We start from the raw sequence: 144,179 nt of genomic DNA, 5'->3' as shown, positions 1-144,179 counted from the left end.
CCCAGGAGTAACCACATGGAAAATCTATACAACGACAAATAAATCTGTGCTGGATTTTCCTTCTCAGAGTTGTCACAAGGATTAAATAATGGAAAACATAAAATCTTAGGCATAATGTTCATGATGCATATATATATTTTTGGCAATGATGCATATTTTTAAATCAGTGTTCAGTTAAAAGTAACAGTCACTATTATTATAAAGTACTTTTTCTAGATGATGATCAGTGATGTGTTTCAACACTGATGGGCAGCAATGTAGATGCACAATGTCAAAGTGGGGAAGAAAATCATTTTCACTTAATAGCCTTGAAGTACTGTACTTAGGATTTTTAACTTAGATTTCACTTAATTTTCACATCAATATAGTATGCTTTTTTCTCTCATTTACAGATAAACACTGTAATTTAGAGAAATTAAGTAGCATACCCACTATTACATATATAAAATCCAGATCCATGACATGAGTTAAGCACCAAACTAGATCTCAATATTTATGATTTTTCCATATCAGATTCTCATTTTTGTTACTCTATTTTGCATTAAGAGTTCATATTAAAGGCACAGGCATCTAACAGTTAATAGAAAGTTAAGGCTTTCTTATTTCTTACAGTTATGGAGTCTGGGAAGTCCAGATCAAAGAGCCAGCAGATTTGATGTCTGGTAAGACCCCTCCTTCCTGATTTGCATAAGGCTGCCTTCTTGCTGAATCCTTACACAGCTGAGAGATCATCTCTCTTTGTCTCTTCTTTTGGGTGCACTAATCCCATTCATGAGAGCTCTACCCTTATGACCTTATTACCTCCCAGAGGCCCGACCTCTAAATACCATCACTTTGGGGGATTAGGGCTTCAAAATATGAATTGGCAGGGGATCCACTAACATTCAGTTCAGAGCGTAAACTTCTGCGTTAACCAGATTGGCCTCATGGTCTCTTTGCCTCTGTTCAGGCTGTTCTCACGACCTGCAACTTGATCCATCTCATCTAAATAAGCATCAGCAAAACGGTGATGTAACTGAGGCTTTCTGTGGATGGAAGCCTTTTCAATAAGCCTGGAGAGATAAGCATAGACCACAGCTGTATTTGTCAACAGCTGCTGATGTTTTCTAAGAAGGTAAGATGCCAGCACATGAAAAGCACACAGGGCTGAGGCAGCGGCAGCTCGTTCCACATGTTCAATCACGTGCTGAAAATCAGTGCCTTCTTCATAAGTGAATTGTTCTCCAGAAATGATCAGATTGCTAATGTTTGAAAGAGCATTTGTTATTAATAGCTTAAAGTCAAGAGGTCTACCTTTGTAGGTTTCAAGAGAGTCAATGAAAAATTTGGTTTCTTCTAACATTTTGGGTTCAAAAAAACTTTTGGCCGTATCCCAAACTGTGAAAGCTAATTTTCTGTGATCAATCCAACCCCAGCCACATCTGGAATTGAATAGGCCTCCCTATCATCTTCATTGATAAAGGAAGGCATGGCCTGTCTGCAAAAATTTCACTTCACTACATCATAGCCATTTAAAACCGCAGTTGACATACCTCCCAGATTGAAACTAAATATTAACAGCCCTTGGAAACAGTGAGAAAGACAGTGAATTTAAAAGGGTTTGAGGGGCACCATACCTGTGTTTCTCGTTGTCCCCAAATGCTATTAACAGGTTCACTTCAGATCCCAGGCTGCCATCAAATCACAATTTATAGTCAATAATTAGGTTTTCTCTCTCATTGGGCTGCAATTCTCTAAGAATCAGGTTGTGTCTGCCTTCTTCACCTCTTCATCCCCAGTCCCTGCAAGACCCTGGCTTATTGCATATCAAAAATATCTTGTGAGGACATTGTAATAAAAGAAACAAAAGGATACTTCTGGAACCCAAAAACAAGTCACAGAGTTGGGCCTTAGGAAGGACTTGAACCAAGACTGCAAGAGTTCAGGAACTATGGATGAGTCTCTCCTCTCCTTCTTTCTTTAAGCTCATCTTTGCAGAAGCAGGCTGGGGAGATCTGGTTTGAGCTGTACTGAACTTACCAGGGATGAGTGACAGTTCACCACTACATAAGAAGAATTGAACCAGATCTTTTTAATTCATCTAGGTAACCATCTCTTGCAAGCACCAGACTCACCTATGTGCACATATACTGTCCATTTTCATCGTTTCATATCAATTCAATTCTGTGCGACAAAACTGCCAGTGTAAGGTTGATATTTCAAGTATTAAAATCCAATTTGAAGTTAATACTCTTAAAAGCAATGTCCTTTCTGGCTGTTTAAAATATATTTTAGAAAAATCAAAGTAGCTTCCAAAAAGGTCTCTTTATATACAGAGAGAGACTATTGCTAAAGGAAAAAACAAGAGAGGGAAGGGGGAAGGATAAATATGGCATGTTTTATTCCCATTCCATTTCACAAGTTTTTACTGAATTTCCCATATCTGTGGGGAAGTACTGTGCAGAACAGTTTGTGGGATACAAAGAGATAAATGACATAGAGTTCCCACTCTAGGATCTCACAATATAATGGATAAAAGATACAAGAACCTAGGTAGTCCTAATTCATGGCAGGCTGTAAAACATGCTTGGATGCAGGGAGGAGGGTCCGAATAACCCTACAAAGAGAGTCTTGCTCCTGAGGAAAGGACAGAGATTTCACACCAGACATGGAAGAACACAGAATTGAAGATTATGTTGAAATCGAAATAGATTTTTGTTTTCCTCATAGCAAGTCTAGTAGTCTAGTAAAAGCCCCAAGTGATAAGTTCAGTCATCACATATCAAGTAAACATTTTTATTAAATGCTTACCTGAAATTTTATTATATGTTCATTTGTAAGAGCAAACATAATGTTTCATCAATTCTCTTAAGGCATTTCACTAATCAAAAATGTGACTACAACATAATGAAACTGAGTTTTTAAACATATATGCCTGAATTTATGCATTTATATTATAACTTGTTATTTTCATCTGTAAAATGGGAATTAATACTTGCTATAGAGGTCTCATACTATGTAAAGCCCTTGAATTTAAGTCTATTAAAAAAAACAGGCTCTTAGTAAAATGTACTTGCAAATTCTCTTTTTATAGAATGCTCCATTCCTAGGGCTAAGGGCAGTTAGATTTTTTTTTTAAGTGCCATTAACAAAACAAAGCATATTTACTTGTGTCACTTTCCTTTATGCTGTTGCCTAGCAGTCTCCAAATTATTCCATCCTCACCACAGGACCATCCCTATCAACCATCTTCTAACTTCTTTGAATGCAGCTTTCCTGCTTTCCAAACTTTATCAATAATCGCCTTTTCAAAATATAATTCCCAGTTTTTTGCTCGTAGGGTTGGCCCTGCCTTCAGAGTTGAACAAAATATTTCTCTGCAATTAAGTCCAAAGTTGTAATCCATATATGTCTAAATGAAGAAGAATTTAGCATCTGTCAGATGTCTAATCCAATATTACTAAACCCCATGCACAAAATGTTTGGCAGATTCTAAATTGAGAAACATCTGTAGTAAGAAAATACAAGCACCTTTAATGTGTCTGCTATAGCTGAGACATCATTGTTAAGAATGGCATAAGCTAACAACAGTCAGAGGATGCAGGGGCTGAGTGTGAGGCCCCTTAGAAGAACAAGAAGAATCACTTTGGATTTTATTTTCAGTAGTAGTAAATAAATCAGTAGATGTCAGCCCAACATTTGTGAAAAACTGGAGGCCCACACTGGCTCTGGCTCCAGCTGTCTCTTTGGGGCAGCCCCTGTGTGGAGCACCTGGGCCCATACCTGTTCTAAGTCCACTGTTCCCCCTAGGGTGGCATTGGCATGGTGCACCCTGGGAGACTACCTGCTTCAGCACCACCCAGCCAGCCAAAGCTGCCAGGTACATGCTGTTTATACAGGGCATGTTCCTACATTAAACGTCCCCTTCAGGAATGGAAGAGGTAGTTCTTCTGCCTAATTCATGAATGTCAAATGAAATGAGAAAGAGGAAAATGTTCCAAACAAAAGAACAAGATAAAACCCAGAAAAAAACAATTTATAAGTAATTTACTTATAAAGATTTCAAAGTAATGGTCATAAAGATACTCACTGAACTCGGGAGAAGAATGGAAGAACACAGTGAGGACTTCATCAGAGAGTTAGAAAACATAAGACAGTCCAAACAGAAGTCACCAACTTTAAGAATACAATAAATGAACCAAAAAATACACTAGAAAGGATCAACAAATTAGATGATACAGAAGAATGATCAGTGGTCTGGAAGACAGAACAGTGGAAATCTCCCAATCAGAACATCAAAAAGAAAAAAAAGTAAAAAGGAGAATAGTTTAAGGGACCTGTAGAACAATATCAAGCATACTAACATTTGCATTATAGGAGTCCCAGAAAGAGGAGAGAAAGAATGGGGCAGAAAACATATTTGAAGAAACAATGACTGAAAACTTCCCTAACCTAGGGAAGGAAAAAGACATCCAGGTCCAGGAAGCACAGAAAACTCCCAAGATGAACCCAAAAAAGATCAACATCAAGACATGTTATAAAATGGCAAAAATTAAAATAAGAGAAAATCTTAAAGGCAGCAAGAGAAAAACAGTCACATACAAAGGAAACCCCATAAGACTTCCAGATAATTTTTCAGCAGAAACTGTGCAGGCCAGAAAGGAATGGCAAGATATATTTAAAGTTCTGAAAGGGAAAATTTTACAACCAAGAATATTCTACTGGCAAAGTTATAATTTAGAATTGAATGAGAGATAAATAGTTTTACAGAAAATCGAACGTTAAAGGAGTTCATTACCACCAAACAATCTTACAAGAAATGTTAAAGGGCTTTCTTTAAGTGAAAAAGGACCATAACTACAAATAAATATTATATATATATATATGAAAGGAAAATCTCCCTGGTAAAGGCAAATATATATTAAAGTCAATAAATCAACCACTTAAAAATTTAGTAAGAAGGTTAAAAGACAAAAGCATTAAAATCAATTATCAGTACAATAAGTAATTCAGGTATACCAAAATAAATAGGATTTCAAAAAAAAAAAAAACACCATGGGGAGGAATAAGATGTAGTGGTTTTAGAATGTTAGAAACTTGGGCAGTACATGTGATAAACTCAGTTTTATAGGTAAGCAAGTGCTAATAACAAAACATTATCTCATCAACACTGCCTGTCTGAGGAATAATTCCATAGCAGATCTGGGAATTAATCTGAAGAGGAACATAGATCTTTTTCTTTAAAACTGCCTATTCATATATATTTTGGCACTGCATGTTATATTAAAAGATGTTTAAACAAAACCCCAAAAAACTTTTATTAGCTGTAACATTAGGTCATATCAACAGATCAGTGGTTATCCAGGGCTTCTAATTACATGAATAGAATCATCCTTGATCACAAGAAATGATTGATGAACATACCTTTATTTTTGGCTATAACAAAAATAATGTAAAAAAGAAAACCTCACATATCTCTGTTTCTCAAACCACTAAAACATCATGCTTAAAAATAATTAAAAGCAGGTGGAAAAGTACTTCCAGAATGAGGTAGTAAGAACATGGAAAATTTTCTCCCTCATAAAAGCAATAAGAACACTGGAAATGTTATAAAAATAAACTTTTCTGGAACTCTGAAAATGAACTAAAAGCTTTCAGCAAGGAAAGGAACATTTATCTAAGAAAAAAATGACTGAGTTGCATTTTCAACAAAAAAAATGTGATACATATGAAGTAATAGGAAATGTGTAAAATAACACTCCTTAGTTTTCATAGGATTAAAAATGTCAATAGAAACCATCCCTGAGGATGCTCATGTATTGGACTTACTAACAAAAACTAAACCAATTATCCAAAGAATTGATTGAAGACATGTTTAAAGAACTAAAGGAATGATGAAAATGATGTCTCACCACATAGAGAATACCAATAAAGAGATGAATGAGATAAAAAAATCAACTAGATCATGTAATTTAAAAGCCAATAAATAATATTTAAGTAAATAGTACATCAAATTTGAGATGGCAGATTAAAAAAATAGCAAAATTGAAGATAAATTGAGATTACCCAGTTTGAGAAATATTAAAAAAAATAATGAAGAAAAATGAACAGACTTAGAAACCTGTATGACACCAAACATTCCAACTTTCATAATGAGAGAATTAGGAAAAAAGAGAGAAAGGAAACAAAGAGTATTTGAAGAAATAATTGTTGAAAACTTGCCAAATTTGAGGAAAAACAATCTCCAAGACCAAGAAGCTCAACAAACTTCAGTAAGATAAACACAATGTATCAACAGAGATATCATAATCAAACTGTCAAAAGAAAAAAGGAAAACACCAAGAATCTCAACAGCAACAAAAAATACAATTCATTACGTACTAGGGATTCCCAATGAGAACCTTATTAAAAATGATGAAGGTGAAAAGGCAGTGTGATGACATATTCAAAGGGTTATAAGAAAATGATGATCTAGTATTCCAGACTAGATTGTTTTAAGAATTTTAATTTCTGGAATAAACATTAATTTTAAAAATGAATAAATATAGTAAAGAAAAATATAAATGACTTGAAATGGCACACAAAAAATATGTGCTTAACATAAACAAGGCAATAAAAAGGAGTGAGGACCAAAAAGATATGAAATGCATAGAGAACAAAAAGCAAAATAGCAGAAAACTCCATTCATATCAATAACATTAAATATGAATGGATTAAACAATCCAATCAAAAGGCAGAGATTGTCAGATGTGATTTTTTTCTAATTCCAAAAATATGCTGTATAAAAGGGACACACTTTAGATTCCAAGACAAAAATGTTTGAAGATTGAAGGATGGAAAATAAGATAAAAAATGTAATAGCAACTTTAAGGGACTGGAATAATTATATTAATGTCAGACAAAGTACACTTTATGAAAAAACATGTCTAGAGACAAGAAATACACTTTATAATGATAAAAAGAGTCAATAAGAAAGGCAGCAATTATAGACATATGCCTAACAGATGTATACCTAAAACTTACTGATTTGAAGTGAGAAATAAAAATTTAGCAAGAGTTTGAGATAAAACCTACCTTCCATAATTCACAAAATATCTAGTTAGAAGATCAATAGAGGACTTAACACTATAAACCAATAAGACCTAACAGATGTCAATAGAAAAATTCACCCAATTGCAACAAGAGTAACTATTCTTCTCAATGGCATAAAACATTATCTAGAATAGACAATAGCTGGCCATAAAACAAAAGTTAACTTGATAAAGTTAAAAATGTTGAATTCATAAAATATATATTTTCTTACCACAATGGAATTAAGTTATAAATAAATAACAAAGTTTGGAACATCCACAAATATATGATATTTAAACAACATACTCCTATGCACCTGATGGGTCAAAGAAGAAATCAAAGGAAAATTACAAACATACTTCAATATGAGTCAAAATGAAGACACAACATAACAAAACTTTTGAAATGCTGTGACATCAGTGCTTAGGGGGAAGCTGATCACTATAACTTCCTGTATTTTAAAAAAAAAACAGTTTTAGAGACAACTTAACTTTCCACCTTAAAAAAAACTTGGAAGAGGAAATCAAACTCACAGAAAGTAGAAGGAAGGATATAATTATGACTTGAACAAGAAAATGAAATACTAGTTTCCTCTCCCTTTTCAGGGTCTGAAGCCTTCCAAGTGATTCTAGTGTGTATCTAGCATAAAAAAACAATTGGCTACACAAGACTTATCTTGTGAATAAGGCCAACACTGTCCATTCAAAGGCTGAGAAGAGTAAAGAAAAAACCCCAAAGAAAAGTTAGGCTAGTATCTCGCCACATAGAGGAACAATTAATGCTTAATGTAAAAATGAGGTATATCCACCATTTTGAGGTGAACATATATGTACACCTTCTTCCTCTTGTTATACTTGCATATTTCACCAATAAAGGGCAAAAGGAATGATAAGATCTCTCGTGGACTTCAATAAGCAAACAATTCAGCAAGTCAAACAGTCAGAGATTTAGGAGTCTGCACCTAGAGAATAATTTGGTGGTTATCTCCCACTTGCTTTCGAGTAGTTACTATCTCTATACTAAACATTAAATGATAGAGAGAGGCCTTTATTCCAGGGTGTGCCTTGATAGCTTGTATTCTCTCACAGAGTTCTGTCTGTAAATTCACACTGTCTTCATGTTCCTTTTTTACTTTTTTTTAATTAAGGTATCACTGACATACAATCTCATGAAGTTTTCCTAAACATAATGGCCCTAAATCCCCCTTCTCCCTCCCTTCCCACCCCATTTCCTTTGGCAACCCCTAGTTTCTTCTTGGAGTCTGTAAGTCTGCTGCTGTTTTGTTTCTTCAGTTTTGCTTTGTTGTTATACCGCACAAATGGTTTATTTCACTGAGCAAAATATCCTCTAGCAACATCCATGTTGTTGCAAATGGTAGGATTTGTATTTTTATTGCTGAATAATATTCCATTCTGTATATGTACCACTTCTTTATCCATTCATATACTGATGGACACAGGTTGCTTCCATATCTTGGCTATTATAAAAAGTGCTACAATAAACTAGGGATGCATATGTCTTTTTGAATCTGGGATCTTGTTTTCTTTGGGTAAATTGCTAGGAATGGAACTTCTGGGTCAAAAGGTAGTTCTATTTTTAGGTTTTTGAGAACCCCTCCATATTGCCTTCCTCAATGGTTGAGCTAATTTACATTCCCACCAACAGTGCAGGAGGCTTCCCCTTTCTCTGCATCCTCACCAGCATTTGTTGTTTCTTATCTTTTGGATGTTGGACATCCTAACTGTTGTGAGGTAATTATCTCATTGTGGTTTTAATTTTCATTTCCCTGAAATGGAGCATCTTTTCATGTGTCTGTTGGCCATGTAAATTTCTTCTTTGGAGAAGGGTCTGATCAGATCCTCTGCCTACTTTTTAATCAGGTTATTTGCTTTTTGGGTGTTGAGGTTTGTGAGCTCTTTATATATACTGGATGTTAACCCCTTATAGGATAAGTTGTTTATGAATATATTCTCCCATACTGTAGGATGCCTTTTTGTTCTACTGATGGTGTCCTTTGCTGTACAGAAGCTTTTTAGTTTGATGTATTCCATTTGATCATTTTTGTTTTTGTTTCCTTGCCTGAGGAGATGGGTTCAAGAAAAAATTGTTCATGTTTACATTCAAGAGATTTTTGCCTATGTTTTCTTCTAAGAGTTTTATGGTTTCATGACTTACATTCAGGTCTTTGATCCATTTTGAGTTTACTTTTGTGTATGGAGTTAGACAATAATCCAGTTTCATTTTCTTACACATAGCTGTCCAGTTTTTCCAACACCAGTTGTTGAAGAGGCTGTCATTTCCCCATTGTATATCCATGGCTCCTTCATCATATATTAATTGACCATGTATGTTTGGGTTTATATCTGGGTTTTCTATTCTGTTCCATTGATCTATAGGTCTGTTCTTGTGCCAGTACCAAATTGTTTTGATTACTGTGACTTTATAATGGAGCTTGAAGTCAGGGAGAATAACCCCCCAGCTTTATTCTTCTTTCTCAGAATTGCTTGGGCTATTTGGGGCCTTTGGTGGTTCCATATGAACTTTAGAACTATTTATTCTAGTTTGCTGAAAAGTGTTGGTACTTTCATAAGGATTGTATTGAATCTATAGATTGCTTTAGGTAGGATGCCATTTTGACAATGTTAATTCTTCCTATCCATGAGCACAGGATCTATTTCCATTTATTTGTGTCTTCTTTAATTTCTCTCATGAGTGTCTTGTAGTGCTCAGGGTATAGGTCTTTCACCTCTTTGCTTAGGTTTATTCCTAGGTATTTTATTCTTTCAGATGCAATTGTAAATGAAATTCATTTCCTGATTTCTCTTTCTGCTAGTTTATCATTAGTATATAGGAATGCGACAGATTTCTGTGTATTAATTTTATATCATGCCACTTTGCTGAATTCAGTTATTACTTCTATTAGTTTTGGAGTGGATTATTTTTCATGTTCTTATGAGCAATAATATATTTTTAATATCAACTAGTCTGTTTTTTTCTGAAGCAAAACACATTCCCAGCTTCATGACTACATACACTGGGACATTAATCTTGGGTCTATTGGCTGGTCTCATCTGCAAAAGTAGAAGAGAACATCAGAGCAAAATAAAGGACCAAGAAAAAAAAATTTTTATAGCACCCAGACACATGTCTACATCTTTCAGGAATGGGGAACTATTGCAGAGCCTCATATCATAGGTAATAAAGATATTTTTTTACTTTGGAATGCAGTTTCATACTTAACCAGCATCTTAAGCAGCCCTGACAGGTAGCTCAACAGAATTGAAGAACTCCTCTGCACTTGCTCTTAGGTAAGTGGATAATAAGGAAGAACTTTCCAGATCTACACAGCCACTTGCTTGTCTCTTTCTTCTTTCCCCTGAATGTGCTTTGACCTCTTTACCAATAGATGTCTAGAGAGAGATAAAATGTTTCTAGAGGGATCTCCAGTGGGAGGCATTCACATCCTATAAAAACGCATGGAACCAAGCACATGGTAGATACTTATAACAGGATATTAAAATTATAGAATATTTGAAGGTGAAGTTATGGCACAAATGATATGTCAACCTATTTTGCTGATAAAGAAATTGTAAAGCAACAGGTGAAGGAAGTAACTCAAAAACTCCAACTATTGCTCATTTAACTTAGTTTATAGAAGAGGACAGGCTCTTCCCTACTCTTTTAGTACAGATTGAGGATTCTGACCCTGAGAAACATCCTATACTTAACTTTTTGGCAAAAAACAACAACAACAACCAAACCAACCAACCAAATTCTCCAATTAAAACTGAAAGATTCAAAAAAACTCATATATTACACTTTCGTCAGCCCCCACACTCTGACTTCAGCAGTGACCATTCACTCTTCTCTGTTTAGGATTAGAGAAGAAAGATGCCCTAGCAGAGAGGATTATGGGAGATACAAAATCCTCAAGACCCAAGATTAATGTGTTTGAGGAAGGAGGTTCAAGGAACTTACCTCAGGCATGTTAGTCACAGATCCAGGGACTTGCCACTTAAAAGAGGAAGCAATAAATAAATTCTTACAAGAATTAGTAGCCAGGGAGCTAGAAGATGCATACAGTTCAGGTTATACAAGTTGTTTGTGTATTAGATAAAGATGTAAAATTAGCATGTACCAAAATGAAACACGAGGATGTTAATCTAACACAAAATATCCTGCCATATATATAGGAAATGCATTCTTTTTTGCCATAAATCAAGAAAATAGTAAAATACTCTAAAATAAGAATACTTATCAACATGTGTCAGAGTTTGGACTATCCCTCTGCTTTCTTCCTCCCCAATACAATGACCTGCTTTTGTAGTACTGGTGGGTCTAAAAATATTAGGCTGGATAGTAGGACATAATCACTGCATCTTTTCATGTCTCTGATTTTTGAGACAGATTAATTAAATGGAGGGAAGGCTTATTCAACCTAGTTTTGGTCAACAAGAATTTTACTTGGTAAAGAAGCAGATACTGAAGTGGCAGGAAGGGCTGACTTCAAACTCATAGTAATAGAAAGTTTGGTTATGGGGAGTGACTACTATACCTTAGTAGTGATTTATGACATTTGACATTTTTCTCATGAAAATCTAGGGGAGGAGAATTATTATTTTCCTTTGACAGGGGAACTGAAGTTTACAATGTTGAAATCACTTGATCAAGTTTTCTCAGCTACATGTGAGCCTAGATGTCAGTCTTCCTGACTTCAAGCCTGTGCTCTCCCCTTACAGTGTGGGACCTAAGATTAACTGACTTTACCCGCTCAAGTCAGTTAGTGACACACTGCAACAAAGCAGTTGAACTTTGATTAAAAGGAGTAGAAAATTTGCCTCCCCCCTTTTGTTTGCAGTACCATAATGAGTATATCATGAAGAGGAATTCTTCATTCACACTGTATAATCATGTGTTTTCCAAACATTAGACATTATTATAGGACTGATTTCATAACTATTAGCATATCCATTTACCACCTCCAAAGGCTTAAAATATCTCCATTTTATAATTTAGTGATGTTTTATACAGGAAATCATGAGTTTAATGTTCTATTTATGCTTTATTTTTTTCTTGTTCTAGATTCCCATATTTATGTGAAAATTTATCTGCATCAATCAATCTACCAGTGAACTATCACCACACTGGGAAAATATCAGTCTTGTCCCCATTTTATATCATATCCTCAAGGTCTAGCATCATGATCCTAATACATGGATATTATAAGATGTGTTGATCAACCTTGTGGGTCAATCCAAGTTCTGCCACTCACCCTTGCTTAAACCTTGATTATTTCCAGTCAGGCCAATTTCCATCCAATGACTTCATATTCAGACTTTTCTCTCTGCCTCACCTATATGGGCTAATGACTCTATTAAGCAGTTTGCCTGATTTTATAGTTTCTACTCTGCACCTTGACTATGAGCTCTAGCCACCTCATTTTATTCCTAGACCTTGCTTATCATGGTGTTGAAAGGACTTAAGATTTTTTTTTGGAAGTACCTGTTTTCTCCTGTGCTGTTAGTTACTTAACTGATACATTAATTACTTGTTTACTAGTCTGTATCTGTTACTATTTATTATTCTTTATTGACCTTGATATTCTGAGGTCTTTGATGGTTCTCTGTCATTGATGTCATCTTATTTTTCCTTCCTTATACACAAAGTAATGAGTTGTCTCTATTCCCACATTTTGCTTTGTCAGAGCACATGCATATCCTTGGGTGCCCTGGTCTGGGAAAGGAGAGGTAGATAAAACTGGTAAGAGCTGGAGTCAAAGGGCCCTACAAAATGAGTAAGCAGAATGGCTATGATCCTTGATTGATCAAATAAAGAGTTAAATTCCTTCCACCCAGAGGCGTACAATCCAGGAGAATTTGCATGAGGATTTCCTTGGGAAAAATTGTTTAAAAGAAGACAGCAACATTGTGTTATCTGTGTGGGGTCAATTGATCTGGCATATATAAAGGCAGACAGGGTGTAGGTACTCAGGAAATGTGTATTTACCATATAAAATTCATCATCTAGATTTTACTAGAGGCTGAGGCCCTATAAAAAGCTTGAGAAGAGCAGGGTAGCAGTATGAACAGTATCTGGAATCAGCAAATCTAGCTTTGAATTATAGTCTGCCACTTACCAACTTTATGAAAAGGATCCACTCTATATCTCCTTTCCGAGCTACAGTTTCTTCATCATAAAATGCAGCTAATATTAATACTCAAATTGACAGATATTAAAGGAGGGATTTGTGAAAGTACTTCACAAACTACCAGCATTAGATACATAGACTGTTTGGTATATAAAAGAACAAATGTTGAAATTTTAGAGATGACTGTCTTCCTGATGCTGATCTCAGCAAGCAGGCCTTAAACCCTTTCACTGGGTCTTACAGTCTGACCCCAATGTAGTAATACTTGTATTTCACATTTTGTTAAGTTAAGCAAGTGTTTCATAACAACTCTACAAGACTGTTATATAAACACACAAGCAAACAAAGAAACCTTAGAAACATTGTCTTGAGCTTTTAATAGGGAAAAAAATTATTGAGATGGAAGCTTTGTATTTTGGCCAACAGAAATGATATTCAGATACTTTAGGATATGATCGGTAAACATAATTTCATTATGAAATGCTAGCAAGGCCTACTGTTGTTGTTTTTTTTCCGACAATTTTTTTCACAGAATAAGGGGCAGACCAAGAAGTAAGACCACATATTTTCCAACACTGAATTACTTTCACCTGTGGGACCAAGCTGTTTTTCTTTTTCTTTTTTTACTGACTTCCCTAGTATCCCTTCCTCCTCTTGTACTGGTTACTAATGAATTTTGGTCAAAGAAGAACAGGGAATCTTGCTGACTCTAGATATATATAGTTGATTTCAGCAGGAGTTAAAAATATTCAGCATAGAGGAAAATTATAGATGAGGAAGGAATAAAAGTTTTGTCTTGTTTTGTTTTTTAAATGATCATTTTTCTTATTCTTGTTTAGCTAAAGCTGGGGATTTCTCAGCAGCCCATTGGGGAGGATTATGTTCAGTTGAGTTTTAGCATTTCAGGTGATTGACCGCTACCTTTCCTCTGGGAACATGCTCATATGTAAGGGACTAAATGTTAGGAAGTCTTCCTTATTACCATATTTCTGTGTTCAAATTCTTGATATAAATTTTCCTGTATTCAATTTTACTACATAAAGCATCTATTAAATTTTTTAGAGTGAGAAAAAATATATTAAGAGGTAACTGTCATCAGGAGGAATGTTTAGGAGTAAACAAAATATACTTAAAAAACAAATGAAAGGAATATAGGAGGAAAAAGTAACACTGATCATGAATAAGAACTGCTCAGAGGAGGCAGCAGTCATTAGATCAATAACAAATCTCCTCCCTTTTTCTAGGCTCTTCCTGAGCAAAAATGTGTCAAGATATTGATTGCAGTCACCTCTACAGATTTGGCCAATGTTCTGGTAGTTTACTTCAAATTATACTTAATCGATTAAAAATATCCCTTGCTACCATATTATCTACCTAACTAAGATCTGAACCAAAGTCTGATGGGAGGGCAGTTGTGGCAAGTGAACCTAAAAAGTGGTTTGACTTTGGTCCACGTTGTAAAACAGCTGTTGCTTTCCTGAAGAACCCCCTACTACCTGGCCTCACTTCCACCTCCCATTATTGCTGCCAGTTTTTTAATACTGGATCCTCAGAGAAATGGATTTCGGAAGGAATAAGAGAGCAGATAGGCAGCCCACAAGGGTACTCAATAGTCTCCAGAACCAAAAGAGAAAAAGATTTTTCCCATCCTATATGTCAAGGTATTCAAGAGCAGAAATTCTAAATGAATGTTACAAGTTTAAAGGCATTAGAGGCAAGTTTTTTAATCCTTTGTGAGGTGGATTTCAAAAGAGAGCCATTACAAATAGTACCATAAACGTTCATAGTCCTTACCCTTTATATCAGTTACAATTAAATATAGTTACATAAGTAAATATGTCATTCCAATCAGACTGTCAACTCTAACAGAAACCTTTTTCTTTTGTGCTCTGTTGATTCCCTGATACCACTCCATGTTACACAGTGGCTATGCTATACACTTTTCTTGGACATATGACTGTGTATATTATTGAATATAGGCTCGCAATAACATTTCACTGGACACTGGAAATAGCCAAATGCAGGCTTCTAAATTCAGTAATCTGTAGACTGTCTTTTCTAAATTAGAACTATTACCACCTACCTGCTCCAAGAAAAACAAACATCTGGAAGACACAAATAAATAAAAGATATTCCATGCTCATGGATTAGAAGATTTGATATTGTTAAAATTACCCAAAGTAATCTATAGATTCAACGCAATTCCTATTAAATTTCCAATGGCATTTTTTCATAGAAATAGAATGAAGTTTGTATGGAACTATAAAAGACCCCAAATAATCAAAACAATCTTAAGAAGAACAAAGCTGGTGGTATCATGTTCCCTGAATTTCAAACTATATTACAAAGTTATAATAATTAATACAATGTGGTATTGACATAAAAACAGATATGGATCAATGGAACAGAATAGAGAACCCAGAAATAAACCTGTGTATATATGGTCAATTAATTTATGACACAGGAGCCAAGAATATGCAATGGGGAAAGGACAGTCTCTTCAAAAAAAAATGGTACTGGGAAAACTGGACATCCACAAGCAAAAGAATGAAACTAGATCACTATCTGCACCATGTACAAAAATTAATTCAAAATAGTTAAATATTTTAATATGAGTCTTTAAACTTACCACAAAACTGCTAGAAGAAACCGTAAGCAGTAAGCTCCTTGAAATCAGTCTTGGCAGTGACTGAATCTGACACCAAAAGCAAAAGAAACAAAAGGTAAAAATAAACAAGTGAAACTACAACAAATTCAAAAGCCTTTGCACAGCAAAAGAAACCATCTGTAAAATGAGGAGGTGATGTATCTAATGGGAGAAGATATTTGCAAATCATATATCTGATAAGGAGTTAATATCCAATTAAAGAACTCATACAACTTAAGAGCAAACATGCACTCCAATTGAAAAAAAAAATGCAGAGAGGATCTGGATAGACACTTTTCCAAAGAAGACACACAGTTGATCCAGAGATACACAGAAAGATGCTCTACATCATTCAGCATAGGGGAAATACAAATTAAAAGCACAATGAGTAACCACCTCACACCTGTCAGAATGGCTGTTATAAATAAGGACAAGAAATAACGATATCGGCAAGGATAGGAAGAAAAGGAACCCTTGTATATACACTGTTAGTGGGAATGTAAATTGGTGCAGCCACTATGAAAAACAATATGGAAGTTTCTCAAAAAATTAAAAATTGGATTACCATACAATCTAGCAATTCCACTTCAGGGTAGTTATCCAAAGAACAGAAAAACACTAACTTGAAAAGTTATATGTACCCCCATGTTCACTGAAGCCTTATTTACAACAGCCAAGATATGGAAACAACCTAAGAGTCTATGGATGAATAAATAGACAAAGAAATCATGGCTTGTATGCACAATGGAATATTATTCAGCCATAGAAAAGAATGAAATCTTGCCATCTGCTACAACATGGATGGACATTGAGGACATAATGCTAGGTAAAATAAATCAGAAAAAGATAAATGCTGTATGATCAGTCATATGTGGAATCTAAAAAAAAGTTATAAAAAACAAGATCACAGAGAATAGATTAGTGGTTGCCAGATATGTGGGGTGGAAGGTGGGAGAAATGGGTGATTTTTTTTTAATTTAAGTGAATTGAAAGAAAAAAGAACACCTCAAACTAATAAAAATTATTTCCAGGTGAAAGCTGGTTTCTTGTGTTTTAAAATCAGTAAACATGTTCTAAGAGTTTACAAGTTCCTTCTAATAGGTTCTGAATTTTGTAATAGCACCTGTTTAGAAACACATGCCTCTATAAGCACAAAAATGTATCCCTGTCTAATGATTACTGTTTTCTGGGACATTCTTTCCATTTTCTCTTTGGGCTTTCCCTGGCATGAGTGTGTAGGAGAGGGTGTGAGAAAGAGTGTGCTAGTGAGAACACAGAACTATATTTACCCACATATATATACATTTGGAAATGTATACACATCTTTTCAAAATAAGAACTAAGCAGCAATGCACATCTTTCTTTATATTTCTTTCCCTGTAGCCGTTAAATACTGCTTAATATCTAAGAACAATAACCATAGCAAATTAAGAGGTCCTCAGTTTACATTTTCCCTTATAGAGTAGGTTTCTGTGATGTTTAAATTCAAGTTTACTCTTGGATTACAAGAGTGAAGAGATTTTATTTCATAGTAGGCCGAAGTCAATCATTCAGAAACTCCACCATTCAAAGTTATGAACAAATGGAAGTGGTGAAGAGAGAATCCAATGGTTGCAAGTGGCACTAACAAATGAATGATGTAACTCCTTTGAGTGAAAGGGGAGTTCCTGAGGCATCATGGGGGAAAGACATAGAAACACTGAGAGAAACAGGAGTAAATTTATTGTAATGATGTCCTTAGAAGAAGACACAGGGGCCTGAAAAACATGAGGACTATAAATATTATCGTTGCGTTAAGTTGGTAGAATTTCTCAAACTAGAGTAGGCAGGTGAAGGCACAAGGGAGCAAAATCAGAAACAGGAGCTTATATTCACAATTCTTCTAAACATTCTGAGTTGAACATAACTTTCAACAGATGACAACATAATGCCTTAAATTGAACTGCCAAGTTCAATATCCAATAGGCAGTGATATGGAGGGGAAGAGGCAGGCTCAGTCCAGGAAGGTTGGGTGAATTGAACCACGTTTCACCTCCTACATAATGTCCTCCCTTCACCATTTCCTCCACAAATTTCTATAGTCACTTTTCTCAAAGTCTAAACCCTCTTTACGTTCACTCACACGGCCCTGAGATTTTATCGTTTTGTATAACAGTAGTGGACAAAATAGTTTCACTGGGAACTAGCGAAGCTGAAACTTTTGTTTCTAAATTTGTATTTATATTGTTAAGGTCTCGTTTAGAACAGGCATGCCCAAATCGCACAAGCTCTAGGCCTCACCAAACGTGGATCCCCTGCCCTTTCTCCACATACAAGCTTTTCCCCTAGCAACTACAGGGAATATGAAAATGCACCAGGGTAAGCGTCTCCTTGCTTTCCTTTCCTACATCTAAGTTACCAACTCTGTGATGCCCTTAGAAAGGGCACAAGGACAACGGTAGGTAGCAGAGTCCTCACCTTAGAAAGGTTTTGCCTATTCAAATATGAGAATCAGAGGCACAAATGTTAGAATTTTTTGGAGAGAGTATAAAAGATTAATATCTTTGCAACTTCATAAGTCAAGGTAAGACTGCAAGACCCTACTCCTTTGGGAGAAAGAGGTAGAAAATTCGATGATGAAGATATTCTAAAAGATGATTTACCAGCCGAGGTTAGTGGAATGATTTAAATGGGCAGTAGAGCAAAACATACTAAATTGCTGGTCTTGTCCTTTAGCAGTGAGTGAGCAAAACCTAAAGCAGGAGTTGGGTTTTTCTGTTTGACTGGTTGATTTCTGTTGAAAATAAACAGTTGATAAAAAGCTAACAAAATGTGGGAAACCACTGAGAGCGCCAAGATAGCAAACTGAAGGCAAAAGAAACATTAATTTTAAGTGATGAGATGAAAGCGAATAGCCTCCTGAGTGCCCAGTGAGATGCTGTGATCAGTAATGCTAGCAGCAGAATATTTCAAAACTTAAACTTGTCAAAAGTTGCGGCTGTGAATTCAAAAGAGATACTTATTGCAGGCCAGGTACTGAGCCCTGAAATTATACTGGTCACCAAACCTCCATTCCATCCCATCCCTATATTCACCCCCATTCATCTTAGTCTGAAGTGCTCATTTATCAAATACACTTACCAAGTAGTACTTCAAACTGTGAACATATGGCTGAAAAAGCAACCTGACTCCCCACCCTTTCCGGAACATGTATGCATTTACTTTCCTATGATTTCGCATGTTTCTTTCAATCTTTTCTCAGCCTGCTTTTTCTCACTTTTCCTGTAAGTTTGGAATATCTGTGACAAAAGAATGAGGATTCTATTTCTTAGACTGCCCTCAAAAAATTAATTCAACAAATATCTAGTTGAACATGAATTAATTCATGATCCCTTTTGTACCATTCTGTTAATGTGGTATGTTCTCTTGTAATGTTTATCTCTTCAAAATATTTATTCTTTATTCTGCCAGCAAGATGGATCTCCTAAAAATAAGTACTTGTGGAAGTCGGGCAATTTTAGAGATGCTGAGTTGAGTAGGTCTCAGTCAGTGTTTACTGAGAGGATCCCAGTAAAGTATCCCTGGCACAGAAATATTAATAACATGATGAGTTACTTGTATTTCACCAACTCTCAGAGGCAAATCTGAGGCTGCACATAACAGATAAAGAACGGACTGTATTTTTCTCATCTTAATTTATTCAGAGTCAAAACAATGCTCCAATGCTTGATATGAGGTAGATAATCAGTAAGGTATTTTGTCTTTGTTTTGTTTTTTGGACATTACTATGGCCAGCCCAGTATCCATACAGAATGTAGTGAGATATCTCATGGTATGCAGCTCATAAGCTCAGAAGCCATGGCTTGATGGAGGTAGTGATTTCATACATGAGAACAAGACACCACACAGAGTCTTAACAATTGTTGTTGGCTCACTTGTGCCTGTTTTTTGCTGCTCAAATCTTCATTAAAGAAACTTTTATTCAGCTTCAAGGAATGCTGTTGGAGCTGACAATCTTTGGTCATGGACTCCCAGACAGCTTCTAGCCAGTGACTTAGCATGGCATGCATATAAGGGCCTGGTCATTTCTGCTCATGTGGGACTCCTTGGTTGGCAAATACTTGCCTCAGAGGCCCCATTTAAATAAAATTCAACTTACTATTTCTTTCATAGATCGTGCTTTTGATGTTGTATCTTAAAACTCATTGACAAACCTAAGATCACCTAGATTTTCTCTTATGTTTTCAGGTTTTCTATTTCTGGACTCAATTTTGTTCCATTGATCTGTGCATTTATGTTATCTTTTATCTTGAGAGAAGTACTGAAAATTCCATATATACTTGTTTTCTTAAGGTTTCATTGGGGAAAACACAAAGTTAACCCCAAAAGTGATTATATGGAGGTGATCATCATCTTGCATTTCTTCAGCATTTGTCTTTTTTGTTTCAGACTATTTTAAAGAAGTTTTAAGTTTATTAGAAAAATTAAGAAGGAAGTAGAGATTTCCCATATATTTTTTGCCTCCTTAAGTTCACAACCTTCCCCTATTAGTAACGTCCCTTACCAGATGTTGCGCATGTGTTACAACTGATGAACCTCACTGGAGCATCATATTCACTCAGAGTCCATGGTTTACATTAGGTTACACCATTGGTGTTGTACATTCTATGGGTCTGGACAAATGTATACTCACATGTATCCATTATTATAGTATTATGAGTATTTTCACTGCCCAAAAAATCCTCTGTACTCTGCCTATCCATCCCTTCTCCCTCCCCTCAAAACCACATTTTTTATTCCTCTTTTATGTCAATTTTTCATTTATTTTGAGATTGTTAGATGAGTACATGTTTTGAATCTTTATGTCTTCCTGATGACCAAATCTCTGTTACTTATTGTCCTAATTCTTTTATTTCAGTTGTTTGTCTGTGATGTACTGGGTTTTGTTTTTTGTTTGCTGCTAAGAAATATGAATCTGTGGGTTAATGTCTTTATCAAATGTGGACTATCCTTAGTCATCACTTGAAATGTTTCTTTGCCCCAGTTTCTTCATTTTCTGCTTTGGTGATTACAGTTACATGTATAGAATGTTTGATAATTTTCCATAGTATTATGTTGTTTTCTAATTCTTTGCATCATGTTTGATCCATATTTGCTTTCAACTTATCTCAACTTTTGCTGTGTAGAATTTTAAGTGTAACCACTGAATATATTTCAAATATATATGTATATTTTAATTTTAGAATTCCAATTTGATTTTAAGTTTACATTTATCTAGTTAAATTTTCCTCTAAATTCTTCAACATTTTAAATCCATATATGCTAATTCAAGCATATGACTAATATGGCTGTCTATAACTATTGACTTCTTTCTCTATTATGGGCTACATTTTCCCATTCCTATTTATGTCTACTTTTTGAAATTATGTATTAGATTTTGTATATGACACCTTGAAGGTATTCTTTCTTTTATGAATGTGTATATATATATATATATATGTATACTGTATAATATACATATGTCTGCATGTATATATTACATACTGTAAATATATATATTTATATGCTATATGTGTGCATGCATTTTTTTTCCTAAAGAAAGACCATTGAATTATTATATAATTTTTATCCTGTCGAGGATTAGTTTTTTGACCTTTTTAGGGAAAATCTCTATTAGTTTTCTCCTTCTTACTAAGGCACACCCTCTACTAATGCATTGTGGACTCTATTCCTAGGATGATATTGTTCTAGGATTTCAATTGAATGTTCATATTATTCTTCAAGTTATTTTTACTATAACTATAGTTCTAAAATCCAAAATATCCCCAGGTCTCTGCAACATCTGAGATGTTTGGTTAACTCTCAACCTCTCATGTATTTCCTGCTAACCTCAGTACAATCTCACTCTGTCCACATGCCACCTAAGATTTAGCTGAAATCAAAGGTGGTAACCTGAAGAAAATTTCAGGTACTTCTCTCATGTAACCTGCCTTGCAAATTGCAGTTACCTTAAGAGCCCTGAGCTCTGTTGTTTTTTTCCATGCAGTGAGATTTCAGCTCTGTCAGGACTTTTTCTGCACATTTGGGAAATGTCTGTAAGCATAAATCTGGGTTATTTAATATGCATCCTTTCTTTCAAGGATCACTGCCCCACCTGTCCATTGCCTAATGTCTTAAAACAATCGATATATGACCTTGGCCAAATTCTGTAATTGCTTAGAATGTGAGGCTGAATCTGATACTAACTCTATCATAATAAGAATTGTAAGTCACACAATTTACTAGTAAAATATTTGTGTATTTTTCTCAATCCCTTCTAGGACTTTGAGCTCAGTGAGAACATCTCCAATATCTATCTTGGTTCTTAGTTTATACAAATATTTTATATACATTTGACTAAAGATGAACAATTGAATGAATGAATGATGAGTTTATTAAATAGAAGGGAAAAAGCCATTATTGACTCATCTGATATGATTACTAGGAATCATTAATGGTCCTCTGAAACTTGAAATGTCTCCCACATAGAGTATCATGAATTTGAAAAGCTCTCTGGGTCAGAAATCCAGAGAGATATAATTTCAAATCCTCATTCTACTACTGGATACTCTGTGATCTTGCTAAAATTACTTAATCTCCCTGAGTTCCAGTTTCAAATCTAGAAAATGAGATTTGAAACTGACCTGTGATAAGGTTTATGTAGAAAGTAGCCACTTAGAATGCCCACTTCTAATGTAGAAGCTTAATAGCTCACTTGTTTCTTTATCTCAGTGGCTACAAATAACCATAGGGTAATAGAATCCTCTGGACATATTTTTAAAGCATTTTGTATAGAATGCAGACAGAGCATATACTGTGTGGTCTGGGCATTCGTGTTTTCTCCAAGTTCCCAGATTATTCTAACAGCTAAAGTGGTGAATTAGTGCCAGAGAAGGTACTGTGGGGCTGACTGCCAGTGGAAATGTACAGAGCTTGAACAAGTATATTCAGTATCTTAACAGAGCTATAGTTCAAGAAAATAAACTGCTATCTTTCATACTATAATCCAGATATTTTAGTATATGTGGCTAATATTAACAGATGTTATTAAATATCAGTGAGTTTTGAGGGGAAAGGAAAGATACTTAAATGTGAGATTTGGTCATTTGGAGAAAGTTTTCTATGTAAGGAGTTAAAAGGAAACTGTGGGTGTCTACACAAGCCTCTTGTGCTTGAGGGAACACTTAGAATTAGCTCTAGTTCAAGGGCATTAATGGGAAAAGGAACAGGCAAAATGCCTACCGTTGAGGAGAAGGCAGAGTGGGAGACAGAATTCCCAGATGAAAAGGTAAGTAAAGATGAAGTAGGAACCTGAGTTGAGCAAGAGCTGTGAGAAGAGATCCGTAAATACTTAATCAATTTGCAGCTTTCAAAACAGCCTTTTATGGAGTGATGTGAGCGTAGTTCACAGGAATGACAGCCTGTTTACATTTTCAGGGTTAGAACCAACCATCAGGCATTGCTAGTTATCTGAAAGGGAAGGAAGATGTTCTGAATCATGGGACTAACATTAGCATCATAGAGGCTTGGAACAAGGAATAAGTGTTATATGTAAGGATGAAGTGGAGGCTTCTCAAGAGGAGTGTTATTGTGACCCCTGAGTTGATGAATTAGAGGAGGCAGTGCTCTGTAACACAGCTGTAGAACATCTCTTTGGGGAGAATGAAGAAAGAGTATTTCCTAATTGTTCATATTAGGCAGGCTTTCTCTTATTCAGAGGTCAAAACACTGACTTACAGACCTGTAGGCCAGGCAAGCTGAGACCCCAAAGCTGTCTCAGGAAGGTCAGAGCTGATGTCAGTGTGACATGGAATGTCCACCAAGCTGTCATGATGTCTAGGGTTTTCACTTTCATAAATTAGAGGGGATAGAACAGATGTGTTTCTGATAGCTCCACAACAATTTAAAAATAAGAATGTCATTAGATTTGGTCCAAGATAGTGGACAACTGAACAATTCCAGAAATAATAGTATGATTTCCAATTTCAATTCCCTATTTATCTCTGTGTAATCTTTAAATAACTTTTTCCTTACACTTCCTCCTTGTATTCATCTTATCTTTCCTATTGTTCTCTGGTCGTTTTTTTCTTCAATCGCCTGCCTGCTCTTTTCCCTTATTGTGCAAAAATAGAGGTTTAATAGCTCAAGGTTTCTTCAGTTGGTCCAAAGACTTCTGGATACCCGTCAATTCCAAATCTTCCTGCTAAATATCTGGACACAGGTGCAGAACTAATCTGCATGCCTTATTTGCATTTTGTGTGGAGGTAAAGACACCGAAAGTGAAATGGGAAGACCCTGAAGGTCACTTTTCTTCACTATAAGTCTCCTCCTGACATTCAATTCCTATGTGAATGTTGACAAGAAAAATCACATATATGATGAAGAGAAACACCTCCAGCTGCTCTGATAATATTAATTTCTCACAGCAGCAATCAACATTTAGTAACTACTGTGTATGGAGACTAACACATCTGTCATAGTATGGCAATGAGCATTTATTTTGATCATTAACAATTCTTAAGCCACTCATCATAGTAGCTTTAATATATTTGGCTCCTTTGAGTCAAGGTACCCAGAGGTAATATGTCACTCCCCACAACTTCATTGCTATTATCTTTGTCAATACAAATTTATTATCAAGCTTAGAAATGAAATATTGTCTAAGGTTGTTTATTGTGTTAAAGATTACTAAATTAGGAAAGGATAATTGCCTGTGGCAGGTTGCCTTTCAGGACGCTGAAATTCTATTTGCTGAGGAGATTGTTTTTTATTATTTCAAATGGCGAAATATTTAGCCATTCAACATTTAATGCATAGCAGATGGTGCTCAAATTTTTCTGGTAGAAGTTTATTGTTTTTTAAAATTACATGCAAGTAAAGCCAACTAGAATTTTTTTTTTAGCATATAATTAACACATATTTCCTCAAACACATGAACCTTTGTATTCTGACTGACTGACTTGGCAAGAAAAATAGTTTCAAATAACAATATATAGTTTGACCACTGTGATCCTCTACAGAAAGTATATCTCACTGTTTACAAGCTAACCATTGCTTTATCAGGGAAACATGAATGAACCTATGCCTAAAGTAAAACCAATGTACATTATCATGGACGCCCAATTCAATATATAAAGAATGATGTAGAAAGAGATAGGGAGACATTTTCTCATTTTTTAAAAAAATATTGACCTAAAAGTTTATATTTGAAGGGCACTATCAGTTTCACTTGCATGAATTCTATTTTCTGATCAGTTTAAACTTCTTTTCCTCACATTCTTCGTTTGCTCATTTGGCAGACAGACAGCACTATATGTCATATTTGTAAGTTCCTTGGAAATTGGCTGCTTGAGAAGCCTAATTCTATTGACTGTAAAATTCATCCAGAGTGGCCCAATGTCATGCAGCTAATGGAAGGCAGAATGAAAATTAGAATTAAATTTCAGTCTACTAGTTCTGTCTACTATTAATTATTGATAAAGGAGTTCAGGCATAGGGTAGTTGATCCATCACTTATCTATATTAAAAATATTAAGGACCTTCTATAGCATCTGGGACCATCTATGGCATCAGGCATCTGGGATGCAGGAATTTATAATATAAAGTGTACAACACTAAAATCTGGCAAGATTTGCTAGGATCATGAGGAGTATTAGTAGGATCACTTTTGCTACAGTTTGGAGAATGTACTAAAGGAACAAGAGCAGAGTCAGAGAAATAAGAGATCATAGAGGAGTAAACATGAAAAGCAAACAGTTTCACTAGACAGATTTTGATAAAGAGATTGATAGGCAAGTAGCTTATTGGAAAACTTGGGTGAGGGAAGCTGCCTGGGCTAGAGCGAGAAATTGAACTGCGACACTCCTCAGAGGTCTCAACTTGTCCTAAAGGGAATTCTAAAGTTGAAAGTTGCCAAATTTTGACCACCAAGCACAAGTTGAGGCCAAAGTGTCGGGCTTTTGCATGTTGACCAATCACAGGCTATAGGCTGTGCCCGGGGAGGAGCTTAACACTGGGTGATGCTGCAGCCCTGAGCTGCGGGCAGCTGGTAGAGAGACTCACAGGGGAGCCAGCACCAGGCAACACTTCTGCAGGATAAAGGAATAAAGAGTCATTTCTGAAGGACAGACTTGGACGGTGGCCCAAGATATCCACTCAAGTGGGGATGGAGAGAGGTAGGGAAGATATTTACAGGCCAAAATCTGATATTTTCTGGATGTGCAAAATGAATGGGGAGGAGAAGTCAGGATGACTTCTCATTTTTCTGACTTAAACCACTTCAGTGACGGCATTCATATTCACTGTGGAGGGAATATAATGACCGCACTGGTGCTGCTGCACTCAAAAAGGGAGATACTTGAGCTTTCAGATGAAGAAGTAAGTCTAGAGGGAGACACAGAACATGGAATCATCAGAATATAAATAGTCACAGAAGCCAGATGAGTGTAGGTGAATCAAGGGAGTGTACAGAGAGGGGGAAAAACGGTTAGAGTAAAATTCTGAGAGCACCAATAAATTCCTTTATAAAAGAATGAGAAGCAGGCATAAAACTAAGAAGATATTTCAAGAAAGTGAAAATGTCCATATTAAATGTTTACCAAGTTTAAGATGAGGATTGATAAATGTCAATTGGAATTGCACAATAGGGATATTACTTGTGACCATAGGGTGGAATGATGGGATGAGAAAAATTAACAAAAAATGATTAATAGTGACCACTAGTATATGCCACTGCCTTAAATGTTTTCTCTGAAAAGGAAAGTGAGAAACAATGGAGGGGCTTGAGGAAAATATAAGGCCCAGGGAGATTACATATTTTAAAAATACTTTAAGGAATATTTGAAGATGTAAGAAGAGTGCAGTCTAATCAAGGATGCAAAGTTTCCAAATAGCAGGCTGGAGTGGAATGCAATACACAACAGAATGGGGAGGCTTAGGAGAAAAAGAGACATTTTTCATTTTAACAGAAGAGAAAATGGAGACAACATGTGCCAATGGAGGTCAATTTATAGTTAATAAATTGGTGAAAGTAATGGATCATAGAATCTAAGGCCACGATAGAAGCTAGATGAGGCTGATAGGGAGAAAATAAGAGCTGAGCATTTAAATAAAAAGATTCAAAGTCTCTCGCTAATGCAGTTTTTTTGCCCCTTAACCTTATCTGTGGTTACTGTATTTCTTCTAAACTAACCTTTCACTGTCAAAGATGCTGAATTTTACCTACTGGCTTTGGAAAACTATCTAAATCTATGACCACCAAGTACAAGATAATAAACCAGTATTGGGGGCAGTGCACATGTGCTCATTTGCATCTCCCTTCAACCCCTTTCCTACACTCACTTGGGTACAGTTTAAGATGCCCAGCCATAGCCCTGCACATCAGTAACATCTGATTAAATCCCCTTGCCTCCCATTAGGTTGGTATAAAAGTCAAAGAAATCATTACTAATACAAGCCTCATAGACTATACCTGTCATCATTTTCTTCTACATGATTTTCTATGCCTCAGAGATCTGAAGGAAGGTGTTCAATTTACTAGTTATATGATGTTGTATATAAGGCACTTAGACTTTGAGTTTCAGACTCCTTATCTTTAAAGTTAGGACAATAATGTATTTTCATATAGGGCTAATTTTAGAATCAGATTAAGATATACATAGGAAAATACCAGTAGTACACTTTTGGTTATAATAAAGTCCATCCAAACTACCTTAACCAAAAGGGAGGAATTATAATGGTATTAAGGCACCATCTCAGGTAGTTTAAGGATGGACAGACTGCAAAACTTCAGGAGTAAATAGAACCAGGGATCAAATATACATCAGCTGTGCATTCTTCACATCACTTGTCTATGGCCCCCTTCTTTATTTTTTTTTTCATTCTAGTAATGTTTTATGCACCATTCCCATATGGTAGAAAGGAGCAGGAAAGAGCTCCATTACCTTTGCTTTTTTTTATTCTTCAGTAGTTAGAGATAAACCAGCTCCACATCCTTTCAGTACCAAATACATTACTGACAGGAAGGGGCAGCAGAGTTGGGGTAGGGGCCCCTCTGTGATCAAAGCTCATATGGTTCAAAAAGGCTCCTTCCATGAAAGTTCCCCATAAGGAATATAGTTAATAATACTTTAATATCTTTGTATGCTGGCAGATGGTAACTACACTTATTGTGGTAAACATTTAGTAACATATACAATTGTCATACCTTAAAACAATACAGTATTGAATATCAACTATACTTCAACTAAAAATAAATAAATGGCTAAGTCCTTACTGATAACCATAAAGATAGTGATGGGTGAGGTGAAATAGGTAATGAATGACAGCCATTTTCTACAAAATTAGGTCTGAAAATACAAGTCAAATGTCTAACATATGAACTCTGAAGGGCATATAGTTCCTGGCATCACTGGGTCACTGATTTACTAACCTGCTTCCAGCTGCTTCTCTAATACAAGGAGAATGCATTATGCAAAGATAATAATGGTTTTTACCAGGGCAAAATTTACAAAACGTTTCTGCATCCATGATCCCAATTCAATCCATTTCCCAAACATTCCAAATCCTTTCCTACCTCATGAATTCTAATGTGCCCTGATATAACTGGCCTTAGCATGTCTTTTACTCCCACTTGATTAAAGTTTCTCTTCAAATATCATCTCTTTAAGTTCTACCATATCATTTTTCTTAAAGAACGTCCTTTATATTCCTTACCTTACTTACTTTTCTTCTCTTTTTTTAATTATAGATCACCCCCATTGGAATTGGAGAGTGACACGCTTGGTTTTCTTAGTTCTTAGTCTTTTCTTATCACCTAGGAAGGTGGCTGATATGTAAAGGAAGCTGACAATTTTTATTAAGTGTGAAATTAGTAAGCAAGTAAATCTGAGTTTCAAAGAAATGTGATAAATTTCAATGGGGATTTCATTTTACAAATTAAGTACCCAAGGCTCAGAGAGTTTCTGTGGCAGGAAGCATCGCATAAATAAGTTTTACTGTGAGGACTGACATAGAATAAAATAATAATATGCATTGCTTTACATTTATACACTAATTTTCACAACTGTATTACTGATGCACTGTGAGAAATCTGGAAAGAAACAATAAGGCAGAGTGTTTAGAATAGTGTCTTTATAGTTGAAAAAACTTGGGTTTAAATGCTGTCTCCACCAGTCTCGTGACTGTATATTAGTTACCTAATTTATGAGTCTCACTATCCTCACACATAAAATGAGAATTCAAAAATTCACCTTACAAAGTTTTTATAAGCATGCGCTAATGGATTCCAAGCCATTAGCTTTGAGTGAGGACCATGGCAGAGTCAGTAAGTAAATCAGAGTTAACTATTATCGTTACTCTCTCATACAAGTGAGAGAAGCCGTATCATTTTCTTACTCAAAAACTACAGACCCTGGGGAAACTGGAAGCCAAAATTTAGTAGCAGAGGCCTAGCATTTGGGTGGCACAGAGGCCAGACATCACTCTTTCCAAAAGTGAGAGAAAATTTCAAAAGCTCCCTTTCCAGGAAAAAAAAGAAGATAATGTAAACACGCATCCATATGAAGCCACCTACTGCATTGGCTGCAATTTGAGATGGGGCCATGGTAGTCTCTGGAAGGATTCTGTACAAATTAGGATGAGACATTCCCTCTTGGAACGAAAATGTGTTCCCACTGGGAAGAGGACATCTTGGGGAAAGTATCTGGGAAGAAAGATAGTTTGGACAAAGAATATGATAAATAGAAATTTACAGTGTAGCTCCTTCTAATCTCTGCTTTCCCCCCCAAGCCCCGAGCCCAACTATCCCAGCTCCCTACCAACATGATAGTAGCTATGCAGATGAGGAAGCAAGATTCTAGATATTCTCCCTAGTATATCCATTCTGGAGATGCCTAAGAAGTATAATCATAGTTTTCCTCTTGAATCAGAATTTATAGAAATGGTTAGTGTGAAGAGTGTTGAAACATGGGATAAAACAAAGCTGATTCACTATGAGAGAGTCAAGGCTTGAGGCTTATGATAAAATGGGCAAGAATTGCCCCACCCAATCAGAGAAAAATCTAAGTGGAGAAATGGGAAAGGAAACTGTAAGAAAGGAAGAGCCAGACTTAGAAGAAAATATAATTCAAGAAATGGGGCATTTCTCCAAGTGCTTATATAAGCATAACTACAAATTAATGAGACTTAATTATCTTCTGAAAAATAAGAGACTTTCCTCTCTCTCCTTTGTCTTAACAGAGTATTTACTTGAGAAGATATATAAGTTCCTTCTGTCTTTGAATGAATGTGAATTTTTTTTTAAAGCTAAATAAGCTTCTTGCCAGTTTTAAGACCAACGATCTTAAGGATATGGACCCATCTCTGAAATGTAATCATCAAGGAACACAGCAACCCCTTTCCTCAATTTCTGTAGGAGGGTAAGGATCTAAATTCAACAAATGCTTTTACCCTGTGTTACAAAACTACATCCTATCACAAATATGAGAAGTTTATTTTTTCTTGGGATAAAGTCAGTTAGCAAGTGCAGATGGCCACCTCAATTGCCAGGTGAACTACATGTGACAAATGGTGCCATCAGTTCCTTTTACTTGAGGACTAACTACTTTTTATCTTGAGACCACATTATGTAATAGATCTTGCCTGCTTGGCTAACCGAAAAGGTAAGGTCTGCTCTGTCTTGGAAGCCTCTTACAGTATTGCCTGTGAAGCACATCATATTCTTGTTTGATGCTTATTCAGTAACAGAATAGTTTCTTTCTTTTCTTTGTGAAGAGGTTTTCTGGACTAGGAAGAGATTTTATTTCAAAGTAGATCTCAACACTCAACCACTATAGAACAACTAAGAAAGAACTTCAATTTAATGAAAAGAGAGCTTACAAAGGATCTGATAACAGAAGTAGATGAATGAAAACAGTACAAACATATGGCTGCAAATTTAGTACAAAGGCAGAATTGATTAGTGAATTGGAAAAAGAGACCAAAACAGTTACAACTAAAAAACTGAATATTATAGAGGAAGTCAAAATATAAGCACAAACACAGATAAATAGATTATAAAATAAGAGAGGGATAATTTTAAAGATACTTTCAGGTAAGAAAACTTGGTGTCTATGATAAAACAGCTCACGTTACAAATTTTTTAATGTAATATTTTCCTAAAATTAATTTTTAAAAATTAATATATTTAAAATATTGAATATTGAAGGGATGCACAGTATACCATAAAAACTTGACATTATAGCCTTTAGTCCTAACTCACATATCAACTAAGCTACTGAACTGCAAGAATAATAACTTTTTATTATGCAGGCAGAAAAGGCAGATTTCTACAGACATTCTTTAGTAACCCTGGGCTCAGACTTTTGTACATCAAAAGTCATGCCCCCAAATGAAGGATTAGTATTACAATGTTCAAAAGAAAGTGTGGACAAAAGCATCATGGCTACCCAATAGGCTCAAATATGAATTTCCTTGGTGAGTAAAATACCAGTAAGCTCAGTGTGGGAAAAAAAAATTGCAACATTTCTCATCCATGGTCTGGCAGTCTAAAGAATTCAGGAATGGGGAAGCTGATGCTACAAAGGAAAATAATGGTAAGAAGTGAATCCATTCAAACTTAGATTCTGTATTAAACTGAATTTATTATAAAACAAAATCTTAAAAAATCCTTAGGGTAAAAATATTAGTATAATTAGCAAAAATCAGGAACTAGAGGGAAGGGATTTGTAAGAGCTAATGTGAAAACCATGCTCTTTTCATCTTTCATAGCAGGAAACTAATGAATATTATCTTAAAACCTGGGGTTAAAGAAACATAATGACTCCATCCTCTTTTTTAAACAACTTTTTCTTAACCTTAAACGATTAGATTAGGAAACAAATCTTGTGAGGAGAAAACATTTATTTTAAATTCAGCAATTGCTCCAGTTTGTTCCATTTATAACTTAAGTGAACTTGCATTTAATAATAAAATACATTTTATTACCTTCTGCAAAATTTCACCTCATTAACATTTAATGTGTATTTATCTGTACACACTTTTAGAGAATTATCTAAAATCATGCTCACCTACTGTAAAGATTGTTTGTAATTTTCAATATTCTTCATTGTTTGAAATCTTTATAATGAGCATCTACTTTTAACAAAAAAAAGCAGGAATGAATAGATAAGACATTGGATAATTCTCAGAGTTGACATATTATTATTTTCTTTTAATTACTTTTATATACTACAATGATCCAATTCCCCTTTAATTATACCTTTAACCACTCACAATTCTGGAACCTTGTCAGAGATACTCATTATTATCAATTTGATGTTCATCTTTCCAAGTGCACTCCTATACATAATAAATGCATGTATACATGTGTGTGTATACAGTTCTACTTAAGAGTTTACTAAATGGTTTCAGATAGCTCATATTCTATAAATTACACTTTTTACTTAATGGTAAGTTTCAGAAATATTTTCATATCATTATATAGTTCTATTTCATGTTTTTTAATAGCTGTGTATTATTCTATAATGTTGATATGTCATAATTTATCTACCTATTTCTTTACTTTTGGTAATTTCAGTTATTTCCTATTCTTTCATATGAAAAGAAATGCAATAATGAGTATAAGTATAAATGTTTTCTTGGGCAAAGTTTTATTTTAAAAGTGTGACAAGCTATCAGTTCCAAGCCCCTCTAGTGGGGATGCTATGGGGACACCGAGAATCATTATCTGTAATAACTAATTTGATGAAAGTGACATCACCAAGACGGCAACCTATGTTGATTGTTCCTGATTTCACTCCCCAACCTAAGAAAAAACAAACAAGTATTCAAGATCAAGATGCTACTGAGAGAATCCTAGAATGCAGGGTAAGGCTGAAACACCCTCACTCCACACAGAGAGCAAGACATTGCATTAGAAGGATGAGAGAAGTGGCTACACATTACCCACAGTGCCCTCCCCTAGGCCAGCACAGCACCACATAGAGAGGTTACCTGAGCCTCCAGTTACCCCCATGGACAAAGAGAACCCATGAGGGACAATCAGACCCCACAGCATTATGGGTCAATTTGTGGTGCCTCTACTCTAATCTTACCCACCAGAACTGCAAGGGAATGTGTGGGCTCAACCACTGGGAATCCATGATGAAGAAGGTGGGAGAGGCTTGCTGCAACGAGCGCATGGATCTTGGCAGATGAGTTTGTACCTGCAGTGTCCAAGTAGTAATCCCAAGGGGTGGCTCTACTCAGAACCAAGCTGGTGGGTCACTCTGACCAGGGAACTCAATAGGGAGCAGATATGCCTAGTTCATGTCTCAAAATGAGGAGTTTTCCCAGCCCTGGAGCCCAGTTTGCCCAACTCAGGCACAGAGCTGAGTCACAGCCCCACCCTTGTCTTCAGGGCTGTCTGGCCACAAGGACTGGTGAGAACACCTGGAAGCTGTGCAGCTCAGCAGCACTCTAAGAGGCCAGGCAGAGCTGAGACACTGCAGAGCAAAGCCAGTGGACCTGCTTGGCCATGGAACTTTGTTGTCTTAACTCCTCAGGCCAGTGCAGGTCTAAAGGGCTCTACTGGCTTTTCAGTTGCTTCTCCCACTGTACCTGGGCAGGGAAACTAACTCGTAACCACTCATTACTAAATTCATCCTCCAGCCTGCCTGATCAGGGTACCTAACAAGAGCATATGGGAAGCTGCATAATCCATTCAACAGCCCTGTTTACAGTGACACTTGAATAGAGAGCACAGCCCATGGCCTTCCCCCAGCAGCAGAGCAAAACTGGTGGCCTCGCTTGACTAGGGAATTCAGTGCAAGACCTTGTCTGAATTTGCTCAGCAATCAGTGAGTTATACAGGCCCTTGTTCCTGTCCTGATATCCCGCCAGGATAGAAAAGCTAATTCATAGCCCTTTCTACTACTGAATATAGTACCCAACCCCAACTATTTAGTAAACTAGACCAGGCAATCCAGGCAACTGCAGAGCACATCCTACAGCTTCACTTAGGTAGGAAACTAAACCAGCATTCTTATCCAACTATTCTGAGCCAATGGCACAACCCCCATGCCTGAACTCAGAGCTTGAACAGTTGCCTCACCCAAAAATAGACCACAATAACAGCAAGGTACAGTATTAGCAGACAACCCCAGAAACCCAAACTGAGCTGATTGGCAAAGATCTGTCTCTGTCAAAACAAACCTGTAAAGTCTGGAAGAGGAAACCAATTACTCAAGTGTACATATACTAACATAAGAAAGCAAAGATCATGAAAAACCAGGTAAATATGATAAAGCAAAGGAAACAAAACTCTAGTAACAATGAAATAGAGATCTATGAACTGTCAAAGAATTCAGAATAATTCTGTTAAACAAGTTTAGTGAACTACCAGAATACACAGATAACTAAATGAAATTAGGAAAACAATACAAGAACAAAACAAGTTTGGCAAAGCAATAGAAACCATAAAAAATGTACTAAAGCTAAAAATACAATAACTTTACTGAAGAATTCAAAAGAGAATTAAAAAATTCAGCAACCTAGACAACAGGACTTAAGAGAGTATCCAGTTAGAGATGCAATAAGAAAAAAAAGAATGAAAAAGAAGAGTGAATAAAGCCTACAAGGCCTATAGGACACAATGTAAAAACAAAAAAAGTTGTATTATGAAAATTTCAAAAGGAGAGGAGAATGGAACAGAAAGTATATTTTAAGCAATGATGGCTGAAAGATTCCTGAATCATGGAAGAGAAATGCACATCCAAATCCATGAGGCCCAAAAGACCTCAAGACATCAAATAGATTGAACCCAAATAGGGCTACACCAAGACACATCATAATTAAATTGCCAAATGTCAAAGACAAAGCATTGTAAAAGCAGCAAAAGAGACAAGTTACATAAAAGGGAACCCCAATAAAACTAGCAGCAGATTTCTCAGTAGAAACATCTCAGGCCAGGAGAGAATAAGATTATAAATATTCAAAATACTAAAAGTTAAAAAAAAAAACAGCCAACCAACAAACAACCAGAACAGAAAAAAGCTGAGGGAGTTCAGTACCACTAGACCTGCCTTACAACAAATGCTAATGGGAGTTATTCAAATCAAAGTGAAAGGGTGCTTATTATCATGACAAAAATATAAAATAGTATAAAACTGGTAATGGTAAACACACAAAGTTAGATTCTTTTATTTGCTAGCAGCAGTGCATAATTACAACTCTACTTTAAAAGTTAAAAAATGAACATAGCAAAAATAACAATAACGATAATAACTTATTATTAGTCATACAATATAAAAAAACATGTAAATGATAACAGCAATAAACTAAAATGTGAATGGGAGAAGTAAAATTGTAAAGTTTAGGAATTCTATTGAACTTAAGTTGTTCTCATCTTACAATATGGTGTTATAATTAAGATATTCTACGTAAGCCTCACAGTAACCACAAGGGAAAAGCCTGTAGCAATTACACAAAAGAACATGATAAAGAAGTTAAAGCATACGATCCCCAAAGAGATCAAAACAAGAGGAAAAAAATAACCAAAACAGCAGAATAAGAAAAAAAGGAATAATGTAGCTACAAAACAACCAAAAAAACATTAATAAAATGACAATAGTAAGTCTTTACCTATTAATAATTAATTTAAATATAAATGGTTTAAGTTATCCAATTAAAAGACATAGAATAGCTGAATGGGTTTTTTCTATCCCTTTCTCTCTCTCTTCTTCTTCTGGTGTCCCTATAATGCAACGATTGTTCTGTTTGGATTGGTCACACAGTTCTCTCAATATTCTTTCATTCTTAGAGATCCTTTTTTCTCTCTGTGCCTCAGCTTCTTTGAAGTATTCCTCTTCTCTAGTTTCTATTTCATTTATCATTTCCTCCACAATATCCATCCTGCTTTTAATACCCTCCATCGTGCTCTACAACAATTGGATCTCTGACCTGAATTCATTCCTGGGTTCTTGGATGTCTTTCCATACCTCCATTAGCATGTTGATGATTTTCATTTTGAACTCCCTTTCAAGAAGAGTCAAGAGGTCCATATCATTTAAATCTTTCTCATGAGTTATATTAACAATTTTATTCTGGACCAGGTTTCTTTGGTGTTTCATATTTGTATATGGCGCCCCCTAGTGTCCAGAAGCTCTATTCTGGAGCTGCTCAGCCCCTGAAGCAATGTTGGGGATCACAGGGAAGCGGTATTGGTGCCTGGGGGGAGGAAAGAGCTGTTCCCCGCTTCCTGGATGCTGTGCCTGTCTCCACTGCCTGAACCAGTGGGCCGAGCACACAGAAATAAGCTTTTGTCCCAGAGCAGCTGGATATGGATCCCTGCTTTCCACAAGCGGCGGGAATCCCAGTGTCCCCAGGAACGCCACCTGACCCAGCTTTCCAACCCTGTAATCAGAAGAGTATGATGAAAGCACCATGAAATGTAGGTTTGTGCTCCCAGCGCAGATCTCCAGAGCTAGGTATTCAGCAGTTGCAAGCCTTCCACTCCCTCCCCACTCTGTTTGTCTTCCTCCCACTGGTGAGCTGCGGTGGGGGAAGGGCTCAGTCCCGCAGAGCCACAGCTCTGGTACGTTACCCTGTTCGGTGAGGTCTGCTCTTTTCTCCAAGTGTGTGCAGTCTGGCGCTGTCCTCTTTCCTGTTGCTCTCACAGGATTAGTTGCGCCAACTATATTTTCTAATTGTATCCACTTTTAGGAGGAAGCCTCTGTTTCTCCTCTCATGCCACCATCTTTAATCCATCTCTAAATGGGTTTTTAAAAAAACAGTAATATTCTGGATTCAAAACTCACCTTAGCTTTAAAGACACAAATAGACTGAGTGAAGGGATGGCAAAAGCCATTTCAAGAGAATAGGAACAAGCTCAAAGCAGGGATAACTACACATTAGAAAAAATAGACTTTAAATTAAAAATGGTAAAAAAAGACAAAGAAGGTGATAAAATAGATGACATGATTACAAAGGAGGTGATGGCAAAGGGGTCAATCTAATCTTATAAAATCAAAAAGATTAAACTGGGGGGTGGAGCCAAGATGGCGGCATGAGTAGAGCAGTGGAAATCTCCTCCCAAAACCACATATATCTATGAAAATATAACAAAGACAACCCTTCCTAGAATAAAGACCAGAGGACACAGGACAACATCGAGACCACATCCAAACCTGCAAGAACCCAGTGCCTCATAAAGGGGGTAAGATACAAGCCCCGGACCCGCGAGACCCAAGTGCCCCTCCCCCCAGCTCCTGATAGGAGAAGAATAGGCAGAGAGGGAGGGAGACGGAGCCCAGGACTGTTGAAAACCCAGCCCGAGCCATCCGGACCAGAGCGAAGACACAGTGCATGCACGGGGCACTACATACTAGGGAAATAGGGCAGCAAGAACGGTGAGAGGGTACCGGAGGCCTGGCGCCAGAGGACATAAGAAAAGCAAGCGGCCATTTTTTTTTTTTCTGTTTTGTTTTGTTGAGAGCTTTTTAGAAGTCTTAAAGGGATAGGGACCCCAATACTAGGGAAACAGGTCAGCAAGACCGGTGAGCAGATGCCTGAGGCTGTCGCTGGAGAATAAAGAAAAATGAGTGGCCATTTTATATTTATTTATTTATTTACTTAAATTTAAAAAAAATTTTTTTTTTTTTTCTGGTCATTGTTTTGTTTTGGCGGGTGCTTTTTGGAAGTCTTAAAGGGGCAGGGCGGGACACTTAATCCAGAGGTAGGGAATCCGGGATCTCTGGGCAGCCTAACCACCTGGGCTGAAGAGAGAACGGAGGCCACTTATGGAGATAAATAGCCTCCCAGCCGCTCCCGCTCCAACGCGACTCCACCATTTTGGAGTAGCTGCCCGAGCCAGGCCACGCCCACAGCAACAGCGGAGATAAACTCCATAGCAGCCGGGCAGGAAGCAGAAGACCTGTCTGCGCACAGCTGCCCAGCACAAGCCACTAGAGGTCGCTGTTCTCCCAGGAGAGGAGGGCCACAAACCAACAAGAAGGGAAGTTCTTCCAGCCGTCACTCCTCCCAGCTCTGCAAACTATTCCGATCGCCATGAAAAGGCAAAAATACAGGCAGACAAAGATCACAGAGACAACACCAGAGAAGGAGACAGACCTAAACAGTCTTCCTGAAAAAGAATTCAAAATAAAAATCATAAACATGCTGACAGAGATGCAGAGAAATATGCAAGAGAAATGGGATGAAGTCTGGAGGGAGATCACAGAAGCCAGAAAGGAGATTAAAGAAATGAAACAAACTCTGGAAGGGTTTATAAGTAGAATGGACAGGATGCAAGAGGCCATTGATGGAATTGAAGCCAGAGAAAAGGAACGCATAGAAGCTGACATACAGAGAGAGATAAAAGGATCTACAGGAATGAAACGATATTGAGAGAACTGTGTGAACAATCCAAAAGGAACAATATCCATATTATAGGGGTACCAGAAGAAGAAGAGAGAGGAAAAGGGATGAAAAGTGTCTTGGAAGAAATAATTGCTGAAAACTTCCCCAAACTGGGGGAGGAAATAATCGAACAGACCACGGAAATACACAGAACCCCCAACAGAAAGGATGCAAGGAGGACAACACCAAGATACATAATAATTAAAATGGCAAAGATCAAGGACAAGGAAAGAGTTTTAAAGGCAGCTAGAGAGAAAAAGGTCACCTATAAAGGAAAACCCATCAGGCTAACATCAGACTTCTCAACAGAAACCCTATAGGCCAGAAGAGAATGGCATAATATATTTTATGCAATGAAACAGAAGGGCCTTGAACCAAGGATACTGTATCCAGCATGACTATCATTTAAATATGATGGTGGGATTAAACAATTCCCACACAAACAAAAGCTGAGGGAATTTTCTTCCCACAAATCACCTCTACAGGACATCTTACAGGGACTGCTCCAGATGGGAGCACTCCTAGAAAGAGCACAGAACAAAACACCCAACATATGAAGAATGGAGGAAGAAGAATAAGAAGGGAGAGAAGAAAAGAATCTCCAGACAGTGTATATAACAGCTCAATAAGAGAGCTAAGTTAGGCAGTAAGATACTAAAGAGGCTAACCTTGAACCTTTGGTAACCACGAATTTAAAGCCTGCAATGGCAATAAGTACATATCTTTCAATAGTCACCCTAAATGTTAATGGGTTGAATGCACCAATCAAAAGACACAGAGTAACAGAATGGATAAAAAAGCAAGACGCATCTATATGCTGCTTAGAAGAAACTCACCTCAAACCCAAAGACATGTACAGACTAAAAGTCAAGGGATGGAAAAACATATTTCAAGCAAACAACAGTGAGAAGAAAGCAGGGGTTGCAGTACTAATATCAGACAAAATAGACTTCAAAACAAAGAAAGTAACAAGAGATAAAGAAGGACACTACATAATGATAAAGGGCTCAGTCAAACAAGAGGATATAACCATTCTAAATATATATGCACCCAACACAGGAGCACCAGCATATGTGAAACAAATACTAACAGAACTAAAGGGGGATATAGACTGCAATGCATTCATTCTAGGAGACTTCAACACACCACTCACCTCAAAGGATAGATCCATTGGGCAGAAAATAAGTAAGGACACGGAAGCACTGAACAACACAGTAGAGCAGATGTACCTAATAGACATCTACAGAACTCTACATCCAAAAGCAGCGGGATATACATTCTTCTCAAGTGCACGTGGAACATTCTCCAGAATAGACCACATACTAGGCCACAAAAAGAGCCTCAGAAAACTCCAAAAGATTGAAATCCTACCAACCAACTTTTCAGACCACAAAGGCATAAAACTAGAAATAAACTGTATAAAGAAAGCAAAGAGGCTCACAAACACATGGAGGCTTAACAACACGCTCCTAAATAATCAATGGATCAATGACCAAATCAAAATGGAGATCCAGCAATATATGGAAACAAATGACAACAACAACACTAAGCCCCAACTTCTGTGGGACACAGCAAAAGCAGTCTTAAGAGGAAAGTATATAGCAATCCAAGCATATTTTAAAAAGGGAGAACAATCCCAAATGAATGATCTAATGTCACAATTATCGAAATTGGAAAAAGAAGTACAAATGAGGCCTAAGGTCAGCAGAAGGAGGGACATAATGAAGATCAGAGAAGAAATAAATAAAATTGAGAAGAATAAAACAATAGCAAAATTCAATGAAACCAAGAGCTGGTTCTGCGAGAAAATAAGCACAATAGATAAGCCTCTAGTCAGACTTATTAAGAGGAAAAGAGACTCAACACAAATCAATAGTATCAGAAACGAGAAAGGAAAAATCACGACGGACCCCACAGAAATACAAAGAATTATTAGAGAATACTATGAAAACCTATATGCTAACAAGCTGGGAAACCTAGGAGAAATGGACAACTTCCTAGAAAAATACAACATTCCAAGACTGACCCAGAAAGAAACAGAAAATCTAAACAGACCAATTAACAGCAACGAAATTGAAGCAGTAATCAAAAAACTAACAAAGAACAAAACCCCCAGGCCAGATGGATTTACCTCAGAATTTTATCAGACATACACGGAAGACATAATACCCATTCTCCTTAAAGTGTTCCAAAAAATAGATGAGGAGGGGATACTCCCAAACTCATTCTATGAAGCTAACATCACCCTAATACCAAAACCAGGCAAAGTCCCAACCAAAAAAGAAAACTACAGACCAATATCCCTGATAAACGTACATGCAAAAATACTCAACAAAATATTAGCAAACCGAATTCAAAAATAAATCAAACAGATCATACACCATGACCAAGTGGGATTCATCCCAGGGATGCAAGGATGGTACAACAATCGAAAGTCCATCAACATCATCCACCACATCAACAAAAAGAAAGACAAAAACCACATGATCATTTCCACAGATGCTGAAAAAGCATTTGACAAAGTTCAACATCCATTCATGATAAAAACTCTCAGCATAATGGGTATAGAGGGCAAGTACCTCAACATAATAAAGGCCATTTATGATAAACACACAGCCAACATTATATTGAACAGCGAGAAGCTGAAAGCATTTCCTCTGAGATCGGGAACTAGACAGGGATGCCCACTCTCCCCACTGTTATTTAACATAGTACTGGAGGTCCTAGCCACGGCAATCAGACAAAACAAAGAAATACAAGGAATCCATATTGGTAAAGAAGAAGTTAAACTGTCACTATTTGCAGATGACATGATACTGTACATAAAAAACCCTAAAGACTCCACCCCAAAACTACTAGAACTGATATCGGAATACAGCAAAGTTGCAGGATACAAAATCAACACACATAAATCTGTGGCTTTCCTATACACTAACAATGAACCAACAGAAAGAGAAATCAGGAAAACAACTCCATTCACAATTGCATCAAAAAAAATAAAATACCTAGGAATAAACCTAACCAATGAAGCGAAAGACTTATACTCTGAAAACTACAAGTCAATCTTAAGAGAAATTAAAGGGAACACTAACAGATGGAAACTCATCCCATGCTCGTGGCTAGGAAGAATTAATATCGTCAAAATGGCAATCCTGCCCAAAGCAATAAACAGATTTGATGCAATCCCTATGAAACTACCAGCAACATTCTTCAATGAACTGGAACAAATAATTCAAAAATTCATATGGAAACACCAAAGACCCCGAATAGCCAAAGCAATCCTGAGAAAGAACAATAAAGTAGGGGCGATCTCACTCCCCAATTTCAAGCTCTACTATAAAGCCATAGTAATCAAGACAATTTGGTACTGTCACAAGAACAGAGCCACAGACCAATGGATCAGACTAGAGAATCCAGACATTAATCCAGACATATATGGTCAATTAATATTTGATAAAGGAGCCATGGACATACAATGGCGAAATGAGAGTCTCTGCAACAGACGGAGCTGGCAAAACCGGACAGCTACATGTAGGAGAATGAAACTGGACCATTGTCTAACCCCATATACAAAAGTAAACTCAACATGGATCAAAGACCTGAATGTAAGTCATGAAACCATTAAACTCCTGGAAAAAAACATAGGCAAAAACCTCTGAGATATAAACATGAGTGACCTCTTCTTGAACATATCTCCCCGGGCAAGGAAAACAACAGCAAAAATGAACAAGTGGGACTATATTAAGCTGAAAAGCTTCTGTACAGCAAAAGACACCATCAATAGAACAAAAAGGAACCCTACAGTATGGGAGAATATATTTGAAAATGACAGATCCGATAAAGACTTGAAGTCCAGAATATATAAAGAGCTCACATGCCTCAACAAACAAAAAACAAATAACCCAATTAAAAAATGGGCAGAGGAACTGAACAGACAGTTCTCCAAAAAAGAAATACAGATGGCCAACAGACACATGAAAAGATGCTCCACATCGCTAATTATCAGAGAAATGCAAATTAAAACTACTATGAGGTATCACCTCACACCAGTAAGGATGGCTGCCATCCAAAAGACAAACAACAACAAATGTTGGCGAGGCTGTGGAGAAAGGGGAACCCTCCTACACTGCTGGTGGGAATGTAAGTTAGTTCAACCATTGTGGAAAGCAGTATGGAGGTACATCAAAATGCTCAAAACAGACTTACCATTTGACCCAGGAATTGCACTCCTAGTAATTTACCCTAAGAATGCAGCAATCAAGTTTGAGAAAGACCAATTCACCCCTATGTTTATCGCAGCACTATTTACAATAGCCAAGAATTGGAAGCAACCTAAATGTCCATCGATAGATGAATGGATAAAGAAGATGTGGTACATATACACAATGGAATACTACTCAGCCAAAAGAAAAGGGCAAATCCTACCATTTGCAGCAACATGGATGGAGCTGGAGGGTATTATGCTCAGTGAAATAAGCCAAGCGGAGAAAGAGAAATACCAAATGATTTCACTCATCTCTGGAATATAAGTACAAAGGAAAAACTGAAGGATCAAAACAGCAGCAGAATCACAGAACTCAAGAATGGACTAACAGGTACCAAAGGGAAAGGGACTGTGGAGGATGGGTGGGTAGGGAGGGAAAAAGGGGGGGGAAGAAGAAGGGGGTATTAAGATTAGCATACATGGGGGGGTGGGAGAAAGGGGAGGGCTGTACAACACAGAGAAGGCAAGTAGTGATTCTACAACATTTTGCTATGCTGATGGACAGTGACTGTAAAGGTGTTTATAGGGGGGACCTGGTATAGGGGAGAGCCTAGTAAACATAATATTCCTCATGTAAGTGTAGATTAATGATACAAAAAAAAGAAAAGGCAGTTCCTGTGTGGTGACCTCCAATGAGTTCTACATAATTGTATAAAGGGCATATAAAAGTGTAGGCAAAGGGCCTGTTTGTGTTTATACAGAGGATCAAAGCCTAATTTGGCTACTCCAAAAATCAACTAAGGTACGATATGAAAAAGAACTTCCAAAATCAGCACTCTCTGGAAGACTCGTGCCAGAAGAACATCAAAAAACCCCAACAAATATCTACACACTGCTACTGGAGTAGATGCACCCATCCCACCAATTCCTGGATTTGCCATGGGAATGATGAAGGAGATATCTAAGCTGGCCTGTGCATACAGTAAAACAACAAATTTGACTGGATCTATACTGTTGGAACTCAACCAAGAATCAAGAGAAGTGCAAATTGTAGCGCTCCAAAATCTTACAACTACAGACTATTTACTGTTAAAAGAACATATGGGATGTGAACAGTCCCCAGGAATGGGTTGTTTTAATTTGTCTGATTTCTCTTAGACTGTTCAAGTTCAGTTGGACAATATCCACCATATCATAGATAAGTTTTCACAAATGCCTAAGGTGCCTAACTGGTTTTCTTGGTTTCACTGGAGATGGCTGGTAATTACAGGTATGCTTTGGTTATGTAACTATACTCCTATTATGTTAATGTGTGTGCGTAATTTAATTAGTAGTTTAAAACCTATACATGCTGAAGTTACTCTACAAGAAGATATGTCAAAGAAATAATCAATCTTCCCAGGTTTTCTTCCACCTGCTACTTCTATAGCTTTTCTTCTTCCTTCCTAATTACAATCCTTAAATAGAATTCGTGCCTCATATCAAATTTACCGAGTATCATAATTCTTCCAAGCGGTAAAGATACCTCAAGACAAATGCTGGGCATAGAAGCCACAGGCCATAAATATGCAAAGAAGTAAAAAGCTAACCGTTTCAAACAATAAGGCTTCTCTCTCACTTACCAACTTTACATTTCCCTGTATGGCCCCGAAAGATGACTGGTTAGCCAGAGACGGGTAAGATTCCTCAAGGGAGGAACAACCTAAGACAGGCACAGTCGCAGGGGGGCCATCAGGTGAGAAATTGGGGATCAACAGAGGTGAGGCTTAGAACCTCACCCCCCCGTTCTGAGAGAAATCTTCTGCATACGTGGATGTTTTATTGCCCTTGTCTAGCTTGGATTAACACATAGTCTACAGGCACACACTTGATCATCTACATTTGCTCTCTTACAACACTAAACTGTGTTTTCTACCTTTATCTTGTATCTACCTACCACTTCAGCATTTTATTAAACATAATAATAATAAAGAGAGAAATGTGGTATCCACATATAAATCAAGTATAAAAATCAAATGAGTATTCATATTTGAACTGACTGTTTATTGTTCATAATGCATGAGCAAAACTGAAAGTTTCTGTGATTACCGCCCTTGTACTGTTTACCATGTAACTTATTCACTATGTAAGAACTTGTTCATTATGCTTCAGAAGATTGGAGACTGATGAAAATTAGGCTTGGGGTGGATTAATGATTGTGCATGGAGCATTGACTCCCCTATACAGAATTTTAGTGTTGTTAACAACCATTTGATCAATAAATATGAGAGATGCCCTCAGGAAAAAAAAAAAAAAAAAAGATTAAACAATCCTAAGTATTTATGTGCTCAACATTGGAGCACCTAAATATACAAAGCAAAAAAGCAAAAGTAACACAGATAAGAGGAGAAATAAACAACAGTACAGTACTACTGCGGACTTCAGTACCCCTCTCAACAATGTATAGATCATATAGACAGGGAATCAAACAGTGAACTTGAACAACACTATAGACCAAATGGACCTAACAGATATATACAGGACATTCTATCCAATGACAGTAGAATATTATCTTCCAAGTGCATACAGTATATTTTCTAGGATAGACCATATGTTAAGACACAAGACAAGACAATAAATTTAAAAAGACTGAAATAATACCAAGCATCTTCTCTTATCACAATGCCATGAAAACAACAGCTGTAAAATAAAAATACATGGAAATTAAACAGCATTTTCCTGAAAAAACAAAACAGTGAATCAATGAAGAAATTGGAAATGAAGTTTCTTGAGACAAATGAAAATGGAAACACAACATACCAGAATTTATGGATATAGCAAACACAGTCCTAAATGGAAGTTTATAGAAATAAACACCTACATTAAGAAAGATCCCAAGTAAACAACCTAATCTACACCTTAAGAAACTACAGAATGAGTAAACTGAGTTCAAAGTTAGCAGAAGAAAGGAAGTGAAGATTAGTGCACACATAAATGAAAGAGAGAACAGGAAAACAGTGGAAAATATTTACCCAACTAAGAGTTGGTTCTTTAAAAAGAAACAAATTTGACAAATCCTTAGCTAGACCCATGGAGGGAAAAAGAAGACCTAAATCAAAACTATATATGATAAAGGAGAAATTACCACTGATATACAGAAATATAAAGGAAAAAGAGAACCTAGATCAACTATATATGATAAAGGAGAAATTACCACTGATATATAGAAATACAAAGGATAATACCAAGGTACCATGAACAACTGTATTCAAAGTGAAAAACCTAGAAGAAATACAAAAATTCTTAGAAACAAACAATATCCCAAGACTGAATTATCTATTTCCATGTATAATCTGAATAGGCCAGTTATTAATAAGGAGATTGAATTGGCAATAAAAAATCCCCCAAAGAAGGAAAACCAGAACCAGTTGGCTTCTCTATTGAATTTTACCAAACATTTAAAGAAGAATTAACACCAATCCTCCTCAAACCCTTCCAGAAAAATTGAAGCAGAAACACAAGGCCAGCATTTGCTGATACCAAAGCCAGAAAAATAACTACTAGAAAAGAAAGCTATCTTTTTTTGAGGGATACAGACCAGTACCCCTGATGTAGATGAAAATAGTCTCAATAAAATACTAACAACCTCAATTCAACAAAATACTAAAAGGATCACTCATAATCAAATGAGTTTAACACTGGGATGCAAGAATGGCTTAACAGACACAAAGCATTATGATACATCACATTAATAGAATGAAATAAAAGAACCATATCATCTAAATAGATGCAGAAAAGGTATTTGAGCAAATTCAATATCCATTCATAATAAAAACTCTTAAATTAGGCAAAGGAACATTTCAACATAATAAAGGTCACATATGACAAATCCACAGCAAATGTCATCCTCAATGGTGAAAGGTTAAAAGGTTTTCTCTAATATCAGGGATAAGACAAAGGTGCCCATTCTCACTATCCCTTTTGGAGACAGTAATATAAGTCCAAGGTAGAGCAATCAGGCAAGAAAAAGAAATAAAAGGAATGAGAGTAGAAAGGAAGAAGTAAAATATTCTCTATATGCAGATGACATGGTTTTATATAGAGAAAATCCTAAAGATTCAATCCAAAAACTGTTAAAATACAGTCAATGAATTCAGTAAAGTTTCAAGATACAAATTAGAAATATCAGCAGTTTTTCTATACACTAACAATTAAATTTCTGGGAAAAAAGAAGAGATCCCAAAACAATAGTATCAATAACAATAAAATACTTAGAAACAAATTTAACGAAGGGGGTGAAAGACCTCCACTCAGAAAACTGTAAGATAAATAAATTGAAAGGTATCCTGTGTTAATGGCTACCATTGTTAATTATTGGCTATCTGAGTTAATTCTACCAATCTAGAATTAATTTTGTTAAAATGTCAGTACTACCAAAAGCCATTTATATATTGGATGCAATCCATATCAAGATTCCAATGGCTTTTTTTTAACCAAAGTAGAAAAAACACTCCTAAAATTTATATAAACCAGTAAAGACCCCAAATAGCCAAAGAAATCCTGAGGAAGAAGAATAAAGCAAGAGACATCACATTTCCTGATTTCAAGCTATATTATAAAGCTATAATAATCCAAATAGTATGGCACTGACATAAAAACAGACAGAATTGGCATCCAGAAATAGATCCCAACATACATGGTCAACTAACATATTTGACAAGGGAGCCAAGAACACTCAATGGAAAAAAGACAGTCTCTTCAATAAATGGTACCAGGATAATTAGATATTCACAAGCAAAAGAGTAAAACTGGACCCCTATCTTATACTACTCACAAAAACTTAACTTGAAATGGCTTAAAGACTTAAATATAGGATCTGAAACCATGGAACTCCTAGAAGAAAACACTGGAAAAGAGCTCCTTAGCATGGAGTTTGGATATGACCCTAAAGCACTGGCAACAAAATAACAAATAAAAAAGTAGGATTATATAAAACTAAAAAGTTTCAGTATAGCAAAGAAAACAATCAGCAAAGTTAAAATAAAATCTATAGAATGGGAAAAAATATTTTTAACTGTTAATACCCAACATATATAAAGAACTCATATAATTCAATAGCAAAAAATACAATCTATTTGAAAAAATGGGCAAAGGACCTGAATAGATGTTTCTCTGAAGAAGATATATGAAGGCCAAAGGTACATGAAAATATGTTCATCATTGTTAGTCATTAGAGAAATGCAAATTAAAAACACAATGAAATATCACCTCATGTATGGCCATCATCAAAAAGACAGAAAGAGATAATAAATGCTGGTGTGGATGTGGAGAAAAGGGAACTCTTGTGAACTGATGGGATTGTAGATTGGTATAGACATTATGGGAAAACAGTATGAGGGATCCTCAAAAAATTAAAAGTAGAAGACACTAACTTGAAAATATTCCTGTACCCCCATGTTCATAGCAGGATTATTTACAATAATCAAACATGGAATCAACCAATAGATGGGTAAGTAGATAAGTGGATAAAAAAGCTGTGGCATTCACATGTGCACACACACACACACACACATAAATACACATATATGCATACATACAATGGAACATTATTCAGCCATAAAAAATTAAGGAAATCCTATTGTTAACAACTTGAATGGACCTTGAAGGCATTATGCTAAGTGAAACAAGTCACACAGTACTGTATGATCTCACTTATATGTGTAATCTAAAACAATAAGTAAATTTTTGAAAAAACCAATTTCACAGAGAAAAAGATCAGACTTCTAATTACCACAGGCCTAAATTGGGAGAAGGAAAACCTGGGGGAAGGTGGTCAAAAGGCACAAACTTCCAGTTAGAAGATAAACAAATAATAGGGGTGTAATGTATAACATGATGGGTTTAGTTAATTCTGCTGTATGATATATAGAAAAATTAAGAGTTAATCCTAAGAGTTATCATCACAAGGAGAATTTTCTTCTTTTTCTCTTTTCTTTTTATTGTGCCTTTGAGATGATGGATATTAGCTGAATCTATTATGGTAATCCTTTTGTACTATATGTAAGTCAAACAGTCATGCTATTATGTCTTAAACTTGTATCAGTGATGTATGACAATTATTTCTGAATAAAACTGGAGAGGAATCTAACTTGACTCATTTTTACAAATTCCAATTGTAACAATCATCATAGTATGTAGGCATAAACACAATTTTTACTACATATCTCAAAATGATTTTGCATGGAGGTCCTTCAAGGAAGAATCAAAGTTAAAGGAGTAGCAGAAAAATGCAGGTTTTAGTTGCATATAGGATAAGGCAATGGAATAGTTGAAGACATGCAATGGATTACAAATCTTTTTTAAAGAAAATAAAATCCCAAACATATTCCAACTGTATTTAACTCTGCCTTTTGAATTGAGTTCTCCCTACTGGTTCCCCTCCCAGCCAGGAAGTCACATTTGGGCATGACCAGTGAGATTCCCAGAATGCTCCTGGAAAGCCTCAAAAAGGATACTCCAGGCAGAGTAGAGCTACACCTTGAAACCAGTCTCTGAAGGAGATGTCAGCTGCTGTCCACACCCAAGTCAGGAGGACAATCTCCTGCCCATAGTAAGCACGCTGGCCTCCTGTACCTTCTGGTACAGACAGGCTCAACCGCTCTGGCTGCGGGCTCCCTTCCCACCTTCTCTTCTTGCCTCCCTTGTGGGTTCTGTATGGAGCCTACAGCTGGAACATGTGGCAGTATGCCAAGAAGACCTGACATAGTTTCACTGTAAACATGACCTTTCTGTTTCTATTGTGTCCAGTGTCACTGGGGCAGTTAGTATTTTTTATTTAGGTCGGGAAAGTAGGAAAAGTGCTAAGTGCTTGGGAAGCCACACTGACAGCCACTGAATAGTTCTCACTGTGAACATATTAGAGTACTATATTCACTCCTAGGAATAAAAATCAATTAAAAAACTGTAATCCATGATCCCATTATTTGTAATTTGGCTAATAAAACATAATGTAAAAAATTACGAGCCATTAAGATATGCAGAAGTGAGAAGTGGTTTGGGGCTCAGGTAATTGGATCCTGCCTGAGCCCCGCGGGGCTCTGCCGAGCTGTTTCTTCCCGGAAACCGGAACTTCCTCAGGCTCTCATTCCTCCCTCCAGTTCCCTGGATGTACCCGAGTTCTTCACTTTCCCAAGGATCAATTCTTAACTAAATTCTCCAATTAATCTGAAAAAGAATGGCCTACCAGGACTTCAGTTTTGGTTTCGTGGTTTTGTGCTGTCTGCTTTACGACAAACTTCTCTTGCAAATTTTCTAAGGAAAAGATTATCACTTTATGTTTTCCTTGTCAGAAATATTTATGTCACGCCTGAATATGTAGCATGTGAAAAAGAATAAAACAGTATCAGTGCACAGTGATTTGTTTGATCAAAAAGGCAAATCAGGAAATATTTTGCCTGTGATGACCTTTAAGGATGCAAGCACAGTGAGCTTTGGAAGACAAAGACAATGGCCGAGACAGTCTCCTTCTTACACAGCTAGGAAGTCTGTCCATTTTCTGAGGCAATCATAGGATAAACTAACCATGCCAACTGACTCATGCCAGTTGAAATCACAGATGCAAAATGTACAGCAGCCCAAATCTAGTTTTTAGTTTCAGAATCTCCCAGGCTTGGATGAGATAATTTTTTTTTTCCTGTAGAAAAATATCAGCATCTTTTTTTCTTCCTTTCTTCCCAGCTGATTTCACCAAAGGCTAACATCTCTTCACCTCTAACACTACTCATACCTTTTCTTTATCTTTAAAGATCTTGATAAGAGATGCACCCCCCCTTGTTCTCTGCTTATCCTTTCTCCCTTAACTCTTTTTTATGCTAGTGCCTTCTGCTCTGTGTTTCTCCACAAGAAAAGTAGTATTCACACACAAAAGATACCTAGAAACCATCTGAACAGAAGCCCTGGTATTGGTAAGGATATCCAGATGAGCACAAATGGTCTCAGGAATAGAGCATTAATTTACTTCTTACTCATGATTCCCTTCCAGGAACTTGAGGAAAGTAGAGGCCTGAGACGATCAGTTCTACTCTGTGGATGCTACCTTCAAAAATTCCACTCTGGACAAAGACTGATTTAGCTTGAAGGCAGGTGTGGCTCCTGGTCCCACCTCCACTGCTCTTCAGACATTTCTCACCAACCAAGCTCCCTTGGAACAGATGAAAGGCACCCAGCACCTTTCCTTGTGCATCCATCTATTCACACTCAAAGAAAGATACATCTAACTTACATTAACCTTGTCTGCACAAGGAACCTCAGCCAAAATATTTGTTAATAAACAGTGCAATCTCCAAATGCCCTGGATGACATTGCTCTAACTGAACATTATTTAAAATCATCATGCCTTGGGGGTGGGGATGGGAAATGCTTTAATAATTTATGCTTTCTTGGCTTTTAAAATTTTCTTTATTGCAATTTGGCAGGATACAGTAAGTATAAATTGTATAAAATGAGAATCACACACTGAGTATTAATTACCACAATATTAAGAGACCCTGCAGCTTTGCCTTCTGAGCTGAACAATAATAAACTGTGAAGAAGTGGAATTTTAAAGATTGCCAATCTTCCTCTACTTCGGATGTGAATTATGTACGTGTTCCTTAGCTTTTACATTTTATGTGAATCCCATTAATGAGATCAACTGTTAGCCTGAATGAGGCAAAAACTGAACCTGGAAGCATTACACAGTAGATCAGATGATTCTAGAACAGAATCTATTCTAAGACTCCGAGGCAAAGATGTGGGACTTGAAAATATGAATTCCTTCAGGAGCCAAAGAATCCAGGGAAGTAGAGATGCTACTCGTACAACATAGAAAAATTTTTTAAATATCCTGAAATTTCCACAAGTTAACTTTCATTCCAACTGGAGAGGAGAGGCTCCCAGGAGACCCAAAATAAAGGGAGAGCTACAAAGGCTCATGATTTGGAAGACTCAATTAGGTACAGATAAAAATTATCTCCAGATCAATTTGTAAATTCAACGCATCCCAATGAAAACTCCCTGAAGTTTGTGTTAGTCATTGTTTTTAAAAACTGACAAGTTAATCCTAAAATTCAAATGGAAATTCAAAGATCTAAGATTACCAGAAGTAATACTGAAGAAGAAAGATAACTGAGGTATAGGACCAGATAGCAGTACTGACCTTCAAAGCTATGGTGACATGCTGTGACTTCAGTACAAGGATAAATGTACAGTCAAGGACACAGAGTCTAGAAAGCATCTGTACCTATACATTCACCTGGTGTCAGAAATGATGAACTCTATCTAGTACGGTGGAGGAAAAGGTCTTTTCAATTAGATAAGTTAGATAAGAAAAAATACATTTAGATCCTTAACTTCTTAAAACTAAGTTCTAAATAGATGTCAGTTCTAAATACAAATGCAAAAGTAGTAAAAAAATTCCATTCATATATTGAAAGGCATTTAGTTTGTTCCATGTCTTAGCTACTGCAAATGATGCCATCATGAACATTTGTATACAAGTATCTCTTTGAGACCATGCTTTTAATTTTTGTATATATATCTAGAAACAGAATCACATTATCCAGTGATTCCATTTGTAATATTTTGAGGAACTAACATATTGTTTTCCGTAGCGGCTGTACCATTTTACATTCTCTGTATATTCAGGATATGAATCCCTTATCACACACATGATTTGCAAATATCTTTTCCCATTTGGTGGTTTGCCTTCTCTGTCTTTCACACAGGTTTTAAAATTTTTTCATAAAGTCCAATTTGTCTATTTCTCTTGAGTTGCCTTTGGTACTATATTTAAGATATCATTACCAAATCCAATGTTATAAGCTTTTGTCCTGTGTTTTCTTCTAAGATTTTTTACAGTTTTGGGTCTTGGATCTGTTTTAAGTTAGCTTTTGACTATGGTATTAGAGAAGGGCCCACCTTCATTCTTTTACGTATGAACATAGTTTTTCTAGCATCATTGGTTGTCTTTTCCCCATTGTATATGGTCTGGCCTTCTTGCAAAAAATCACTTGATATGCTTGTTTCTAAGTGTTACATTCTATTCCAAAGTCTATCTGTCTTTATGCCAGTACCACCTTATTTGGATTACCTTAGCTTTGAAGTAAGTTTTGAAATCACAAAGCATTGTTCTTTTTCAAGATTGTTTTGGCTGTTTGGGGCCCACTGAGATTCCATAGGAATTTTAGGGTAGATTTTTCTATTTCTTCAAAAATATCTTTTTCTACCTTTCACTTTCAACTTATTTGTGTATGTGGATCAAAACTGGAACTAAAAACAAAACAAACAAAACAGCAATAGATTCACAGACACTGAGAAGTGACTGGTGGTTACCACAGGGGAGGGCATAGTGTGGGTGTGTGAAAAAGGTGAAGAGGATAAAAAGACACGAAATCTCAATCATAACTTAGCACAGGGATGAAAGTACAGCATAGAGAATATAGTCAATAATTCTTCAACACCTTTCTATGTTGACAGATAGTAACTACACTAGTTGAAGTGAGCATCTAATAATGTAGATAACTGTCAAATTGTTATATTGTATACTTGAAACCAATATTATTTATCAACTATAATTATATTAAAGAACTAAAAAAAAGTGACTCAGTATAACAGCATATAGTTGGATATTTTCTAAACCTATCCTGCCAATCGGTCTTTGATTGGAAAGTTTAATCCATTTACACCCACATAATTATTCATGAGGGATGTGTTACTTTGCTATATGCTTTCTATAATCCTTATAACCTTTTTATTTTATGCATCATCTTTTGTGTTTACTTGATTTTTTTGTAGTAAGGTGTCTTAATTCTCTTCTCATTTCCTTTTGTGTATATCTTATAGCTGTTTTCTTTGTCCTTACTATGGGGATTACATTGAATATCATAGGATTATAACACTAATTTGAATTATATAATATTAACTTCAATAGCATACAGAGCTGTTCCTTTACAACTCTATGCCTATCCCTTTAAGCTGATGTCAAAATTACATCTTTATATAGAGATTGTAAAAAAAAAGTTTTGGGGTATGCATTAGTCTTTAAGTTAGGTAGAAAACAAGATGTAGATTTACAAACCAAAGTTATACTACTACTAGTTTTTATAATTGCCCATGTATTCACATTACTGCAATTCTTTTTTCTTCATACAGTTTTAGTAACTGGCTGGTATCCTTTCATTTCAACCTGCAGAACTCAAACATTTTTTGCAGGGCAAGTCTAGGAACTACAAGCTCCTTCAGCTTTTGTTTATCTGGGAGTGTCCTAATTTCTCCCTTACTTTTAAAGAACAGTTTTGCCAAATACAGGATTCTTGATTCATTTTTTCTTTTAGCACTTTAAGTATATAAACTCACTGCCTTCTGGCCTCCAAATTTTCTGATGAGAAATCTGCTGATATTGTTATTAGGGATCCTTTTTATTCTCTTGCTACTTGCAAGATTGTCTTTTGGTAGCAAGTTTGGGATGTTATCAGCCATTATTTCTTCAAATATCTCCTCTGCCTTTTCTCCTCCTAAGATACCCACAATGTGTGTCCTGTTCACTTTATGGTGTCCCACAGGTCCCTTAGGCTCTGCTCACTCTTTAGCCTATCTTTTTGTTCCTTAGACTTGATAATTTCAATTGTCCTATATTCAGGGTTATAAATTCTGCCTGCTTAAATACATTTTTCAATCCCTTTAGTGAAGTTTCATTTCAGTTACTATACTTTTAAGCTCCATAATATTTTAGGTTTTATATTTCATATTTCCATTTTATTCATAATTTTCCTTTTTCAACCATAAATTATTTAAAACAACTGTCTTAAAAAATACTGTCTTTGTCTAAAAGATCTGTCATCAAGTCTTTCTCTGGAACATTTGGTTTTTCTTTTCCTTTGAATTGTCCATACTCTCTTGTTTACTTTTGTGATTTTTCTTGGAAACTGGACATTTTAATCTAATGTGTAGAGGTACAGAAATGCTGCCTGCCTTTGTGTCTCTACATCCCTGATGAGAAGCAGCAATCAGGAATAAGAATTTAGATCCTTGATACTTTTAGGACACAATCTTTTTGCCATCCTGCAATCTGTGTTCAAGCTGCTCAAGAAATAGGTGTATAGTTGCCTGTCATGGGGCCTGGGGATTTACCTAACACCCAGGTAGCTGTTGTTTACCTAACAGATGAACTGGATGGAAATTAAATGAAATGTACCATTCAAACCTTCCCCTAGGAGTTGAAAACCTTTAGTGGACTCTAGAGTTCCAAAATAGTTACCTAGGACAGATTCTGCCAGTGCAATTTTTATCTGAATGGAGAAACACATTCCTGGTGCTTCCTACTCTGCTGTCTTCTCAATCCCCTCTCTTTTGTTTCTTGACTATGGCCCTTATTAAATGATTTGCTTTTTCAAATCCAAGTCCTGTGTCAACCAATATCTTTCTTCATACATAAAAAGGGGCAGCTAACATCAACATTTACTGTAGTAGGAAACCCTAACCAAGAACTTATATTCCAGGCAAGATGCTAGGCAGTTTAATACTTGATAATTACTTAAGGTAAGGGAAAATGGAGAATCAGAAAGTAAAAAAAAAAACTTCTCAAGGACACAGAATTAGGATAGTAAATGGTAGACTACTCCAAGGAATGCAGGCACGAGTTTAGCTTGCAAGCATAGGAGATACACTTAAGTCCTCTGGCACAGTGCTAAACATAATGCTGTTTCTAGGTGGGAGCTTATGCAGTAATGGTCACAGTGGCTGCAGCAGCTCCTGCACCTACACCTGCTGGAGGTGCCATTGAAGTGCAATGATCCAGCTACACCAGGGGAACCATCTTACTCACCTGGACAACAATATGGTGAGTAACCCAGTCACAGATGACTAGGAACTTAAAAACTTTAAAGGCTCTTCTGTAGTCATTTCCCCTTCAAGTAACAAGAATCATACTTTTCACATTGCTTGTCCTACCCTGCCCCGAGAACAATGAGGCTAGCACCAGGAGAACCATGACACTCTCCCAGTGTCTGCTATAGGACCATCTCTGGAAAGAAGAACCAAAAACCTGTCAGGTAGATGCCTAGGCTGGGACATTGATAAGACAGCTGGTCTCTTTCTCTGGAGCCTGTAAGACCCCATCATATTATGGAATAGAAAAATGCACAATTTTTCCATGTGGTAAAATAAGCAATAACCTTATTTTGGTTTTGTTAACTAAAGCAAAAGGAGACCTCTTCTTTGATATTCCAGACCAACATGTCCCACTATATATAATCCTTTCAAGGTCTTTCTTTTTGCTTCTTTCTATAATGCTTTAAACATTTACTATTTGCTCACAAGAAAAGACAGTATACTTTATTAGGCAGATTATTTCCCAAGTGTTTTAAGTGGTTCTCTTATGATTTTGTGCTTTCTTTACACATGTGTACATATTTTTGCACATTTTTTAGGAAAAGCCCTCTTGTATGTAGACTCCTCATGCTTGAACTTTGGAGAAAATGAGCAGAAAACTGAGTTTCATATAGAATTTGAAGGAATAATCTCAAAGCCATAGAGTTCTGAGAGACCCCACTGATATTTTCAGATGAATGATTCTAAGAGCTTTTAGAAGAAATATTTAAAGACTTCTCATCCACTCAGGCCAGAAAACGCTGGACCTGAAATGCTTTTCCTTCTAATGGAGGACTTACTCAATTTTCACATCTATAGAGGAGCTGATTCTCTTCTAATTTATGTAACAGGTTACAAATGGAGAGATATTTACTCTGGGGACAATTATATACCTATTTAAATGTTTCTCCAGCTAATAATTTTAGATGGCTTAAAATTATACTGACAGAAAATTGCAGTTTTTAAACTAATGACAAAATCCCATGAATAATTTCCTCTCAGTGGCTCAGACATGCTAGCTTTCTGCAATGATAGGATTTACCTACTACTTCCCTCAGTGAATTTTACCTACTGGAATCTTATTGCTTCATAGATCAGGTAAAAACTTTCAATTAAAATACAGGCATATTTCAGAGATATTGCTGATTCAGTTCCAGACTGCCAAAATAAAGCAAATATTGCAGTAAAGTGAGTGAAATGAATTTTTTGGTTTCCAATGCATATAGAAGTTATGCTTACACTATCCTGTAATCTAGTAAGTATATAATAGCAGTCTGAAAAAATATATACCTTAATTTAAAAATTCTTTATTGCTAAAATATGCTATATTTATCTGAGCTTTCAGTGCATCCTAATCTTTTTGCTGGTGGAAAGTACTGCCTTGGGGTTGATGGTTGCTGACTGATCAGGGTGGGGGCTGCTGAAAGCTGGTGTGGCTGTGGCAACTTCTTAAAATAATGAGGTTTGCCTCATCAATTGGCTCTTACTTTCACAAATGTTTTCTCTGTAGCATGCAATACTGTCTGATAGCATCCTACCCACCGTAAAACTTCAAAACTAGAGTCAATCCTTTCAAACTCTGCTGCTGCTCTATCAGCTAAATGTATGTAACATTTTAAAAATTTTGTTATCATTTCAACAATCTTCACCGCATCTTCACCAGGAGTAGATTCCACCTCAAGAAACTACTTTCTCTGCTCATCCCTAAGAAGCAACTCCTTATCCATTCAAGTTTTACCATGAGATGGCAATAATTCAGTTACACCTTCACCTAGTCTAACTCTAGTTATCTTGCTGTTTCCGTCATGTTTACAGTTACTTCTATCACTAAAGTCTTGAATCCTTGAGAGTCATCCATGAGGGTTGGAATCAAGTTCTTCCAAATGCCTGTGAAGGTTGACACTTTGGCTTCTTCCCATGAATCACGGATGTTCTTAACGGAATCTAGAACAGGAAATTCTTTCCAAGAGGTTTTCAACTTACTTTGCCCAGAGGAATTTCTATCTATGACAGCTATAGCCTTACAAAATGTATTTCTTAAGTAATAAGACTTAAAATCTGATAGACTCCTTGATCCATGGGCTGTGGAATGCATTTTGTGTTAGTGGGAATGAAAACATTAATCTTGTAATAAGTCTCCATCAGAGCTTTGAAGTAATCAGATGCGTTACCAATGAATAGTAGTATTTTGAAAGGAATCCTTTTTTTCTGAGCAGGTCTCAACTGTAGGCTTAAAATATTCAGTAAACTGTGTTGTAAACAGATATGCTGCCATCCCTGCTTTGCTTTTCTGTTTATACAGCACAAGCAGAGTATAATCTTCATTAGATCCCTTAGCTAGACCTTCTGGATACCTTGCTGCAGCTTCTCTTATCCACACTTGCTGTTTTACCTTGTATGCTGATGTTATGGAGAAGGTTTCTTTCCTTTAAGATTGTGATCCAACACACATGTCACAGGGACTAGGGAGGCCCAAGGAGAGGGAGAGAGACAGGGAATGGCTAGTTGGTGGAGCAGTCAGAACACACAACATCTATTAAGTGTGCCATCTTATAGAGGTGCAGCTCATAGCACCCCAAAACAATCATAATTATAACAAAGATCACTGATCAACATAACAAAGTTTGAAATATGAGATTTACCACAATGTGACACAGAGACAAGGAGTGAGCAGATGCTGTTGGAAAAATAGTGCCAATGGACATGGTTGCCACAAACCTTCAATTTGTAAAAACACAATATCTGCAAAATTCAATAAAGTGAAATGCAATAAAACAATGTATGCCTATAAGACTGAGCCCAGCTCTAGACCAAAATCTAAACCCTGAGGCTGAAGACAACTTTGAGTATACTTAGACTTTCCTACTTGCTATGACTTCTTATGTTTCAAATGTCTCATCTGAACATAGCCACTTATTTTGTAAAGTGATCCACTGATAGAAATTGCTTTAAGGATTTCTCCATATTCCATTCCCTTAATGTGAACTGGCTTTACCGATTCGCTGCCATCATGCAAATATCTTAAACTTACTCAGTGGTTCAATATGTAACAGATACATGTGTTTGAAGGTGAGCAAAATAAAAAAGACAATCAGTTCTTGGAAAGCTCAATGCATTTATAGTCTTTTTATTGTTTCTGAGTTTAAAAAATAAAAATTTAGTTGCAGGTTTTAATTTCTTCTGACTAAGCATTTTCATCAAAACAGGACAAAATAAAACCAAGCAATCCTATTCTCTTTTATCTGCCTAGCTGGCCTCTTCCATTTCCAATCTGAGAAATAAAGCAAAGGCCTCCTAAGATAAATTTGAATTTTAAGAAATTAATCACCTAGTATATTAGACAGTGGGTTCTAACAGACATCTAAAGTTCTTAAGTTATAGGTTCAAACCTATGTCTGGTTTTATGCCAATTTGGTACTGGGTGTTGCCCTCATAGTCAGAGATGCTTATTCTGCTTCAGGGTTAATCCTCTCTCTCAACAGAAGTGTTGAGCACACTGCGTTTGATCCACAACAAAATGGCTTTGTTCAATACTGGCTCATGACAGGTAGAAGCAGTGACTCATGATAGTTGTTTCAGACCAGGTGAATTTAGGGAACTTGAAGCATGTAATAAACATAGTCTGCAATAGTGGAACAATAGCCAAGGAATGATTTATTTTCTTAGCTTTGCATTATGGTTTTGTGCAACCAAGTCAACATCCCAGGATGTTATTTTGTGGATACCAACACACTGATTCTAAAATTTCTATAGAGGCAGAATATCCAGAATGACCAACTCAATATTAGTGGAGAAGAATAGAGAAGCTGACACTGTGCAAATTCATTTATTATAAATCTTCAATAATTGCAAGTGTGGTAGTGGTGAAAGAATATACAAATAGATCAACAGAACAACATAAGGATCCCAGAAATAGAACCAGGTAAATACAGCTAATTGATCTTTGACAAAGGAGCAGAGGCAATCTACTCAACAAGGCTGGTCAGAAGGTAGGCATGTAATGCAAAAAAGATGATAACACAGGCAGAGATCTTATACTTTGTATGAAAATTAACTCAAAATAGATCATAGACCTAAATGAAAAACACAAAACTTTAAAACTCCTAAGGGGTAACATCAGAGAAAATCTAGATGACCTTGGGTATGATAATGACTCTTTCAACACAAAACCAACAATATGATCCTTGAAATAAATAGTTGACAAGCTACACCTCACTAAAATTAAAAACTTCTGCTCTGTAAAAGTAACTTTCAAAAGAATGAGAAGACAAGCCACAGACTAGGAGAAAGCTTTACAAGAGACACTTCTGATAAAGGAATGTTGTTCAAAATATACCAAAATTCTTGAAACTCAACAAAAATAAAATAACCTGCTTAAAAGTGGCCAAGAGACCTAAATAGACACCTTACCAAAAATAGATGGCTGAAATCTGATCATCATATATTATGAGAGCATTGCAAATTAAAATACAGTAAGGTATCACTACCGACTTATTAGATCAAATTCCAAAACCACCACCACCACCAAGTGCTGGTGAAGAGGTGGAATAAAAGCATTTCTCTTCATTGCTGCAGGGAATGCAAAGTAGTACAGCCAGTTTGGAAGACATTTTGGCAATTTCTCATAAAATTAAGATTTTTACTTTAAGATTAAATAATCATGCTCTTTGATAGTCATCCAAGTGGGTTGAAAAATTATGTCCACACAAAACCATAACACAGATTATTTATAGCTGCTTCATTTGTAATTGTCAAGTTTGAATGCACCAATATGCCCTTCAGTAGGTGAATGGATAAACTGTGAAACATCCAGGCAATGGAATGTTATTCAGCAATAGAGACATAAGCTATCAAGCCATGCAAAGACATGGAGGAATCCTAAATGCATATTATTAAGTGAAGCCAATCTCAAAAGAGTATGTACTATATGATTCCAACTATACAAAATTCTGGAAGAGGTAAAACTGGAAATAGCAAAAAGATCTGTGGTTGCCAGATGTCTTGAGGAAGGGGAAGGATGAATAGGCAGGTCAGAGGATTTTTAGGGCAGTGAAACTATTCTGTATGATGCTATAATTGCTAATAGATGTTATATTTGTAAAAGCCATATAATGTACACCACCAAGTGTGAAACCCAACATTAAGTCTGCACTATGGATGATAATGATGTGTCAGTGTCAGTTCATTGACTGTAACAAATACACTGATCCATGCAGGATGTGGACAGTACAGGCGGCCATGCATGTGTCAGGGCAGATGTGTGGGAACGTTCTGTACTTTTTGCTCAATGTTGCTGTGTACCTGAAACTGCTCTAAAAAATAAGGTCTACCTAAAAAAATATTGAATACTTTGGATATTGTTTTATAACCAGATTTCTCATAGTTTTATACTCCCAACTGAAATTAAAGTTCATTAAGGAAAAGGAGGATGGCTTCTAATTCGATTTCTTTCTTAGGCCCTCATCTAGTATTGAAGTTAAACAAGAACTTATTAAATAAATGAACATATGGGTATATGATAAATAGATAAATCCAAATTGATTTTTTCCATATTTTAATATGTCTGACATATAACAATGACTAATATAAGAAATAACCAGACTATTGAATACTTGTGCATTCCTCCCTCAATTACTCAGTGGTAATTGCTACAAGTCTGATGTTTATCATTACCATTCATCTCTATCTTTTCTACTCATGAATGGATTCCTATATAAGATAAGCATTACTCTTGCATGTTCTTAAACTTTATGAAAGTATCTTATTCATACTCTGCCACTTGCTTTTTTGCCCATAAATGTTTGAGACTCATGTTGATTCATGCCTTTCTAATTCATTTGTTTCCACTTTTTAATATCCTTTTATATGAATATGCAATTTGTTTTTCTATTCTTATATTAACAGAATTTAGGTTATTTCCAGTTTTCACTCTTATCACAATGCTGCCATGAACATCTGTACACGTGTCTGGTGTCTGGTAAGCTGGTTGCTCTAGGACATGACTAAGAATAGACATGCTGAGTCATAGCCTGTGCATAACTTCAATTTCATTAAGGTTTACCAGAAAGTTCCTCAAAATGGTTGTATGATTTAACACTCTTATGAATCCTCATTTTATAGAACTAGTAGTTTTCCAATGCTAATTCTTAGCCCTTTGGGCACTGACATTTGTAAAATGATCCTGTTTGCTGTCATTGCTTTGCTCAAAGGGTTGTATCTCAAAGGACCTAATTTACTCTGGTGTCTGTTCAAGACCAGGGACTCAAGATTGCCATCCTCTGAATGGATCCCCATCTCTCTACTGTTACTCTACTTTATGGCCGAAAGCCACTAGAGTTTAGTATCCAAAGCATAAATTCCTTCTTCCTAACCCTCAACTATTTAGAACTTTTTCATTGTAAATGCAGCTTCCATTATAACTGAAGGTTTGGTTTGATAGCAAATAAAGGCCTGCATTTATCTAAATGTGATCTGTTTTAACCAGATGGTCTGCAATCTGATTCATATATTATAGTCTCTCTATGTTTTGACAAGCTTAATATCCTGTTTCATTGTGCTGTGGAATAGTAGCACCAAAGGCAATAATATGACTGCTAAGATTGTAAAGTCTGGATAACTATAGGCTCAGCTAATGCCCCATAACTTAAATTTATATGTAACTTAAATATGTAATGCCTCAGAGCACAGTTTAACAAAACAATGAAGTATTCAAGCTATATTTCAAAGGGAAGTCCATATTACATGATTATTTAAATAAGGATTAATTATAAGAACAGCCCATTCTGATTTAATACTGAAGTTACCACTGCTATTTTTTTCCTCTAACAGTTATTCTTCATCTCCAATTTCCTTTGCAACCTGGCATCCCCTACAATGATGGTGAAGCAAGATAAAAAGAAATGTTTCTATTTGGCCTTCTGTTCAATAACAGAAGATCTGGAATGGCTGCTAGGTTTCACTACGTTATACTTTAAACAGAGCATATAGAAACATTCGTCAATATACAATTGGTAAGTTTCCCATTAAAGTGAATATTATACCAATGTAATTACCATTCAGATGAAGAAAATGGACATAACCTACCAAGCCTTAGAAGCCTTCTTGAGCTCCCTTCCAAACATCATTACCAAAATGATCTCATAGTAGTTCTCTTTTAGTTTAGTTTAGTTGTGTCTTTTAATTAAGTCAAATGCATGTTTAAATGTTAGACCAAATAGTTCCTCATGAAAGCAAGTCAGAAAACGATTAATCCATGGTCACTGAAGGCAGAATAGAGTAAAGCAGTTAGACCCACTCACACTTTTCAGTGTCTGCTCTGTGATGAGGCACAGCCACTCGGTTCACTTCCACTTCATTTAAGCGCAGCAAGATATTCAGCCACAAATTGAACGATGTCGTGTTACTCATCCATTAGGGAAAAGGAGATTCTTTTCTCTGGTTGGGTGCTTTCTACTGAAGATAATTTCTCTGCTACTAAAACTTTTTGCTCCTTAAAGATGTACATGTTTTAAGATTCTGTGAGAGGCCAGACAAGCCAGGGAGGTAGAAGTGGGGAAGGGAGGGAGAGAAGCCTGCTGTCAGCACCAGCCACAAGTTCTAGGAATTTGCAGCACTGTCCCCAAGCCAGGCCTATCTTCCTGTGGCCAGACTTGGAGGGCTTGGGTTTCTGCTTGGAATAGCTAATGAGATAGTTTTTTGTCCCACACTTGAGCTTTAAGCAACAAGAAAGGCTTACAAGCAGGTCACACAGAAGAATTCAGAAACAGAATCCAATCCTCAGATTTCCATCTCTCCCCTGGATGCTGCTGTGGCCAGGAGGCTGCCTCCACAGACCCCCCACCCACCAGACTGGCCCTCTAGAGCCTCTGGTTGGTTGTATTACAGCATCATGTTAGCCACCTTGGAGCCCACCCACCTGGTACCATTGTTTCCTTCCATTCCCTCTGAAGCACCCTCTGAGAACGGTACATGGGTTAATCTACTGTAGGTTAACCCATGACCCAATATCACCATAGCACAATGTTATGTGCCATTCTGCACAATTAAAAGATCTTTGAAATAACCAAAGAGCTCTGATGGACTGATGCTCCAGATATCGTAATTATGTAAGATTGTATTTTTATGATAAAACAATATACATACCAAGTTTATATCAGTTTATAATCCTAAACAGACTGACACTCATGGCATATGCTGGTATCACATTACATCTGTGGTCAACATGGAAATGAACCATTCAAGTTTCTCTTCAAGCAAGGACCAGTCAGATAGCTGCAAGGAGCTTAGTACTTGGAGCCCCTATTAGCTTCCTCAGGATTCAACTTCGTCTTTGAGCTGACATTACACTATTTGTGAGGGGACCTCAGTCAGTTACTGAATAGGACAGTGGTAACTAAAAGTCAGCCTTATTTGGGTAGTCCTAGCCAATGACTGAGCAGAGTGAGTGTACAGTAGTCCAGCCAATTTCACCCATTGTGGAATTCCTCTAACAGGTCATCTCTGCTCTGCTGTACCCCATTAGGCTGGCAGACTCTTGGTAAGACTGACATTGTGGTTTGTCAACAACCCCTCTTGCCCTTTCCCAACTTTTTGTTCTGCATAGCTAATACTCCTCAATAAAAATTTTGGAGTCTTAATTCTGCTCAACATAAACTTATTGGAAAACCTAACCTGCAAAAGCATCCAATATATTCAGATTGCCTAACTTCAAGCCAAAAGCCATTTCCATGATGTGGTCTCTGAACATTCTGGTTAACTGAAGTTGCAGTTTATTGTGGCCCAGTGCCAAGAGCTTCACATTTCCACTGATATGTGTTTTATTTCCTGTTTCACTCATACTACCTTGAGAAAGTCCCCCTACTGCTCTCCACACTGTTTACTTAAGAGCATTGTTCTGTTTTTAGTACTTAGGTTCTTTGTGGCAACAATGTCAATCCAGAGTCAGATATTTTCCCAGTTATCCTATGTGAAGGACACTTTCTCATCTCTAGAAGAAGGCTCAGATGACAGCAGAGGTATTTAATGAAAGAGATGCCATAAATGTTAGGCTGTTTCTGTAAGCAATGAAATTTTCTGAAGATGTGCCAACAGAATCTACATTCTGCTAGCAAGACTCCAGAGGCAGAGGATGAGCTTCCATACTGTCTGGCACTTAGCATAACTCCTGGCCAACAAGACTAGACATGAGGCCACCAGCTGGTAAAGGGCATTTCCTCTCTTATGGTGACTTGAACTCCAAACACCTGCACACATAGCACGGGCACATTACCACCCTACAGGAAACCAGCATTCCAGCCAGAAAGCCTAATCAATCCTGTCTCTTCCAACATTGGCTGATCAATTCTATCAGATCTATGCCAGGGAGATCAAGTTGAAAATTACAAACTAGAGCTCCTTAGTACAGTTCAATTATCTTCTCTACTTCCAAGAAATTACAGTATACATTAAATGAAATAATGCATTTCTCAGATAAGTCTCAGAACTTCGATCATTTTAAACTGATGCTGTTTAATATATAATGGAAAGAATACACTTATTACTAGTTAGTGATTATTATACTTAGAACATGTAAAATGAATGTTTAGAGATGATATAGAAAGAAAAATAGGAATATTACTAGGCCAAATGAAAGCTTCAAGTTTTGTAAGAGCAACAAACACCACTGATTAAATTTCATTTTATGTGTCCATAGATTTTAAATATGAACAGACAAAATTTGGGAGAAAGTTCAGTGCAGATTCTCAGAAACATTATTGGTAAAGCATGAAATTTGGCTTTGATTCCTCTGTCCTTCTCCTTCACTCATTAAGAAGTTATTTTTTGAGTTCTACCTATATACCAGACACTGTGCTGGGATGTACAGAGGTAGATGTTCCACCCATCTTTAGTTTATCATTGCTTGTATCCATCATGGCTTGTATCCATCTCTATCACTACCCAAAGCTTCCCTTGTTTCTTGCCTGCACTAGTTTCCTAGGGGGTCTCTGACATTCTGGCATACCTCTGGCCATTCTTCACAGAACAGAGAGAGATTTCTTCCCAGATCTGATCATGGTCCACAAAGCTGTCTTCTAAACTCTTTAACGACTTCCCAGAGAACAGCTACATTCTAGGGACAGTACACAGGAAACATACAGCCTTAAGGTACTTAGATTAACATTTACCAGTCCCTTGAAATGGAGGTTCTCTGTCCAGGAGGCTGGGGGATGAGGGAGGCATGAAGAATTTGAAGGCATTCAGATTGGAAAGAAAATAGAAGGGTCTTTATTTGCAGATGAGTGGATAGTTCACATGGAAAAATCCTATGAAGTCTACCAAAAATGTTATAAGAATTAGTAAGTTTCACCAACATGTAGGATATAAGATAAATATTCAAAATTCAGTTGTGTTTCTACATACAAACAATTATCAGAAATTAAAGATCCTTCACAGCAGCATAATATTAAGTTGAGGAAAATATTACAAAAGATATAAGACCTATGTATTGAAACCTGTAGAACACTGAACACTGAAAAGACAAATGGAGTTACACCATGCATCAGACGACAATATTGTTGATGGTCATTGATTCAACACTCTTGTAATCAAAATCTATGCAGTTTTTCTTGTAGAATTTATGAGTCTAAAAGAACAGAAATGCAAAGAACCCAGAAGATCCAAAACAACTTTCAAAAATGAAATGCAATATTTTAATACTCACATTGCTTGCCTGAAAATTTGTTTTAAAACTTTAGTAATAAAATGCAAAATTGGAATAAAGATGAGTAGATGAAAGAACAGAAGAGAGTTCAGAAATAAACACATATATTTGTCTTTCATAAAGTTTGAAAAGGAAATTAAATGGACAAAGGACAGTTTTTCTGGAATAGTGGTAGAAAAATTAGATACCTATATGCAAAAAGAAAATAAAATGTAACCTCATAAACTTTGTCAGAATTAACTCAATAGATTATATCCCTAAATGCAAACCAAAGTTATAAATCTTCTGCAAGACATAGGAGAAATTTTGAGAGTATATATTAAAGTTTTAGATAGGATATTAATATATGGTCTATAGAAAGAAAAATATAATAAATTACATTTTAAGTTATAGAACTTCTGCCCCTCAAATGATTTTGTTAGCAGAATGAAAAAGTAATCTACAGACTACAAGAAGATGTGTGCAAATCATATATATGATAAGGACTTGTATCTAGACTGTATAATGACAAAACAAAGGATTCTCAAAACTAAATAAGAAAATAACCAAATTTTTAAAAAATGGGCAAAAGATTGGGCTGACCCTTCAGGGAGAATGTATTAATACTGAAAAATACATAAAGATGTTCAATATCTTTAGTCATTAGAAAAAGTTAATCTAAAACCACAATGTAACACCATTACTTATTAAAATATCAAAGTTAAAAAGTAAAATAAAAAAGACTACCACACCAAATATTTAGGTTATGACGGAACCAGAATCCTCATAGTACTTGCAGTACAACTTAAGATGGTACAACCTCCTTAGAAAACAGGCAATTTCTTAATAATATACAGAAACCTACATGTTAAAGCAGGATAGGGAAGAACAAGAACTCCATTATTAAACTGAACCTCCATCTTGGGGCTTAAGGGTTAAAAGGTAAAAAATTCCTAAAATGGCATTAAAAAACAAAGAATTTCTATTAACTGGCCATATAATTAATAATCAATTGACCATATCTTAAGCCAGAACAAATGCTCCCTATAATTAGTAACCAGTTCCTGTTTTCACTAAAATCGTTACCTCTTGGGGACAATTTCCCAAATTCTTTTGTGTTATTATACTAGAGAAACATCAAAAAGGGGGCCCTGACCATATTTGGATGAACCAGTGGGTCAACATCTGCTGACCATGAAGTAGAGCCACCGGAAAGCAAGCAGAGAAAACATTATGAAATAATTCATCAATGTCATTTCTCCCAAAACCCCTCGCCCTCTAAAACTGCCTTTACAGGCCCTGTGCACAAGCCCCTCAAGGAGCTCGATACCTCTTTCCTTTTGGCTACCTTGTATATAAGTTATCTCCAGTAAACTCTTTCTTTCTTTGCAGGTCAGTGTTGAATTCTTTAAGACTGAAACCCAAGAATCTTTGGTGGTCCAGTAACAGTGTGACTTAGCAGTTCTACTCCCCAGTTATTACCTAAGAGGAATGAAAGCATATATCAATACAAACATTTATACCCTCATAGCAGCATTACTTGTAGTCCCAAACTGATTATGATATCAAGGCTCTAAATGCTGAATTCTACTTAGCAACAAAAGAATGATCCATTAATACAATCAACAACATGGATAAATCTCAAAATTATATTGAAAGAAGCCCAACCAAAAAAGGATGAATACTGCCTAATTTTTACATAGAACTCTATTAAATTAATCCATTATGACAGAGGAAAAATTAGTGGTTTTTCTGGGAAACAGGGAGAGGGAGTGGCAAGGGTCAAAACTGAGCAATTACAAAGGGTATGAATAAATCATTAGGAATAATGAATATGCACGTTACATTAATTATGGTGATGGCATCACAGGTGCATACATATGCCAAAATTAAATTTTGTATTTAAATATGTGCCATATGGGTGTCATACCTCAAAGGTGTTAATCATCCATCATAAAGTGAATATGAGTATTGCTGGAAAGGAAAGTCAGAGGAAAAAAAATATGTTTCAGTGCTTTCCTAAACATTACCAGGATGCTTTTGGCTTTCTGGATTTCAGGTCTGGATAAACATCATTGTATTAACCATGTCTTTTACCTTTTGTATTTTGATGTTGACCCAGGAGGCACTGCTTGCCTTGGAACTAGTGGAATTCCTAGAGACAGTACACAACTTGCCCAGTGAGTGTGCTTTTCAAGTGCAGCAGACCAAACAGACCAGCCCAGACCCAAACACCCCCCCGGCCGCCTCTGTTATCAGTCTCCCCTTATGCAGGATCACACACCAAGCTTGCCCTGATCACCCCAGGGCCAGGCATCAAACAACTAGAGGCAGCTCCTATGCACCAGAGCTCTCTAAAGTTACTCAGAATAGCTAATTCTAAAGCTGTTTACCCTGCCTCAGCTTTCCTTCCTGAAGAAGACACAGTGAAGGCTTTTGTCCACAGTCCCCTGCTCACTCTGCCACCTGAAAGACCCCACTGCCTCCCCACATGCCCTTATGTCATGGCACATTCTCTCTCCTTTGCAACTCTGAGTAGCAAACAGTCTTTTCAATGGCAGTCATATCTCCTGAGCTGTGGACCTTACCATACCTAAGTAACAAAATCTATTAAAATAGTAATCTTAATTCTGTGATCTCCCTGTTCTGACGTCTTAGTTTGTAACAAATACTTATGCCTGCTTTCAGTAGGGGTAACCTGTCTGGCTATGGCATTGTGTGAATTAATTAAGTTAGAAACTAATACTAAAAAGAAAAGGCTAAGTGTTAACTAATGTCACCAAGAAACATGCATATATTGCTTTACCACCAAATAAAGTATTAAGGGATTTCTTCAAACAGCCAAAAATTGAAGTAAGATCATTATGCTGTCAAAGAGTACATAGATTTTTCTCTCAGAGTCCTTTATATTCCTGAGAGTGTTGGTTTCACACTACATCAAGATAGTAAGATTCACATCTCCTCTTCCTACATCATGGCAGTCAATTTAGGGAAAACACCTGTGATAACCACTTTTCAGAAGTATGCAAAACATTAGGCAATTAAGTTTACAATTATTGGAATGCCTTAGATTCCAAGGGTGGGGGAAGCAAAAAACAAAACAAAACAAAACAAAATAAGCACTTTTGGAATTCTGGAAATACAGTCAGTTGTTTTAAAAATATGTAACTACTGGCGACTTATTTGTTAGCAAGAAGATGAACAGTGTGCTTCATTCAGAATAGTTTCTTCCCTATGTCGAACTCATAGGAACTATCCTGAAAATGTGGAGTTTGACCTTTTTGGTGCAAATTTCTAGGGTTTGCATTTTCATGAATTAATTATAGAGCATGTATTATTCAACCTTAATGGATGTTTAAATGTCTGAGTGGCCTCCTCTTAATGACAGATTTTCATACATAAATCATTAGAGACACACGGTAATCTAGTGTTTAGGACAAGGACTTAAAATGCATATGGACTTCTCTCCTTGGTTCTATGATTTGTGTCACTATAGGGTTATCTGGCTGGTCTACATTCTCTCTAGTTCCTCAAATGTACACTTCTGCTCAATACTGATTATTTCATCAAATTCAAGAGCACATGTAGAATCTGTCTTATGCTAGATCCTGGGGGAATGTGCAGGGAACATATGACCTAGCCTAGGCCTCAGAGTGCTTAGAGTGACACTGGAGAATTAGCAAGTGTGGCAGAACAAAATACAGCTTTATATAATGAGAGGCTAACATAAGTATAGTTACATGTGTTAGTGAATGCTTTTATAAAGCACAGGAAGAGAGAAATGTTCAAAATCAGCTTTCCTGCAACTGAATTCTGCATTTGTTACTAACTAGGTATGTGGTCTTTAGTAGTTCAACTGCTGTCTCCCTCTGTCAAATTTGGATCTTACCTCCAACTGCATAGGTGCAATAATCTATGCAGAGTTCTCAGCATAGCACCTAGTTGATAAGTAAGTCTTCCTCAAAAATAGGAGCTCAACACATAGCTTCCCCTTTTCAATGATAGCCTTATCAGGAAAAGATGTCATTCTGTTTGAAATGAGGTTGGCCCACAGAAGCCAGACATTAGATCTCTGGAAAAAAATTTTCAAATCATTCATGGGGGAAAGTTATTACAGTCACAGTGAGTGTTGAGACTTCCATTGACTAGGGGAAAAAAAATGAAGAAGTTTATAAATCCTTCAAAAATCTGGAGGTAGAACAAATTTTTTGGAACAGAAAGGCAGAACCAAGATCATGAACCATGTTATAACATTAAGGGACAAGTTTGTGCAGATGGCTCCACCGCACATAAGTTACTGATCAAGTTAGCAAGCCAGGCAGAATTAAATGAGTTTAAGATATTTTGGTTCAAGTACTATACTGTTTAGATAAAACTAGTAGGGTCAGTTCCAGGCCTTATATTCTAACAGAGAAACTAGAATGTATACACAAAATGCTAATAGAAGTTAGAAGCCTAGTCATATTAGAAACAATTGAGACCTAGAGATTTTATGCAGACCATCTACAAGGAATGAAGGAGGCCTAGCCTATAGTATAATGCTTGCATAATATAGATGCTTAATTTTAAACATAATAATATTAGCAGCAGCTAACACATATATAACATTTACCATGTGCCAAGTTCTATAATAGATGCTTTCTGTATTTTAGCATTTAAGTTAGAACATATTATAAATAGCAAGGGATTGTTGCTATTGCCCAGCATGGGTACACAACAGTAACTACAGGAGATATAGTGTTGGTTTTTGCAAAAAGAGTTCAAAGGAAAGGCCAAAAAATTATGCATACGATGCAGAAGTTGGTCCAGGGATCCTCACTGAATTCGAGCAGAGACATGGAGGACCCGGTACTGGTAAATTACCTACCAGTAACATCATCACCACCATCACTGGCATTATCCTCATCACCATGGTCATCCTCATCAATACCACCATTATTTCCTGAGCACCTATTTTGTGCTGGACATATCACATTATTTAATACTCATAGCAAACCGGTTTGGAAGAATTGTCCTCCCTTCTATGAGTGTTATAAACGGGGCTCAGAGAGTAGGTAATTTTCCTATATGCAAAAAAAAATAAAAATCAGGATTTGAATTCGCACTGGCTGACTGCAATTTCTCAAATCTCCCCTATGATTTACATGATCTTTCAAAGCAAATGTACAGATGGAACTACCACAGAGTTTCATGATTGTCAGATACCACTTGCAAAATAGTTGTCCCTCTTTCTTTAGTGACATCGAGTCACTAGAAATAGATTTAATGTACACTAATCTTGCCTTTGTTTTTGGTCTAAGAAAAAGACATTTCTTACAGCAAGGACTTTATCTCCATAGAGAGTACCCACTCTCTCCGTGCACATCGCAATGTGGCCCCAGTTGTGAATAACAGACATGAGCTTATAATGAAGTTTTTCTGCTTTCTCTTAATCTGTGGAAAGCTGCAGAGGACTGTTACCCCTCCCCTAACAACAAGCACAAGCTGGATAGTCAAAAATAATTCATTTGGGGGGCATGAGAAAGCCAAATTCCCAAAGCAAGATGATGAACTGAAACCCAAAGGGTCATCAGCCCTCCAAGCTACCGACAAGGGACGAAAGGGGCAAGTCACCTCACCTGTGGCAGAGAAGCAGGGCTAAACTATGGCAGACATGAAAAGGGGCAAAAGGCATCAACTTCCAAAATCTCCTAATGTTTCTAACTGGCTTTCCCCAAACAATTATGAGCAAAGAACAGAGTCTAGTATTTAAGTTTCTTCCCAGTTATGTTTTATGCCACATTTCAAAATGGCTTCCAGCCTGTTGAGGGCAGGAACAATGTCTCTTATATCCTCCCTATGTTTACAAAGTCTGTTCAGACCGGATGCTCTAAGGTACCCCCCGCGGTCAACTGAACTCAAAGAACACTGGCCATCACTGCGTGTTTGTTCTATTCCCCTGAAAGGAATATGGATTCCAAAGTTAAATAGACATGGGTTTATGAGTTTCTGCTATTTACTGTGTCCTTAGACTAGGATTTAATGAATGAGTTGTTCACTACATAGTTTTAAGGTTAAAATTAAACATATCATGGATCTAACACAACATCTGCTTTCAAATATAATTCAGTCATTGCAAAAACAATCAGGCATTCAGTTACCCCTTTTTCTTTTCCTTTGCAGAGATTACTAATTATCCATAGCATATCCTCCCACCCGTACTGAACCTAGACAAAGCCTCAGATTCCTCTCACCATAAAGGTTCATGCTACATCTCCCAGCTAATAGGAACTGGCAAGGGGCTTATAACCACCTTAACATCTCTGGTCTAAATGGAGTGAAACGGAAACAAATTATAAAACCAAAAATTGTAAGTGAGAATATTCAATATGTGTTAGGAAAAGGCTAGGGAAGTCAAGAATGGATTTCCAAAAGAGCTGATATGACAGGAGATATAAGATCATGGCAAGTTCAATAAAATAAAGAACATTCCATGTGTTACACAGAGATAATACAGGGTCAAAAAAGCCAAATAAAAGTCAAATAAATAACTTTATAAACTGTGCTAAAGAATTTGAACTCTGTACCAGAGGGTTTTAATCAGACAAGTCAAATTTGTGTTTTCAGAAAAAATGTCTAATGTTTAGAATGTATTTTCTGGGGGGAAAACGATATAAATAAGACCAGTTCTTACAAATAGTTCTAAATACAGATAAGAGGCAAAGGATGGAACGTACACCTTGCCTACCATCCCCATGCTCGTGGCCACTTCAAGGATAAAGCCTTGAGAGACTAAGACACTGTTGAGACCATCTGGACTTGATCACTAAGGCCTCTATATAAACGTTTAAGATTCTGGTGGGCAGGTGCAGAGTTCTATCAACTTGTGACCTCCCAAGACAAGCGTTATAGGTAAGGTCCCTTGCTTATCAAAACCCTTGTCTACCACCTTGTTCCACCTCTTTCTTCAGTCTCAGATCTCATCCCAGAAACTCTTCGAGGTTGCAAACCAACAATGACTTGTTAGTTTTGGATGATAAGGAGAGGCAAGAATGCCTAGATTCACAGATTTTAGCATCAAGATACAGGATGATACCATTTGTTGAGAGAGAAATCACCATATAAATGGAAAGTTTATTGGAATAGATAAAAGCTGTTGATATTTTCTGTTGACTGTTGGGTGATATTCTGCTGAATATACTCCACAGGTAGTATTACCAGTCCGTAGCTCTGAGGAAATAGATACCAGTTTTTAGTTCTGGAATCCTCCAGCTATGGGTTAAGATTCAAATAATGAGTGTTTATAAGATTGCTGGTGATATGTGTTAAAGAGAAGGGTGAAAGGCTGGGGATAGACTATATTGAAAATAACTACATTTAGAGTTAGAGAAAAAGTCTTGCTTGAGATATTTTAAGAAAAACAAATAGGGAGCATAGAGGTTAACCATATAAATACTGTACTGTGACAAGGGTAACTGACTTTGACTAAGGAGGTTTGAGGAGGCCTGTTCGTTAGAAGCTGTGCCATACAGAACAGTTAAGGAACAGACAGGTGGGCAAGGGGTAAAGGGGCAGACACCCAAGTAAATGCAAGCACTTGAGCAAAAACAGACGAAAGGGAAAAATAAGATTAGACTGCTCTCAAGCAATTCACAATAGAACTTAAGTGATTGACTTACTGATGTAATCCTTAATTAAAAACTCATTTTCACCTCAAACAGGAATCCTTTCAAAATCAATACTACAGTCACCACCTGCAAAAATGTCTTGATCTGTATTGACCTGGTTCCCCCACCTAAAAATTCTGAAGACACGTTACTAAAAAAAGCCATTCTGTGCACACCTCCCATCAGCTAAAACCCAAACTTGTCAAACATGCTCTAGAGAACAGCAGAGGCTTGTTAGATGTAACTTCTATACCATTTATTTGTCTAAGACTTAACATAATTATTTCAAGGTTTATATTTGGAAGGGATGTTGATTATATTTAAATGACTGTAAATATATAAGAATATCCTTCTCATTCTACCTCAATTCCTAAAATTTCTCAACAGGGATTCTTATAATGATGCACTTGTCTAAATTGTTACAGAAATAGAGAGCACTTGTTCAGCAATAGATCTTGAAATCATGATTATGTGATCAATTGCTTCTATTAATAACTTTCCTCTTGATTAGAGGGTGTTTTTCCTTCCTCCTCTACTGACATGATTATCATATAGTATGTCTTCAGACCAGGCTGTCAGACAAGGTTTTGGACTCTCTAAAATAGGGGTTGGCAACTGACATTCGGAAGACCAAATCTGGTTCACAGGAAAGCTCTGCCTGACCTACATGGTATTTAATTTTAAAAAGTAGGCATATTTAAAAATTAGGAGATTCAAATAAAAATGCATATTGCTGGTTCCTTGTAAAATATATATAGTACAATCTGAAATATCAGACCTGTATTTCTCCATATTAACATTTAGCACATGACATTTACATTTATGTACTTTTACTGCTCATGAAAGTGAAATACAAGATGGAGCCCAAATTTGAAAATTCCCTAAACAGTCAAAACTATTTAAACCACGTAAGCAAAACAAGAACAAGCTTATTTTATGAACATAAATGTAACTTAGCTATTTCTTACAAATGCCTATGACAATTACAAGAAATTTAATTCATTTTCCTAAAATGGTATTAAGTCAAACTACTTTTAACCAATTTTGTGCCATCTAAAAGACCCTACTGTAATAGCCAATCTTTGTCAAGGTTAAGCAACTCATTTTCACTTTATAAGCTATTCTGTAACATGTCTCTGAGCTTCATATCAGATTTGGATTTGAAGAATTCTCATTCACAAACTGTCCTACATAGAATAAACTCTTCCTAAATACTATTTTACTGATCTGGTTTTAATCTGTATTATTTCTGGGTTTGGGACACCCTTTGGGGTACACATTCCAGTTTGTACCCTTACTACTATTACTTCTTAACTTTGAGACAAAGAGATGGTTGTCCTTTTATATAGCAGTTACACTTAGTTTAACAAAGGAAAGTCTTTTTTGGATTCATGCATCTAGCAGAAGTGGGACCACCAAGTTCAACCAAGGTAATAAGATGTTTATAATAGTAAACAATAGACCGTACTTTTTTGTGTAAGAGAAGACTACACCTACGTGTTTAACTATGGAAACCAAATGTGAATATGCCAGGCCGAGTGGTAGGAAACCATGCCTGGTTCACAAATTTACTCTCAGTATGAGTCCAAAAACAAAATATACTTATCATTTAGACATAAGTGTTATTTAGGTACTGAAGAATTGAAGATGTAGAAAGAGAAAAAAAATTTTTTTAATGTATCAGGATGCTCCTAAGACCTGATACAATAGAAAGCAGCAACCAGCTCTAAGGCTGAGGAACATTGAGGGTTTGAGATTAAATTTAGAAAACCAGAGTTTCAAAGAGGAGAACTGCAGGCGCGAGAAGGGATTGCTGCTCGGTGGTGTAGGCATCCCCCAGCAAAGGTGACGTGCCCACTTAGCTGGGACCCAGACTCTGAAGGGGTGCTGGCAGGCAGGTGCTGGAGTCTGAACGGAACAGTGAGGCTGATTCTGCAACTGCTGGGGAAATCCACAAGACAGAATCCATCGTTGGTACAAAATAAACTCCTACTTTGTTAGGGTGTTGCTAAGAGGATAGGCAAAGTACACACATGATGCGTGCACCCAGTAAGTGGTAACAGGCAAAGAGCAAACCCCTTATTCTACGGCTTTCTTATCTCCTGTTACTGTGCCCTGTCGGTAGAATTTAAAGGAAGCAGCTCGCAAACCAGAAATATAGCGTAAGTCACACCTCCAGCTTGATACAAGGAAACAAGGCTTGATAATCAGCAATTACCTAACTAACCTAACTAGTAATTTTGGAACCAGTGTGTTTTGGTCTACAAAGTTCTTTTGTAAATACATCATTTAGTATCTTTGATCTCCATACAGCAAAAATGAGGATATCTGTTGCCCATCTGAAGGAACTGGGTTAGAGCCCATGACATTTACATATGGCTTTCAGAGTCAGCGTTAGAACCTAAAACGTTGTCTATGCTTCCTTCACTCCGGTAGTCACTGGATGCAAATCCAACAGGCAACTGAACCCTTCAAGTTAATTGAGTCCACCAATCCTACTCTCCTGCAACAACAGAAAGCTGGATGTTTGGAATGCATATTGCCTCAAGTCACAGATGATAGTCATTTGCTGATTTTAAGTTAAATTTAGGAGGGAAACATAAGAATATTTACAGCTAAAGATATGGGATGACTGACAGCAACTGACTTTAAAGTTCACTGAAACAGCTATGTACCGTTCAAAAACACTAGAATTTCAAGAATGCAATTCAGTGTAGCACCTTTAAAGAACTCTCAAGGAGAGGTATGGATAAAGTGAAGCTTCCTGTGGCCAGGATTCTCACTTGGCCCCAGAGTGGCTAGCTCACTACACACATGCGGGCAATACATTGTTATTGACTCTATATAAAAGAACTCTGCCTGGTGCTCTGAGTGACGTGGTGGCATGGCTTCAGGAGAGCAAAGACAAGGCTGGAGTGGTGGTAACATTGAGGACAGAGACTGAGACGGCTGCGGGGATAGAGAGGCCCAGAGGCAGAGACAGGCTTGCTGCATGCAGACTGTCTCTGAGCGGATGGGATTCTAGTGAATGACCTGCCACCGTGGGAATAAAGTTGGGTATAATGGGTATAACCCTTTCACCCCAAGAATGTTCCATTGTCATTCCTCGGTCTCACTGAATCTGTAGTGAACTTGCCGAGGACTGAAACCCATTGGCAAGACAAGAGGTAATAACCTGCCTGCTGTCCCTGTAAAGGAACAGTCTCTCTCTGTGATTTAAAATAGGATTTCCCTCGCCCTGCCACTACTCTACAGGGTAAATTACTGTGACTCATGGGGAAAAAAAATGTATCACTTCCTCAAGGGATGGCATTCCTTTTTGCCATCTGCCAAAAAACAAATGACAGTTTAAAAGGTACACATATTTGTGATGACTACAAGACTAATGGCAACTATTTCACAGCTGTGCTATTATAAGTGACGACCCATCTTCCACGGAACACTAGTTGTGTAGGTACTTGATAAATGTTTTTTTGGAGGGGAGCATTTTTATAGTTATGTTTAGCAGGCATTTATTTCATTTTAACTGCTGGGATTACCAGTATCTTTATTATTCTAATGGGCATTATGGAGACTTATGTATTTATTATCCAGGTTTTTATGCCAAAAACCAAACTTTTTCAAGTAGCATCTACAAAGAATTATGCTAGTGGTCTGTGAAACAGATTTTGGGAAACATTTAAGGAAATAACACCCCGGCCCTATGACTAATACACTTATCAAACTCTTACTGAAGATTTGCCTGAAAAGAAGAATTTCACTTATTCTCAGAGATTTTTCCTTCTGTAATTCTCATTTCACACCCTGAGACACATACACTTAGGTTGCTTTTGCTGTTTAGTAGGCTCAACTTTTCTTTCTCTTCTCTTTCTACAAAACCAGTCCATTTTCCCCATTCTCTAAAAACAGTGCCTTGTCACTTGTGGATGCAGAGAGGTCTGCTCCTCTTGCCTCTGCCACTCTGCTTAGCTCAGGCACACACACCCCCACCCCCTCACCCCCCGTAGGAGAAGGAGATTGGGTGTGGTTGGGGGTTTTGCCTTCTGGATTACAAAGAAGATGGAAACAGGGAGGGCCCACAGTGAGTGAAGGTACTTAGACTTTTTTTATTGCAATCTGCTTTCTCCTATCCCAGGACATTACAGCTACAAAGGTCATCCAACCCTTACCTTTTACAATGAAGAAACAGTACTGGGGTGACCTGTCCAAAGCCACAGTGAGATAGTGTCTGAGTCAGGAGTAAAGCTGTAATCTCCTAACCCCCTCTCCTGCGCGGAGCTACTTATTCACGGAAGAGCCTTCTGGGACAGGCTGGGGTGATTGGCACATGGCTTAAATCAAGGGTGTCCATGCCTGGTTAATCATCAGATGCATCTGTTTTTCTCTTACATCTGTAGATTTCCAGGTCCTAACTGACACTTTGTGATACCTTTATCCTGGCGTCCGTACTTGTGTAATCTAAAATCTGTCCCATTCAGTATGAAATTACAAATGTTGGGTAGCTCTGGAAAAGACCATGTAGTTTGAGAATCATAAGATATGACTCCATTTGTCCTAGACTTGCCTTTATTCTGTAAGTATAAAAGATGGGCCTTTCTAGTTACAGGCCTATGTCTACCTAGATCTTGTTATGTGGCCTAAGGGAAGCAGTTTTGTTTGGTTTTGTTTTATTTTTTGTCCAAGTCACATCCTTTATGAAAGCTGTGCTTCAGTGACCTGTCTATGGGGTCCTGTCAAAGCCTAATTAATTACTAGGTGAAAAGATCTTTAACCTTCCAATAAAAAGATGTCAAAAAAAATGTAGTCTGTCTCTCTCTCTCTCTCTCTTAACAGTACTGTGAATTCCAAACTATGTCAAAATGCAAGGGAAGCTTTCAGGGGGTTAAAAACAAAAACATAAATGAAACAAAAGCCTGATCTATGCATGAGCCCAGAACCTAGAGGCTCCACATAGAAACATCTGTAGGAGAAACAAATGCTCTGCATTTTAAAAGCAGATTTTACCCTAACTTGACCAGTCTCTCCTATTTCTTTCTTGTTCTCTTTCCTTAAGTTGGGCTACCTCACCCAGTACCCAGACAGTAAGAGAATAAAGGGACAAGTGATATTGCCATTACAGATAAGAAGTCTATGTTTTAGGCATTCTCTGGGGAAATTTACCAGCTGGCTAATTACAATTAGAAGTGAAATGCTATAGAAAATGAAATTCCACTAAGGTCCCTTAAGAATTTACATGTTTGCAAGGTGCAAGTATTCACACTGATAGAGAAGGGTTTTCATATCTTGCAGGTGGCTACAAGACCAAAAGATGCATTTTAAACAGAAGAACAAACCAATAGCTGAAATCTGACTTCTAATTACCATAAGCCTCTTATGTTTTTTTCCCCCTTTCATTGTAGGTAGTGCAGTATCTAAATGGTTACAGATTCTGCCTTTAGGGTCAGTTCACTTTCCTGGAACTTGAGGTGAGAACAGCTTTCCATCTTGGAATCTCATGAGTCAACATTATTAGCAGCCCTCATCGTCATCAACAACACAGCCTTACTGTGTACATACAGTGTACGAGGAATCCCAAAGCCAATCAAATTCTGGAAAACAGTATAAAGTGGTAGTTAGGTATATGAATTCTGACTCCATTATTTTACCAGGTGTGCACATATGGGCAAGTTAGTTAATCTTTCTATGCCTCAGTTGGTTGTATGAAACATGACAAAGAATGCAATATCTCCAACATCGAGTTTTTCCAAGTAGATCATGTAAAATGTGGAATACTTGGCAAAATGTAAGTTGTGTAGTAAAGACCTAATAAATGGAAACTACTGATATGAAGCATGTGGAAGCATAATTCTGGACTAAATTAATAGCAATTCCCAAGAATATAATATTCTAAGTTAGCCAAATCACTAAGCATTTATTGAGTTTTTTTACTATGTGCCAGACATTGGCTATAAGATAAAAGTGTTATAAAAATTGAGATAGGACTTTTTCACCCCTGAGAGAACGTAATATGGGTAGGTAAACAGGGCATAAATATGTGTTAATGATACCACAAAGATGTGTGTGGGGACAATCACAAATAGCCAGATAATAAATGCTTTAAATTCAAAGGAAGAGGGAATGGGCAAATGTAAGGGAGGATTTGTGGATGAAAAAAAACTAAAGTTTGACCTTAGAGGAGGTGTAATTTGGCCAGGAAGAGAATGAGGAAATATTCTAGACACAGGAAAAGGAATGAACAGCAGTATGGATTTGGGACAGACAAGTAAAATTAAGGAACAATGAATGGACCATCTTGGATGTAGTAGATTCCTCTTGTTTTGGAAAAAAAGAGGGAAACACAAGGTTAGCCCACTGGGGTAACGGTGCACTTGAGGCCTGGAGAAGAGTTTGAGCAAAGTACAGACAGGATTTGCTCAGCCAAGGAAATACCAAGTGTCCGGATTCAGCACCAACATCGTCACAGGGACGTCCCTGGAGTGGGAGCTGGGTGGGTGTCCTTTGATGTCTTCCTGATGGTCAGCTTTGTGGCTCTACTTTGCTTGCCAGGAGAGCCATGAAGAGACACCAAAATGGGGATAATGAGATGAAAGGGGTGGTTTCTGGCCTCCATACTGCCAGATAAACAACAGGTAGCCATGGACAAGTCCCCCTCCCTCTCTCAGACCCTGATACTCCCCTGCACAGCATCCATCCCACAGACTAGCTCCACAAGGAGCAAATTCTTGTGGCAGGTGCCCTCTGAGCTGTCAGGGGCTGTGTCAGTGAAAGAGTAAGGAAAATCAGATAAATGTGATAACATCCACTGAGAATCAGTTATGAGAAAATAGCAGGACCAAATCCCACTTTCAACGCCCCTGTCTCTTCTTTCCCTCCTAGCCCGGAGGCTATCAGCACCTCTGTGACTAGATAACCCCTGGCGCTACTGTGCCTCTCAGTCTGTGCTAGGCTATATGCTGTGCCTTCTAAGCATTATTTCCACAGGCCAGCACCAACTGCTCTATGAAGAAGGCACTGTTAGTGTTTCAGTCTACAGCCTAAGGTTGTCTCATTCACAATAGGCCAAGACATGCCTACCACTCACCCAGAATTCTCCGATACCAAAGCCTGTGTCATAAACCACTTTTGCAGTGAGCCTGCACGTTTACACCACAGGGGCCCTGAAGCCATGGCAGCTGCTTGCATGCTGCTTCTTGGGACCTGTGAGTAGGGTACCAGGGCTGCCCACTGCCACCAGCCTCCTTGTGTTACCCTCATGACCAAGGGCCTCTAATTTGCCTTCCTGGTTGACAGTATGTTCATTGAAAAAATGACTAGGGAGAACAGGAGCACATACTAAATGGCCCTTTGGTTACAATGGCCTGTCATGCTGCAGGGGAAAGAGCCATCCTAGCATGTCCCTCACAGAAGCTTCTCCCACCCCGCCACTTACTGTCCACGTTCCTTCACACAAACGGTTGAAGTGCTTTGAGCTGCAGTTTCTTTATCTGTAAACGAGAACACTGCCTGTCACTCCTACTTGCCAGAATTCCTATAAGAAAAATCAAACATGTATGGAATAGGTTGATAATCTCTAAAGCACAATGCTGATCATTGTTGTTTAACAGCAGCTGTGGTATCGAGGAATGCTGTAGATAAACTGGACTTGGATTCGAGTTCCAGGAATGCTACTTCGAACAATGTGATATTATTCAAGTGAATTCTAGTGTCTGAGACTCAGTTTTTTTTTTTTATATGTTAACAAGGGATATAAAATCTACTTTCCATAGTGGAGCTATAAAGATAATAATGAGGAAATTGCTTTAAACTGAACTGTGCAAATTCTTTTAATATATGCCATAATGAATTAATGTTACCAATTAATATACACTATCTTTTTTCTAATTATTTAAAAAACACATCATTAGGGTATATTATGACTTGTTAAATGGACTCTAGGTGAGTGGGTTTCTTTGGGAAGCTGTTAAGTCATCCTGTGTAAAATACAAATAACCTGTCATAATGGCTGGTGGGTGATTTGAGGAGGACACAGCCACCTAGTATACAAAACCTCCTTTTAGTGATGGAAGGGTTAACATGACTTAAAGAACAGATACTATTAATTGCAGAGTGTGCTCCAGGGAAGGGGTAGGCCAGCCCCCGAGGTTTCCCTGAGCAGGTGCACTGGGTCTGCCTTCACCAGCCATGGCCTTTCTCTCTTGGAAGAGCAGTTACAGCAGCTTCTTGCTGGGAAGGGTCCAGGCAACCACGTTCTTGTAGTAAGATCGGCTTTCTTACTGTCTGTGTTGTCCTCTCCTTTGCAATCTAGCTGGGCTTGGGGCTTGCTCAATATTGTGATCCACTCTGCAAGAAATGAAGTAAAGTGGTTCTTTCATACAACTCCAAAGTACACCTAGCTGTGGGGAATACCAAGAGGTTTACACTGTGACCCTGTCTTAAGCAGCTTCAAAGACAGCTGGTAAGAAAGGTGCATATGCAGAGTGAGATTTAACAGAAATACACACATACGGGTGCCTAATGAGTGGCCCAGGTGGCAAGTGCCACAGAAGCTGAGAAGTGAAAGGGTCACCCACCATGGGATGTAATTGTTGGAGAAACTTTCTATAGAAATACTTTCTTTTAGTCAGTCAGTTAAGCAGCTGCTATTCCTGAATGAATGTCCATGTTGTTCCAGGAACTGTGCTCAGGGTTATGTTTGACTTAGTCCTTGAGGGATAAGTAGGAATTTAACTGCTATACATTGTCTTCATTTCCTAGGCTGCAATTACTCATGGATCCTATTCATCTGCCTCCACTCCCAGCCCCTCACGCTACCTCTGAGCATGTACATCTATCACTGTATTCTGCAGGAATTTCCAATTCACTATACTCCATGCTGAGAATACCATCTTTGTTTCCAATAGGGCTCAACCTGGAATTTGTTTCAATTGCTGTCATTGTACACCCAATGCCCATATTATGGATCTTAAAATCTGCTCTAATTCTTTTGTCTCCCTATATTCTGCAAACAGTTGCTCAGAAGAAGGGGCTATCAAAACTCAAAGATGAGAGATGTCCTCTTCCAAACTGTGTCTCTTCTCCATATTGCCACATTCGTTCTCTTAGTTCAGGTTATCGTTCACATGGGGTAACGGTAGTACGCAGTGACTGCTGCAGACCTAACGCAGACAGATTATGTTTGAATCCAAGCAACACTATTGACTAGCTGTTTGGCCTTAAGTGATTACTCAAGATCTTGCCACACTGGTGTTCTCCTCTAAAACACAGGCCAGCAATTGTCACAAGTTTAAGAAGTTGGAGTGATACATATGAATTTAAATGATAAAAAATGCTTATAATAGTAGCCAGCACTCAGTAATTACTCAGAAAGACCTCTAGCTGTCATGGCTATTTCTATACTGAACTCCTCCCCATGATCTTCTGGTTCCCTGCAGGCTTCAGAATTGCCTTCTTAGAAGGTAAAGCTGATCACATCCTTCTGAGTTTGACAGCATCCCTGCTGATTCACTGTTAAGTACAAATGAGATGCCCACACCTCACACCTCATTCTTGGCTTTTCCAGATCTGGACCCAACCACCCGTCTCCTTCAAATAACCCCTCCATCTTCACACCTCTTAAACCAAAATAAACCGTGAAACTCTTCCTCTCCTACTAATGTGTCAGATGCTTTCCTGATCCTGTCAGAAGTCCCCCCTGTGTCTTCGCCCCTGTTCACCCAGCTGTCTGTCTTCATAAACCTCTGTCATGGCCATAACTTGTCTGAGTCCTAGCACTGTGGCTGGTGTACACACTAAGTGCTCATTAAATATTTTCTGGATGAGTAGATAAATTAATGGATGAATGTATTTAATAGTTGAATAGTTTCCACCATATTAGATACTTTCCCATTATTACAGACTATATAAAAGTCCAATGTCTTAAATGAGTTTATGAATTATGTTCATCAAGGGAAAAAATACACAAAAAGTAATTTTTGACTTTTCCTTTACATACTTATATTTTCTAGAGTGCAGAAATCTTTCCTAGAACTTGAACAAGTTAGTTTAGATAATACGTTACCATGTCTTATTAGTAGTAGGGTAAAATCACATCCTGGCTTCCCTGGAGAGTCCCAATTTATGCCTGTTATTCTGGGTTAATTTTAAAATCACCTTTTTCCCCCTTCAAAAATATTCTGATTTAGATGATAAATTATCATGGCACCCTAATTATAAAGAATGGTTACCTTTAAAATTATACAAAAATTAAAAGATTGCCTAGCAAGGAAGTCCAAAGGTAATTAACCCCGTCTATAGGCAATATCCCAGGGGCAGGCCAGAACCATTTACATCACACACAGTACACAGCCTGCCTTTCAAAAGTTTATTAGGGGCCCTCTGTGAACTTAGGTGTTTTATACTTTCCTACATAAAGGCCTGCTTATTTCTCCCAATACACATTCTCTTCCTTCTTCTTCCTGCAGCTTAGGCTGGGACTGTAACTTAGAGACACAGGTTCTGTAAAATTTAAGGAGCACAGGTTAAAAATTCAGAGAAAGTCATCAGGGCTTAAGTATGAAAATTCAAATCACATTGACTATGGTAAGCTGAATAATGGCTCCCCAAGGATATCCATGTCCTAATTCCCAGAAGGCACTAATATGTTATCTTACGTGGCAAAGGGACTTTGTAGATATCATTGAGTTAAGGATTGTGGTATGGGGAGATTATTCTGGATTACCTGGGTGACCTAGCATCACAACAAATTCCTTACAAGAAGGAGGCAGGGGTCCGAGAAGAGAGAAGATGCTGCACTCTCGGCTTTCAGCACGAAGAAAGGGGCTGTGAGCAAGGGCTATAGGCAGCCGACAAAATCAGGAACAAGTAAGGAAACCAGAAGGAGCCAGCCTTGCCAAATCTTTGACTTCAGCCCTGTACACCTGATTTCAGACAGATGACCTCCAGAGCTATATGAGAATAAATTTCTATGTTTTAAGCCACTATGTTCTTGGTAATTTGTCATAGCAGCAAAACGAAACAAAAATACTGACCAATTGGAAGGGAAGTTCATATCCTAGTGTATCTCAAAATGTCATAGGCACTTTGCTTCAGATATGGCTAGACTGAGGTGTTCAAACAATGTCCCCAAAAAACTTCCTCTGTATCTTATTTCTGCTTTCTCTGCCTGGCATTCCCCACATGGAAGCCTGAAACCTGCACAATGACATTCTTATAACTGCAAACCTTGTGAAATATGTTTATTTCCTTATAACACAGACAAAAATCATAGTAATCATCTTAACTGGCTCGATTTGGGTTAAGGGCCCATTTACCACTGTGGAGGAGGGGATTTGATATGGTGATTGTGGTAAGTGGGTCATATGCTCACCTCTGAATCTACAGGGAGATGGGGCTCAACCCACCGACCACTTGAACTAACCATGGGAGAGGTTTCCTGGGAACAGTAGGGTGATGTATTAGGAGAATGGGGTCTGGAATACTGAGCAGGCAAAATATGCACAAATCACTCCTATGGCCTATGAGCAGCTCTGTGTTTGAGTAGTTCTAAAACTGGAAAATGTCCATGTCTTGTAACAGTAAAATGTATTTCTCTTTAACACAACAGTCTGAAGCAGGTGTTCCTGGTTGGGTAAATTTTGTTTGTTGTTGTTTGTTTTTGTTTTATGAGATGTTCTGCTCCAAGGGGCATCTCAGATTCTTGGGTCGTTTCCACTTTGTGGCTCTGTCATCCATATGTACAGAATTCTCTCCTACCAACAGATGTTTTCAAAGGATGGAGGATCAGCCATGGGAGAGATTTATGGGTGGAGCCTGAAGAAGGGATTCTGCCCAGAAATCAGGCTCATGGCTGCACTTAAATAAAAGGAAGATTCAGGAAAGTCATTCTTCTGTGAGCGTAAGAGATAAAGAGAACTATTTGGTAAACAACCAGCTAGTCATTTCCATTGATGTAATTCCATTGTAGTTTGCTTCTTTGTACTTCCTAGTACCAATTCCTTTACTACAAGTGTATTAACCAGCATTTCATTTATAATGGACAGAGTAGCACAAGACAGGAAAACATGGCTTCAGAAATAGGGGGTCCTCTGTTTCCTGGACTCTTGCCATTGTTGCCCCAGGGCCTGGCTATTAGGCCCTTTGTTGCTGGCTGTCTGCTTAGATTCCCAGTCCAATTCCCACCCTGTGGTACTAACTCCAGGCCAGGGAATGTTTTTTTTATGTGCTACATTTTGTCTTAAGTCCATCCTCAAACTGACTATATTTGCTTTCCATTTACATATTTGGTTTTGCTGCAGGAATTATTACACCTTTATTTTCATACGTTCAGCAACTCTTATGGCAACATTTCCTTCCCTGCTTTAGTTGAAAGTCTTTCAAATTCTCACAAAGAATTCTGAGTTATCACTGAGCTCTAAACATTTTCTTCAGGCAAGGTTTGGGCTGCATGGTCTGAGTTCTGAAGTGCTTTTATTTTTACTCACTTTCCAAATAAAAACTGTGGAACTGGAGGCAGAGCCAAGATAGCGGTGTGAGTAGAGCAGCGGAAATCTCCTCCCAAAACCACATATATTTATGAAAATATAACAAAGACAACTCTTCCTAGAATAGAGACCAAAGGACTCAGGACAATATCCAGACCACATCCACACCGGCGAAAACCCAGGACCTCGCGAAGGGGGTAAGATACAAGACCCGGCCCCACGGGACCCGAGCGCTGCTCCCCCCAGCTCCCGGCGGGAGGAGAGGAGGCAGAGTGGGAGGGAGACGGAGCCCAGGGCTGCCGAACACCCAGCCCCAGCCATCCGGGCCAGAGCGCAGGGCCCTCGATACTGGGAAAACAGGGCAGCAAGAACTGTGAGTGGGTCCCTGAAGCCGGCGCCTGAGGACAAAGAAAAGTGAGTGGCTTTTTGTTTTTTTGTTTTGTTTTGGCGAGTGCTTTTTGGAAGTCTTAAAGGGACAAGGAAGGACACTTAGTCCAGAGGCAGGGAATCTGGGGATCTCTGGGCACCGAAATCCCCTGGGCTGCAGGGAGCAGGGAGGCCCCTTACGGAGATAAATAGCCTCCCGGCCGCTCCCCCTCCAATGCGACTCCACCATTTTGGAGTAGCTGCCCGAGACAGGCCACGACCACAGCAACAGCAGAGATAAACTCCATAGCAGCCGGGCAGGAAGCAGAAGCCCTGTCTGCGCGCAGCTGCGCAGCACAAGCCACTAGAGGTCGCTGTTCTCCCAGGAGAGGAGGGCCACAAACCAACAAGAAGGGAAGTTCTTCCAGCCGTCACTCATCCCAGCTCTGCAAACTATTCCTATCACCATGAAAAGGCAAAGCTACAGGCAAACCAAGATCACAGAGACAACACCAGAGAAGGAGACAGACCTAACCAGTCTTCCTGAAAAAGAATTCAAAATAAAAATCATAAACATGCTGATGGAGATGCAAAGAAATATGCAAGGCTAAGGGATGAAGTCCGGAGGGAGATCACAGATGCCAGGAAGGAGATTACAGAAGTGAAACAAACTCTGGAAAGATTTATAAGCAGAATGGATAAGATGCAAGAGGCCATTGATGGAATTGAAACCAGAGAACAGGAACGCATAGAAGCTGACATAGAGAGAGATAAAAGGATCTCAAGGAATGAAACAATATTAAGAGAACTGTGTGACCAATCCAAAAGGAACAATATCAGTATTATAGGGGTAAAAGAAGAAGAAGAGAGAGAAAAAGGGATAGAAAGTGTCTTTGAAGAAATAATTGATGAAAAACTTCCCGAAACTGGGGGAGGAAATAATCGAAGAGACCACAGAAATACACAAAACTCCCAACAGAAAGGATCCAAGGAGGACAACACCAAGACACATAATAATTAAAATGGCAAAAATCAAGGACAAGGAAAGAGTTTTAAAGGCAGCTAGAGAGAAAAAGGTCACCTATAAAGGGAAACCCATCAGGCTAACATCAGACTTCTCGACAGAATCCCTACATGCCAGAAGAGAATGGCATGATATATTCAATGAAATGAAACAGAAGGGCCTTGAACCAAGGATACTGTATCAAGCACAACTATCATTTAAATATGCTGGAGGGATTAAAAAATTCCCAGACAAGCAAAAGCTGAGGGAATTTGCTTCCCACAAACCACCTCTACAGGGCATCTTACAGGGAATGCTCTAGATGGGAGCACTCCTAGAAAGAGCACAGCACAAAACACCCAACATATGAAGAATGGAGGAGGAGGAATAAGAAGGAAGAGAAGAAAAGAATCTCCAGACAGTGTAAATAACAGCTCAATAAGCGAGCTAAGTCAGGCAGTAAGATACTAAAGAGGCTAACCTTGAACCTTTGGTAACCACGAATTTAAAGCCTGCAATGGCAGTAAGTACATATCTTTCCATAGTCACCCTAAATGATAATGGATTGAATGCACCAATAAAAAGACACAGAGTAATAGAAAGGATAAAACAGCAAGACCCATCTATACGTTGCTTACAAGAAACTCACCTCAAACCCAAAGACATGTACAGACTAAAAGTCAAGGGATGGAAAAACATATTTCAGGCAAACAACAGCCAGAAGAAAGCAGGGGTTGCAGTACTAATATCAGACAAAATAGACTTCAAAACAAAGAAAGTAACAAGAGATAAAGAAGGACACTACATAATGATAACGGGCTCAGTCCAACAAGAGGATATAACCATTCTAAATATATATGCACCCAACACAGGAGCACCAGCATGTGTGAAACAAATACTAACAGAACTAAAGGGGGAAATAGACTGCAATGCATTCATTTTAGGAGACTTCAACACACCACTCACCCCAAAGGATAGATCCACCACGCAGAAAATAAGTAAGGACACAGAAGCACTGAACAACACACTAGAACAAATGGACCTAATAAATATCTATAGAACTCTACATCCAAAAGCAACAGGATATACATTCTTCTCAAGTGCACATGGTACATTCTCCAGAATAGACCACATATACTAGCCACAAAAAGAGCCTCAGTAAATTCCAAAATATTGAAATTCTACCAACCAACTTTTCAGAACACGAAGGTATAAAACTAGAAATAAATTCTACATAGAAAACAAAAAGGCTCACAAACACATGGAGGATTAACAACATGCTCCTAAATAATCAATGGATCAATGAACAAATTAAAATAGAGATCAAGGAATATATGGAAACAAATGACAACAACAACACAAAGCCCCAACTTCTGTGGGACACAGCAAAAGCAGTCTTAAGACGAAAGTATATAGTGATCCAGGCACACTTGAAGAAGAAAGAACAACCCCAAATGAATAGTCTAACATCACAATTCTTGAAACTGGAAAAAGAAGAACAAATGAGACCTAAGGTCAGCAGAAGGAGGGACATAATAAAGATAAGAGAAGAAATACACACAATTGAGAAGAATAAAACAATAGCAAAAATCAATGAAACCAAGAGCTGGCTCTTTGAGAAAACAAAAAAATAGATAAGCCTCTAGCCAAACATATTAAGAGAAAAAGAGAATCAACACAAATCAATAGAATCAGATGTGAGAACGGAAAAATCACGACAGACTCCACAGAAATACAAAGAATTATTAAAGACTACTATGAAAACCTATATGCCAACAAGCTGAAAAACCTAGAAGAAATGGACAACTTCCTAGAAAAATAAAACCCTCCAAGACTGACCAGGGAAGAAACACAAAAGTTAAACAAACTAATTATGAGCAAAGAAATTGAAATGGGAATCAAAAAACTACCCAAGAACAAAACCCCTGGGCTGGACGGATTTACTAGGAATTTTATCAGACACACAGAGAAGACATAATACCCATTCTCCTTAAAGTTTTCCAAAAAATAGAAGAGGAGGGAATACTCTCAAACTCACTCTATGAAGCCAACATCACCCTAATACCAAAACCAGGCAAAGACCCCACCAAAAAAGAAAATTACAGACCAATATCCCTGATGAATGTAGATGCAAAAATACTTAATAAAATATTAGCAAACTGAATTCAAAAACATATCAAAAGGATCATACACCATGACCAAGTGGGATTCATCCCAGGGATGCAAGGATGGTACAACATTCGAAAATCCATCAACATCATCCACCACATCAACAAAAAGAAAGACAAAAACCACATGATCATCTCCATAGATGCTGAAAAAGCATTTGACAAAATGCAACGTCCATTCATGATAAAAACTCTCAGCAAAATGGGTATAGAGGGCAAGTACCTCAACAGAATAAAGGCCATATATGATAAACCCACAGCCAACATTATACTGAACAGTGAGAAGCTGAAAGCTTTTCCTCTGAGATCGGGAACAAGACAGGGATGCCCACTCTCCCCACTGTTATTCAACATAGTACTGGAGGTCCTAGCCATGGCAATAAGACAAAACAAAGAAATACAAGGAATCCAGATTTGTAAAGAAAAAGTTAAACTGTCATTATTTGCAGATGACATGATATTGTACATAAAAAACCCTAAAGACTCCACTCCAAAACTACTAGAACTGATATTGGAGTACAGCAAAGTTGCAGGATACAAAATTAACACACAGAAATCTGTGGCTTTCCTATATACTAACAATGAACCAATAGAAAGAGAAATCAGGGAAACAATTCCATTCACAATTGCATCAAAAAGAATAAAATACCTAGGAATAAACCTAACCAAAGAAGTGAAAGACCTAAACCCTGAAAACTACAAGTCACTCTTAAGAGATATTAAAGGGGACACTAACAAATGGAAACTCATCCCATGCTCGTGGCTAGAAAGAATTAATATCGTCAAAATGGCCATCCTGCCCAATGCAATATACAGATTTGATGCAATCCCTATCAAATTACCAGCAACATTCTTTAACGAACTGGAACAAATAATTCAAAAATTCATATGGAAACACCAAAGACCCCAAATAGCCAAAGCAATCCTGAAAAAGAAGAATAAAGTAGGGGGGATCTCACTCCCCAACTTCAAGCTCTACTATAAAGCCATAGTAATCAAGACAATTTGGTACTAGCACAAGAACAGAGCCACAGACCAGTGGAACAGATTAGAGAATCCGGACATTAACCCAAACATATATGGTCAATTAATATTTGATAAAGGAGCCATGGACATACAATGGCGAAATGACAGTCTCTTCAACAAACGGTGCTGGCAAAACTGGACAGCTACATGTAGGAGAATGAAACTGGACCATTGTCTAACCCCATACACAAAAGTAAATTCAAAATTGATCAAAGACCTGAATGTAAGTCATGAAACCATAGAACTCTTAGAAAAAAACATAGGCAAAAACCTCTTAGACATAAACATGGGTGACCTCTTGTTGAACATATCTCCCCAGGCAAGGAAAACAACAGCAAAAATGAACAAGTGGGACTATATTAAGCTGAAAAGCTTCTGTACAGCAAAAGACACCATCAATAGAACAAAAAGATACCCTACAGTTTGGGAGAATATATTTGTAAATGACACATCTGATAAAGGCTTGACGTCCAAAATATATAAAGAGTTCACCCACCTCAACAAACAAAAATCAAATAAACCAATTAAAAAATGGGCAGAGGAACTGAACAGACAGTTCTCCAAAAAAGAAATACAGATGGCCAACAGACACATGAAAAGATGCTCCACATCGCTAATTATCAGAGAAATGCAAATTAAAACCACAATGAAGTATCACCTCACACCAGGAAGGATGGCTACCATCCAACAGACAAACAACAACAAATGTTGGCGAAGTTGTGGAGAAAGGGGAACCCTCCTACACTGCTGGTGGGAATGTACATTAGTTCAACCATTGTGGAAAGCAGTATAGAGGTTCCTCAAAATGCTCAAAATTGACTTACCATTTGACCCAGGAATTCCACTCCTAGGAATTTACCCTAAGAACGCAGCACTCAAGTTTGAAAAAGACAGATGCACCCCTATGTTTATTGCAGCACTATTTACAATAGCCAAGAACTGGAAGCAACCAAAGTGTCCATCAGTAGATGAATGGATACAGAAGAGGTGGTACATATACACAATGGAATATTACTCAGCCATAAGAAGAAAACAAATCCTACCATTTGCAATATCATGGATGGAGCTAGAGGGTATTATGCTCAGTGAAATAAGCTAGGTGGAGAAAGACAAATACCAAATGATTTCACTCATCTGTGGAGTATAAGAACAAAGGAAAAACTGAAGGAACAAAACAGCAGCAGAATCACAGAACCCAGGAATGGACTAACAGGTATCAAAGGGAAAGGGTCTGGGGAGGATGGGTGGGTAGGGAGGCATAAGGGGGGGAAGTAGAAAGGGGGTATTATGATTAGCATGCATAAGGGGGGGGAGAAAGGGGAGGACTGTACAACACAGAGAAGACAAGTAGTGATTCTACAACATTTTGCTATGCTGATGGACAGTGACTGTAAAGGGGTTTTGGGGGGGACCTGGTATAGGGGAGAGCCTAGTAAACATAATATTCTTCATGTAATTGTAGATTAATGATAGCCGAAAAAAAAAAAAGAAATGAAAGAAAAGGGGGATTACTCCATGATAGGATAAAACTAACTGTAAATCAACTATAATGCATGCTTTAAATATCTTTAATTTTGATCATTTAAAGGGTGTCAGATGATCAGCTATGGAAGTACATTTTTCTGATAATATTCCTTTCTCTTAAAAAAAAAGCATTTTCTGTGTGGTGATCTCCAATAAGTTCTTCACAATGATATAAAGGGCATATCAAAGTGTGGGCTAAGGGTCTGTTTGTGTTTATACAGAGGATCAAAGCCTAATTTGGCTACCCAGAAAACGAACTAAGATACGATATGAAGAAGATCTTCCAACATCAACATTCTCTGGAAGAGTTATTCCAGAAGATGATCATCAAAAACTTCAACAAAGATCCTGGCGCTGTTGCAGTTGTAGCTGCATTCATCCCACCGGTTCCTGGACTTGCCATGGGAATGAAGAAGGAGATATCTAAGCTGCCCTGTGCACACAGTAAAACAACAAATTTGACTGGATCTATACTGTCGGAACTCAACCAAGAATTAGGAGAAGTGCAAGTTGCAGCGCTCCAAAATCTTGCGACTACAGACTATCTACTATTAAAAGAACATATGGGATGTGAACAGTTCCTAGGAATGTGTTGTTTTAATTTGTCTGATTTTTCTCAAACTATTCAAATTCAGTTAGACAATATTCATCATATCATTGATAAGTTTTCACAAATGCCTAGGGTGCCTAACTGGTTTTCTTGGTTTCACTGGAGATGGCTGGTTATTGTAGGTCTGCTTTGGTTATGTAGCTGTATTCCTATTATGTTAATGTGTGTGTGCAATTTAATTAGTAGTTAAAAACCTACACATGCTTATGTTACTCTACAAGAAGATATGTCAAAGAAATAATCAATCTTCCCATGTTTTCTTCTGTCTGCTACTTCTATAGCTTTTCTTCTTGCTTCCTAATTACAACCCTTAAGTAGAATTCGTGCCTCATATAGAATGTACCGAGTATTATAATTCTTCCAAGTGGTAAAGACACCTCAAGACAAATGCTGGGCATAAAAGCCACAGGGCATAAATCTGCGAAGAAGTAAAAAGCTAACCTTTTCAAACAATATTGCTTCTCTCTCACTTACCAACTTTACATTTCCCTGTATGGCCCCGGAAGATGACTGGTTAGCCAGAGACGGGTAAGATTCCTCAAGGGAGGAACAACCTAAGACAGTCACAGTCGCAGGGAGGCCATCAGGTGAGAAATTGGGGATCAAGAGAGGTGAGGCTTAGAACCTCATGCCCCCTGTTTTGAGAGAAATCTTCTGCATCTGTGGATGTTTTGTTGCCCTTGTCTAGCTTGGATTAATTCTTAGTCTATAGGCACACACCTGATCATCTACCTTTGCCCTCTTACAGCACTAAACTATATTTTCTACCTTTGTCTTGCATCTACGTACCACTTCAGCATTTTATTAAAAATAATAATAATAATAATAAGGGAGAAATGTGGGATTCACATATAAATCAAGTATAAAAATCAAACGAATATTCATATTTGACTTGATTGTTTATAGTTCATAATGTGTGATCAAAACCGAAAGTTTCTGTGATGACTGCCCTTGTACTGTTCACCATGTAAGAACTTATTCACTATGTAAGAATTTGTTCTCCATGTAAGAACTTGTTCGTTATGCTTCAGAAGATTGGAGACTGTTGAGAATTAGACTTGGGGTTGATTAATGATTGTGCATTGAGTGCCCTATACAGAATTTTATTGTTGTTAACAACCATTTGATCAATAAATATGAGATATACCCTCTCAAAAAAAAAAACTGTTTAACTAAGAAGATGAATGAGAAAGAGAGGAAATGGGGGAAAGAGAAAGTAGATGAGATGGATTGAAAAAGCAGGAGGGAGAATGTGGAGATCTTTTCAGCAAACCACCCATTGAGCTTCTCCATAGCACAAAGTTGGTGGGAAGTTGGGGGACATGGAGTAGTAACAGGTGAGAATAACAACAAGTGAGAGGGAGGTCACACAAGGGACAATGGCACAGAGAAGCACCCTTTTGAAGATCTCTATGAAATCGATTCATTTTCTAGCAAAGAATAGTGATAGGATAAGAGAATAAAGAGCTTTGGCAATGCTGCGACTTTCCCCTAACAGATGCATTTCTCCTTTACCTTCCCGGTAGTAAACTGCAATCTTCTTTGAGGATCTCCAACAAAAGTCGCATGGGGGAACATCCTGAAGAGTCCTGACAGTTAGCAAGTGCGTGCACACTCTTAGATATACGCCACTTGTCTAACAACATTTAAATGACAATAACTTCTCTGAGTAGGTGCTCTAAAATTTCATTATATAATATTCTTATTGTACAACCACACACTTGTATACGGCCTCACCTCCTGTTTTCAGATGATTGAGCAGAAATAGGTCTTCTCTAGGAAGCTGAACGATCAAGAGAAAGTAAATGAAAAACAAGTGATAACTGAGGGAAAATGGGAAAATGCAAGAAATAAATAGAAGAAAGACTATAAAGGGGGCTTTTATAAGAGCAAGTACTTTCATCAATAACCAGTGATTTATTAGCAGCTTTTATTGAGCATCTGTTACTTCCTGCATATGTGTTTTTCTGGGGATGCAGGAACTTTTGCAAAAAAACATAAACACAGTCAGTGCTGAATGACAAACGGTAGGTACAGATTCTCAGGGGCTTAAACTTCTCTGGAAGGTGAGGTCTGTGCCAAACTAGAGAACTCAGGGGAAAGTCACCAGGGCTTCAAAGGCTGGGCAGAACCCAAGATATATATGGGTAAGGGATGAAGACCTGTTAAGAAAGGAAAAAAGGTAAACATACAAATAAAAAGAAGGTCTAAAGCACAGAATCTGTAATAGACACCTTTGGATTGAGTGCGAGGACAAAGAGTGAGTAAGGAGAATATAAAGAAACAGAAAAGATGACACAGGAAAAAAGAAGAAAATGGTGACACATAAAGAATGAGGAAGAAAAAGTGGAGAGACAGAAGAGGAGTAGGAAGAGAAAGAAAAAACAAACACAATTTTAGATGCTGACAAATTTCCACACTTGAACCCTCCGTGATGATTTCAGAAAGGCCGGTGTGGCCAAAGAATCGAGCCCTCATTACTGGGCTTCGCTGTGGGTTTCCTAGATGGGTTGTGGGCAGAGTTCCAGGCTGACTTGGTTGTGATATTCAGAGAACATAATTTTGTAAGCCTAAACATACCTAAGTAAAATGAGTGAATTGAAACAGGAATATGCGTATTTATTCAGTGATCAGTGAGGGAGTTTCTATATCAAATTAAATTTCCTTTAGAATATTCTACTATTTTGTAATGGTGAAACTCCTGATACTTAAATATAGAACAGGACAAAGCAATTTTCTTCCAGTCCAAAATGAAATAAATAGGAGATGGTTTGTTTTGATCAGTTATGCATACTGATTATTAACACATTTAACAAACTAGTTACTATCATGAGATTTATCTGCTGCCTCAATTATCAATGTGGGAAAAACCAGACAGAACTGAAGCTTTATCTGTTGCACACGTCTTTCATGATATTCAAACACTTTAACATGGCCTCTTTGGTAGCTTTACCCCTTGTCGGTTTAGCTAAAAACCGAAGTATGTTTCCCTAGAATTCCCTCTCTGTAGGCTGTGTGTTGGGATTATTCAGGAAAGAATCTGATTAAGATTTGGGAAGCAGATATGAAATACCTGTGATATTTGCACTTGAAAATCAAGGTCAGGCCCTGTTGCAGTTTATGTACATTTTTGTTCATCTGCTGGCTCAATAATAGTGGGAAAGATTGGCAAATGATACAAGGGATTGGGGATGATAAGCCAAATGAGTGGTTGAAACATGCAGCATAGGAGTTCATTTACTCCTTTACATACATTCTATTTGAAGAATTTGTACTAAGTACCTACTCAGTGACAGATACTGTGTAAGGTTCTGGTGGAGAGAAGAAGATGACTGACAAAGAGGTCCTTGACACAGTTCCCCTGTCTCACAAGGTTTATAGGCAAGAAGTGACAGAAAAAAAATATGGCTCTGGGGCAAAATAATATGAGGTTAAAGTCCCATGAGATATACAGACCATGAAATAGATCTGTTCATGGGTTCCGTCCTGCAGTTAATTCACATAAAGAGCCCTGGTATGTTGCTCTGGTGGCACTAAAGCTGCCAATCTGGGAAAGGCAGGACTGTTGCCTTCAAACTGTAGAAAATATGAGGTGATCAAACAAAGCTTCTTTCTTTTTTTCTTTAAAAAATTTTTTTTAATTAAGGTATTATTGATATACATTCTTATGAATGTTTCACATGAAAAACAATGTGGTTACTACATTCACCCATATTATCAAGTCCCCACCCATACCCCAATGCAGTCATTGTCCATTGTAAGTGTAGTAAGATGCCACAGATTCACTATGTGCCTTCTCTGTGCTACACTGTCTTTCCTATGATCCCCATACAGCAATCATGACACCCCACAATCCCCTTCTCCCTCCCTCCCCATCTGCCCTCCCACACCCCTCCCCATTGGTAACTGCTAGTTCCTTCTTGGAGTCTGTGAGTCCACTACTATTTTGTTCCTTCAATTTTGCTTCATTATTATACTCCACAAATGAGGGAAATCATTTGGCACTTGTCTTTCTCCGCCTGGTTTATTTCACTGAGCATAATGTCCTCCAGCTCCATCCATGTTGTTGCAAATGGTAAGATTTGTTTCTTTCTTATGGTTGAATAGTATTCCACTGCGTATATGTACCACATCTTCTTTATCCATTCATCTACTGATGGACACTTAGGTTGCTTCCATATCTTGGCTATTATAAATAGTGCTACAATAAACATAGGGGTGCATATGTCTTTTTGAATCTGAGAATTTGTATTCTTTAGGTAAATTCCTAGGAGTGGAATTCCCGGGTCAAATGGTATTTCTGTTTTCACTTTTTTGAGGAACCTCCATATTGCTCTCTACAATGGCTGAACTACCTTCATTCCCACCAGTAGTGTAGGAGGGTTTCCCTTTCTCTGCATCCTCGTCAGCATTTGTTCTTAATCTTTTCTATGCAGGCCATCCTAACTGGTGTGAGGTGATATCTCATTGTGGTTTAAATTTGCATTTTCCTGATGAATAGTGATGTGGAGCATCTTTTCCTGTGTCTATTGGCCATCTGAACTTTTTCTTTGGAGAATTGTCTGTTCATATCCTCTGCCCATTTTTTAATAGGATTATTTGCTTTTTGGGTGTTGAGGCGTGTGAGTTCTTTATATATTTTGGATGTTAACCCCTTGTCAGATATGTCATTTACAAATATATTCTCCTATACTGCAGGATGCCTTTTTGTTCTGTTGATGGTGTTCTTTGCTGTACAGAAGCTTTTTAGTTTGATGTAGTCCCATGTGTTCATTTTTGCTTTTGTTTCCCTTGGTCATTCAGGAAGAAGTTGCTCATGTTTACATTCAGGAGATTTTTGCCTATGTCATCTTCTAAGAGTTTTATGATTTCATGACTTACATTCAGGTCTTTGATCCATTTTGAGTTTACTTTTGTGTATGGGGTTAAATAACAATTCAGTTTCATTCTCTTGTATGTAGTTGTCTAGTTTTGCCAACACCAGTTGTTGAAGAGGCTGTCATTTCCCCATTGTATGTCCATAGCTCCTTTATCATATATTAATTGACCATATATGGTTGGGTTTATATCTGGGCTCTCTAATCTGTTCCATTGGTCTATTGTTCCAAACAAAGCTTCTTTCTAAGCAAACTTCTTAAACAGGTGCTATTTGGATTGGGAAAGGGTTTTGATAGGCAAAAGGAGAGGAGAGAGCACCCCCAAGTAAAAGGAATGGCTGAAGATGAAAAAAACAGGAGGGGCAATATATGGTATGTTCTCAGTGAAAAAGACTGAGGATCCAGTGGCAAGAAAAGGTGGTTGGGGTTAAGATAGGGGACCTTAAGGTCCCAGTCTTTGCCTTCACAGACTTACAGAATGATTTCATTTGAGGTCAGTCTATGTATTTGATAATGAAATGTAAGAGTCTTAGATCCTGCCTGTGGTTGGATATAGTTAATGGCTCAAATCAAGGTGTCCACCCTCCTGCAATCAGACAGAAGAGCAGAAGCAGTTCCAGGTGACTTCAGTGTATTGAAGCCAGACTGTCTCCTCCCACTACAGGAGACTTTTCTCTAGGGAGCCAGTTGTTCAGGATGTCACACTGACTCCATGTGACCAGTGCATATTTGATGGAGAAAGAGAAAGAACAATTTCCATGGTAAGTACAAGACTTTGCTATTTCCCAATGAGCATAAGAAAAAATGTTCTGCTGCAGCTCCTTCCAAAAAAACACACATTTTTTTCTCTTAATTTTCCAACCTATGGATGAGTACATGTCCCTGTCCCAGAAGCAGATCCCTGAAAGAATTTAGAAATTCCCCATCTAATCTCAGAAAAAAAACCAACTCAGGTGAAAACAGTGTTGTCATAATAAGGAAAGCTTCAAAAATACATTTTTATTCACATTGTTCTATTGAATATTTAATATGAATTTATTGAAAGAAAATTGGAACACGAGATCAACATGACAATGAACATAAAAACCAGTCACGTTTCCTCCACCTAAAAATAACTTCTGTAGACCTTTCGGATGAATCCACACACTATCACCACTGATTTATGTATTTTCCATTAAAAATACTGTCATGCTTGGCTGTTTTTAACTTTTTTTTTAACAGATTAAAACTACCATATTTCCACATTACTGACTACATGCCAGATGAATAAATTTAAATAAGAAAATATGATTAAATACAAATTGTCAGATGCATAGGTTTGTTGTTTAACCCTTTGAAAGTTGTGGCAGCCTGGATGGCCACAGTGCCTTGCTCACTTTGATGTATTTCTCAAATCTTTTTGAGCCAGCAGCATCAAGCTGTCATTTTTCAAGTATAAATGCCCTGTCTTAATGGCAGCATCTCTGATGAGCAATGACTTACATCATTTTCAGGAAAAGACAGCCTAAGACAGACAAACACATGAACACATTAGCAAGCAAACAAAAAAGAACAGAATTCAAAGAGCTTCAAAGAGCACACTCCTGTTGGGTGGTGTTGGGGGAGCTGCGGGGTTGCCGCCTATCACCCTTGATGGAGGTTGAGCTCTCCGTGAATCCTCCCTCTGTCTGGAGCCATTGGAGAAAGAGCCATGGCTCTAAAAGGCTGACTCCCAGGGAGGTGATCGAAGGGAATCTTTCTGGGGCTACACATTAACTTCACACCAAATAGTTCACGATCAAAAATAACATTTGTTTTTATGGGACTTCTCTTGTAGAAGGTATCCTACTGGGCTACAGATTTTAATGTTGTTTCAGTCTCACTTTATATGAGAATAATAAGTGCATTCCTGCAAAGTTGGGGGTGATTTGTTTTTTTAAAAATTGAATTACATTTAAAATGCATTTCGATAACTCAGTCTTTGAAGGAACCCTGCAGAGAATCCCTTGGAAACTCAAAGAATTCTTTGGTTCTGTGAATAATCGTTGTTCTTGAATCCTTGCTGAACTGTTTGTACAAGTTCAGATTTTCATGTTGCAGGGCAGGAGTTCATGGTTTTCTCTCAGTTCAGTTTTGCTCTTTGATATTTATGAGATTCTTTGTTTTAATGGTGAGTCTTTGTTTATTTCTGTGGCCACCATGTTTCTTTCCTGAAATGTGATTCTTTTCAGTTGGCATCATTGTTAATATCATGTTAAATATTTCATATATTATAGTCAAATGGTAGGGTAGATATGTAAAAATGGAGGGGAACCAATTAGCACACACTACTTATCATGGCTTGAGAGGAAAATAGAAACACTATTATAATCACATCAACAGAAATAACCTCTTCCCAACTGTGATAGCAAGAGTAGATGCTCATACCAAATAAATGCATCGGAGACACTAGTGGGGGATTAAAAACCAACTATGCAAATACATCTTCTAAATTCATTGGCTTTTATATAATTTGCTTCTGGTGGGGGAAAAAAACAAAAAAGAAGGAAAGATTAGCATAAAAGAATGACAAAAGAAGATACATCTTTCAGGAAACTGTTATTTATAATTATTTAACAAATAATTGGCATCTAGATTTATTTGTGGAGCAGGCTTCAAAATGGAGAAAACCATTTTAGATTTTCTCATTATATGTATCAGATTTCCACTGAAATAGGTCACAATTTCCATCAGCCCATTATGAAAAATGTAAAGTATCCTTAATAGCATGAGAGTTACCATATCCATCCATCACTGCAGGCAGAACAAAGCAGGAAATACTTTAAACTATGCATTATACTATTGGCAAAAACGGAAAATATGTGGGACACTAAATTTTTTGGTACAAATACATATAATTTCCCTCCCTCCCAAAAGCTATATCGAGAAAAGAAAGATAAACTGCTAGCTGGGAGCTGGTTGCAGAAATGCCCCAGGCCATGTGTCCTTCCTCCCCTCCTGCATGGTTTCATCATCAGCTGCTGGAAGAGGATGACCCTCACAACAGGGGCCTTTCTTCTCAGCTTCATGGGCTTCAGGCAGTCACCAAGCTGCACCTGCATCTCAGATGACTGGGAGTCTTCCCTGATCCACCAGCCTATTTGAAATCCCTTAATACTCTGAGTCTTTCCTTCAACAGACTCTTAACAGTTACAGATATACATTTAGTATTATAAATATGCTATTGTTTTTCTCTGGTAATAGACTGCAAAATCTGTGTTTTGTTCACCTTTGTGAACCCTGTCAACAAGGCTGGGACTGTGAAGTCAGACACTGGGAAAGAGCAATTGCTTAAAGGCAAGAGAGAGAATGGACTCTGTCCAGAACAAAGTCAGGGATCAGAGAAGGGTAGAGGGTCTACTTCAGGTCCTTAGGCAGAACTGACTTAATATTTCATTATAAAGGCCTGGCAAAGGCAGTCTCAGTGAGATGGCACCGTGGATATAGTCAGAGTAGGGTGGGGACCTCCAGAAAAAGCAAGGCAAGATAATTACAGTCAAAGCAACGTAAACAACATGCAAGGAAACCCCTACCAAAACTGTGTTAAACATTAACCTCTAGGGAGATCAGTTAATATTCCCCAGATAAAGAAAGTAGCCCATGTTTTTATTATGCTAATCATTTATAATCATGTGTAAGATTCACTTTAGCATGCTAAAAGGCCCAAGCCTATGTGCTGTTTTTCTTCCTTCAGACCTGATAAGGTGATTTGTAATCTGGGCAATTAATAATGGCAAGCAAGCCCAGCCGTAAATAACATAGTAAAAGGCAGGAAGGTATCTATCTTAAAAATAAGATTGCATTTTAATACCCAGGAAATTAAGAAGTAAGATTCTTAACTTACTCTTTAGTGAACAGACAATAGCTCAGCCCACCTTGGGGGCTGGGCAGGCAGTGTTTGATACGCTCCCAGACCAAGATGCCAGTATCTCAGGGAAAAATCAAAGCAGTAAATTTCTTGTGTTAAGTTAATTTTAAATATTCAGGGACCACTTAACAAGTCCACACCCCTAAGCCCTTTATCACATCCCTGAAAATTTTCAGCTACCTATAAAACCCCTAGACAACACATAACTAAGGGCTCTCTTTCCCCTCCTGGAGAACCTCTGTCCTCTCATTTTATCTCTAAATAAAAGCCTCTCCCTGGCTCTCCTACCTTGAGTGTTTGCTAAGTTCATTCTTTTGACTCTGCAAACAAGAACCCCAGCATCATCAGAAAGAAAACAATGCCCAGCTTTGGGAGCTGCCTATCACCTAAGATTATTGCAGAATTTGAGGATTGCTTGATTTAAGGCTCATTCCCTTTCAAATGTTCCACACCACTCCTGATAGGTCCTTATGGCTACTCCTTGAGGGCAGGGGCTGTGCATTTGATATGCCTTACTGAATCATCTATGCTTGATACATGGATGGACTCCAAGAATCCGGGTTGATAGACTAATGTGGAATTGATCAGTTTTGACTGTAGAAGGATCAGCCGGGGTAATACAGCATCTGCTACATTCTTAGCCTCAACAAGATGTGTCCAAATAAATGAAATAGAAGCCCTGGAAACTGCTCAGAGCTTCCCTCTATGATTGGCTTCCTCGGACTCTTGGGCAGAGAAGTTCCTGGTGATCACTTTAATATCTTGTACTAAAATGTCTTTTTTTTTAAGTTGAAGGGCTGGGACAAGGAGGTAGAAGAGAAAAATAATTCTCTATTTGCTTGCATGGTAAGTCATTCAACCCAGCATGTGGAGCTGACCCTTGAACAACATGGGTTTAAACCACATGGGTTCACTTACATGGTGACTTTTTTCAATAAATATATTAGAAAAATGTTTAGAGATTTGTAGCAATATAAAAAAATTTAATTTTCTCAACTTACTTTATTGTAAGAATACGGTGCATAATATATATAACACACAAAATATGTTAATTGACTGCTTTGTTATTGGTAAGTCTACCAGTCAACAGTAGGCTATTAGCAATTAAGTTTTAGGGGAGTCAAAAGGTATATGTGGATTTTCAATGGTCAGTGCCCCTAATCCCCACACTGTTCAAAGGTCTGCTATATATTTATTCTGAGCAAGTTGCCAACTGACATTAAAGAGAGCCCCCTGCATCATATTCTGAAAGAAGAGTAAAGCACACAGGAAAAATGAAAAGCAAAAGGGTTCTCTCTCTGAGACATGCAAATAACGAGACTGTTCAGGAAAGAACTTCACCTTCAACCTGCACCCACCCACCTACAATGGTCTCACTAAGAGAAGAGTACCAGAAAAAGAACATGGACAAAACATAGGAAAATAAATCTCATTAAAGATATCTATGAAGAGCCAATAAACATAGGAAAACATGCTCAATATCATAAGTCATTTAGAAAAATTCAACTTAAAATCACAATGAGATACTACTTCATACCTGTAAGAATGTTTGTAATAAAAAAAAACAAGTGATGGAGAGAATGTGGAGAGACTGGGACCTTCCGGTGGGAATGTAAAGTGGCACAGCCACTTTGGTAGTTCCTTAGACAGTTAAATTTAAGCTTAGTATATTAATCAACAATTTCCCTTCTAGATATCATTCCCAGAGAAAGGAAAACATGTTCACACAAAGACTTCTATACAAGTGTTCATAACAGTATTATTCTTCTGTATAACCTAAAAGTGGAAACAGCTCAGTGACTGTCAACTGATGAATGAATAAACAAAGCATGCTATATCTTTCAGATAGAGTACCATTCAGAAATAACAAGGATAAAGGAACAGCTGCATGATACAACACAGATGAATCTCAAAAAACATGTTAGCTGAATGAAGTGAATGAAGTTATATATAAGACTTATTGTATGATTACATTTATATGACATGACTAAAAAACAAATATCTATAGAGACAAAATGTACATAATAGTTGCCTGGGGTTGAGGGTGACAATGGGGAGTGAATGTAAATTGGAACTATGGATCTTTTTGGGGGGATGGAAATGTTCTAAAATTGGTTTGTGATAAAAAAAACTGCCTAACTGTAAATTTTCTGAAAATCATTAAATTGTACATCTAAAAGGAGAGTATTTCATAGCATTGAAATTGTATCTCAAAAGAGCAAAAGATTAAAAAAAAAACCATTTTGTTATCCAAAACTTTGTAAAACCAGAAATGAATTATTTCTCTACCTAGATCAAACCAAAGCTAAGCCAAAAATATGTGCTAAAAATAGTTAAGTATATAATAATACATATCAAGTACATAGTCAGGCAACTACACATATATTTAGAAATGCTAATGGTGTTTCACAGTACTTTTGGGGGGGTTTTGTTTTGAAACATTTAGAAAAATGTACCAAAATGAATGTAATATTAACAAAGTGCCCACTCTTCTTCTCCAGGCAATTTCATCATATATCATTATCAAATTTGATAATAAATGTATATATCATCCTAACACACCATGCAGCCATTAGAACATGCTCAGTGACACTTGTGGACACAATCCAATCGTTCATCTGCCAATTAAATCTCTGCTCCACATCTTCATCAAAGATATATCTCTAAAGATGTATGTATTACTTCCTGCTGCAGCACACATCATGGCTGTCTGGGTCTCGGAAAACATGTTCATGTTTCTGATGAGTATCTTCACTTGCATGATCTGGAGCAATGCCCTCTAATAGCACTACTTGTGATGACATACATGTTTTATAACTTATGCTGTCCAGCACAATGACCGCCCCCTAAAGACACGTTGCTATTAAGAATTTGAAACTAAGTGACTGAGGTGCTAATGTTTTAATTTCACTTAATTCTAATTAATTTAAATTTAAATGACCCCCTGTGGTTAAGGGCCACCACATTAGATAGTACAGGCCTACAGGCTCATCCAGTTTAACTAAATCAAGAAAACCGAAGTCATGATCTTTCCTGATAAACCTGCCTCTCCTACTCTCATATTCCCCATCTCAATCAAAGTTACTATCATTCATTCTGTTGCTCATTCCAAAGACCTTGAGTCATCCCAGAGTTATTCTCTGCTTGCAACCTGTCATCAAGCCCTAGTCTACCTTCCCAATGGCTCTTTATTCTTTCCTGGCTTCTATATTTCCTATCTCCTGTCTTTTCCACACCTCTTTATTTCTCACCTCATTCTGCATCTCTGTCTCCTAGTCACTTATCTAACTAGCTTTCAACCTCTGTCTGCACAACTGCCACAGTAAGCCTTCCAAAAGGCATGTCTAACAAGACCACCCTACTGTTTGAAATCCTTCAGTTCCCTGCATTGCATTCTAGATGTGATCTAGATTTTATTTGAGGCCCATCATGATCTGTTCTCTTCCTGCCATTCCAGTGCACTTGTTACTACTCAGCCCTACTCCTTCTCCTCTCCCTACATTTGCATGGGCTGTCCCCTTATATCAGAGACTTGTCCTCCATGTTATTATAACAGGCAGGGTCACACACAGCAAGAAAAGATGCTCCAGACCCAGACAGTCTGGGTTTAAATGTTGGACCCACCATTCAGCCTTACTCAGCTTACACTTCCTTACCTGTAAAAGTGGGATAATAAATACACCTACTTCTTAGAGTTAATGAGATAATACTTATAAAGCATATACACTGTGTTTGAGACTAAGTAAGGATTCCACAAATGTTTACTATGATTATTAATATTCCTGACTTGTCCACCCAATAGATGCCTATCTTACATCTCAAGATTCAGATACTACATTATCAAGGATATCATTTGTAATGACCTTCTCCCTTCCACCCTATTCTTCCTCCTAAGCTGTAATTTCATGATTAAATTGACATGTTCTTTTTATAGCTTTTAATGTATAGAAGATAATTATTATATTTAACTCCCCTATAAAGGCTGTAAACACCTTGAGAGTAAGAACTATGGCTTATTCAGGTATAACTCACTTGTGCCAGAATCTAATCCACTATAGATATTCAGTAAATATGATCTTTCCACATGACTTTAGAGAAGTCTTTTGACTTTTAGGCTTTTAAAGACACTGAGAAAGGAGAGGAGATGGGGATGTTCTGGGAGTGAAGGGTGAGGGGGATAAAGGGGCACAATAATCCACAGTCACAATATAAGTTGGCCATGGGGATGGTAGTACAGCATGGAGAATACAGTCAATAACTCTGTAACATCCTTCTACATTGATAGATAGTAACCTCCCTAGAGGAGGTGAGGACTTAATAATATGGGTAACTGTTGAACCACTGTGTTGTATATTTGAAACCAACATGAGATTGTATAACAATGATATTGCAATAAAAAAATGTAGAATCCATAACTCAGACATCCTACCAGGACTCTTGATTCAAACAGCACTCCGGATATAGCCAGCCCCAGATTACATTAGATATAGCTGATTTTATTGCAGGCTTTGTAACCCCTACTGACTTCTCAGTGTCTATGAGTCTACTGCTATTTTGCATGGGCTCTACATGTTAATCAAAGCAGTACTAGTAGATTTTTCATTTACTGTATGCAGTTCACTATATACTAAACCAAGTTTTCATCAAAATCCTCATTGGGTAGAAAAGTACTAACCATGAATTTTCTCTGATATATCTTGACCCCAAGAAGAGAACATTTGGGCAAATATGACAGGCTACTCTCATCAAATTTGAGATGGAAATAGAATGGCCTCAATTCTTTTGAAGATGTTATCTTGACTACCTGTTCAGAGGTAGTCTGAACCTAAATCCATTCCCTCACCAGTTCTTCAATATTTGTCTTTCTAGAATGATTACTACTGTGAAAGTGAAGATGATATTGAAACTTGAGATGGTTAGTTTTGTGTGTCAACTTGGCTAAGCTCTAGCACCCAGTTATTTCATCAAACATTAACCTAGGTATTGCTGTGAAGGTATTTTGCAGATGTGATTAACATCTACAATCATTAATTTTAAGTAAAGGAGATTGCTATCAGTAATGTGGGTAGGCCTGACCCAAACTGAAAGGTCTTAACAGCAAATTAAGTCATTTCTCAGAAATTCTGCATTGATAATGCAACATTAGCTCTTGTACTGAGCCAATTCCTTCACAATTTCTTTGTGTGTGTGCGTGTGTGTATCCTACTGTATGTGTCTTTATATATATAAATAGATAGGAGATGTACATGTATGTATATGTCCTAGGGTTTCTGTTTCTCTGAATAAACTTGCTCATCAATCAGGGAATGTACTAAGGGGCTGAATCTTTAATGTATGGTTAGCTTCCAATTTGTCCTATAAACCCTCCCAGGCTCATTTCAGAAAACTTGTTTTTGCAAGCAGACAACATTGCATTCAATCTTTCTGAAGGCTCAGAGCCACCTCACAAAATGTGGTCTAATTATTTGAGGACAAGAACTTGATAGGCCCAGTATAGTTGCATGTTAATTCGCAGAGGTAGGGCTCTAAAATCTTAGCTCTACCTCACTTCCCATCTTATCCATCCTCCTTAAACCCTTTCTGAACTATCCTATTTCTAACTTAGTCTTAATTCCTGGGGACATAGGTTGATACGCAATCTTCAGCTCTTACAAAAATGCATCTAATCCTTTCTGCTTCTGTAGATGAATAATTTTACTACTTTTTATAAAACAGTATATATCACCAGCAGCAGCATATTTTTGATGGCCATTACACTAAACACAGTGAGATACCCAAGTAATAAATCAAAATGGCTATATTCCATCTTTAATATGAGCATAAATCAGATAGCTTATTGTATGTGGGTAACAATACTCCATTTTATTATGGGTAAGAAATGCTTTTAGAAAAGAAAAAGCTGTTATAAGGTAATCTCAATAAGTTCTTATTATCTCCATTTTACATTTAGGTTTTTGTTTGATGACTTTTGTGTAATGATTTATTATATTGCACTCATGTTTATATTCTTAAAGCAGTTTTATAAAAATTGGTAATAAATTTGATTTAGGGAAGATGTAAATGCGAATTTAACTTTCTATTTAAATAAAAATACTGCCATGCAGAGATAAAGATCCAAACACACATACATGATTTTTCAACTACTTTTATAGAAGACTAATCATTTTCTAAAACAACCCTTTCTTTTTGCTGCATCTTGTCTATAGTTATAGCATATGAAGCACTTAGATTCATTCCCTTTCATCCCTGCAGTTCCTCTGGTGATGATTCCTTGATGCTTTCCTGTGTTTGCACTTAGATGTTCCTTCCTAATTTGTGGACAAATATGGTTAAAATACTCATTGTTCTTTTTTCAAAGAAAGATATTAGAACCAAAAGAACATCTAATGAATCAATAATTAAGTTATTATCTCTCATTCATAAATTCACAAGCCTCTACTCTGTACTCTGATTTTAGAACTGTGATTGTATGAACAATGGATCTAGGGACTAGAGCATCAAAGATAAGATTATGGGAATGGCTGGCAATGGCCTTAACTCTGAACAGTGTTGAGCTTCTTTCCAGCTGGAAATTGGATACTAAAAATCCAAGTCATGCACTAGATTTATGAAAAATTAAATCACTTTTGACTAATTGTGATTAAGTGCTTACCTAAATAAGAGTATAACAAGAACAAATATCCTTTAAACATGACCATTAAGCATGTATGATTGTATGTATCTATATGTGAGTGTGTGGACTAATAATTATCTGCCTTATATATAAGTGTGCTGACAGCGATAAAGTGACAAGCTAGGGGCTTGAAATTTTAGCTTAAGTTACATTAAAAAGAAAGAAAAAAGGATTTACTGTTCTACCAAGATGTAGAATTCTCATCCCTTCCAGGTCCTTCTTCTTACAACTGTAAAAGCTCTGGGAATAGCATAACAACAGCCACAGGGAGATTCTGAAAAGTGAAAATAACAAGGTGTGCTGCCTAGGAAACTCAGGACTTGAGGAATGGCACGGAGGTGAGTTCTCTGGGTTTCCTTATTGCCTGCACTGCAGCTCTCCGACCCAGAACTGCCAACTGGTACAAGCAAAATATCTAAGGAAAGCCTTTTCATATCAAATACACAAATTAATAAAGAGGCATACCATGTTCATGAATTGGAAGACTCAACATAGTAAACATATCAAGTCTCCTCAAAACTAGTCTGTAGGCTTAATGTGATACCTATCAAAATCCCAGCATGTTTTAGTAGATATAGACAATCTTATTCTAAAGTTATATGGAAAGGAAGTGGCCCTAAGATAATTAAAATAATCTTAAAAATGAATAAAGTGGGAGAAATTGTTCTTCCCAATATTAAAGTCTTCTAGATAGCCATGTAGGAACATATGCAACTGAATGGCAGAAAAAGAACAATCCAATTAAAAATGGACCAAGGACTTAAATAATCAGTTTCCAAAGAAGATATCCAAATGGCTAGCAGGTACATGAAAATATTCTCGACATCACTGCTCACCAGGGAAATGCAAATAAAAACTGCAATGTAATGTCACCTCATACCTGTTAGGATGGCTATTATCAAAAGACAAAAGACAAATACTTGAAAAGATGTGGAGAAAAAAAGACAACTTGTTCATTGTTGGTAGAAATGTAAATTGAGGTGCCTCAAAAAATTAAAAATAGAACTACAAATGATCCAACACTCTGCCCTTTGAGTAGATATCCTAAGGAAAAAAAATCACTATCTCAAAGAGATATCTGCACCCTCAAGTTCACTGCAACATATTTACAACAGCCAAGACATGAAAACAACCTAAGTGTTCATCAGTGAATGAATGGATAAAGAAGAAATTATATCAATAAATATGTAATGTATATATACACACAATTTAATATTAGTAAGCTATAAAAAAGGAAATTATGCCTTTTGCAGCAACATGGATGGACAATAAAGTCATTATGCTAAGTGATATAAATCAGGCAAAAAAAAGACAAATACTGAATGATCTTCCTTCTTTGTGGAATCTGAAAAACAGAACTCTCAGAAACAGAAAGTAGTGTGATGGTCATCAGGGGCTGGAGGTTAGAGGAAATGAGAAGATATTGGTCAAAAGGTGCAAAATTCCAGCTAAAAGATGAAAATTCTGGAGATCTAATGTACAGCATGGTGACTATAATTAGCAATACTGTATGATATATTTGAGAGGTGCTGGGAGAGTAGATCTTAAATGTTCCTGCCACATGCACACAAAAGGTAATTATGTGAAGGTATGAAGGTGTTTACTAACCTTACTGTGGTAATAATTGGACAATGTGCACATGTATCAAATCACCATGTTTTACACCTTAAACTTACAAATGGTATACATCAGTAATATCTCAATAAATTCAGGGGTTAAGAAAAGGAAAAAAAGTGCTCTGGGCCCAGGGAAGATCAAGGGAGAGGAGGATAAATAAGAAATACAGACTCGTGTCATGTCAAGAACAAGGTGGAAGATACATAGAATGTTTGGTGGATTTAGTATTTGTTTTGAGTTCTGGGATCTATAGCCTGGCTCTCCCAAAGGCATTTGTGGTATCAGGTGCCATATTAGCTGGATGACCCTACAAGAACATATTTTAAATATTACTGGAGACTTACATCGGGAAGACCAAGAACAGAACAAAGAAATGTGGCAGGCTTTGTTGTCAGAGCTAGAGACTATTTCTAAAACAGTTTAAGTTTCTTCCCAGGATGCTTACCAAATGGGCAAATTTTTCAAATGTAGTAGATATCAGCCGGCCACCCCAATTCCCTTCCTCTAAACATATAAAAAGACATTTTAACCAATAACCCACTACATGAATGTTTCTTTTTTGGATTAAAGACTACATTTGCCAGTATACATCTGTATATTGGCAGATGAGCATTGCTTTTATTCTTCCTTCTAGATTACAATTATGAGGCAATAGAGGGTGTGGTTTACACATCTTTTAATCTTCCTTCCTAACACTATCTCTACACAGTCCAGTGATCAATAAATACTGCACAATTGAATGAAATTTCCTTCAAGTGGGTGACAAATCATACTACCTCTAGGGCACATTTAATCTCTCTTACAGTGTGACTTTCTCCTTACCACCATCAGCACAATGGAACCTAATTGGTTAGGCTACACTTCCCACTTGGGTAACCTGAGGTCAACTTTTGCTAACTTTAAACTATCTGTCACAGTGTCTTAAAATAAGATCCCTGCATTCCCCACAAAATTCATGTAAATATGTAAACTTGGGTTTACTGATAATTCGTAATTAGACTTGGAAATATGTGTGTTATAAATATGGCCTGAGTATATCCTATGAACCTCAAACATCTCCCAACAATTATTAAGAACATACTGCTTTGAAAATAAACAAACATGAAGATGCAAAACAAAATATCTGTTAAGCAAATAGATTTCATGTTGTGTTAAAAACAATTCAATTATAAAATGGGCAAAAGACATGAACAGACATTTCACCAAAGAGGATTAAATTCAAATGGCACACAAGCATATCAGAAGATGTTCACTATGATTAGTCATTAGGGAAGTACAAATTGAAACCACAATATCTCATTACAACCTATCTGAATGGCTAAAATTAAAATAACAAAAACAATGTGATAACACCAAATGCTGGCCAGGATGTAGAGAAACTTGAACATTAATAGAGTGCTGATGGGAATGTAAAATGGTCCAGCTACCCTGAAAAACTGTTAGCAACTTCCTATAAAACTAAACATGCAATTGCTCTGCAACCCAGTAATTGCACACTTTGACATTTACTCCACAAAAATAAAAACTATGTTCACACAAAAATGTGTACACTACTGTTCAAAGGAAGTTAAGTGTGCCTATAAAAGAGTGACGTGAGGGATTCTTATGGTGATGAAGCTGTTCTGTATCTACTGTACCAATGCCAATATTCTGCTTGTGATAAATTACTATAGTTTTACAAGATACTCACTTTCAAAAAACGATATATGTGATCTTTGTATAACTTCTTATAGTTTCTGTGAATCTACAATCATCTCAAAATAAAAAGTTGAATTGCAAAGAAGTGCCCAAATTAGGGCTCTTAAACAATCTCTTAATTTTTTTAAGTTCACAGATGTACTCACTTCAAATTACACTTAACATTCAATTGTGCTGGTTGCAGTACATGAATTTACAGATTCACCTACTTTTCACTGTGTCTGCTATCCTAAATATTAACATTCCTGTAAGCTTCAGAATGCAACTCTTTATCATGCAATTAGTTGCCAAATTCTATGAATTATTAAACATGCAATCAGTTCCCACAATATTCTGAACATAGGTGAGGCCCAAATACTGCTTCTGAAGAATGCTTCACTGTTCCATTTTTCCTGTTCCATTTTAATTGTCTCCTAATTGTTCTATTATTGCCTTTCTTTCCTTCCACTTTAGACTATATTTATTTACAGAAATATATCCAACCTCTCTAAGGAGCCTATATATTTGGGGCCATAAAAAGGGTGTCAACATAGACAACGACCTAAAGAGGAAAATACTATAGCATATCACAGAGGTGGTGTGACTTTTTAACACTTTCGAATCTGGAGGGAACAAAGCAGAATTGTACAATGCAATTGCCTCATTGTTTTCTGCAGGGAAGTAATTATCTCTAGTGTCTATTGTATGGTATTAAATCTAATTATATTTACAGTGCTGTTATGCATATAAAATAAATAATAATTACCTCCTGCCTCTGCTATTGATATTTTCAGATATAATTTATATGTTTCACTTGCCCATACTGATGACATCGTCAAGTATCTTGATTTAATAAAAAAGCTGAGCACAAAGACAGTCTGATGTCAATTTACTGTTAATGGAGAAAAGGTCAAGGCTAGACTGACCTTTACTTATCCAGATCTTATTTTAATTTAGAAAAAATTCAGTCGGCTTGGAATGGGGAAAAAAGAAGGAAACAGGATTTTCCAGATCTGAACCCTTATTTCTTATTTCCCTTTTCCTATCCTGGGGGAAGGAATAAAGTAAACAGAGCTGTCTGCTCATCACACAGGGCTGCTCTGACTTTGATGTGGAGACATGGGAAACTGAAATTTACAGCAACAGGGCACCACTCCCTCTTCTGAGACAGGTCATCCTGATTATGATTGCGTTATTGGGTTGCTTTACACCTTTGTCACGTTTCCGCCCATCCAGCTCATTTTGAGGAAGCTGTGTATTACACATACAGCAGGGCTGCATTACACATGGGCAAGCAGCCCATGGCATTAATTGGATAAATATTACATTCTGAAAATAAAATTTTCTCAGATTTCCTTTTGCCTCCTCACTTTCACCCCCTTGTCTCTGACCTTTTGAATTAATTTACTCATATATTCACAGAAGTAAGCTGAGGTCATAGGGGCAGGCTGGGAACCTGGAAATCTCAAATGTTCTCTTTTGAGTGTTCAGCTCACACACCTGTCACAGGTATTATTTTTTTCCTGGGGGCACATGTTTCATCCAATCCCCAGAAACACTTGGCTGTTCATAAGCGCTCTCTCATCATCAGGACTAGAAGAGTTACTAAAACATCTCAGTATGCTGCCCCAACCCAACTCACTCCCATATTCCGACAGGAGAAATATGAAGAATATTCTGGGTGCAAAGTTTCTCCTAAATCATAAACTCAGATTGGATTCTGAGTGACCCTAAATATGTTGTGACCTATTATCACCAACTGGTAAAATATATATATTTTTAAAAATTGGGTAATTGAATGTTGTACCTTGGCTGGTAAGTCACTAGCCATAGGATTGTAGCAGAGTTTCTTCTCAAAACTTTCTAACAGCTCTACAAAATTGATTGGTCACCCAAATGCCTGGCTTTACCTTTGTGAATCATCAGTCTGGAAAATTCTCTTGTGCCAAAACCTAGGCTTTTCATCCATCTACAAAGCATACAAGTTTTCCAAAGAAGATAGAAAAATGGTCAATAACCTCATGAGAAGATACTTAGTATCGTTAGTCATTAAGGAAATGAAACCATGAGATTACCACTTTATACCTATAGGCCACTAGGATGACTATAATTAAAAGACAGACAATAAAAACTTCTGATGAGGATGTGAACAAACTGGAACCCTCATACGCCACTGATGAGAACCTACAATGGTACAGCTACTTTGGAAGTCAAGAAGTTTTTCAAAAGGTTCAATAGAGTTACCAATATGATCCAGGAATTTCACTCCTATATACCGAAGAGTAGTGAAAACATATGTCCCACACAAAAACTTGCACTCAAATGGTCAAAGCAGCATTATTCATAATTACCTGAAGTGAGAATCCAAATGTCCGTTATCTCGTGAATAGAGAAATAAAATGTTATATACCCATACAATGGAATATTATTGTGCAGTAAAATCAATGGAGTACCAATACATGCTAAAACTGGGATGAACCTTGAAAAGTTTACTATACAAAAGAAACTAGTCCCAAAAGACCACATATTGTATGATTCCATTTATATGAGATGGCCATAACAGGCAAATCTATAGAGACTGAAAATAGATTAGTGTTTGCTAGAGACTGGGGGAGAGGATTAGCTAGATGTGACTACTCAAGTGTTTGGGCTTCTTGTGCAATGAGAAAATTAGATTATGCTTTAAATTACATTGTGGTGGTACTTGCAAAACTTTGTGAACATATAAAAAATATTCACCTGTACCCTTTAAATGGGTGAAATTTACATTTGTTAATTATATCACAATAAATCTATTAAAATACATTATTGAAATAAAATAAGAAGTCACACTCTCTTGGCCAATTCTTCATGTCATCCTTAACAGGGAACAGACACAGTAACAATAACTCCTAAAGATTTTTCTAGGTTTCCTCCCATTCTGGGTGTAAGAAGGCAGGCCTGAATGAATGATGTGTTTCCATTCAAAAAGAGGCTCATTTTTTCCCCTCCCTTTATATCCTGTGCCCTATTAGATTTCTCATTTCATGAATTCTAGAGTCTACAGAGTAGGTGTCCCATGATCTTTTAAGATTTATAAGCACAAGGCATGAAAGACATAGCTGAGGAAAATGTAGAGAATGAATGTAGAGTTTTCTGAGTCAGGGGGTAATGCCCAGTGTTCTCAGTCTATGCTATAAATGGCATTTTGGAATTTGGGAGGCAGATGTTTCACCTGTTTATGCATAAGGTACATGTGTGTGTTCACATGTATCCTTTAATCCTTGAATCACATGTAGACACAGTGTGCATTAGACAAACATTTATTCATTTTTCTATCAGTACTTAGTAAATGACTACTAGCCACTGAAAATAAAGGGTAAATAGGTTCTGATTATTTTTTGTTACAAAAGACAGTTTGTTTTGTGTATGAGCAAATATAATTGATGTACTGTGGGTTTCCTAACCCAACACTTTTTTTCTGATAACCTCTCATTACAGAATAAATGTTAAAATTAAATTTTTTTGTTAAATTGATTAAAAATTAAAATAGTTTCTTTTGTCTTTAAGCCATAGGACCTTTGAAAACACATTTTATAGAATACACAGCACCATACAAATACAAGATATTATGTTTAATAATACAAAACTGCCTCTGGAAGAGTTGCTTACTGGTTTTTAACCACTTTCAGGCTACCGATATAAATTTCTTTTTTTCCCAGCTGGTTGAGATAAAAATTCTTCTGAGAAAGGAAAAGTTTGAACTAGAGAAGTTACTATTCATTAGGCAGGATTGCAGGAGGAAAGAGGCTCTTGATGATGGCATGGAAGATTGGGAAACATTTCTTTTCATTATTTGACCTGCTGGTTTTGAGATGCCTATGATCATATGTATGGAGATTTCATGCAAACAGGCTGATACAATGGCCTGGAATTTTAGAGAAAGATCTGGACTGAAAAAGCAGCTTGCAATCATTTGTATATAGGTGGTTACAAAAGCCATGGTGTAAGAGTAGTCGCTTAGAAAGGACACAGATTGTTATAAAGCCAAGGGAATTCCCAGCAGCAAACCTATGAGGCTCAGGAGAGCAGAGTCTGGAGTGGTAGCAGCACAGAAGACAACGACTGAGACGGCTGGAGGGGCAGAGAGGCCCAGAGGCAGAAGATTCTCAATTTCTTTTGGTTACATGGCTAGTAAGTGATGATTCCAAAAAGCTGAATCAAGTCTTCTGTCTTAATTCAATCCTCTTGTCTAAGCCAGTCTCTCTGACTGTACCACAAATGCCTGGTGAGTGCTCACCATGTACACAACAGACATGAGGCTCCATAAGGAAAGGAAATGGGAAAAGCAGGACTCCTTGAGGAATGTGTAGTTGCAGAGAGTTTGTCCTTTATGACATGTCGACAATCTCCCTCCTGGTCTCTGCTTCTATTCCCTTGTCTTACTTAGATCTTCATGGTGTCAGCTGCAAACCATTAGAGGCTTCATAAAATCTGAAGCCCCAACTTTGGTTCCTTTGTTTCAATTTAGGATCACTACACTTAAGCCAGAGTTCTCTTACAAAGTTACTCCTCCTATTAACAATTGGACCCCTTTATCTATGGGATAAAAATCCAGCATGCTCAGCCCAAAATCAAAGTCCTCTTCATCTTCCATAACCAATCTAGCCTCTCTCATCTACCTCTTTATCCCAGGATGAAGCCACTGAAGCAGCCAAACTGATTCTTTCCAGTCTATCAATAAGACTCTTCATCAGTAAAGATATTTCCCAGGCTTATAAACACTTATTTCATTTTTCTACACATCTAAGTTGCACTTATCGAAAATATTCTATTTAGGTGCCATTTTCTTTGAGAACATGATCCTTAGAATCACAGCCTGTGCTTATCTCTGTACACTTACTTCCCACAATTATTTGACAGAATATATTGTTAGACATCTTTCTGAATGCATATTGCTGTAAGAACACCTGGGGGGTACAAAGATCTTCAAAGTTAAGACCTCTACTTTATTTCTGTTTGATCAGTTGTCTAATGAAAGAGATTAGACAAATTTAACTAGGACAATGATAGAATTTAGTGCAATTTAAGTTGCCTAAGTAATTAAAGCAATAGGCATTTATGAATGACCAGGCTGTGAGATATCAAAGGTAGAGTCTCAGATGTAGGCATTGGGAGGCTTGAGTTTCAATCCAAGAATTGCTTAACAGATAAAATATTTCTGAGCTTCTGTGGAGAAAGTGAAGGCTCCTATGGCCAAGATTCTAGCCTGGCCCTGGTCGGCTTGCTCATGACAAACATGAGCAATACATTGTTACTGACTCTATATAAAGAGCTCTGCCCATTGCTGTGGGCTGCTGCACAGCTGCAGGGCTGCATGGCTGCATGGCTGCAGGAGAGCAGAGTCTGGAGTGGTAGCAGCACAGAAGACAACGACTGAGACGGCTGTAGGGGCAGAGAGGCCCAGAGGTAGAGACCGGCTTGCTGCATGCAGACTTGCTCTGAGTGGGCAGGATTCTAGTGATTGACCTACCACCGTGGGAATAAAGTATATAAACCCTTTTACCCCGAAAACGTCCATTGTCATTTTTCACTCTTATTGAATCCATAGCGAATTTGTTCAGGGCTGATACCCATTGGCAAAACAGCCTCAGTTTCATATTAACCATTAAGTGTAAATAAGGCCACCTGTCTCTAGTTAGAAGAGAAACTGAGCAAGTAAAATAATTAAACATGAGCTGCACTGTGCCTTTTTGGATGACATTCTGTTTAAGTCCAGGAACCTTGGGACCTGTAACAGTGTTTATTCTCTTGAACCGTTCCACACTGTACTGAGGGCTGTACGAAGCCTCTGGTCTTGGCAAACACTCATTAAAATAAAAGGCTGGCTGGAAACCCTGGAGAAGAATCCTGTCAGGAAGCCAATTAGCTTAGGTCAACCCCCGACTCTCTTCGTACAGTAGTTACTCTGAGGCTACTTCCGTATTCCCTTTTTGTTTTTATAACCTGTAATTAGTTACCTTGACATATAATTTCCAGGACCATAGGAAGCATTTAACCGCAGCATCAGAGCACCTGGGATAAAGATTAATTCCAGGGAGATTATACGTTGGATGATTAGAGCACTTCGGGACAGAACATCCCAATTAATCTGAGACATGTCCTTGATATATAAGGATCAAAGACCCTGTGCTGGTCTATCATATCAAATACCTTCCCTCAGGGCTTGTGTGATCCAGCTGAGAACAGCACGGGCTCCTAAAAAAAGGTATCATGGTCACATCCAGTTTCTAGCTTTTAACCAGATGCCGGTCTTGGATGTGGAAGGAATACAACCTCTTCCTTTGCCCAAGCAGAAGGAGGCAGTTCAGACTCTCATTACAAATAATGACAGAACTGTACTTTGAGGAAACAGTGAAGGTTGGTTTAATTTGACATCTCAAACTTAGCACCAATCTCGCTGTCTTTCTCTGTCTGTCTTTGCTTCTCTCTCTCTCTCTCTCTCTCTCTTTCTCTCTCACACACACACACACACATACACACAAACCCACACACAATGATGCTCTCTCATAATCCTCAGCCATTTTCAACCCTTCCATGTATTTGAAAAATGTCAATACCCGAGTTACTTCTCCCAGAAGCATATTCCTTGCTTTGCACTCTTTCCTTTTTTATTGAATTCCCACTATTTGCTTAGCACTCAGCCAGGTAGTTTTGAAAGATAGTTTCAAAAGGCTGCTGCCCTCATGAACAATCCAGATTAGTGGGAGGAAGGAAAAACCAATATTTGTGGTTCACTTCCATGTAAGGGACAAGGTTTTATGTGTATTATTTTAACACCTATCATAAAGTCAATATTATTATGCCCATTTTAAAAAATAAGGTAACAGTTTTGCAGAGATAAAATATAGTTTACAGAAACATCAGTGTTAGAATTCCAGTTTGAACTCAGGACTGTCTGTCCCCAAAATCCCTGTTCATTTTAGTATATTTAGTGTTCTTCATAGTTCATAATAACTGCAGTAAAGGTAAATAAAGGGATATTCTTTAGATAAGAGATGAACTATCAGAGTGGAAACTATCCAGATATTTGAAACTGTATTCCTGTGCCTACTATGAAGCCAGAATAACATTTTAAAAAATGAACAGATAGATGTAGAGAAAATATTACAGAGAAAAAAAATGCTTTGTGGCCAGCATACACATTAACTGAAAACATACATTCTGGGAGCCTTAGGTAAGGCTGGCCCTGCAGATTTCCTCTCAGAGGGGTTCCCAAACACATGGAGTTTCTTTCACTTAAAGAAGCTTCTGCATGTTCTGACATGATGTGTATGTATAAAGAAAACCACAGCCACATTTGTGGAACACACAAATCATAATGGCAGATCAGGCACAGGTGGGAAGAACTTACCTATCCATAGCTCTTTATAGGAGGTGACCTCAAAGGGTTTGAAGAAGGGAAAAGATATACAATTTAAAGCAGGAGGGGGATTTAAAGATACACAGGAGGACAGTCTAAGCCAAAATTATATAATTAAGAATGTATGTCTCTCTTTACTTACTAAGAATATAAGAATATGGACCCATCTACCTGGTAGTAGATTTTATTCAACACCATTCCTGCTTATTATTTCATTCCATACTATTTCCTTGAATTGACATACTATTAAAAGACTCCAACTCCCCTGCCTTAGAAGTTAGAGCTTAGAGCTCCTATTACCTGCATTTCTTCTATGCAGTCGACTCACAACTCACTTCTGCAGTTAAGGGATGTGAACTTAAAAATAAGTTTAAACAAATTATGCAGTCCTGAAACCTTACAGTCTTGAGAGCTTGCTCATAGTTTGTGGCTCCAACCATTCTTAATTTCTTTCCATATCCAAAACCTCGAATCTCTTTGGTGATTCCACATATCTTTGCACCTGAGGCTTCATTTTTTAGGGTGTGATGTATCTGCCTTATTTTTCCAGCTAACTCACACCTTCATTCCTGGAACGTGTCTGTGACTCCTTGAATTCAGGCTGGTTTAGATGCCCCTCCTCCGTGCTTTTACAGCATCCTCTGTGTGCACCTGTATATCTGTGCATTCTACATCTTTCCATTTCTGAATCAGATCACTTATTGGATGAAATACCCTCATGTGATGGCCCCTGACTTAGCATTTTAGAAGAAAAATAATTTCTTTCCTCGTTTCAAGTAAGATATTCTTGAAATGTTTCATGGATCAATTTGAGAGATGAAACAGTATGAGGAAAGGAACTAGTCTTTACTGAACTAGCAAAGATTAGATTTTATACTTTTCACTTGTCTGAATAATTAATTATGTATTTCATTTCTCTTTTGTCAGCTTTTTATATGCTGGAGACTTCATGCACATTTAATTCATTTAATGAGTACTATAACCCTCAATTCTACAAATAAGTAAACAGTTTCAGCAATACTATGTCACCTGTCCAGAGACTTAGCTCATTAGAAGTGGCCACAAGATTTGAACTCTAGTCTGTGGAAGTCCCAAGTCCCTGCTCCATTCACTGTAGCTTGGTGCTTGATAGCGTTGTCTTCTATTTCATTTTACAGTTACAATTACACCTGGTTATTTTGGGTGCTTTCCATTTGGTACATAGGCCTTATGCTTTTTTCTGCCACTCTTTAGTTATAGAACATTTCCTTCTGGGAACATAGTACAAAAGGACTAAATTTCTGCCAGTAGAAACTCCTTCCCAGGATGTTCATTGTCTCTCACATGAAACAGCAGAATAATTACATGAATTAAGGAAAACTGTACTTGCTTTTCCAAAGAGGATGCATGTGACAAACAGTGAAAACCGGCCATTACTCTGCAATAATGATGTCTGAATTTGAAGGATTATTTGTGTCGTTTGTTACCTGAGTGTATGAATTCCTAACCATCTGTATGTGTATTTGCTCACAAATGGCCTGAAGATGAGCACAGCATGATTTGACCTTGGTAATCAAAACCAGTGCTTTAAAATTTTAATGAAAATTCATCAGCTTGAACTAGACTCTGAAGAGACAGTTTATGAAAAGAGTGGAGACTGGCTGACAGACCTTCTTCCTTCTCTCCGCTAATATTTTGATTCCCATTGCTGGTTTTGTGCCTTAGAACTTCCTAACATAGTAAATGATTAGTAAATGGATAGCACTTACAAAGATTGAGGATTTGCAAAGAAATCAAGAGTCAACCATAGTTCATGTTATTTAATGCCACCATGACTGCAGGTTCCAGGTTTCTAGCATGAGTCCTCATAAATATAATTTCTGTAATAGGTTTTTAAATTATGCTTGTCCCTAAGGTATATTTTTAAAGGTGCAGGGTTGGGAAATGTAAAGCAGAGACAATGCCTCTCTTCTCCGCCATGTCCACAGCAGTCATTACCATCGAGTCTCACGCTCTTTCTGAGCCCACACCAGACCTTAGAACCAATCTCAGCACATACGCTGATTATATTAGAACACAAGAGAGGTAGCCTATTTGACAGTAGTTTCATGGAAACGAAGTCTGAATGACAGCTGAGAGTTGAATTGCAGAAGATGGATGGAGTAAAGCTGGACAGGGAAATAATTTTTTTAAAAATGCCTACTATTCCTTGAACTTCTACGTCCTTCATTTATTATGAATGTAGATATATTCAGATTCACAAGGTGCCTTTCTCAAAAAATGGTATTAGAGTGAATATATGCAGCTGGGAAGGGGAAAGGGGAAATGCTAGCTGGCCTGTTAGACTCTGCTGACCACTCCTTCAGCCTATGAGAGCCTGTCACATGGAGTCATCTCCCTTTTGACTGCTGACCCTTGAACTCGGTTCAAACCATCCCAGGCAGAAACCTTCCTCGAGATCAGTCTGCGCGTGTTTAATAGTGCTGGTAGCTCCCTTCAAATCTGCTCTATATTTGTGAGGGTATTTAAGGGAAAAACTGTCTCTTGAAAGGGACACTCAGATTGTTTTTCCAATCTCCACCCCATTTGAGAAGTGTCCCTAAGAGCTCTGGGATAAGAAGCCTACATGGGTATTCTGGGGTTAATCCCAGCATAGTTACAAATGGAGTTGTTTCTAGGAAACTTATTTATGATTATATGAGTCTGAGGCTCTTATTTCATTACTGCCTATTCAGAGCACTGGATCTGTCAGGAATGATAAAGGATCAGCCTCATTATACACTCAAATTTACCTCCTTCCACCCATTACATCAACCTTTATTAGAGTAAGATATGACCTTCAGAAACCAGAGCTCCTCAGCAAACTTTACTTTCAGTTAAGATGTGATGCTAAGCAAATCACTCCTTGCTTTCAGTATATATGTGGGATGAAGAATGTAAAGTGGGTCATTTAGTAGACAAATAAGAACATAAATATCATGACATTCCCCTACAAAGTAATTTGTAGCTTATTTATGAATCATTTGCCCAGTTGGTATTAATTATATTAACTATCTCTCTCTTTCCTAGAAAAGAAATGAGAGAAAAGGGAAAAGAGAGAGAAAAAAGAAAGACTAACTGATGAAGGGACATTAGAGATGAAGGGATATAGATAAGGGAGGCAGCGTCTATTCTGAAAGCAACAGTTAGCTTGTGAAATGACTAATAAACCATAGTGCAGCTAGTATATGTTAAATAAATGATGCTTGCTTATTGAAAAATGCATTGCTTCCCCTATCTACCAAACCTTAACATTTTTTAAATAGAGTGAAACAATACTCTTCTTGGATGTTAAAAAAATAAATGTTATCCTTCTCTTGCTTAACCTTTCACCTGGAAATCTCAAAACTTGCTCAGCTAGGCTAAGCTTGTACAGGGTCTCAGTGATGGAGATAAATCAAAATATTTACTGAGTGGGTAATTAAAGTCAGATGAGTTTCTTCTCTATAAATGTGGGAAAATGAGGGATATTCCTTCTCAGTGATTTCCCCGGTGGTGGGCTCCTGTCCTCCAATCTCTTCTTGCTCCTTCCATGTTTCCATACAATGGCAGCCAATCTTAATTTTTGTTTCCAGGGAAAGAGTAAAATTTAGGTCAATCCACTTTAAATTCTAAAAAATAAAATTAGAGGAAATCTAAAAGATGTCTCTGGAAGCAGGGACTATTCAAAACCATCACTGGGTCTCTGCCTATGTTTGGTATCAAGCTAACTCTCAGGAGCTTCAGCTCTCAATGGTCCTTAAAAGCTATGATCCCTCCTAAGAAAAGCCCAGATCATCTCCACAAAGCACTCTATAGTTTTCCCCACAACAATGGATTTACTTTCAATCCCATCCTCCTAATATCAATATACAATATATAACTCTAGTTGGAAAAGTTACCATGTGATTTCTTCTTTGACACTTCAATGCCCTTTCTTATGCTGCTCTTTTGCCTGTAAACCTGCCTCATCCTTCTGGGCTTCCCCTAGCAGATCTCTGTCTCTGCTTAACCTCATACAGCAGTCTGCACCACCCACCTTTGTGCTTAATAATAATAGACTATTTCATGTTACTGACATTTTATGTGAGTCCTACGTTGTTTATTAACCAGGCTGTAAATCCACTCACTGTCTGAATCCACACTCAGCTTTTACTCATGCAGCGCATAGTGTTTACAGTAAATGGACATTTGGGGATCATAAATAGTTTGTACTTATTGTTGAGTCTACTCAGAATAATAATTAAGGTAACGTCTATGATGTTCATGTAGAGTAGGTATGCAATTACATATAATATGTATTAACTTTTGTGAGGATAAAGTTCACATCTGCTATTTTTCTTGTCATCCTAAGGCTTATAATGCCAGAGGTGGCATACAGCAGGCACTCAATAAGTGCATATGACCGTCATTTTCATGAGTAGTTTTTTCTTTTGCCATTTTCCTCATGATTACATGTTAGGTAGAATCATTGCCAACACAAATATACATTTCAGAATTGAACTTCCTTCCTTAAATTGAGAGAAATTTAAAGATTTTATTTACTTTAGAATGTATAACTCAAAGTCATAGATAAAATTTCGGAATCACATATGCAACTTTTTTCCAACAGGTGCCCGTCTGAAATCTGTACATTAGCAAAAACTAGGGGTTTGGGGAGAGAAAAGGGATTGACAGGGAGTCCAGTGTACCTAAGAAATTGGACAACTTCCTTGTCCAAAGAAAGAGGGGCAATTCTCTTTCCCTCTTTCTGACTGGTTTTGGGACTATACGGCCAGCTTCATCTTTTTATAAAGAAATGAAATTAAGGAACTAGACTGGCTACTTTGCATTGGCAACTATTTGATGCCAGGAGGAAAAAGCTCACTTGTCTTGTCCCATTGTTACTTTTCAAGATAAATATACAACAGAAGGATATCCTGTGTTTTAGTCTTTTATTTAAGTATTACTATGGCTAGATGTTTTAGTGTTTTTATGAGTTATTGAAACTCACTGCCCTGAAAATTCAAGGATAAAATTTAACAAAAATAAAATCTTTTCTAGCACAGAAACAGAGGAGGTATTTGATGGCTTCTTTAAAAGTAAAGATTTAAAACATTTAAGGGAAACATTTTAAAGGTGAAATCATGGAAGTGGGAACCTTATCATTGACAGTTTTCTGAATCTACTTTCATTGGATGGGGGTGATAATAGGCACTCAGGGTCTCACTGAGGAAGGTGATCTGAGAATGGAAACCCATTCCCCCTCCAAAGTTAATGGGTTTGTAAAGGCACCTGAAAGTGTCCAGTAATTTATCACCCCTACTGTGCCCACATGGGAACAATGTAGCACAAGGTTGTAAGTCATGGGCTTTGAAATAGACAACTTGAGTTTGAGAGTTGAGTCTAGCCCTTCCTCTTTGATCATGGACAAGCTCTTTATAAACTTGAATTTTCTCATCTTTAAAATTGTGATAATAATAAAACATTTCATATGGCATTAATTGAAGATTAAAATGATTAAATTAGATAATATATGTAAAACATTTGGTATGGCATATGGCACACAGTATGCCCTCAGTAGATGCTGTCAATATCATGGTAGCAGATATCACACCTACGATGTGGTCTCTCCCCTCAAGGAATTTATTTTGGGAAGATGCAAATTTCACAAATAGTCTTTAAGACCTGGAGATAGTTAGGAATGAATAAAATGCTAAAGAATCCACTAATATTAAATGTTAAAGTATATAGTTGCACAGAATTACAGAACAATAGTAAAAGTGAAAGGATCTAACATTTCTTTTCATGGACTTGAAATGCAGTTACAGAGCTGGTTAGCAGCAGTCGGATTAGCATCTAATCTCTTTGCTCAATCAGCCTTCTCTGCCCATCCTGTTTCATCTAACTCCCATCCACATCCCCTGTTATCCTCCCCTGCTTAACTTTTCTCCAGAGAATTTTTTCACAAATGTGTATTTTACTTATATTGTATATTTTTTGTCTCTTATCCCCAGAATGTAAACTTTGTTATGCAAAGGGATTTTGTCGATTCTTTTGAGTAGTTCTGACTGCCTACTATATTCACAAGCTCAGCCTGCCTGAAAGTTTTAGTCTCTTGGTCTGCACAAGCCTTTTCACACACCAGGAGGGAATTCTAAAAGTAAATGTGAACTTAATCACTTCTTTGGCTTGTGATGGCCATGACAGTGAGCATAATTCTCCCATTCGGAGCATATCCAGGCTTCACAGCAGAAATTTTCTCTTTCTCCTCCCTGATTATGCTGAATTTAGATATTTTTTAAAAGTCAGACAATAAATAGAGTCATACCATTGAAAGTCCATTAATATAGAATAATTATTTTCCTAGAAGTATTTGCACAGAGATGGTACATTCTCCCTGACATAATATTAATGGAAATTCCTACTGGAAAGAAAAAGAAAAGATTAAATGTTTAAGTCCCTTAGGAATCCATCCTCCTACCATGGTTATAGGATGAGATGAAGAAGCCTGGGCAATTCACTATAGCTTGGGCAAGGCTGACCAGCCACCTGTGTATAATTCCTGCTCTGGATGCTAAATGTGCTTTATATTCAAAAGTCATACTCCTGACTCATCATCAATATGTCATACATTTCTGAGGATTCCTCCCACAGAGGAAATTGTTTTGTACTGAGCCAAACATGATTTCCCCCTCCAGTCCTTTCATGACACAGTCTGCCATCCTTCAGAATGACCAGTAAGGATTTAATCTGAAGCCCTAGGGCAGGAAACAGTGGAAAGTCGACTGATCCCCACAGAAATTAAACTCCTGACTGTCAACTGCATCATCAGTTGCTAAGAGCATGTTTGAGACATAATCGTGCAGTTCTGATGTCGTGAGTCAATGGAGAAGCACCTGTCCTTGTTGAGGTTGATTAAAGGACCCCCTGCACAGCCTGTGAGCTGTAGGGTGGACCCTGAGTCCTAGCTTGACCTGAGACCAAACTGGAAGGATGGCCGAATTTCTGAAGAGGCCAGTTTCCAAGGCTGGATACTCTGCCACCTAGATTAATATTAAGCGACTCTCCTAGATGTATTTAACAACCCATCCCTTCTCTCTTGCCTCAGTAAATCCACTTCACTTGTTACTACTTTCCTGTTAGTTCCATGATAAACTGGGCACATCACTGCTTGCCCCTCTGTTTATTATAAAGACTCCCTACTTAACACAATGCATCAGCAAGATTCTGAGGACCTGGACAGGTCTCCCTCACTGCCTGAATGTACACACACAGAATGTCAAACAGTGTGAACAAATATTGCCAAAGCCTGCAGCGTCCCAAGCGTGATGAGCCTCGGGGTAAAAGAGAAAAGCCCACAGAGAGCGCTCTGGGAAGCTGCCAGTGAACCTTTAAAGAAATCCTTGCAACACATTAGAACTCTGAGGCCAATATCAAAACTAATGAAGTGTTTGTAAAGAGATGTATATTTGCCGGGAGCGCAGGGTAAATGAGGTGTGAGACCCATAGGAGGACTCTCAGGGTGGTTTTGAGGCTAAGGGCTAGGAGGAGAAAAGCCCAGTCTCGCAATCTTCCTTTCTGGAAAAGATTTTGGCAAATAACGCCAAGAGGCTTAGAGCATAGACTGAACAATTGTTCTGGTCTGCCAGGCATTCGTAGCCCCTCCCGGACACTCTCAAATCATGTTGTTGACATGGAGAAGTTTGCCCCACACTCAGCAAGAGCGTGTGATTCAGGAAGGGCCAACTGGAACATCCCATCTGATGGGTTCAGGGGCAGACACATGACCAAAGCCCAGGCAACCTGAGCAGTGAGACTCATTTCATAGAAGTTGATTAGAACCACTGAGAAACAGAACATGTCTTTTGCTGGCTTGAAACTAACAAGATGTAAACCTTGAACTGCAGGGCCACCATAAAAGGAGAGAGAGCTTTATAATGAAGCCAAAACTGAATGCAAAACAGAAAGATGGAGAGAAGCCATTTTAATAAAGACATCACTTGAGCCTTTGAATCCAGCCTTGTTCTAAACTTTTTAATTTGAGGAGCCAATAAATCAATCTTGTGCTTAAGCCACTTTTTATTCGATTTTTGTCACTTCAACCCAAATGAGTCCATACCTCTAACAAGCACTTTATGAACTTCTTTCCCGTAAATATCTGAATCCTAAAAAGAATGCTTTTCCATTCACATCCTGTTTCTGGTGCAGCAACTGTTTTAAAAGTATACAGTGTCCCATATCTAAGCTGTCTGAAATTGTTTATTTCACTTGCCAGGATATCCACTCTCCACATCCTTATCATCTTCTTCCAGAATCTCTAAAAGCCTTGGACCGCCAACAGCCTCCTCTTAGGATTAAGTTTCCTGCTCCCACATTCTGATGCCTCCACTTAATGAATGAAAATTTGATCTTTTTCTCAACAACTGATATTTGCCTCTTCCTCTAAAACAAACCTGATAACCTACAGTCTGGAAGCTGACCTCTACTAAATTCAGGTTCCTTAATCTCCAACTTTTCTACTCACAAAAGGCACTGCTGTCCTTCCTTATCAAGGATAAGAAGCTTTCTCAGTGGAACAAGCAACTCTCTTCCCAACAGACAATACTAGGTAGCACTTTATGCAATAGCAATGGATGCTTTTTTATACTTCCTGAAAATGAGAAACTAGTCTCCTGGAAAAGAATTCATTTTCCATAAACAGAATTTTAAATATATATTTATATATTTTATATATATTTTTTTATATTATATATATATATATATATATATAATTTTAAATATATATTTATATATTTAAATAAATGGAATTTTAAAAGAGTTTTAAAAATCGTGTTGCCTGTAATTGGAGATAGACCAGGTCTTCAAGCTGAAAGTCATTTTACTCATGTTTCAGATACACACATTCCACGTGAAAGTCAGCAGGTCTGGATCTGGTCTCTGCTCATGCGGTTCTTCACATGAGAGATGTAAGCTAGCAGAACAGAGCTGCACAGGGAGGATTCATGCTGGGAAAGCAGGACAGCCTCCCTAGTATTGTTCCAGTCACCAAATCTATGCTGTGCCATCATAATCTTAGACTTATTTTGTGTGATGAAAACTGACAGCCCTTCACTTCATGTCCCACACAGTTGGCTCACCTTGACCAGTGGGTATGGGTGAAGTTCAGCAAATGCTTTCTCTTTTCATTCTTCAGGTGTAAATCCCTGAAATGCCTTTCTAAGGCCTTCTCAGATGACAAGGAACGTTACTGCCACAGTTACTTGTATAAAAGCTGGGGCCAGGATGATATGAAATTGAACAAAAGAATTGTATGATAGAGCTTGGTACCAAGTTCTAATCTCTATTACAGCCAGTGCTGGCTTGCTGCTTAAAACTCTGACTCAATAGCAATGGATGCTTGTTTATACTTCCTGAAAATGAGAAAATAAGCTCACCAAGTAATGCCACAACTACTCTGACTTTCTCAGGAATTATATTCCTTGGATCCACAGACCAGCACTGTAGTTCAAATTCAGATTTAATCTTCAGTTAATCTCATGGTAAACCATGCCATTCAAGCTTAAGACAAAGCTACAAGACTGGAAACAATGTCAGCGACATAAAATTAATAATGCAGCATGCTGATAAACTAGGATAAAAACAACACTTCCTAAAAAATATATTATCCTGATATACATTTACTCTTACTTTCTGGAAAAATACGATTCTCACAAGAGGAGTAATAAATGTTGAGATATGAAAGTAGTCCATAATGGGCTATAAATCTGTGCCTTTGTTGTCCATACATTTTTGATGAACTTGCAAAGTTTTGGAACCTTTTAATTGAAGATAGAATAGTTTTATTTCTTGTGGCCATAATGGAGTCATATTCTTATCTATTATTAGAATGGTTTAATACATTAATTAATCTACACATCTTAAAGTAGGAAATAATTTTTATACCTACACTAATCAGTCATTTTGCTTGTTCCAGAAAGCAAAAACAGCTGTTTTCTGCTGATTCCAAAGATAGTATTAAGGCCAACCTGTACATGAGCTATTTATTGTATGGCAGGATTTATAGATGCAGTTGCTATTGTTATCATGTCTCTTTGGCACGATTATGATTGTTGCCTCAGGCAGTAGAATGCTCATAGATACATTAGGAACATTTGACACTGCAGGGTAGAGAAGCCTGGTATCAGGAGCCACTGATGCTGTCACTGGGGCACATTGACCCCCTCATTAAACTCAAGGGGAACCTGTGGGCTTGCTCATTTCTCCCCTCGCTCCTTAATTCTCAGGCAAAAATAAGCATTTGCTGAGCAGCTGGACCATGTTTGAAATCTGCAGATCAAGATCAAGGAAATTTTCGGCCATGAAGAGGCACTTAAAATGTTATATCAATAAATTCTCAAATTCCTAAATGAAATAGGTTCCCATGGAATGTCCTCATCTGAGGTTATTTTCTAAGAATGCTACAGTATTTAAAGAGACAATGTAGCATAGAATAAAGGACCTGATGAGCTAGAACACTGGCCAGAATTTAAAACAATGAGGCCCAGAAGACTAAAACATATCGGGTAGTGGGAAGCTTGAACCTGTAATTCCTCAACTAAAACTTCTGGAAAAGTGGATCTCAGTTATGGAAGGAATGTTCTGAGTTCTAACATTAAGGATCCAGAATTGAGAAGTTGGGAAAAAGAAAACAGGAGAGAAAAACCGAAGGAAGTTAGATCATTTATGACATGGATACAAAATACAGGGCACATATGCCAACACTCCATTCTCCTCCAACACATGGCATAAATTACCAATTTATCACAAAACTCTTAGTTGCTGAATGCGAAGAAAGTTACAGAGTTCTTGTCAAGAACATGCTTTGTTCAACCACACCCACATTTTTGGGGACAGTCTTATTTGTCATCTTTGATGATCAATGATCATTATCAGTGTTATCTCAAATACTGTAAATACAATGTACATTAATCCTTTGGGGTATTTTAAGTGGGTAGGAAAGGATAATTGCACAAAACACCTAGAATCTTTCCTTCTGTCATTTTTTAGAATACCTCTTATCTAAACCCCCACCTATCCCTTAGTCATGTCACATACTACCTTGAGAGTTTATCTTTTCCTGTAGTAACATTCTCTTAGCTAGGTGCTGCTTTGTAGTTTGTAAAAACACTTTCATATGAACTCCTCTTTCTGATGCTTATAACAATGACATCATGTAAATAATATAGGTATAATTGTTTTCCCATTCTAAGAAGTAAAATATGGGAATGAAAGAAGTTAAGAACCACTCTAGTTTCTTATTTTTACTAACAAACAAGAGCTAAGGTGGGAAGTGAGAACTTCAACCAAAATAGTTGGCTCTTCTTTATTTCACTTATTGGAAAATCAACCTGAGATTAATGTTTGAATAAAAAGTTAGATAATACAAGGACTTTGAAAACTATGAGAACAAATGATTTATAATGTATCTTCCAAAAACAGCTCCTACAGACCTGTCACTAAGTCTAGAAAGGGTCTTCCTTGCTTTCTTGAGAGTTTCACCTGCCTTTTAATAGCTGAAAACCATCTAACTGAATCCATTAGTGTTGCTCTAGCACTAATAATATACCCAGACTCCAAGAGCAGAACAACCAGAAAAATTACACAATCATATATCAAGGGGAAGGAAATTAGTTCCTGATCCTCCAGACACTTGTTTTTGCACTGAATCACAACTATTTGATTTTTTAAGCTGTATTTGTGGAATGGCTACAAGTGTTGTTCCACACGAGGAAACCACCAGGCTTTCCCAAATCTCCAGGGGTGCTTTTCAGCTTTCCCCCTTAATGAACAGCTCATGCATTTTGTGTCATTCCAATTTGTGATTGGTGGTCACACTGTACACAAATAATCTTCGGAAAAATCTGCAGCCAAAATTAATTCATTGCCCTCTGGTTTCTGAGCCGGTTTCTTCCAGAAACAATGAGCCCAGAATTCTTGACAGAATAAAATAGCTTCAAACATTTTCCTCAAAGGAAAAAAAATATTCCTGAAGGAAAAATAAAGAAACATCCTTAAACCTAGTGGAGGACTGATTCAGGCACATTGTAGAACAGGTCCTCTTGGCACAATGGAAACAGTTATGATATAGATTCATGCCTACAAACCCTCCTAAAATTTCATTAAAAAAAACTTATTAAGCACCCATTCACTGTATGTCCTCAACTGTGCTTGCCACTTTTCTTGTATCACCTTACAAGATTTTCACAACTATAATGGGAGATTCAGATCCCTCCCTCTGCAAGAGAAGTGTTTTTAGACATCACAGGTTTTTTTAATAAATATTGATTGATTATGGAATAATCTCACTATTTGTAAGATGCAAAATAAATGTAGGGTCAACATAGCATTTTATAAAGTCCTGGGTTTCAAGTGGAAGGACATGGAATTAGGAAGGCAAATTTAGAAGGTGGGTATAAAAATGACAAATGGAACTAAGGAAAAAACAAAATTTTGGTTTGCACTTCAAGCAAAAAGGATGATGTGATTGGTTTCCTTGGGCATTTAACTGCATCATTCTTTAATGTTACAGAATGCTTAACAGTAGGTAGTTCTTTCACTTAACATTCACAGTTCAATGTTAATTTGATGAGAAGTTCTTTGCCAAATTATAGGTTGTTCTTTTTAAACAACTTTTCATTTTCATTGATGAAGGCATAGAATGGACACCTAACAACATATAGCTGACAAGATATCACAGGAAGAGCAAATATCAACACCCAAATCCCATACATGGCATCCGGCTAAGAGGGAGAGTGAATACCAATACTCAAGAACAAACAAGAAACTTATCATAGGTAGATAGAAAGTTTTTTAAGTTAAAGTTAAAAGGTACAATTTCATAATTCTAAGAGAGAGGAGCCAGACCAATTCATTTTGTAAAAATCCCTGAAAGGATCATTGAACTCTGGCTGGTTCTGAACTTGTCATCCAACCAACACAAGAATAAGAAAAAAAATTACCTAAGATTTTGACATCTTTAGCTTCCTTCATTACATGACTCTTTTGTGTCAATCGTGGTACTCTGCATTTTACATACAGTATCTCACTTAATCCGCACAACAATCTTATGAGATCATTACCATTATCCCCATTCTGCAGCCAGGTCTGCTGATCTGAGAGCCCATGCTCTTCATACCACAATATACCGGCCTCTAAGAATGCCTATCAAGAGACCCATGCTCTGGACATCTCAGATAGAACAACCTGCATAGGATAATAAAAATAAGGAAGGGGTCTGAAATCTGGTCCATATGAAAAAAATTTAGAATTTCTTAATAAAACAAAGTAGTCTTTAAAAAGGTGAATGATCTGTCTAGAGAAGACGATGTGCAGAGAAAATATAAGTGGTCATTATATAGACATACAGCTGTCTGTGAATTGTTACTGTTCTGGAAATCTGAAAAATGGTTGCTGGGTCATTGCTGTGGAGAGGCAAATTTTGCCTCGGATAAAGAAGTAACACTTTTAGAAGCTATATAATATCCTGGGTAGCTTTGCATAAGAGTAAACTCCCCATCACTGGCAATGATTACAATAACTCAAGAAGACACAAGCTGAAACTGCCTGAGAGAAACAACAATCAGTTTTTCTGTTCATCTATTCATTCACTCCTCATTCATCAAGTCAAGGTTCTAGATAATTCTGAACTTCTTTAAGCAGTGTACACGGGGTCAGACAATAATCACCTGAGGCTGTGTCAATTATCAGTGAATTAATTGATCACTGAGAGCTTCTTTTTTGTAACTACCTTTATATATTTTTAGATAGCTCATCTTTAAATAAATGTCTTCATTATAGTAGAGTAGTGGTGTAGAATTACTGATGTAGCCATGTCTTTCCTTACTGTGTACATGTTAACAGTTGTGCAAGCTTTAATAGTGTAGACAGGTATTTTTAATCATCTCTCATTAGCATTTTATTTTTGTGGAAATTTACAGTATGAAAATATAAAAGTATCTCAATTTCAAAATGCCAATTTTGCCTAGGAAAGTTTGAATGCAGAACCAGTTTCCCACAGCTTATCAGCATCTACTCGGTAGTTTCCTTAGCTGCTCTAAAGAAGCCTTATGTTAATGTCCACAACTGCTTCTTCTCCCCACCACTTCCCTTCGCTTCTCTGTTCAGGTTAACATTGTTTTCTGAATTCTCAGTCATGATATATATCACCAGTTATCCAGTTATGGATTTTCCCTGAAAATTATCTTCTCTTTTACTTCCTCTCCACCCGAAACCCTAACAAATCATCATTAAATTCTGAGATACCAAAAGTATCTCCTGATCATTAGCATAACCTTGCTTAGACACTGTCCCTTCTCTAAATCAAGCCCCATGTTCTCTTTCATTCTCATACTACACTTTCTTCTGTTGTCCACATTTCTACCTACTTCCTCCTCTAGTCCATTTAACAAGTCTGGGGGATACCCTTTCCAGATCTGTCTTCCCCAGAGTAATAGCCCCTCAAGCCTGAAAGTTGTCTAAATGCTGTACTTGGCTTAGAAAACAAGTAACTGTATTTGCCTGCTACCACTGAAGCCTGACCCTCTTCCTCACACTGTGTTCTAGCCAAAGGGGCTCCCTGGACTGTTGCCCAGGAGAATTATCCATAAATTGTTGCTCAAATGTAACATAAAGGAGACATCCATACTGATAAGATCTACTTTCAGGGATCTAATTGATGGGAAGGAACATTTTGGTAGGCTGCTTGAGTTCTGGAGTCAGTCTTCTAAAGGTCCAGGCTTAATCACAAGGAAGGTGTGGTTGGCATACTGAAGGGCTTTTGTTCTTCTGAGAGGGGACTGGGTGTAGAGATGAACTGCTTAGGATGGTTAAGACCCAGCACTGCCCCCACATAATCCCCTTTCTTAACACTTAATTTAAGGATAACCCACTCCTTTCTAAATAAGTAAATACTAATAAACATATAAATTAATACATAAATAAGAACACAAACAATGCCAGCTTATACGAGCTCTCAGTTATGAGTCACCCAGACATGAACCTGCCTAGCTGGCAGGTGATATCTTGCTCTTAAAGTCCCCTCAGAGAGCTGTCCCTTAGCCTATGTTGTTTCCTGCATCATGGATGCTTGTCAACTCTCTTGGTCTCCCTATCCCACTAAGAATATTCTTCTCATCCTCAATGACTGAACTTAAAGAATACCAGCTTTTCCTCATGGCTTCAGGCATCTATTTGTTCCTTCCTTTGTATATTCTCTACATTGGTTCACACCAACTTATTTTTATTGCTTTGCCATCTTGAATGTACTGTATATTTTTACAAATTTATTTTCAATAACAGTCTTTGGTTTACTCTCAGGTAGGACTAATGTCTAATTTATTTTATCTCCCAGTGCTTAGTTCAATATCATGCACTGGCTAAGTGCTCAACTAATGTTTGTTGGATTGACTGAAATTTTTCTGTATTTCATTATTCCTAAATTCTGTATTATGGGTTCTAGTCTTGACTGAGTTACTAACTCCCTCAGTGACTTCAAACAAAAAGGTTGGCACTACCTGCCCATGCACTGTGGGCTTGGGTCTACAGGTGATCATTTCTATCGCGTGTAAAGAACTTGAGGATTAAATCAACCTTGAGGAAACAAGGTAAGAAACAGAGAGAAATATTTCTGATGATACTGTTTCTGGTTGTGCCTGAAACATGGGCCATTTTTTCCTCTTAAATCCAAATGTACTTAGTGTTCTCTTACTTGCGACCAAAAGATTCTTGAGCACTATCTATCCCTAAAGATCCTATACTGAATCATCTCTCAAGGACTTTGCCTGCTCTTCCCCTTTAGATGGAAGCTTCCTACCTGCCTTTTCCTCAAGTCCCTGTTCAAGACCACATCCTTGGAGAAATCTCTCCCTAACCCATGGCCTTTGCCCCTGACCTCCCAAAGCACTAGTCATCTTCGTCTTGTGGATGTACTCACTGCAAGTTTTAAGGAGAAGGGGCCATCCTCTCGTAGTCCAGATGTCCGCTGGAGACCCCACCCCTCCTCCTCTAATCCTCCTACCCGCTCCACGTCTTGCTTCTCAGACTCTGTATGAACTTGGTTTCAACTACCAAAAGGCACAGCAATTGAAAGTCCTCACCCCTCTCATGATCTCTGCAACCCAAGGGATTTAGTTTACCCTGTGCCCCTCAGTTTCCATTTCAGAGTTTGCACATAGTGAATATGTTTGTTTCCTTTTTCAATCCTTATTTTTTTAATCACTATTGCTTAGATGCCAAAGATTAGAGAGGTAAGAACTCTAAGGGGGTGTGTGTGTTTCACTGTGAGAAAGGACAATACAGAGTAAACGCTGCTACCATCTCACCAGCCTCCCATTTCTCTTCTTCCTTCTCCACATTTCCACATTTCATATTTACTTATCTCCACTCCTTTTCCCAGGAGCAAAACAAACTGATTGTGTTCCCAATTTTTGTAATTTAGTACATACTTTTTTTCTGATCATATACAATTCCCAGGGTCTTGCAAGTATTTCTGCCCCATCAGTACCTTGCTTGCCTTAAGAGAAATTCCAATGTATATGATTACCTCCACATCACTCCTGTTTGTGCATGTGTTGCTTTTCCAGCTAGACTCTAAGACCTTTTAGAAACCCCGTGGTAAGTGGTAAAAGAATCCAGCTTTACAGACAATAATTCCAGATTAGAATGGTGGCTCTTCTGCTTTCCATCTGTGCAAACTTCAGCATGTTACTTAAGCTCTCTAACCCTGGAGGGCTCTACTTACTGAGATTAATAAGCTTTACCTTAAAGATGAAATAATGTACCTCAAATGCCTTGCACATAATGGGACCTCAATATATGTTAGTTTCCTAATCTCTTTGCACCATACATATCTGCTGTGTGCATTCAGCACTTAATATGTTGCTTGGCACAGCAAAGCCTCTAAATAAATAATTAATGGTGTAATGATGATGACATCCTGGGATTGCAGCACAGTGGTACACTCCAGGTGTCCTAATCAGTCTGGCCAAATGCCAACCAACTTGCAGACTTTTAAGGCCACTTTTGACCAGCCAGCCTCCTAGTGACCTGCCAGCTCAACAAAGGTGCAGGTGGAAAAAAAGGAAAGTAAGGACCATGGATCTGGGTCACCCCAAATTTCTGACCCACAGAATATTGAGCTAAATAAATAGTAGTTATCTTGAGCAATCAAGTTTTGGGGAGGTTTGTTAAGCAGCAGAATTATGGTGTCAACAGGTAACTGGGTGCACATGCTTTCATATGACAGATATGCAATGTTCTAGTCTATTCAAGCTTCTAGAACAAAACAGCATGGACTGCGTAGCTTATAAACAGCAGAAATTTGTCACACTTCTGGAGGGGAGAAGTCCAAGATCAAAGTGCCAGCATGGTCAGGTGAGGGGCCCTTTCCAGGTTGCATGTATCCTTACATGGAGGAAGGGGTAAGGGAGGTCTCTGGAGCCTCTTTCATAAGAGTACTAATCCTATTCATGAGGGTTCTACCAAATAATTTCCCAGAGTCCCCACCACCTTTGGGGATTAGGATTCAATACAAGAAATTTGAGAAGACATAAACATTCAAACCACATTATTATTATTATTTTTTTTGGAAAAAACCTATTTTAACGATTCATCAGCAAGGTACCGTGAATGATGCAATGTGAACATACAGCACAGTGTTAATTCCACGCTGCCGACAGTCTTGCTGGTAAGACAAATGCCCAGGCATCTTCTGCCTTCACGGCTGTTGTGTCCATGTCTGCATATGTTAAACTGATGTTCTATGACCTCCAATGCTGAGCTGAGCACATGCATCCTTTATTTGTTTAATGTCTTTTTTTCACTTACTTCCTGCAAATATTCAACTAAATGTAGCCTTTTTGCTGAATTCAGCCATCTGATAATGTTTTGCATAATCTGACCATTTTATTTTTGTTCAGTCATGTAATCTTTCGTTATTCCACAACTATGTATGGTGTCCAACTACATAAATTTCTGTGGAAGATTTTTAGATATATAACAATAAAATATATGTAACTATCGACCTTAAGAGGCTTCCAGAAGAGAAAAAGAGATAAGATACAGGAAACTACTAGATCATGTGGTATACTGAGCTACATGGGAGTCCCTGGCTGCAGTATGGAGCACCTGAGTTTTAGAAAGATTGAGATGAATGATGTCCTCTTCCAGTCAAGTGTTCTAAAGAATAATCAGTGTTTTAGTTATAAAAAACAAAAAACTTATGACCTTATTAAATGCAAATTCCAGGGTGCCAAAACAGACTTAATGTATCTGCATCTCTGAAGCTAGGGCTGAGTGACCTACATTTTAACAAATATGCTAGGTGATTTGTATACCCAGTGGAGTTTGAAACCACTACTCTAGATTAACTAACATCTATTTGGAGACCTGGGTAGCCAGTTTGATTTCATTCAACTCTTGTTTCTTCCTCAACATACATACAACAAGCAGGCATCAATTTAAGAATATAATTCAGTGGGAGAGATTTCTAAAATAGCACTAATTCAATTACCAGAGTGATTTTTGCTTTTGAACAATGGTCAGTAACATTCAACTTTCAACCACTCCATAACTGATGAAAACACGGGGCAGTCAAGGTTACTGATTAATAGTTCAGACCTCTGGGTCCAGATTTCCTGGGCTTAAGTTTTAGCTCTGCCGCTCACCATCTGTGCAGCCGAAAGCAAGTAACCTAATCTCTTTCTGTGCCTCAGTTACTTTCATATGTGAAACATGGTTCACAGTGAGATACCTACCTCATGAGCAGCTCTGAGAACAAAAAAAGTTAATATATGTAAAGCACTTGTTGCACGTAAGTTGTTAACAGAGGTAAAGCACTTGGCATACAGCAGGGACAATAAAATGTTAGATATGATCTTTAATCTCAGTCTCTTCATTCTTTGCTTCACTTGACCTAACTTAAACTACTTTTCCCTTCCTTGCTCATCCTTTTCTTGTTATCTTTTCTGATAAACATGCTCAGTATTTTTCTGGAGAGGCCCATGAATCAGACATGTCTGATCTTCATCTGAGGGTTGCCCTGAGGAGACATTTTTTCCCATTAGAGGGTTGGTTCAACCTGGGTCAGCATGGTCCTTTGGAGAAACAATTTGCCCTTGGAATAATAGAAATCTAGAGATCTGATACTCAATTTTTATCTTGTAAGATGAGCAAATAATTCCTCTTCCTCTTCAGTAGTGGATGTGTATCATCAACCCAGGAGCAACTGGACAAATAAAACACCTGAGACAAGATGGAGTCACTTGAGCCAAGGGAAACAAAATTTTACTTATGACCAGGGAGGGAAGTCATAGCCAGTTAGGCACAGTCTCAGAGCCTGAACTTGAACTCTGCCACATATCCTGCTTGCGATGTCTAGTTCAGGAGGGTGGACTCTCAAAATTACCTTATCTTAGTGGAATGCCCGGTATTTTACAAGATTGTGGTTCCAATCCCTGGCTACCACCAATTAACCAACTAACCTGTGAGTTAGCCCAGAAAAATGAGCTAATCCCTCTTCCCAAAATGAACTTGCAGCCTTTGTGGTTTCAGCCTTTGTAAAACCCTTCTCCCCTTTGTTTTCAGGGAAGAACTTTGAGTTTACATCTGCATCTGTATTCATGGATTGCAATCCCCTAGACAATGAATAAAGCTTTCCCTTTGTAGTTTAAGCCTATCCCAGTTTTACTCCCAAAATCAGTTGACAGTAGCACACTCCCTAGCCTTCAAAATGAAGTTATTAGAAGTGAGAATTTGCTGAAAATACACAAATTTGACAGTTGGCATTTACATCCCCTACTTATTTATATATGATGAAATGCATCTTGCAGCTGTTCTGTAGGGGGCTGCCTGAAGCCTCTGCTCTGGGAAACATCTCTTTATTTCATGCATTCTTCTTTTAATGTGCCTGTAATGGGGTTTGGAAAAACAATCTTCTTACATACCCCACTACTCTAAAATTCTGTAAAATTTTAGTGCAATTAAACAAACTTAAAAAATAATACAAATTGAATATTTTAAATCCCAGTTAAGAAAATTTCAGATGCATTTTAAAAATAGATGATTACTTTAGAAATTAACCCCTTTGATTAGTTAATGAGAAGAATTTTTAAAGCTATGTTTAAAGATGACTATGTATTTTTTTATCAAGTTATATATCTTATTACCAAGTTAGAGGTGTTCTTTATGTGTTATGGATGTAAGTACTTTATCACGTATATACTTTGTAATATCTCTCAGTCTGTGACTTGCCTTTTCATTTCCTGAAGAGTATCTTTGGAAAAGCAAAAGTTTTTAATTTTAATAAAGTCTTATTTTTTTAATGACCTATACTTCTTATTTCCCATATATGAAATCATGGCCTAATCCAAATCCCAAATATTTTCTCCTACTTTTTTTTTCTGAAGTTTAAGAAATTTAGTTTTTATATTTAGATCTATTTTCCATTTCAAGTTAAAGCATAAAAATATTTGGACAGACATTTTACCAAAGAAAATATGTAAATGGTAGATAGGCGTAGGAAAAGATGCACAGTATCATCAGTCATTAGAGAAGCCAAATGAAAACCATAATGAGATACTTCTGTATTCCTCGTAGAATAGCTAAAATTCAAAAGACTAGCAATAACAAGTGTTGGTGAAAATGCAGAGAAAATAGAACTCTCATTCATGGGTAAGCAACATAGTATGATTAGTTTGGAAAATAGCTTTGCAGTCTCTTAAAAAGCTGAACATAAATTACTGCATGATCCAGCAATTCTACTCATAAGTAACATATAAGAAAACAAAAACAAAAGCCTATGTTCACACAGAAACTTGTGCACAAATGGTGATAGCACTAAAAAGAACTCAAATATCCTTCAACTTGTGAATTGCCCAGTGGACAATAAAAAGGAATTAACTACTGCTCCAAGAAATGACACAGATGAATCTCAAAAACTTTATGCTGGTTGAGATAAACCAGACTCAAAATGTCACCGAGCAAAGATGGGCTTATCTGCCTCTGTACACTGCACGCCAATCACTGAGGTCCGGGTCTTTTGCAGAGAGAAATGTTTACTGCCAGGTATCCAAGCAAGGAGAGGGGAAGTAGGGCTCAAAATATGTCTCCCCCAACACAAGGAATAAAGGATATTTTAAAGTATTTGGGCCAAGTGAGGACTGGAAGCTTCAGGGGTATGGGAAGGATGACTGGTTGAGGAAATTCTCATTCCCCTTCATTTCAGGCCCAGGCTGCAACAAATTAGTGGCACCCTTTGCCTCTGATTGTCTTACCTGCTTCCAGGAGCTGACATTTTGGTTCTGTTGCCTGAAGAATTTTTGTTCCAGGGCATCGGAAAGGTCATTGACCTGACGTTCAGATCCCTTCTGAGCAGGGTCAGATGAGGGGTATGCAGGCTTCACCAGCTTGGGCTGGTCCTCTCTGGGTGAAGCTGGTTCCCAGGGTCCTGAAAAGTATCTTAGCCAAACTACTTGTGACTTCTGTGTCACAGAGATTGCTGCAGAAAAAGCAGCACAGACTTCTCAACTAAAAGACCACTGGTTTCAGGCCAATTCACCCTGTAGTGTATGGTTTCAAAAAGACTGCATACAAGGGTGATGCCAAGGTTCTTGTTTGTGGAGTCGAAGAATGAACTTAGCAAACACCCAGGGTAGGAGAGCCAGGGAGAGGCTTTTATGTAGAGATACAGTGAGAGGACAGAGCTCCCGGCTCATGCCAGGAGGGGACAAGAGAGCCTTTGATGTTGCATTGTCTAGGGGATTTATAGTTGGTTGAGTATTTTCAGGAATGTGGGTAAGGGCTAGGGGTGCAGACTTGTAACACCTGCCTGCCTGAAGGTGGATTGGGTTGTTCTCTGTTTGCTAGGGCTATTTACAGTGAAGTCACGGGTTATGCTGAGATACCCTTCTTCATCTGCAGAACACTGAAACATTCCAGGCCAAGTTGCTTCTGGCCTTTTGAGCTTTAACTGATCTCACTGAAGGTGTCTATATTCCTAGTCTGGTATCTTTACCCTAGAGAATTAGTGTGACCTTGACTTTGCATAATGCTTAACACAGAGTTTCGATAGGGACTTCTTTGCACATTGTTACATTGCTCTGACTGTAAATATCCTGCCTTGCTTTTTCCAGAGGCCCTCACCCTACTCTGACTACACCCATGGTCCCTGTCTCAATGGGATTCCATTTACATGAACTTCTGGCAAAAGCAAAACTATAGTCATAGAAGAAGAGTGGTTTCCAGAGGCCTGCAGTGGAAGTAAAGTACTGACAGAGAAGGCGCTGAGGGGATTCTTTCGAGTTAGGAAATATTCTTTATCTCTACTAGGACACTAGTTCCATAATTATATGCTTTTGTCAAAATGCACAGCAGCACACAAATGCTCAGCACTTACGCAGGCATGTGGTCCTGCAGACACAGACACCCCAAGCTGAGCTCCCCAAGAACAGAGGCTGAGTCTCCCTAAGGTAGACATCAATAGCAACATCCTGGAGATCAGAAGTTCCCTGCAGGCAGACCCCCTTTCTCTCTCCATCAGAATGGCACATGCTGACGGCAGAGCTGAGTCCCTGCAGCTGAGGTCTACCACAGTTCCCTCCCTTGGTCTGTTTGGCCATCTCCCCATTCCTTGGGGCTTCCCTGTGTCTCCTGTGGTCACTTCACTCTCAGTGGCGGGGACGGCGGCAGATTCCCAGCATCTTGGACATGGCCAGTGACTCAGTTCCCTCACCTTCCTTCCCCTGCCTGAAGTGTGGACTTAAAATTGCTGAATTTTATTAATGTAAATTATACTCTGATAAACTGACTTGAAAAATGCAAATTAAAAGGTCTTTAAATTAAAGAACAAAGTGATCCCATTTGTTCTCTCTCCAAAATGAATGAAGTAAATGTTTTCTGTGTACATCGACATATTTTATGACATTTATATTGTGCTAGAGAAATCATATTAAAGCTTTTGGCTCAATGTAAACACTGACAGTTTTAACAACACCCTTTCTTTGCAGTGGAAATGGATTACAATGACAAGGAAGTAAGAATTTAGTTCTTATCTGAATTTGTTTCAGTATTTAAAACCCATTCACCTTGTCCTCTACTGAAAATTTTAAGTACTTTGTATGTGACTACAGCATTTTTCTCTGGGAGAGTTTGAAGTATCTGGAACTATTTATTCTTTAATGAAAAATCGGAGGATCAGTTCATATAGAAGTCTTCCAGAAAGCATTATATTTCGTATTAAAATATCAGAGTATCATGATCTTTATTAATATTAACATTATATTGTCAGCGCTTTCTGTGATTTTTAAACCACCTAAAATCCTTTTGGAAACAAGGTGAAAGAAATGAGTGTAAAAGGGGACATTTGAGATTTCCAAAATATGTAAAATTTTCTCAAAATACATAATAATGTTCTATGAGACCACAAATAACAAGGAGCTCATAATGTAGATTTGGAAATAAAAACTAAGAAAATAAATAACATGGTATTAGGTACTCTCTTGCCTGTAGTCTCTGAGCTACCAAAAATGGGGATTTAAATATTAAAACATGTCATGGCTGATCACACAACTTTTAGTATTCAAATACAAAGTGCTTGGAAAGAACAGGCTGTGGAGAATTCAAAGGGGCAGTACAAGTAACTTACAGTGCCTACTTCCCACTGCCACGTGTATGACAGTGAAGAGTGAAAAACTTCCTACAGGATTTCAGGAAGAATAGAGAGAAGAACTAGGATTGTCAGAGCCTTCTGAGGTGACCTAGGTGTGGGTAAAATTGCAGTATTTCCAGAATCTCTCGCCTGGCTTTAGTGTATCTCCATATCAACAGGTGTTCCTAAGGGATGGAGACAGGTAGTTCATCTCCATATCAGTGGGTAATTACCTGGGCAACTGAGGGCTTATCTGAACATGAGCGGTGTGGTGGTGGTGGGGGAGGTGGGGGGGCGATTCCCTTGCTTCTGCTGGGGCAGGAAGAGAGACTGCCCTGGACCACTGTTTGTAAGCAATAAACGGATTTTAAAGCTTTATTTCTCCCTTTGACTGATTTTGCTTTCAGCTAGGTATTTTGCCCTGGGATTTCCTCTCCCCAGAGTTACACCAGGCCTTAAACTGGCCTTGCTGGACTTATAAGATTCAGATGAGTTGAAGGAGAACAGAGAGTGGACTTGAAACAGGACATGGAGAATGGACTGAAGCTAGTATAGGGTAGAGAACAGTCAGAGTAAGTTTGGCAACGATTCCCACCATGTCCACCAATGTCTCCAGATCATCAAACCAGGAAGAATGGGGTTGAATAAAAATACAGTTTCCAATGGAATTAATGAGAATAAAATAGAAATTACCATGGACTTCTGATTAAAAATGGTGGCTATCCAAAACAAAATACAAGCAAATTTTTCAGAACTGAATGGAATGACATTCATATCTGGATTGAAAGAGTCCAATGGGTGTTCACCAAAGTGAATAAGGTGAATGCAAACCAGACACATATTTCTGGAATTTCAGAATGCCAGTGATAAACAAAAAATCCTACAGGCTGTGAGGCAGCTAAATCAATACAGAATAAAAAGGGCATCAGCATTTTCTCTTTCAGAATTGGATACTTAAGATAATAGAGTCATGTCTTCCAATATTAGGCAGGAAAATTAATTTCAGCTCACAGTTATGTACTCAAACTTTCAGTAATGTGAAGACAGAAAATATCATTTAGATATGCAATGACTTTTTTTTGTTTTTGTTTGCTTTGTTTTTATGTTTCTATGCATCTTTCTCAAGAAGCCACTGAGGAGGAACCCCACAAAATGAGGTGAAATGACAAACTAAAAGAGAAAGACAGATTATCCAACATTCACAGGGAAAAGTGATAACCAGATCTAAAAGTAATTGGTGGAGATTCCAGTATTTGAATGGAGGATGGAAATCTTAAGAGAGACGGCTCAAGGTAAATAAAAACTGTGACAATGATTTTCAGAAATGTTTGAGCTATTTGGAAAAAAAGGAATACTGCTAGCCATGTAGTGGTAATGGTAGAAATACTTTATAATGGGTATGTTAAAATTGTGCAAGTGAACAAGGAAAGGAATGTGATCATAGTGCTTTATTTGGCTCTGCAGGGAATAATATATAGAGGCATAATTATACAAATATTGGTGTTATTTAAATAACTATTGGGAGAATAGGACAAAAATAG

The 144,179-nt window shown here is 37.5% G+C and overlaps 1 long non-coding RNA gene and 1 pseudogene across 1 annotated transcript; both read right to left on the bottom strand.

Annotated features, from left to right (window-relative positions):
- Window positions 1–889: 889 nt before the first annotated feature.
- LOC118919064 (vitamin D 25-hydroxylase-like) lies at window positions 890–3,865 on the bottom strand (annotated as a pseudogene).
- Window positions 3,866–78,562: 74,697 nt separating this feature from the next.
- On the bottom strand, window positions 78,563–140,431 carry LOC118919198 (uncharacterized). Its single transcript, XR_005027400.2, has 3 exons — window positions 140,267–140,431; window positions 81,101–81,155; window positions 78,563–79,259 (listed from the first exon to the last, which is right to left on the bottom strand). It is a non-coding gene; the product is annotated as an uncharacterized LOC118919198 (long non-coding RNA).
- Window positions 140,432–144,179: the final 3,748 nt, after the last annotated feature.

Source organism: Manis pentadactyla, chromosome 8, assembly GCF_030020395.1.
Source record: "Manis pentadactyla isolate mManPen7 chromosome 8, mManPen7.hap1, whole genome shotgun sequence".
NCBI lineage: Eukaryota > Metazoa > Chordata > Mammalia > Pholidota > Manidae > Manis > Manis pentadactyla.
This window is presented reverse-complemented; position numbering and strand designations above follow the sequence as displayed.